Genomic DNA, 102,342 nt, shown 5'->3' on the forward strand with positions numbered 1-102,342 from the left:
ATGGGGGTTGGAGGCATGTTTATTTTTACATGATAAAGAAAAACTTTGATAAACAATGACCCCGCCATGTTGATCTGAGTCTTGCTGTTGGAAAACCACATTAGTGTCAGACCATTCGGCTGACACCAAATGCACCTCCCCCCGGCATTACTCCAATTTATTCTAATGTCGGTGCCTTCAGCCTTACCACTCAAACGAACACAATAGACAAAGTTGTGCCTGGGGTTCGTTCAGTTCGATTGAATGTCTGCTACGTTACGTCACGGTTTGTACTGAACGGCACGTTTCCTCAGAACGCCCTTCAACGTTCTTGAACAGACTTTGAGGTACGTTTGATGGGTATGGTTTTAAAGCAGGGAGTGACGTATTTAAAGTGCCGTTCCCCAACCCACCATCTCTCCGTTTTGAACTGGTCGTTAAGAACCGCACCTTGTCCCTTTAATTGAACGTTGCAGTACATTTTTCGGTACTGAACGCATCCCTGTTGTTCATGCGAATCTACCTTCTCATTGGCTAGAATGTCTGCCAAGGCGGAAGCCATTCGGGATGAGGCGTTGTTGTTAGAGCTTTCTCGAGTCAAACAGTCTCAGCATAGAATTGAACAATAATAAAACAAATCAGAAGTCTGATCCTTGAAGTTTACGAGTTTAATATGGATACGAAGGAAGAGCCTGTTGCACAACGGTAAGACATTTATAAATGAGTTATACATGTGCGTTTTTGGTTTCAATTAAACATCGTCGACATATTCCAAGTGGTCTCGTAGCCTATTGTCTGCCGACTCCAAAATAACTTGGACATTCGCACGAATGTACAGATACGAGATATCAAAAAGTAAAATCCATTTTTTTCAAGTCTTCTCCCAGGGGTGTCATGCACCCAAATCCGAGGGGGCACAAAGTATGTGCATTTTCAAACACCTGAAACTGTTTTTTTTTCTGCAATCTATGGCCCCAAATCTTGCTTGTCTTTCTGAAGTCTACCAACCTTGCCAGCAGGCATGTGTAGCACATGGGGATGTGTGAAATGTACTCGTCAGCCACTTCAGACTTTAGCTAGTTTTTAATGTGGAGCTGACTGATAAGATGTTTCAGGATGGCGGCCATGTGTGCTAGCAATGCAGAGGTCCAGAGTTCATGCCAGGTATGGTCCAAATCAGGAGGAAGTGGTACTGGCTAAGCAAGCAACATGACGTTGTTTATACATGCCAGCTAAGATATTTGGACACGTTAGCTACTCTAACTGGATTGATAGCCTGAAATGGCTTCTTGGTAGCAAGTTATGAGGTTGGGATATTGGAAACCTATCTGGGCTAGCTAAACCCAACTTGATCAAATTGTGGCTAGTAGTATTACAGAGAAATATATATATATATATATGCAGAGACACAGAGGCGTCATGCCCATATATATATATAGGAGAAATCAGAGGGGGCACTTACCCCTGTGCCCCCTATGGGCATGACGCCTCTGTGTCTCTGCATTTAGATCTTGGCAGTGGAAATTGTGCAATAACTATTAGACAACCTTATTTAAGTATATATTTTACTACATAGTTTTGGTTGAGAGATCCTTAATAGTTTAGGATAGGATTGAGCCTACTCAATTCACACATCTCAATATCATCAACTCATTTAGAGGCAGGATTAAATGAAGAGCCTAGTAAACCCTGTAAAGCGTGGAGTTGATGACGTCATTGACCTTATTCCAGGGGGGGGGGGGGGGGGGTAGAGAGGACAGGGTGGGTATCATTTGTAGAACGTTCCAACAGGAATATGTACCAAAAACGTTGTAATGTATAAGATTGCCAACAAGCAACGCATACAAAGTAGCATGGTCAATTCACCTAGCTAACTAGTTTCCGAATAGGCATCAACCCACCACGTAGCTTATTCTTCATGTTTGTCCATAGGCTCCAGAGTGAAGACAGACATTTTTCAGAATTAACGTGGCGAGTGAAAAACATAATGAAATAGCCCACTCCCTACCCGGTATCTCATTCTGCCGCTATACAACTTTGTATGCGTTGTTTGTTGGCAACCATGTTATTTACAACGTTTTTGGAACAGATTCCTGTTGGACCGTTCCACAAATTATACCCACCCGAGTGGACATATTCCATTGGTGTTCATTCATGTTTCCCAGGTCAAATTGACTCTGCCTACAGTCAGTATTGCTGTTATGACTCAAATTGCATTGCATTGGGTCATTTCACATAGGCTACCAATATGCCTGGCGGGTAAATGCTCTGACGCTGCCCAACTGCTCTATCTTAATATTGATACGCCTCGCTTTCGATCTACGGTTTTGGAACCTAAATTGTATATCGACGACAAACGATTTTCAAAAAACAACCGGTTAAAGAGAGGCCTAGTTCAGTCAATCTATATTTGGGTCGATTTACCTTAACCTTGAGATGTCTAAACTGAAGTGGTGACAATATATTTTTAGGAAATTTCAGCTTGCAGTGCAGCATTGCTGACATCGGTTTGGCTGTTTACATTCATGACATTTGACGATGCCGACTGTGGCAGAAGTAATAAATAGATTGTTGTGGATTCTGTCACCATGGACCTTGAGACACAACTCAAGTTCAGGGCAATTAGACCCAAATATAGATTTTGACTGAACTATGCCTGAACAACACATTTTATAGGGCTCTATCCTGTTCCTGTGGAGGGCTAAAACAGAGTCACACAGTTTTTTCCCACACAGTGTTGAAGTCGTCAGACAAGCTCGGTGGGTCAATATTTCATTTCAGTGATTCCCCAACATCTTGTCAACATGTGCACATAAAAATGTAACAGATATCTTATACCAATCTGTATGTGTACATGTTTATCCTTAACAAGGCTCAGGTGTCCTTGAGGTGTCAAAAATCTCGCAAATGTCAAATTGTGTAAAATATTCCCATTAATTTCTGTAATTTATGACAGTATTTGTATGGCCAAAATGGCATTCCTTGATATATACAATCATTTTTTCATGTTGTCTTGAGTGCTTGAGTTTAGGTCAATATTTGGTCAAAAACCTCTCCAAATTAGACATATTCACAAAAATATCTTGCACTCTCTTTTATAATTTCAAAAGCTAACAGTCTGGCTGAGAGGCTCCAGCTCACTCAAACACCCCTCCCCCACTCTAGGATACCAGCCACTGAGCTATGAAGATCCCAGGAGCAGAAAATGAGCTGACTCCAATAAACTGACCAATCAGCAGTCAGGGGGCTTGGCAGGCAGTGCACTCTATAACCCCTTAAACACAACAACTGTTACTTCAAAAGCAACTAGTGTATTATGGGACAGTATGGGTGAGCTGCAGTATTGCTGTGAGATAGGAATGTGACGTCATAGCCTATTTAATCTCAGAGCCTATACAAGACATGTGATAGAAACACAATCCTCTATTGACAAACAAAATATTATTTTGCATAGTGTGGGCTGTCGTATTTACTTTTAAATTGTTTGAATAATTGAATAACAATCAATCATGCAGAATGCGCGGCCAGTGTTGGAGAAATGCAGAAAACCGCTCATCTGTAGGCCAAACCGTTCAAAACTAAAGACCTGGGCTGCAAATCAAGCTGCTTCACATACACCTAAATTAACTTTGCGGGACTGGGGTTGGGTTCAGGAACAGTTCTTGCGGGAGCAGGTGGGAGTCGGACAAGAAGTCAGCGGGAGCGGGTAGAGGCAGTATGAAAAGCAGCCTGAGCCGGTTGAAGAAATCAGTCCCGTACTGTACTGTATTATCTACTGTGGTGTACCTTGATGTCCAAACTTGTGAAACGTAGACTTCTATGATTGGTTCAGATTTTGTCTGGACCAACCAAATTTGGTCTTGCTTGGTAACAGAGCTCATTAAAATAATAGCCAGTATGTAGAATAATACCCAAATATGCAAAGGAGGATATTGCATATTTCAACCGTTTTGTGTACCTATTTAGGATACACCATGAAGAGAATGACACTCATATCCATAATTATGCATTTCTGTGTTGTACAGATCAGGGACCCATGATGAAATGACATTAGCGTATTTCTGTTACCAGGTGTAAATCCACGTTACTTACTGTAGTTCTGCACACAACCTTTGAATCTATTTAAAAAATGTGGTCACATAAAAAAAATGGAGGGAGATTTTATCAAAATTCTGTTTCCAAACGTTGTATCTGCACAGTTGTTCCAGTAATGTTTTTTTGTTGTTGTAACATTTTCAATGTAAATTGTTAAAGGTAGTCCTTGTGCGTAGAGTTGTATCGGTTTGTTAAACTTTGAAGTCAATGGTTTTTTGGCATACATTTTAAGTGAAAAATCTAAATTCTGTTACCATGGAAGTGCCCTTATGTTGCCTGTTTCCCAGTCTTTGAGAACACATATCTGACCATATTAAAATCAAACCGAGCACGTTCTGTCACACCCTGACCAATGAGAAACTCATTACTCTCACGTCATATTACCACAGCTGGTAAGGATCAATTACAGTTATTAAATAATCAATGATATTTTCTTTGGATACACAGATTGTGAGATGCTACGGGACTGGGAGAACTCCCGAACTGCCTCACCCGGCCTGCAGTCATACATGGAGATACACCATTACTTCTGTTTAAACGTCCTGTGAAAAGCCAGGGGGATCGAAGTGAGGGCACAATCTCAGAAGCTCTCTGAGACTATAGAGGACAGAGGGACAATGGAGGACACGGGGGGGGGTCTGTTGATTTGGCGTCAGATGCCATAAACGGGTTAACAGAGCCTGCCTGTATCCCCGTGGTGCGAGGGAGGAAGCTAAGGGGAGGAGGTAAGGGGCGATTAAGGGCTGTGGTTCAGGGAGGATCGTTTCCCTGCCCCCTCACAGACAGTGTGAGACTCGGTGAACACTTCCACTACACAAAGAGAAAACTATTTAGGAAATACATTTTTTGTTCCATCTGTTTGTATGTGTGCGTTTGAATATTTAGCTGTTTGCTTGTTCGGTTATGGAGGTGGGATAGAGTAAAGAGAGGATCAGAGACGTTTGATGAACAAGAGTAATAAACAATGTTTGAATTTTGTTTGTCTGAAGAAGGAAGTGAATATTACACTGTGGATGTTAAATATCTGGTTTGACTTTGTGTACACAATGACTGACTTCACAGAAAAAGTTTAAATGTGTGTTGAAAGGGTTCAGGGCGTTTTGTGATTTTTACTAGAATTTCACACATCGGAAAATTGGATGACATTTGTAATCATTTGCAAGGAATGTAATCATTTGCAAGAAATCACAAAGGATTTATCTTCATGAACGAACACCTCCTCAGTATGCCTTGCTCCTACACCGCCTTGGTCTGTTCTACTTCTCTTCCTGCTTCATCACTTCCTCACCACTCTCTTTTTCTCTCTCCCTCTTCCCTCTGTCCAGGTCAGATCAGCGGAAGGTGCGTTCCCGGGATGCGGCACGCTGCCGGCGGAGCCAGGAGACGGAGCTGTTCTACGAGCTGGCCCACACCCTGCCCCTCCCCCGCAGAGTCTCCGCCGACCTGGACAAGGCCGCCATCATGAGGGTGACGCTCAGCTTCCTTCGCATGCACCACCTCCGCTCAGGTGGGCTCCCATTGGCCAGTCATGTCTGTGTCCTGTGACTGAATGGTTGAGAGCTTACTTTCTTTACTACTTTCCTAGTAATAACCAACTCCCAAGATGGTGGTAGTCTAGACCCTTGAGTCGAAAAGATGGTGACATGACGTAGGACGCGTGCGTTTTCTAATGACGTGGGTTTTAATGTCATAGCAGGGGACACGAGTGAGGAGCGCGTCACAGATGGGGACGAGGACACGATGGATGGGTTCTACCCCCGGGCGCTGGCAGGTTTCATCATGGTGATGACCGAGGAGGGGGATATGATTTACCTGGGTGACAGCGTCGACAAACACCTGGGCATCCAACAGGTACATACAGGTCTTGGTAACATCAGGGTCATGGGTTTGATCTCCACTGGGGCGATCCGTATGAAAATGTATGCACTCGCTGTTGTAAGTCTCTGTGGATAAAAAGCATCTGCTTAATGCCATATAGTAGTACGATTGTAATATACAGTTCCACTGCTGTTGTGTGATTTTGTTTACAGTCCGTCTGTATCCACAAAGCTCTAATTGAGTAATAGTCAAGTAGAATGAATCCGTTATAGACTTACTAGAATGTCGACTGCAGACTCGATACAAAAAGTGGATTCTCCCACTTAACGAATGGCAATGAGTAATGTTAATAATATTCCGTTGTTAGTGCATGTTTTACCACGTTTTTATTCATGGCCTTTGATGAACAGTTTGGTTGTCCAATTGGTTAGTTTTATGTTGCATAATTGATTTAACAGTTTGAAATCATGAGGCTTTTTGGATATTTCCGTGTCTGACATGTGAGTTAAACCACACGTGGTATGTGTTCTTTATACGTGCTTCCTTTTCTTCCTTCAAAATAGGCTGTGGTCTCTGAGAGCCCTCAAGTTCTACAGAAAAAAAAACTTTTTTTCACGAGAAGTCATCCCCCCCTTCTTAGCTTATCTTTCTTTTTATTAATTCACATGCAGGCTTGTAGTACAATCATAGCCAAAAGTTTATGGTTCCCTAGATTACCCTGCAGAACAAATTTAAGAGTCTGGTTGGTTGGATTACCAAGAAAATGCAGACATCATCATGTTTGTAGGAGTTAGCAAATAGATACAAGCTACGAAGCACCAGGTGTGATATTCTCGGCTTTGCAGTGCAGCTTTTCTTAATCTGCAGTTCATGGAAAAGGCGCCTGTGTGGCATTGTATTGACATGGTTGTATTATTGTTGTTGTCCAGCTGGAGCTGCTGGGCCAGAGTGTGTATGACTTTGTCCACCCATGTGACCAAGAGGAGCTACGGGATCTCCTGGCGCCTAGGCCAGGTGAGACAAACTACCCGTTGTGTGTGTGTGTGTGTTCATCATGCACGCTCACACAGAGCTATAGGCCTAAACCCTTCTCCCCATCCCAGGTGTATTCAAGAAGAAACCAGTGCAGCAACACACAGAGATGACCTTCTTTCTTAGGATGAAGAGCACTCTGACTGTTAGAGGGCGCACTGTCAACATAAAGTCTGCCACCTGGAAGGTACGCCCCCGCGCAGACACACACAGCTGAGCCCTAAATGAGCCACTAACACCCCAAGCCCTGTACACCTGCGTATTCCACACCTGCATAGGGCGATCTTTACACTTGAAATTCACACTTGAAATGCACAACTAATGCTTGCTAGCAAAATATCTTCTAACTATACATTTGACTATCTAAGATGTGCCATATCAATTCTCTTCAGTTCTGCATTTGGTTTGCTAACTTCCTCTCTAGCTAAGTTTCTAGCTTTCAAGATTTACAGCAGAGATGATCAACCCCCTCCTTGATCAAGATCCCCGTTGTCTAATATTTGTTTTGTGCGTGCAGAAAGAGAGTACCCTTTTGAGTATAACTTTATGAGCTGGGCTGTCTGTTCTTGCCATTCGTTTATGTCCGATTGCGCTTCTTAGCATTTAGCTAGTGTCCGCTATGGAGAGAAGAGTGCATACAAAGTGCTGCTATAACGGTAATACCATGTACCCCGCTATGGTACTGGATTGATATGAAGGGAAAGGGGGATACTTAGTCAGTTGTACAACTGAAATGCATCATCCGCATTTAACCCAACCCCTCTGAATCAGAAGGTCTGAACATCTGGATATTGGCCAACCCTATTCAGGCCGTCTTTCACCATTCAGTGAGATTCAAATGTTGCTGTTACCAGTGGCGTTGCTAAGACGTTAGAGAAACACCCGAGCTATAAACATGAGATGTGTTTTCGATTCAGAAGGACAGGACACTTAATCCAGCTGAAAGGTTAGGTAGGACAGTCTGGCTGGCCTAGATATCAGGGATTTGTCTCCATTCTAATGATGAGATGTGGGGATTAACCATATCTCTCTGGTTTATGAGTCTGGTTCTCTACTTAATCCAGCCTGCCTTACTTTCTTTCCTATTGGAGTGACTATGGCTTGCCTACATCATTGGTAGCATAGATGGTGTCCCCTCACCTTCATTTCTCTTGGCTAATTTCTGCTTGGCTCAGTGTCCAGCATCAGGAGGTTGATCCGGGGGATTACAGCTTTATTTTTGTGAAATGTCTGGACTTTTTTGGGGTGTAAAAATGTTTGACCTTTTAAAAATACTATTTTCCCTAACATTAACCCCTAAACCTAACCTTAACTTAAAACTCTAAAACCTAACCCTTAAATTTTAAATATAATTGTAACAAATTTTCCTACCTTGTCAGGACGATTGGGTGAATTGTTAGACCATTGGGGTCCTGATAAATTAGGGAAAACAAGTATACACACACACACACACACACACACACAAGGCATGGGTCCATCAGTGACCATGACTGTCAGAAAGCCTTGGCCCAGTTACGCTCTGGATTCCAGTAGAGGTGTGTGTGAACAGTGTTGACTCAGCATTTGTGTTGTTGGGGTGAGTCTGTGTTCTCACTCTTGGCCGTGTTACAAGGGTGTCACATCCCATTTTCATACTGCTGTTCCTCTCCATCTCTGGTTATTTGGTCTGCGCCAGAGCTCTGGTCTGAAGTAGTGCACTATATAGGGAATAGAGCTCTGGTCTGAAGTAGTGCACTATATAGGGAATAGAGCTCTGGTCTGAAGTAGTGCACTATATAGGGAATAGAGCTCTGGTCTGAAGTAGTGCACTATAGGGAATAGGCTGCCATTTGGGACAGAGCCTTCCTCTTGTATAGAAAAATCCTTACATTCCTTTATTTTCTTCTAACACGCCATGTCAAGTCCCACTGTGAATGTTGCTTAACATAGTTATGTCTGCCCTGAATTGTCTCTGCAACAGGAATGGGCAACTGGCAGGCAACCCGCGGCACAGCCCCCCTTTTTTAAAGGCCCCCGTATCAATTTCCACACAACTACAAAAAAAGCGAGCTACTGCGGCCCCTCATGATGAGTTGTGATTTTTTTTGTGCCCTTTTTGTGCCCTCATCAAATTTGCCCATCCCTGCTCTCCAACATTCACATTGGGACTAATATGGATAGTCATGGTTGTCAAACTAACCTTCCTGCACTCTGTGGCCCCTAGGTGCTGCACTGTACAGGCCACATGCGTGTGTGCTCCAGTGACGAGGACTCGTCGCCCCCTGCAGGCAGCTTCATGACGGTGCTGTGTGAGCCCATCCCCCACCCGTCTAGTGTGGAGTTCCCTCTGGACCGCAGTACCTTCCTCACTCGACACAGCATGGACCTGCGCTTCACACACTGCGAGGGCAGGTGAGGCTGAGCAGACACACACACACACACGTGGTGAATTCATTACGCCGATTCTGTTGCAAAGCGTTTAGTCTGTTGCAAAACCTTTTGTTGCAAAACCATTTAATCCAAACACTCTTCAACGTGACGTAAAAGCTGTTGCATTCTTAAATGGAAGGAGATCATTTAAATGTTCTGGTTTCCACACGTTGCCATTCCAATATGACAAGTCTGAAGTATCGGGCACAAGCTGCACATCTATAAATGATTAATTATTCCATGCTCTAAAGCAGGGTTTGCCTACCACCCTCCTGGGGGCACCTTTTGGTTTTTGCCCCAGCACTACACAGCTGATACAAATAACCAAGTCATCATCAAGCTTTGATGATTTGAATCAGCTGTGTAGTGTTAGGGGCCAAACACTAAAACGTGCCCCCAGGGGGGGCCCAGGACCGAGTTTGGGAAACCCTGGGGCTCCATCCAAATCTTTCCAGAAAGAGTCACAACTGAACAACAATTTTCATTTGAGAACAAAATGAAACTCAACAGCATTTGAAGTAAACAGTTTCAGTTGCAAAAAATTTGCAATAGAATTGGCCGTAGTGGATACAGCCATGATTAAACTAGACTGAACGCTAAACTCACTTTTAGGCTAATACACACATGCATAGCAACAGAAACATCACATACAAACACACACCCTCATACACACTCTGTAAAGGGGATTGTGAAATGAATAAAAGCAGGGGTTGGAACCGGTTCAGGGAAAAGAGTGAACTAATTAGAGGAAAGGAAACAGAACCGGAAACGAAAGTGATCTCTAGTGTTTCGAAAGAGAAAAGTTATTTTAAAATCATGAGAACCGGTTAATAATATGATTTATTTTTTAATATTTCGAAAATCAATTATATAATTCTGTTATTCAGTGATGTTCTGATGCTAGTAATAGCCTAAACACATTCCAAGTCATGCCATGATGTTCAGGACATCAAGCCACCTAAAGGTTCACCCCTCTGTCTCGATCTCTCCCTACCCGTTATATTTTGGTTCCAATCCCCTGAATAATTGAGAAGAGTAGTTGCGGTTATAGTCAATCATAAATCAATTCTGGTTCATTCAAGTTTCAACGGGAGACAACCTCCAGCATAGAAAAAGTCTGCCTGGCCTCCTCGGAGAAGGCCCTTATATCCACTATCAGCAGACAACTGTTCAGTCTTCATGGTCACTAAATCTTCTGACTCCCAACTAAGACAGTAGCCGTAGCCACTGTCGACACAGATTACCAGTAAGTATACCATCAGCACCTAAACAGGTCAAAGGTCTAAGAAGTAAAAGGATATCAGTAGTCAGTTACAACATAATTATAGACTAACAGAAGAGAACTACTTAACCAAAGATGGCGTTAACATGGGGGTACATGGCTAAATCCGGTTTCACCTCCCAGGGGAATGCCTCGGTCCACGTCTCTCCGCGTATACAATTATATTTAGAACATATCATTAACCAATCAAGTACAGAAAATCATGAATGAAATAATTTCCCACTACACACAAACAAACAGACTGCTGGAGATGGCCATCTCCATACCATGGGAAAGTTTATAACCATTGTTTGTTGCCCACTCTGAGTGGGGCTCATTACAATATCTCATAACTTAATCTGCTGGGGTAAATGAATTATTGTATACCAATCCCTCTTGCAAAACTACCATACTGCATCATCGATGGGTTGTTGACTACATGCTGACCTCTGACCCCCCTCCTTTATCCACTGTGTTGCCAGGGTGGCAGAGCTAGTGGGATACGAGCCAGAAGATCTGATTGGCAAATCTGCCTACGAATTCCATCATGCCCTGGACACGGATCATGTGACCAAGAGCCTGCACATCCGTGAGTCTCTGAGAGCAGGGTGTGTGTGGATTGTAGGTGGAAGGGGGCATGCTAAAACATTGGTTTCACCGAGCTAGTCTCCTTTGTAACATTATCATGTGACATATAACAGTTCCGTGAGAGTCAGTGTAACACTGTAAGGCGTTATGCCGGTGAGTGATACATAAGTAAAATGACACTGTGCGAGTACTGGGGACGACGTTTTGTTGTGACAGCTGTTGTCAGGCAGACTTGCTACTGCTCAGCCTTTCCTCCTGGGTATCTGGGAAGCAGACTGAACAGTGAGGACAGAGGATTGGACAAATACAACTACTGCTAGACTGCGTGAATACATGGGGTTTCTCAATTTGCGTACTACCGTGAGAAGCGCTTACACTCTCCCCTACTGTATTGCCTCACGCTGCACCTCGCATTCACTGAAACCTTCTTTCAGCCAGCAAAAATAGAGACGTGACCACACAGGTAAAAATGACCTAAAAGTAATGTTGTGCAAGTTAGATGGCAATTATTTGTGGGTAGCTAGCTAACAATTGTATTACTTCAACAGTATTTAACATGAGATCATCTCTAATCTTTACAGGAATGTGGTTCTGAATATAAACAGCAACACCTCCGCCATGGGCATTTCTATATTTTCTATAGATGTTATAACCTTGTATTGCTACCACTGTATCGTCAAAGGTATTATCTAAGTGAGTTTCAGAGATAGTCAAAATATGAATGTCATCTGTTACTAGCAAATTATTGATTTCATAAACCTTGATTCTTAAGCTACATATGTTAACGTGGGCAATTCTGAGCACTTTTCTTTTGGGACGCTTACTTGTTTTCATTGCTTTACAGGGAAGCTTAGCAGAAGTAGATATGCTCTGGTTATTTATGTCAGTGCAGGGTGAGCTGCACACAGTGGACTTCCTCCTAGGGCACACTGCCTCAGTGCTAACAGTATAAATTGGGTTCATAGGTACATGATTACTGCATACAATAGCTGTTGGATCAGCAGAGACATTTAGGGTAGTTAGAGGGACATAAATTAGGTTACTTACATTTTGTCTACCAACACCCCTGGTGTAATGTCCATTTGCTAAAGCATTATGACAACTCTGCGACACAATGGTAGGGATTAACTGAGCTGGACTTGGGTCATTGATAAGTCATTGTCTCAACGCAGCCTTATAATGCTATGAAAGGATCCAGGAATGTATTTCTAGGTGGTGCAAAGATCTTGTCATATTCAGTAAATGATTTGGATGGATCCCATCCTCCTTATAAAATGTGTTTGGTTTCTGAAAGGTATCGTAATTGTCAACAAAAGTTACACACATTGAGCTGCAATAATCACGTAGCCAGTTGTGAAGAGAGAGAATCCTGCTGAAGCGTTTCAGAGAGGCCACGGGGCCAGATGTGACGGGTCTTCTATTAGTGTCTAGCAGAGAGTCAGTCAGCTCTTTTAAAATCCAGTTTCAACTGTTCAGAGCTGCCCTTCATAATGTCATTAAAACCCACATGGACTCCTGACGTAGGACATTCGGGAGCAGTTTAGTAATGTCATTTACTCCACCTCCGGGAAAGGACATTGCTTTATGAGCCCTGAACAGCCTTTTAAGGGTGCTATGGTGAAGTGGTCAACTTGAAGTGTGCCTGTGGGTGTGTGCGCGTGTTTGTCTGTGTACATTGATATGTCCACTGTCCCCCCCCCCATCCCAGTTCTATCTAAAGGCCAGGTGTGCACCAGCCAATACCGTTTTCTGGCTAAGAGTGGGGGCTTCGTGTGGGCAGAGACCCAGGCTACAGTCATCTACAACAACAAGACCTCTCAACCAGAGGCTGTGGTCTGTCTTAACTTTATCCTCAGGTAATGTCCCACCACCTCTACTCTCATCTCCTTTTTCATGACACATACGTTCACCCCTTTCCATTCTCCATACCCTACATAATCTCTCTCTCTCTCTCTCACTCTCACACACACACACACACACACACACACACACACACACACACACAGTGTGGTGGAGCAGGCAGATGTGGTGTTCTCAGTAGAGCAGACTGGCTGTGGGCTGAAGAGTGATCCTGTCTCTGAGGCCTCAGAGGAGACTTTGTGTGACAGTGACAACAGCAGCAGTGGAGAGCTCTTCCAACAGCTGAAGGAGAACCCAGAGGACCTCCTCCAACTGGCCCCTGTCTCCGGAGACCCCATCGTACCCCTCACAGGTCATCCTCACACTTTAATTCACACCGTAGTACTGTACCATCTTGTGGTTAGTGTCTCCCCTGAGGTTGGGAGTTTGATCCCCGGGTCGAGTACCAAAAGATTCTAGTGTACTAGTAGATCAAGCAGCAGCCTCCTGCCCTATGTGCCATTCTGGCTGAGACAGGGCTGGCTTACTACATATTCATTCACTGTCATAAGTGCTCAAAAGACTGTTTATGTTTGCGGCTTGTGTTCCTGCAGACTTTGCGGAGCTGTCGTTCAGCCTTCCATCAAGCCCTGACTCCGCCCCAGTTTTCCCACAGGACCTGTGCACCCCCGAGCTGTGGACGCTCCTCTCACCCATATTCGACAAGCCCACCTCATCATCACCAACACCAGCACTGGTAAGAACTTTAGATGATTCTTAACTGTCAGTGAGGATACAGTATCTCCTTAGAGTCTATAACAGGCGAACCCGATGTGTTCTCACTGATGAGGAGTCCACTATACATCTGTCCTCGTCAGATCCCCATTGAGGAGCTGCCAATAGAGGATGAGGTGGAGAAGTTGTTTGCCGTCTGTTCAGAAGAGGTCGTGCAGAAGGAAGACCAGCCTGAGGTACATGCAGAACACAGCCGAACACTTAATGATGAGCATAGTTCTTTCCTGTTTCTGCAATAAGTCAAACTATTTTGAGAGAGGGAAATTAGGAAGAGGGAGCCTATACCTGTGATTGAGCAGTCTGTCTCCTGTGCTGGCAGGACGTGGAAGTGGTTGATCTGGACATGCTGGCACCGTATATCTCCATGGATGATGATTTCCTGCTCAGCGTCCAGCTCCCTGGGATCCCTGACAGCCCCTCCCCAGAGCCCCCCACTGCTACCAGGAAACGGTAAAAATCTATTCTACTGACCCACTGCTGTCTGGGTCACACCAGTGAGAGAGACGAGACGCCTGGTTGGATTGGGTGTTTGGGAGTGACAGACAGTGGTGTTGGGTGTTTGGGAGTGACAGACAGTAGTGTTGGGTGTTTGGGAGTGACAGACAGTGGTGTTGGGTGTTTTGGAGTGACAGACAGTAGTGTTGGGTGTTTGGGAGTGACAGACAGTGGTGTTGGGTGTTTTGGAGTGACAGACAGTGGTGTTTTGGAGTGACAGGCAGTGGTGTTGGGTGTTTTGGAGTGACAGACAGTGGTGTTGGGTGTTTGGGAGTGTTGGGTGTTTGGGAGTGACAGACAGTGGTGTTGGGTGTTTGGGAGTGACAGACAGTGGTGTTGGGTGTTTGGGAGTGACAGACAGTGGTGTTGGGTGTTTTGGAGTGACAGACAGTAGTGTTGGGTGTTTGGGAGTGACAGACAGTGGTGTTGGGTGTTTTGGAGTGACAGACAGTGGTGTTTTGGAGTGACAGACAGTGGTGTTTTGGAGTGACAGACAGTGGTGTTTTGGAGTGACAGGCAGTGGTGTTGGGTGTTTTGGAGTGACAGACAGTGGTGTTGGGTGTTTGGGAGTGACAGACAGTGGTGTTGGGTGTTTGGGAGTGACAGACAGTGGTGTTGGGTGTTTGGGAGTGACAGACAGTGGTGTTGGGTGTTTGGGAGTGACAGACAGTGGTGTTGGGTGTTTGGGAGTGAAAGTGTTGCTGAATGTTAATGTTCCTAACTGTAACTTCCACAGGAGCCATGAGCAGGATGAAGACATGCAATCTCAGCTGATGAGTCAGGACAAGAGACCGAGACACTCTGTGTCCCCCATCGAGCACGAACTGCTTCTCAGCTACACCCTACTGGTGAGGAGGGTGTTTCAGGTTGGGTGAGGAAAGGGGTTTAGGGTTGGGTGAGGAAGGGGGTTTAGGGTGGGGTGAGGAGGGGGTTTAGGGTGGGAGTTGGGGAGAGTGTATGAAATTACTTAATGAACAATGATGTGCTATTAAAGTTGAAACTGTGTGTGTGTTTCAGGACTGCCTGGAGGATACAGAGAGCCCAGAGTTGGAGCTGGGGCCACACCCCCACAGGCGGAGTCAACTGCTGACGGACAGAGACCCCATCCTCGGGGAAGCCCAGGGACGATGTGACACCGCAGGTACAAACACATGGACACACGTCATGGTACTACTGTATCTTAGGCAAATATTTAGGCTTCATGTGTGGCATTTGCATACCGTACCTACCAAATGCACTCTTGCTAATATCTACTGAAATAGGTGATGACCAATCCAACTCAGTTCTCTTCTTCCCCTTCTCTCTCATTTTCTCCCCCAGCCTTGATGAGGGACCTCTTCTTGTCCCGCCCACCTGACACCCTGACCTCCTCTCTGACTTGAGGAAGCAGCTGCCAATCATCCCCTGCCAGCTGCGAAGTTCTGAGATCACAGCGCCTCAACAGCATTCACACACTCCCCAACCAGACGCGCGCATTCTCTCTGCCAGCGCCTCCAACTCAGAGACTTCGTCACGCTGGCCAACTATGTCCACAACAACAGCCTGCTATGGTTTTCTGCGAGGTTGCCTGTAGCTTAAACCTTGTTCCTCTTCTTCTCTCCACTCTTGTATGTCTCATGTTCTAGGGGGTAGGTGGCAGTACTAGGTTTAGCCCCCCCCACCTCTCATTCAGGGTTGATAAAGGTGTTCTCCTCAGTTCTTGCGAACACTTGTAGACTTTAGTCTAAACACTACACTTGACCCAATGGTGCTTCCGAGGTCAGAACAGACTCAAACAACACACGCACAAATCAAGCCTAAGACACACACGTTCAGTAAATCTGAGAGTGGTGTTTTAGGACACAGCGACGACCCTTCAGTTGGTGTACTCTTCTTCAGTACGGTATGTGGACCTGGCAGTCTGTACGGGACCTTTGGGTTTATTATTATGATATTATTTTGTAACGGAAACGCACAACGGTTATAAGATATTCCAATATTACCTCAGAACGATCGTCTATGGGTCATTTTTTTATAAGGAAGGATCAAATGAATGACTAACATCCCAAGCCATTGCTATTGAGTAGTTGGGTGCAGTACTCAGGCAGTTGTTACCTCAACAGATCAGCTGTATGCAGTGTACTCGACTGCCATCTCTTTCCAACCAAACAGACTAATTATTTCAGTGGCATCTTTTTACTTGGTATTTTTTATATACTTTACATGCAAACTTTAGAAAAAAAACATGTATTAAATGAATGTTTTGTCTGCTCGCTTATGGACGACTATTGTATAAACAGCAATGGTTTTGTTGCTTTTATCATGTATTTTTAGGTGGTGCAAAGATCTTGTCATATTCAAGCAGAAATGATTTCTTTTCGGAATGTGGTTGCTGTTTTGTAAATTCAGTGGATAAAATATCTGATATCTGCCTTTTGCGCATTCATTTCACGTACTGTAGAAATGATTACTTAACATCTTATCAATTACTCCCACGTTGTCATTATTATGAATCTATCGTTTAAAGAATACGAAAGAGATAGAAAGATAACTGGTTTGAAGCACACATAGGATTTATTTTACCTGCATGAGTATTGCATTTGCAATAATGAAATGATATACCATGGAGGCATTAGGTTCATCTCTATAGATTCATCAGAATGTGTTAAGTATCGTTTGTCTACCCAGTACGATGAAAGAAGCAACGTATCCTTGTCACCTGTACGCTCTGTAGTGTAAACCTTGAACCTCCATATATCTGAGAGTATTACGTTTTTGCGGTGCCATTTGAGCTTCTTCTTTTATTTTTAAGAATTTACTTTTCTTTTCATTACAAAATAATCTTCAATAGCAGGGTGACATGGGGTTAAACCCCCTCCCCACCTCCAACCACTTTAAATGACTCCAATAAAATGATTGAAGTACATTGATTTAATATTTTGTAATAAACAGTGATGTAATCTAATGAAGTTAGATCTATACACTTTTAAAAATATATATATATTCTAATAGGGGAGCCAAAAGAGAATTTCTCTCTAATCAAGTGGATTATTTATCCGTTTTTAATCAAGTAGTACAATTTATAGTGAGTATGTTTGGCAAAAAATGGAATTATGCCCACCTATTTCCCTTCGAAATGTGTTAACCTGCGAATAGCACATAGTCTTACCCCAACCTAACCTATAATGATGTAGGTCTACCAACATTTGTAGTTATGTCATTTACATAACACAATACTTCTGTTTATAAATTTGGCTTTTATCATAACTTTCATTTTCAAAGACTAGTGTTTATCTGTACTGTTTTGCATTGTTTTATTCACTGAATAAACTGAAATGGATATAAATGTACTTTTTATTCCAGAGTATGTAATATAAAGAAATACTGCCATCTTCTGTTGTTTATGGTAGATTCATGTTTTCGTAGTGCAGGTTGCTGCCTGACTTCAGATTGCAGCTTGTTTCTTTACTTGATATTTAATAATATGCTCCTTTGTTTCCCCGAAAAAAACCCAAGCTAATCTCGGAAACCCAGAACTAAAAAATCTCAGTTATGTTACATACGTCTGTCAACGAGAGATTAGGTTACTTCTGACCTAGTTTTATTCAGTTAATGTAAAGTTTATGCAGGGGCGAGATTATGCAGTACCCCCAGACTAGTTCTAAATTGTGTAACGGTGTAGTCGACACATTAGTCGCTCTAAGCACAGCACACCATGTGTAAATGGCATCTCCTTTAAGTTTGTCGGTGCCAAATAAATTGAACATGTCATGAACATAACACCCATATGTATAATGGCCACAATATTTCACAATAGTTACAAATGAACTGGCACTTTAGAGTAGAGGTGTCAAACATACGGCCCGCGGGCCAGATCCGGCCCACGAGGGGTCCAATCCAGCCCGCAGTATGTCATTTTTTGGGGTTGGGGGAAGCAAACTCCATATACTTTAAAATTACTAAAACCAAATCTAAACTGTGTAAAATGATAATGGACCTACATTCATAGTTTCTTGACTGTGTCCAGTTCACTAATAATCACAGAAATGAAGCTAGACAGTCAGGGAGCATCGGAAGTTACAAATACGATCAATATAGGACAATATTTTTGCTAATTTTAACGTGGCGAGGAAATAGTAAAAATGTTCAGCACGACTTTCCGGACCGCGTTGAAGACCGAATGTGCCCCCCCCCAAAAAAAAACAACCTGTACATATCACTTCCTGCTTGAAACTGTTTGATGGGGAAACAACCATAATGCACCAACTCTGTTTTGTCAATGGGTCTCTCCATTCACTAACTACAACCTCAAATCAGGGCTGAACACACAGTAGTTTCTCAACTGATTTCAGTAAATAGGTCAGAATAGTAGTTCTGCATTCCTCATAAGCGGATGTTGTACTTCTCCATTTGGACACAGTTAGCAGTTAAAGTGAGTCTACTCCACTTCCCTCACAGTGCCTTTCCCTGGCCATCCTGTTTGTACAAAGTTCTGTGTAACATAACGGAAGAATGAGTTGGTCAGAATGTCAGATCCCATGTTACAACTTGGCTAAAACTATCCTTTTTATATCATGGATGGTCAGTCCTGCCTATGAATTTGAGAGTGGTTACATTTCTCATGCCCATCCTTCAGCTTTTTACTGAAACGGGTGACTTATTGTTTCAACTGCTGATTGCCGCTTTAAGCTGAAATTCTCACATAGAACTTAACTATTCAACATGAGCTGGTTATTACACTAGCTCTGTCTGTGCAGTGTTCCAAATAGTGCCCTATTCCCTACTTTCTAAAAATGTATTTTACCCCCTTTTTGTGGTATCCAGTTGGTAGTAGTTACTGTCTTGTCTCATCGCTGTGACTCCCGTACGGACTCGGGAGAGGCGAAGGTCGAGAACCACGCGTCCTCGGAAAGACAACCCAACCAAGCCGCACTGCTTCTTGACACAACGCACATCCAACCCGGAAGCCATCCGCACCATGGGTCGGAGGAAACACCGTACACCTAGCAAACTGGTCAGCCTGCACTGCGCCCGGCCCTCCACAGGAGTCGCTAGTGTGCGATGAGACAAGGATATCCCTACCGGCCAAACCCTCCCCTAACCCGGGCGATGCTAGGCCAATTGTGCACCGCGTCATGGGCCTATTGGGCTCTAGTCAAATGTAGGGCACTTTATAGGTAATCGAGTGCCATTTGAGTGCAGACTGTGTCTCAGATCAACCATGCAATCTACTTTCCTTTGACTAATTCTTCCCAGAGAGCACCATAACTGAGTAAGGCCAAGAGGTTTTACAATTAGAAACAATGTTGACGTTTAATCTTCTGTGCAATGCAATAATTGCAATATTATGTAAACGTTACATTACATACATCCATTACATTTTTTTCTATTGAAAAGAAAATGAGAAACAACTACATTCAATGTCAATAACAAATAAGTACATCCTGGGGGTTTCTACCCCAAACCCTCCCCAAATTCTGGTCAATAATTCAAAGCAGATAGGACAGAGGTGCAAGGCGGGAACAGGGTCGGTCTGCTGGTTTCTATATCGACGCTACAACTCTGTCATCATCGCAAAACCAACAAAAAGGACACGCAGGTCCCTGTGATGTAACAGTAATATCATTACCAAAGTCACCTCAACAAACGAGGCTCAGGTCCCATCACTGATGGGAAATAAACCATGTCTCCATGGCAGGATACGTCTCATAACATTACCAACAGCCAATCAGAACTGGTGTGCTATGTATAAGGTTGAAACCTGAAAAGAAAGTCGATCCATGCTGGTAGGCTTGAATCCATATACAGTGGGGCAAAAAAGTATTTAGTCAGCCACCAATTGTGCAAGTACTCCCACTTAAAAAGATGAGAGAGGCCTGTAATTTTCATCATAGGTACACTTCAACTATGACAGACAAAATTAGAAAAAAAATCCAGAAAATCACATTGTAGGATTTTTTATGAATTTATTTGCAATTTATGGTGGAAAATAAGTATTTGGTTACCTACAAACAAGCAAGATTTCTGATTCTCACAGACCTGTAACTTCTTCTTTAAGAGGGTTCTCTGTCCTCCACTCGTTACCTGTATTAATGACACCTGTTTGAACTTGTTATCAGTATAAAAGACACCTGTCCACAACCTCAAACAGTCACACTCCAAACTCCACTATGGCCAAGACCAAAGAGCTGTCAAAGGACACCAGAAACAAAATGGTAGACCCGCACCAGGCTGGGAAGACTGAATCTGCAATAGGTAAGCAGCTTGGTTTGAAGAAATCAACTGTGGGAGCAATTATTAGGAAATGGAAGACATACAAGACCACTGATAATCTCCCTCGATCTGGGGCTCCACACAAGATCTCACCCCGTGGGGTCAAAATGATCACAAGAACGGTGAGCAAAAATCCCAGAACCACACGGGAGGACCTAGTGAATGACCTGCAGAGAGCTGGGACCAAAGTAACAAAGCCTACCATCAGTAACACACTACGCTGCCAGGGACTCAAATCCTGCAGTGCCAGACGTGTCCCCCTGCTTAAGCCAGTACATGTCCAGACCCGTCTGAAGTTTGCTCGAGAGCATTTGGATGATCCAGAAGAAGATTGGGAGAATGTCATATGCTGAGTTGCATCCAAAGAACACCATACCTACTGTGAAGCATGGGGGTGGAAACATCATGCTTTGGGGCTGTTTTTCTGCAAAGGGACCAGGACGACTGATCCGTGTAAAGGAAAGAATGAATGGGGCCATGTATCGTGAGAATTTGAGTGAAAACCTCCTTCCATCAGCAAGGGCATTGAAGATGAAACGTGGCTGGGTCTTTCAGCATGACAATGATCCCAAACACACCGCCCGGGCAACGAAGGAGTGGCTTCGTGAGAAGCATTTCAAGGTCCTGGAGTGGCCTAGCCAGTCTCCAGATCTCAACCCCATAGAAAATCTTTGGAGGGAGTTGAAAGTCTGTGTTGCCCAGCAACAGCCCAAAAACATCACTGCTCTAGAGGAGATCTGCATGGAGGAATGGGCCAAAATACCAGAAACAGTGTGTGAAAACCTTGTGAAGACTTACAGAAAACATTTGACCTCTGTCAATGCCAACAAAGGGTATATAACAAAGTATTGAAATAAACTTTTGTTATTGACCAAATACTTATTTTCCACCATAATTTGCAAATAAATTCATTAAAAATCCTACAATGTGATTTTCTGGATTTTTTTCTCATTTTGTCTGTCAAAGTTGAAGTGTACCTATGATAAAAATTACAGGCCTCTCTCATCTTTTTAAGTGGGAGAACTTGCACAATTGGTGGCTGACTAAATACTTTTTTGCCCCACTGTAAGTGCCTGAGCACATGATTTTACAAGTCAGTACATCATTGGTGGGTAACACAAATACGCCAGTCACTCAAATGTCCTTGTCATCGGGAAGTGCAACTTGTATGGCCTGCACGTCCACCTCAGTCTGACTCTCTCTGGGGCGGGATTGGATCTCCTCGTAAGGGGGCGGAAGGATCTCGGGGCTTTGATTGGATTGAGGGATAAGGTGACTGGAATCTGATTGGTTGTGAGCTAATGATGGACCTGGAGCCTCCTGGGCCAATAGGAGCTGGGTGGGCCCTCTGCAGGGGGGCAGGTGTTGCCCCCAGCTCCCGTAGACAGCCTCCTCATAGGTGGGCAGAGACACAGGCAGGCCATCCACCATCAGATCCATCTGGTCAGAGGAGCGCCTGCTGAACAACAGTAGAGAGATGATCAAATCACTTCACAGACAGCACTCATACAGTGGGTGGATTTACCTGCAATCTAACTGACACTACAGCTATGAAACACCCAGCATCGATGATAAGATGACTATCAAACCACTGAATTTCCTTCTTCCTCCTCCTCCTCCTCCACAGTCTTTCAACTTTCACTCATCAGATTATAAAGATGCTTTCATTACAGGATGTGATGCATTTCCAAGCCTCTACTGTACAAAGCAACTACAGCACTGTAACCACCCTACAGAGCAACACACCTGATTCAACCAATCATCAAGACCTTGGTTAGCTGAATCAGGTGTGTTAGTCCTGGGCTGGAACAAAACCTACATACACTAATGCTCCAGGACCAGGGTTAGGAGTGACAACACCGCTATAGAGGATCCAGTCGTATGAATATAGCTGTGTGAGTGACAGGGATAAGAGCCAGTCATATGTGCTTACCTGTGTGAGTGACAGGGAAAAAGGCGGGACTTGATCACCAAGCAGGCCGTGGTGGTGAGAAGGAATATGGACACGCCCACCGCCGTCGTGGCAACGCTAGGGAGTGAGTGGGCCACCTGGTCCTCATAGTTAACATGTCTGTCTGAAAGAAAACACAACATAAACAATCAACACACACACCCATCAACTACCTACAACACACTAAGCTGTGGTCCAGGGCGTTAGTGTGTGCACTCACTAACCCCCCTGAACACACACCGTCGCCCTGGACCAGAGCTACAACACACTCAACAAATACATTCAGGAAGTACACACATCATTTAGGGGAAACACACTACTGATACACATATGGACAGCATAAAACAGGGTATCTCAAAGGGAGTCAGTCATGCATCTGCAGGTGTGGTTTCCTATATCCATGACGCATTACATTTCCGTGAGGTTTAATATGGCAGAGGAAAGAGACTGGTTAGTTTGGTGACTTTGCTCACTTCCCGTTTCTTGATGCTGGTTTCCTGCCTCGATGCAGCACAGGCCGAAAGAGGAAGCAAAAGGCTCTAAAGTAGCATGTTAAGAATCTGCTATGTCGGCTTTTGCATCTCACCAAGTAGGTCATTGACCTCTTGTGTGGAACTACGGGGTTGGTACCAGAAAGTTACGACAATCAAATCTTAGCACTTAACAGGCCACACACCATCCTGTTAACCAGCCTAACACACTGCTCAGCTCTAGTGACACTCAAAGCTCATGTAGGGCTATACTCAAGGCCATTGAAACTATAGCACAACAGTCATAGAGTGGTATAGAGTGTATGCTTCCACTTGCCTCTTCCACATCCAATAAGACATGACTGGAATTGCCCAGTCCTCGAGGGCCTGATTGGTGTCACAGTTTTGCCCCAGTCCCAGCTAACACGCCTGACTCCAACAATCTGCTAATCATGATCTTCAGTTTAGAATGCAATTTGATTAATCAATTGTGTTTGCTAGGGATGGAGAAAAAGTGTGACGCCAATCAGGCCCTCGAGAACTGGAGTTATCCATCCATAAATGCAGTAAGAGGACGAATGAAGGAGGGTGGTCATAGCATTGCTATTAATCAGCTTATGAGATGACTATGTGGAAGAAAGCCATGTAACATTTAAATCATCAACCCATAACCTCCATGCATGCATATAGCCAACCTGGAATCAGCCAAAGTAATTGTTAGGTGTCTGGGTTAATGCATTTACAAAGGCGGTGAGTGATTGAGTACAGAACCTACCTTATATCACACTGCAACCTTTGACCTGACTGTAGTTTACCTAACACTTATCTCATATCAGTCACTCATGGACATACTCCACACACATATGCGCGAGACCAGGGATGGGCAACTGGCGGCCTCCTTTTGTAGGCCCGCGGATCCATTTCCAAAAATAAATAAGCTGTGATTTCGAAATTTGGATGTGTGCATCAGCAGTTTTTTTCTCTTGTTATGTCAGTCACTGACAGTCACTCAATTAGCCCATTGAGTGACATTTTTTAGATTGGTAAATTAGTATGGCAGCCAGCTAGCTAAACGTATAGTAATCATGGTCTAATACTGACCAGGGGACCCCCATTGATTTTGTTCGCCACTCTCACTCAGATATCATATTAAAAACTGTTTCTCTCTCCGTCCCATGGCAAAAAATGTAGAATTGCAGCAAATTGTCTTTAAAACTGCAACATTTTATCTACGCCCCATGGCAAAATTGCAAGAGAGGAACAATAAAACATCAATGTTTTCTCTCTGCTGCCACTAAAATGTTTTGCTCGCAAAGTGGGGCTCTGACTGCATATGTGGGTATGGATGTGGGTACACAGACCCGCGAGCCACGGCAGTGCCTCATGATGAGCTCAGATTTATTGTTGCCCCCACCCCCATCAAAGTTGCCCATCCCTGCTCTAGTCCATTACACTAGGAGCAAAGGTTTACCCCTCCTCCCACACGGCCGTGGTGACTCACCTGCTGTGGACAGACAGGTGGGCACGCTGGGGATCCATTTGCCGTGGCGGCAGCGCGAGCTGTGCACCTCTTTTGGGATGGTGTAGCCGGGCTCACAGAAGTAGTAGATCAAGCTCTTCTGGGGGAAGCCTCGGCAGGGGGAGGGCTCGCAGCGGAAGCCTCCGTGTTCTGGCACCAGTGGATGGCTGCAGTTCCCTTGCCTGCCTGCGGATGAGGCATACTACAGTTTAGTTGTAATACCTTGTTGTTGAATCGAACCGGCACTTATTGTATCTCAAAGATCTGTGATTCAGGTTGAAGAGGAAAAAAGCTTTAGGTAGAGTGTTTTAATAGATACGGTCATATGAATGGGGTAAGACAGGTGGAGTCTGGGAGGAGGTCTTGCAGGTCTGGGGAGAGGGCTAAGTATCATTGCAGCATGATGCAGGTTGTACAGTGCCTTGCGAAAGTATTCGGCCCCCTTGAACTTTGCGACCTTTTTCCACATTTCAGGCTTCAAACATAAAGATATAAAACTGTATTTTTTTGTGAAGAATCAACAACAAGTGGGACACAATCATGAAGTGGAACGACATTTATTGGATATTTCAAACTTTTTTAACAAATCAAAAACTGGCGTGCAAAATTATTCAGCCCCTTTACTTTCAGTGAAGCAAACTCTCTCCAGAAGTTCAGTGAGGATCTCTGAATGATCCAATGTTGACCTAAATGACTAATGATGATAAATACAATCCACCTGTGTGTAATCAAGTCTCCGTATAAATGCACCTGCACTGTGATAGTCTCAGAGGTCCGTTAAAAGCGCAGAGAGCATCATGAAGAACAAGGAACACACCAGGCAGGTCCGAGATACTGTTGTGAAGAAGTTTAAAGCCGGTTTTGGATACAAAAAGATTTCCCAAGCTTTAAACATCCCAAGGAGCACTGTGCAAGCGATAATATTGAAATGAAAGGAGTATCAGACCACTGCAAATCTACCAAGACCTGGCCGTCCCTCTAAACTTTCAGCTCATACAAGGAGAAGACTGATCAGAGATGCAGCCAAGAGGCCCATGATCACTCTGGATGAACTGCAGATATCTAAAGCTGAGGTGGGAGACTCTTTCCATAGGACAACAATCAGTCGTGTATTGCACAAATCTGGCCTTTATGGAAGAGTGGCAAGAAGAAAGCAATTTCTTAAAGATATCCATAAAAAGTGTCGTTTAAAGTTTGCCACAAGCCAGCTGGGAGACACACCAAACATGTGGAAGAAGGTGCTCTGGTCAGATGAAACAAATTGAACTTTTTGGCAACAATGTAAAACGTTATGTTTGGCGTAAAAGCAACACAGCTCATCACCCTGAACACAACATCCCCACTGTCAAACATGGTGGTGGCAGCATCATGGTTTGGGCCTGCTTTTCTTCAGCAGGGACAGGGAAGATGGTTAAAATTGATGGGAAGATGGATGGAGCCAAATACAGGACCATTCTGGAAGAAAACCTGATGGAGTCTGCAAAAGACCTGAGACTGGGACGGAGATTTGTCTTCCAACAAGACAATGATCCAAAACATAAAGCAAAATCTACAATGGAATGGTTCAAAAATAAACATATCCAGGTGTTAGAATGGCAAAGTCAAAGTCCAGACCTGAATCCAATCGAGAATCTGTGGAAAGAACTGAAAACTGCTGTTCACAAATGCTCTCCATCCAACTTCACTGAGCTCGAACTGTTTTGCAAGGAGGAATGGAAAAAATTTCAGTCTCTCGATGTGTAAAACTGATAGAGACATACCCCAAACGACTTACAGCTGTAATCGCAGCAAAAGGTGGCACTACAAAGTATTAACTTAAGGGGGCTGAATAATTTTGCACGCCAAATTTTTCAGTTTTTGATTTGTTAAAAAAGTTTGAAATATCCAATAAATGTCGTTCCACTTCATGATTGTGTCCCACTTGTTGTTGATTCTTCACAAAAAAATACAGTTTTATATCTTTATGTTTGAAGCCTGATATGTGGCAAAAGGTCGCAAAGTTCAAAGGGGCCGAATACTTTCGCAAGGCACTGTATGTCCAGATAGCTATATAGTTAGCTCTTACAGATGGATTACAGCTTTTGGGTGCAGTGGTGACTGTTTCAACAAGTACATGGTGGTGCAACTTGGATGCCTAGCAGAGGTGATGACCTGGGTGGGCAGTTATGGGTGGTTAGGGTGGGTGGTTGAGGAGGGAGTACCTGTGGTGAGGTCTGGAAGGGCGACTAGGAGAAAGAGCCCGTAGCCCAGAGTGATGTGTCCACACAGCCATAGAGACTCCCGCTGCACAGACATCAAAACAGCCTTCCTGCAGGTGCAATAAACAGAGGACTCAGTGCCCTGCAGATAGTCACGCACATACATATGCACACAAACAAGCATACACGCATGTGCACACACACAGTTGCAAAATATCGACAAATATCTAATCATGCACTTGGAAAGCCTCCCCTTTTGCCCTAACAAAGGCAGGGGACAGTGGTTCACAGCTGCAGCTACCATAAACACCCACAGCCTGACCCTGAATGAGTGAATTACTCCCCAACCCTGTACCCTTTAATTTACAGAAACTGGAACGAAACTTGGGTTATTGTTCAACACCAGACATTTATCAACATTACTTATATGACTGGTAGTGTTTTTTTTCTTCACCTGGCCCATATTTCCTCTCTTAGCACTGAACTTGACACACAGGCATGGCACAAACACAAATCCCATGGCGGATTTCGGAGCGCTTTCATATCGGGGGTGCAAGTCAACTCTGGAACAGCAGGGGAGGTCCCTGCCAACACCATGTGTGCCGCTCTCACATAGCCTGCAGGTGTAGGATCTTAAATTGAGCCAGTTTGCTACAGCAGGAAAATAATCCTGCAGCAATGGGAAATGTGAATTATTATGTGGATTATAATTCATTTAAATTTTTGTAGGGGTTGATAAAATTTATATAAGGGAAAATCCAGTCTGAAATGTCTAAACGTTAATTACACATTTCCGAAGCTTTTTTAAACCTCAAACACACTACACATTTTAAATTTCCTGCATTGCTGGAAGGTTCTCCTGCAACAGAGTGATCACATTAATATCCTACACCTGTTTCTATCAGGCAGTGAGCTGTGACCACAATGTAGGTGGGTGGCATCTTACTCACCATCTTATTAAAACATGACTTCTGTTCATGAATAAGCTGTGAAGTATGCCATTATAAATTGCTCCAGTTCCATTATAAAGCATTACTTTAAAACGCAACACCTTAAAATGAAATGTAATAAACATCTACCAATACATTTACTAATGTAGAGACAATAAGTTGTCATCAACAAATCTAGTAAAAAATAAACATGTTTTTCTCCTCTGAATGGATTTGGTAACTGTTTGTCTTCTGTGTGCCTGTAATGATTCCCATGTTTGATAGGTTAGTTAGTTAAGCAACAAGGCCAGAGGGGTGTAGTATATGGCCAATAAACCACGGCTAAGGGCTGTTCTTAATAAGCACTACGCAAGGCAGAGTAAAAACAAATGTTTTGTCATACCCATGGTATACCGTCCGATATACCACGGCTTTCACCCAAACAGCATTCGGGGCTTGAACCACCCGGTTTATAATCAGTATTATAAACTGGATGGTTCGAGCCCTGAATGCTGATTAGCCGACAGCTGTGGTATATGAGACCACATACCACAGGTATGACAAAACATGTATTTTTACTGCTCTAATTACGTTGGTAACCAGTTTATAATAGCAATAAGGCACCTCGGAGGTTTGTGATATATGGCCAATATACTCCACGTTGCGTCGTGACTAGGAACGGCCCTTAGCCATGGTAAATTGGCCATATACCACACCCCCTTGTGCCTTATTGCTTAAATAACCCATGGGTTTAATGACTTCTGCTATGTGGTACTTCGTACTTTCTGCTCTGATTGTCAAACTACTCAGCTGCATCCCTGTTTCTATAAGTGTCATACATGGATGGCATTGACACACAGTAACACTTTTCATGCCATCCCACTTATCCAAGAGGAATAGGCAAGTGATCAATTACAATATGACTCACACTACCTGTCTTTGTGTTGTCATGGAAGTGAGGAAATAATATCAATATTCATTTTATGCGTCCTATCAAAACACATCCAGGCACAAATTATAAGGAAGGACCTTGTAGACTACGGCAGAATATGGTAAGCAAAGGCTATTGTGTTAATCATAGAAATAAGGCTCATAGAAATAAGGCTAGTGTTTGTGGTACGTTCATGACAAACCGAATAAATAGCCTACCAGCGCTCGCTGAACATAAACGCGCAGCGGAGCTGAATGGACAGGTGCATACCCAGAGATCACCAGACATCCCCAAATAAGTATAAATGCCAAAGCTGACGCATTTATATCATATCCAGAATGCTAATATATCAAGCCAGTCTAATTAAAAATCGCAATTTTCTTTAGCCGACTAAACTCAACTTCCACTAATTAAACAACATATTCCTACAGCCTACATTAACACTCTATCCTACAGGCTAGTCATATCCTACATATCACATGTTATATTATTGGGGTTACATTTATCTTTAGGCAAGTTCAACAAAATACTTGGCAAAAGACAACCTCTTACCAATAAGGCTACTCACCTGTAGAATCTAGATATAGGAATATTCCGTTCAAGGACTAGTCCAAGATGGTATAAATCAATACTTCCCCGTCTGTTTGATATACGATCCGCTCGAGATCAATATCTAATTAGTTTAATTCTCCTCCAGATTAATGGGGCATATAGCAACAACTGGATCTATTTCACAGCCGCTGACAACTGAGTCATCGCTCAGCTGTGTTTTTGACAGGAACAGAGACTTATCACAGGCTCCAGTCCCGACTACGCGCGCTGGTGACATTGATCGAGTTAGTTTTGCAGGGTGGGTGGAGTTGCCTCATTTTAGGCAATTCCATTGGTCCTTAAGCGAACTCTCCGCCCGGCCATTCAAAACGAACTCCACCACTGTATACAGTGCGTCTTCACACTAACCCCACCCTTAGCAGGCGTCCGCTGGACCTTGCGATATTCAGTAAATTCGAGCTAAATTTCGCAGAACTGTGGAAATTGAACATTCAGTTCACCGCAGTATAATGAACGGTCATTGTTTTTGGACCACGCTTTTCACAAATCCTCTGTTTACAAACACTGTCTCCACCGTGATCGTCTGCTAAAATGAGTGAAGTGAACAAAACAAGTCTACAGTGCAAGGCCAGATGATACTGAATCACATCTGACAGAAGGACCAGACGGAAGTGCTAAGAATATAGTGCGCCAATGCAACATAATTTAGTTCCTTCCAGAGATACATATTGTATTGTGTAATATTTTACCTTAAAATATTTCTCCAATGTATCAGGTTGATAAATATGAAAATAGACAAACGTCTGGCCGTACCTAAGACACTATAACTAACGAACTTATTAGCTGGGCTCCAGCCCATACCTTTAAATGTGTGACGATTTAAAACCATAAATTAAAGACAAATGATATCAATCATCAACACCATCATAATCATCCTCACATAACCACAAGCCAAGTCTTTTTAGTTAACCTTTATTTTACGAGGCAAGTCATTTAAGAACAAATTCTCATTTACAATGACGACCTACCACGGCCAAACCTGGACGACGCTGGGCCAATTGTGCGCCGCACTATGGGACTCCCAATAACAGCCGGATGTGATTCAGCCTGGACCTGAACCAGGGACTGTAGTGACGCCTCTTGCACCGAGATGCAGTGCCTGACCGCTGCACCATTGGGAGCCCAAGATGATGAGTACCATCTGAGACTAAGGCTATTGCTATAACACAACTTTTGAAATGGTTGACATCCTCAAATGGTCACACAATACACAAATGATAGGGCATGACAAAAAACCTTACATTTGAGAAAAACTGTATTTGCCAAAAATATTTACAATTAGTTGTTTTTACAATAACCAGCAAAAATTCAAAAATCCAGGGGTGGGTTGGGACTCAAGAAAAACTGTCAACCATCAAACTTTACAATACTGATGCCTAAATGATTTAGCATACAAGAAAGTGTGAAAAATGATCATACAAACAAGTTGGAGAAATTCACACAAATATATTAGAAGGCCAGTCAGTAGGTGTCACAGCTCCTAATTTGAATTTGAGAATCCTCTCAACAAACACAAACCAACGATAATGAGTTTACTCTGAGACACTACAGACTCCTGGAGATTTGTAAAATCATCATGTACATTTGCAATTAACAAAAATGACAAAGAAGGGAATCATATTGATCGTGTTACTTTTCTGAACGTTAAGGCATTAACACACAAAATAACCGTGAAAAAAAAAACAAGTTAAGCGGTTCTAACTTCGACAGGTATTAAATTAAGTAGAAGCTACAGGAATGTCAAATACCAACTGCGGAATGTACGCGATTGGTTTCATACCAGCCAGTGAAAACTGTAGTTGACGCGAGTGAAACCAATAGCGATTGAAATCATATCTTACACGTGGGGGTTAATGAGATGATTCAATTCTGTAGTTTGAGGAATGATATAAAACACAAAATACCAGTGTGCCATCAGTTCACGGTAATGATTAGTTAAGCGATTTAGAAATATACAGTATGCAAAGATGGATTTAATGAGTATCAAAACAGGATTTGTTTAGAAAATGTGTTTATCAAAATGCTGCACAATTAGTTACAAAACTTTGTAAGCAATGAAAAGTGATCAGTTCAGAATAGTTGAAAAAGCAGACAGTGAATTACTAACTTTGATTGTCATTCTTTCAGGCCATCTTTTCACTCAGTTTTGCAAAACTAAACTGGAAGAACATTTTATTTTTTACACATGGAACACAGACGGATCACATCTTACTCAGGCTTGCCAATCATCATGTCACTTTTAACAGACATCCACGTGTCTTTTGGAAATATGGAATATTGACAGAATGTTAAAACCGTACAGTAACCTCTGACGCATCTAATTAACAACAGTACTTCACAATGTAGTGTTAGTGTCTACTTATGGAGTCTGTTCCGATATCCTCACTGAAACTCAGAACAGACACATTGGCTACTCTTTGCTGTGCACTAAGGCCTCGTGGTCTTTGGATGCTCTCTATGGTGAATGTACATATGCCACTTCGTCTTACTACTCTAGAATTGGAGGGGAAAGCTCAGAGAAAAATAAGGACTAACGATGAATAGAGCCCTATAAAACCTGTTAGATTTTTTTGCCCAAGTTCTGTTTTTCCAGGTTTCCCTCCGTTTTTTCACGTGTTCAACAAAAATATCACACGTTTTAAATAGAAAAACAGCAGCATTTGATGTTCTAAGTCCACCACAATGCTTAAACCACATCAGGAGATCACTTTCGAGGTCTGTGAAAAATCAAAGACATGTATATTTTTGGCTGTAGTTTGCGCCAGCCAAGAGACTTGTTTGGTTATCTGTGTTTCTGTAACGTGTGATTGCAGTATGCTGAACAATTAAAACATTTTTTTTTTAGAAAGCCTTCCCATCTTTCAGAAGACGGCGATTATTAGCATCATTGCTAACGGCTACACGAAGTGGTAGACAAACGTGCACTCAGATAGGGCATTACCTTGCCTTTGCTTCTGAAAGTTGAAGGAAAATACAAATTCACGGATGCAATTTGTTTGTCTTGTGATAATCTTGGCGAAATAATACATTTTCAAATACATTTAGTTGATTTCCTACCAAAGTTCAATAAATGTTGAAATATTATTGAATTCCGTTTTAATGTCTGGATTCGTGATTCCACCCACACAGACTTTCGTAGGGCTCTGCATGAAGTGTGTGTGGGTGATTGTGGTGAGTGTTTACTATTTCAGTTTGCATATGTGGGTCTGTTTTCTGCCATACAGTTCCTGTCATTGCTACATTATGGACAAGAATTCAGTTCTAGCAGCTGGTGCACACTTCATTTAGCCAAGCACGAATTCTCACCTTGTGTGTCCGTTTCCTGTTCTAATAAGCCCTTAAAGCTGGGATCCTTATCCAAAATGGTGAAACAGTCACGTCCATTTGCGATATTAATCCCCCCCCCCCCCCCCCCCCCAAGCTGCGCAACGCCCCTCAGCTCGGCAAACAAAAAAATAACGGTGGTGGGGCAGCCGGAGTGACTGTTTCCCCCTACTGCAGATTCCATCTCTAAACACAGAGCCAGTTTGTGGCTCAGCACTACATTCACATAGTCCAGAACCATTGTCCAGACTGGCCAGGTTGGGCGTTTAAGAAATACATAATTAGAAAAAATGACCCCAAAAAAGTATTTTCTGTATATACAGGTGTGTATGTGTGTGTGTGGGGGGGCTTTCATAAGGGTGGTCCTTCCGTTGACCTAGTGGTTACTACTATAAACTAACAGCTGAAGTCTACAGCAGCAGATCAAGGGGTTACAGGGAGCACAAACCACATGGCTAAATTCCTAAAGTACAAATAAGCCTTTAGAAAGAAACAGCTGAAACTCTGCCTTGATGTTCACTTTATCATGATATTCTATTTAACACTGGTATATAAAAAAAAAAAAAACTAATTATCTTGTAATAAAAAAATAATTTAAAAAAACTATGATATATTGGAATCAACCAGGCGTGCAGCTTCTATCTCACTGTAACCCCCCCCCTCCCCCAAAAAATAATCACAAAATAGAGAAAACAAAGCAGATATATCTATGGTCATCATACTTACAAGAAAAATAAAGAAAATAATCTAAAACACAACTCCAGTGTCTACCTTTGCTTAGTGTTTGTAACAGGAACCGAGTGTTTACTTTCATTAAAAAAATACTTCAATGCATCATGTGGTAAGAGAAAAGCATAGTCCTCCTTCAGTAGTCTTTTCTGATGTCCTGTCTATTTGGAGTTGAGTCTGGGCCATGTCGTGAGGAAGGCCTGTAGTGTGGAAGCATGGTTCAGACCATTCAGCTAGGATGCTAACAGTGTTTTTTTGTGAGTCACCCCAGCAGGCAGCACTTTCCAAGCCTCATTCTGCACCAAACCGCTCAAGCTAGACATCCTTGTAGTGTCAAACCTCCTCGCTCCAGAATAGTGTGAGTCTGAGGTGTGAGCTTGGGGAGTTGAGGGTCCATGTGACACTACTCCTTAGTGGGGGAGAGGTCTCCGTTCGCTCTCATCTCATGCGGTTCTGCCTCATGAGAGGCACAATGCAGGAGGGCGGGCCAGCCTTGCTCAGGAAGGGGTGCTTGAGTAGCTCATTGGCTGAGGCCCTCTGGGTGGGGTCTCGCACCAACAATTTGTCCAGGAAGCCCTTGAGAAGAGGAGAAACCTGGGAAAAATAACAAAGGATAACTATCAATTTCAAGAATGTTGAATAACAGGGCCTTGTGTGAGAGAGCGGCTCTTTCTAGTGTGCCTAGTACCTTGTGTAAGTTCTTGAGTTTGGGTGGTAGGTTGTCACGGATCATCTTCATAGCTTTGAGGGGGGGCTCATTGAAATAGGGGGGCTCTCCGTCCACCATCTCGATCACCATCACCCCCAAGGACCAGATGTCCACCTACAGGGTAAAATATTGTATACACACAGTGATCAGCGATAGTTTTGAATTATAATGCATGCACACAGACACAACTGGACATTACCTCAGGCCCATAGGGCAGTCGTGAGATGAGCTCTGGGGCCATCCAGTAGGGTGTGCCCACCAGGGACTTGCGCCGCTGGACCTCTTTAGACACCTGGGCGCAGAAGCCAAAGTCTGACAGCTTCACCTGGGCGAGGGGGAATAGCGGAAAGGGTCAGAGTTTTTAATTCATTATTTACGGGGAAAAAAAAAAAACAGGCATTCTAAAAATACTGCCATCTTTACAAATGACTAAACGAAAGACTTTTCAGCTGACAGCTGAACTCTTAGCGTACCACAAACAATCCTCTATCTAGCAATGTGCTGCTTTACAGTATTACACATCACAGTAGAACACCTCCCACAGTTCTCTGAGAAAACCTTTGCAATGCCTGGGTGGATGAATATCCTGTCTGCCAACGGTGACCTCTGAAGAACAGGGCTCACTGACTAAAGCATGCTTTGAATTGGTAAGGGGAAATGTGAACACACACAAAAGCACGCATGCAAGCACACACACACACTCTTCTGCCGAGAATCAGCTGAGGGTAACTGACTACACTTCCCCTTAGGTCAACCACAATAAGAGCTAAGCACAGCCCTTAGCATGCCAACCATGACAGCTACAAGTGACTTCAGGTTGACACTTGGGCTCAATAAAAGAAACTGTTGTATCATCTACAAACTGTTGTCGGGTAAAGTAAGAACTAAATTAACAGCATGAGCTTCAAGCCCTCCATTACCTCTCACACTGTATATTACAATACTTTGGGAACAAACATGACTGCAACAAGTTCCTCTTTCCCATATCTTCATTTTCACAGCTGGTTTCATATCGTTCCGATATGTAAACGAGATAGCCTGTTATGACTGGGCAGTATGGGGAGGGTTGTCACGATACCAGTAATCCCAATACCGGAAGTGATATCATGGCAAAGAAACAAAACAGCAGACATTCTGTTGGACACGCAGAGCCTTCTTTTGTCACTCAGTCACATGAGTTATTTTCCAAAGCTAGGCCCCATATCACACAATACTTTATATCATACAGCAGCTTTTTCAAGGACCATAGAGGTCAGTCTATTTCACATTTTCTTTTTTGCTATGGGACAATTATAATATCATTGTATATGAAGCAGGGTTGGGGTGAGTGATGTGTACATACTCCAGTCTTATACTTGTCTATGAGAGAGGTGGTGATGTAGGGTTGGGGTCAAAAAGAAACAGCAAAACCATGACTGAAACATCAGATCTGGGGTCTGGGGCCAAGTTAACCTCCCTTTCATGTAAGAAGGTCATGACCATCATGTTTGACCAATTCAATTTTTATGTAGAAGGACAGAGAAGCTCAGTTATGGTGACTTTTTGAAAGGACATTCTACTCCAAAATTAATGAAAACATGATGCAGACACCAGCTGAAATATAATTTGTATCTCCATAAATGGGCCCAATAACATATTGGTAAGAATGTTAGTTATTTTAACATATTGGACCATGTCCATATAACCTATGCATGGTCTATATTATCAGATGTGCAATAAGCATTATCACCTGTAGCCCAACTGATGAAGCATAGTGGCTATAAAATGTACATAGAGGCTGAAGCATTGAGTTTGTCCTTCTGCATTCACCCTATTGGACACAACATCCTGATTGCTATTAATTATTATTGTAAATATATATAAATTAAAATTCACCATTACAGTGTCATGGCCCTTGTACGATGACTATGCCCATTTAAGTGGTCTGTTGCACAGCTGCCTAACTACGCCAGGCGCAGGTAGAGAAATAAAAGTGGGAGCAATGTAAAACCAGGATCCCACTCTTTCAAAAAATAAAAAGTCTAAAATAAAAAAAGGCCAGAACTGCTTTAAGAATACATTTGCCAAAACTGATTTCAAAAGTGTTTTCCGCAATTGCATTAAGAATTGCTGTGCATTGACTGCTTGTCAGAATACGTTTCCCTCCTACGGCTTTCGCAACTTGAATGTGCCTCGAGGGGAATATAGTATCTGGCATAGAACACGTAACATCAAGACGACTAGGTAACTACTCTACTATGGGGTTGTTGTATTTTGTTTCAATTACAACATTACATGGGAAAATAGTAGCAGTGAAAAGTTCCATCCGGAGTGATAAAGTAGAGGCTTTGAATGACTTTGCCAGCCGCTACAATAGGCTACACAGCGCCGTTGGAGTTGAGCGCTGCGCATTAAAGTCTATTAAAGAATGTCAGTTCAGTGCACACAGCTTAACAGAGAAAATTAAATATTTGAGAAGAAACTTATTTGGGAATATATTTAACAGAACAGACATGGCTCGGCCCAAACCCCATATATGAAGTAAATCCAATGCAGTCACAGAACTTTAACCCCTGAAGTCAGGTGTACGTACTCTGCCGTCGTGGGTGAGCAAGATGGAGTCACTCTTGATGTCCCTGTGGATGACGCCCTGGGTGTGCAGCACTGACAGAGCCTTCAGCACAGACAGGCACACTGTGGCTATCTGCTCCTCATTCATCCTGGACACACACAGGTCATTAGCACTCAGAGCTGACAGAGAAATAACATCTCACACCACAGGTTGCATTGCAGAAACATGAGAGTGTAGCCATGCGACACTACCACCTAGTGGTGAAACAAATAACTAAATAAAAAATATTTAGTGGTTATTTTTACTTAACTAGGCAAGCCAGTTAAGAACAATTCTTATTTACAATGACGGACGACGCTGGGCCAATTGTGCGCCGTCCTATGGGACTCCCAGTCACAGCAGTTGTGATATGGCCGGTTGTGATGCAGTGCCTTAGATCGCTGACCCACTCGGGAGCACTTACCATTGCCTGTACTGTAAAAACAGCTACGATATGAGCAGTTGAACACTATATGACTAGTATGAAACACAGCCGTCTTAATTCTAATCACCATAGCCCAGGGCTGCCCATGGCCCTTACTGGAGATCTACCATCCTGAAGGTTCAGTCCAAATCTATTTAACACACCTGATTCTGCTCACCAAGACCTTAACTAGCTGAGTCACGTATGTTAGGTTAGGGTTGGACTGAAAACCTACAGGACGGTATAGTTCCAGGAAAAGGGTGGGCAGCCCTACCTAGTCCTGCTGGTCAGTTGTCAGAGCAGCAGATCAACGGTCATTGTTATCCGGGATCCTTGGTACGTCCAACTCTGATATCACCTCATTGAAGTTCAAATTTAAAATAGTTAGGGTGTAGGCTATGGAAATCCCAAGGATGCCAGATAGCACTAAAACTCAGATCAACAGACACGCACCTGGTGTGTGTGACAATGTCAGTCAGAGCCCCTCCCTCCAGGAACTCCATGACAACCCAGAGTTCATCTCCCACCAGGTAGCTGTTGTACATCTCCACCACGTTGTCATGGTGATAGTCCCGCATGATCACCACCTGAAGAGCACAAGAACCAGCGTTACTAAGGAGACCGTGGGTGATTACATGGCATCACTCACTGCACTCACACCACTGCAAAGACATGCATGAACCGCACCCTCCATGCAGGACAAATCTTTCAAACATTAACAAAACTCTGTAATAGCCACTATAAAAGATTATGGATCACACAACTAATAGCTTACAAATCCATTATACTGTATTCCCTGAACATCAAATCCTGAAGACCTTCATCTCAATTGCATTCTGTTCAAGTCAATACAGGCCCTAAAACCCCACCTCATTGAATAGCAGCTCCCGGCGCTGCTGCTTGCGCAGGTCCATCTTCTTGACAGCCACCAATTTGCCGGTGCTCTTGATGGTGGCAATGCACACAATGCCGGTGGAGCCCTCTCCGATCTTGATGTAGTGGTCCAGGTAGGTGCGCGGGTCACCTGGGTCCACCACCATCTGCAGCGCGGCGCGGAACTGCTCATGGGACACCCGCTGGGGCTCCCTCTGGGGCGAGAGGGCCTGCTGTGGTGGTAGGGCAGGGGCCGGGGGGCGGGGAACGGGAGCCTTCTGCTGCTGGTGGCTGTGGGGGGGCTCAGGGCCCAGGACAGGGTGGGAGGAGTGGTGGGGGTCTCCTCGTAGCTGGCCCTTCTGCGGTGCTTTTCCCCCGTCTCGGCTGGAGGCACTAGAAGGACCGTTGTGTGGCGGTGCTTCGTGTGGTCTGGCTGGCTTCAGCTCCTAGAAGGGAGAGGAAATGACACTGTATGATCAACACTTATGTCAGAGGTCTGTTAAAGACATGCGATAGAACATTAGCGGCACTGGTTTCCATATCTCCCAATGTCTGGTGTCTGGTGTTCTCCTAGCAGCCTCTCAGTACCTGGCTGGTGGGGCTCCTTCCTCCTTCAACGTCAGCGCGGGGGTAGGTGTTGAACGGCCTGCTGGTCTGCTGTGCTGTCTTTATCACCCCCTCTGTGACAGGCAGGTTAGGCATACGGATGTTGGGCCCCGAGAGAGGCCTCTTATCCCGGGGCGACTGGGGGCTGCCGTCCCTGCCCGTGTAGCTGGACTTAGGCCTCTTGTCGCTGGGCCCGTCCCTGCGGACTACTTGGTCGTGGTGGTCCCGTGGGTCCGTGTCTCTGGGCTTTGGCGGGGGAGGGGGTGGGCCAGGACGCTCCCTCTCTCGGTGCCTGCTGCTTGGTTCCTGGCCCCGGGGCTGCTGCTGTGGCCTGCCGTCCTCTCGCTGAGAGCGGGGTACCCGCTGGGGCTGCCGGGAGTCTCCACCAGCTAACTGGTCCGGCCTGGGCTGCTCCCTAGTGCAACAGAGAAAAGGTAAACAGGTTGCATCTCTCTGGAGTGGTGGAAACATTTCTTCAGAGCCATTTTACAGCCGAGATCTGAATACCCCGTGGGCCCCTACTGACGACAGTGTACCTGTCTCTGATGTCTCCATAGTGATCTGGGTGGTGGTGTGGCCGGTGGGCCAGGTCCCCGTTCTCATGGCCTCCTCCCCCCGAAGATCCGGAGTCTCTGCGGGGCTGGATAGGGGGGCTGCCTCGCCTTAGGGAGTTGGAGCGGGTCACCGACATGGTGTCAAACTCATCCAGCAGCCATGTCAGCGAGCCGTCCACGGCGATCTTACTACCCCGCACTATGGTCTACAGGAGGGGGAGGCAGAGACACCAAGTAAGGATGAGTTGAGATAAGACCAGTCAGGACAAGAGAGACTTCCTGGACTGTCACAGGTTCATTCTAAAAACAGATATGATGACTGGCAGATTCTATTTTCAGTGATGTCTTTTGCCTTCGCTGCGTTTATTGTTCAGGAAAGAAGACAATCATGTTTACTGTTTAGGTTCTGTGGATTCAGACTGTGATCCAAATCTGACGTACAGTAAGCTGAGACCGCTACAGTTCTGTGCCCTTTCCCATGGCCTACATACACACTGAAGGCAACAAAGACGAAACGTCTGGGTACGCTATCCCTGATCAAATGAAAATAACTTTAAAAAACATTGAAAATGAAGTAAGAGTCATGTGACATCTTCGAGTGCATGGCCCATCACAGCTTTTTACCCTGGCATTCTCTTAAATTACAACTCAACAGAGAATGCAACAGTGAAAATATCACTTCCTTTTTGTGACACGCCACTTTCCTCCCATATCCCATTTTGATGACCCCTGACCTTGCGGGGCTCCACCGTGGTGATGACGGTGACGTCGATGAAGGGCTTGGGCCTCTTGGCCGTGTCCTCGATCAGAGACTGCCATTGCCGAGGCAGCCCCACAAACTTCTGTTCCTGCTCGTCAAAGTCTGTGTGCACGCGGTGCTCGAAGTTGGAGGGCGCCGAGATCTGGACGCGGGGCTTCTTCTTCTTAGTGAACATGGCGACAGCTGGGCATCAGACCTGGAACACAGAGAGGACAACAGGAGTGTATTCATTAGTGCACAGCGTGGAAAACTGTAACAAAACATTTTGCAAGGAAAAAAAAAAGTTTGCAACTAAAAATTCTTTGACAACTGCAGGTTGCTCCCTTCCCGCTACAGTCTGTTTGCTTCCGTTTGTTTCCAAAAGAATACACACCAGGAATGACTTTAGAACAGCGTTAAACACATCAGCAGTTCATGATGATAACAAATGATAATACCAAGGAAGTCGTGTTCCTTTTCAATAGAGCTGAGAGGCTAACGCATCAAAACATGATCTGTCATGTGGCCACATACACACTTCAGACTACAGAGCTGAAAACCTTTTCATGTAGACTGACAAAATCCCACAGTGAATATCCTTTGGCAAATGCACAGAGAGATAGAGAGTACACAAACGCGTATGTAACTTTGACAAGTTGACAGAAGTATAATTTGCAGGTGTATCTCCCATAAAGGCAAGTTCCTTATACAAGTAGCAGCCACTTTCTTCAGAGCCAAAACATTTATTAGTCAGGTAAGTATTACTCAGAGGTGAGCCAAGACCCCCAGAAAAATGACTTCCCCTTTCCTTCACAAGCACATTTTCCCTCTAGCTTATTTCTCTACGCTCAAACATTCTGGATTCCTTCTCTTGCTTTAGATAGAGAGGCAGCTCTCCCTGAATCCAAACACTGGGCTGCCTGCCTGCGATATGCTGCCCGTTCGTGCCCATGGTCCTAGACCCACCCAAGCTGCAGGGAAGGGGTGCTTGGTGAGGGGCTGAGGGATACCGCCTGACTGGCCCATAAAGCAGAACTCACTGTGAGTGTTTGAAGTGTAATGGGATCATCCACCCATCTGCACAAACCTGTACAAAGGGCCAGAGATGAGGTCAACATGGGCCTTCCATTAACTATTTAAAAGCCACCATTGATGGTCAGAGTTGAACGACCAAGTCAGCATGATGACTAAACCAAATGTAAGAAGTAAGGCAGCTGCTACTAAAGGAAGTTGGCTGCAAGATGATTTATTTGCTTCGAAAAACTGCTAGAGGGGCTGCTAGAGGCAGCTGCTTGATGATTTATTTGCTTTGAAAAACTGCTAGAGGGGCCTCCCGAGTGACGCAGCGATCTAAGGTACTGTATCGCAGATCCAGGTTCGATCCCAGGCTGTAGCACAACTGGCCGAGATCGGGGGTCCCATAGGGCGTCGCACAATTGGCCCGGCGTTGTCCGGGTTAGGGGAGGGTTTGGCCGGGGATGGGAAACATACTGAGCAGCAACCACAGAGCCCCACATAACTGAATCTTGCTGACAGACTTGTAAAGTGGTTTGCTGAAGCATTCGGTCGCTCATCTGAAACCCTGCCTTAGTGGAGCCAAGCAACGAAGGGAGAAATAGTTCAACACAGCCAAGGGAAAATGATTATTCAATGTCAGAAGTTGTTTGTTTTTTTGCCATCAGCAACTGCTGAGATGACAAAAACACATCCAAACTGATATTCAATAACTCGGGAGTCAGAGAGACTGACAGAATTGAGTTGCATTATGATTTGCTTGACAACTTGGGTGTCATGAAAACAGCATTAACATGGCATAGGCTTAGGATAAGTGACTGAATGAAAGCGGAAAGCACCACAAATCACATGGTGGATTTCAGGCTGCAGGCAGTGCACCGGTGAGACAGGTTTGAACAGGTGAGGCCCAGCTGAGAGTGACGCAGCAGCAGGTGAAGTAGCACCTCCCCCAGAACACAGACCTCTCTCTTCCGTGTTGTACACTTCCCCCTACGAAGCAGGTAGCAGGGGAAGAAAGAGACAAGTGTCCATGCACTCAAGACTAGACAGACGGTTTCAGTACAGAAAATAAGATGCCCCTGGGAGACCAACAGATGCACACATTTTCAACTATAACTGTGCCGATTTATCATCTCCATTTTCTTCTTCCTGTCTGTCAGTAAAGCGGTCATAAAGCCTAGCTTATATTACTACCATTCATTGATGCTTATATTACTACCATTCATTGATCATTTCCCTCTGTGTATGAAGAGAGTAGAGCTGCAACCACCCACGCAGTGAAGGGAAAAAAGTTGACGTTCACGACACATTATCCCGTTTATGGAGTCTCTCACATTAGCATACTATTACGCACCGGGGAGCAGTAAGAAAGGCACTTCAGGGGGAGCGTAGACCCAGATGGGTCATGGCCAAAGAGCTACTGTCTGTCCAAGCACAAGGGGTGGTCCACCAGACTCAGCCATGGGTGTCAACTCTGTGCTGTAGCAACGCAAAACACCTCATTTGAGCTCTGTGATGGGTTAATGTGGGGCTCTCAGTCAAAGTAGTTAACATCAAAACAATTGTGCTCAGGGCAGGCCCCCTCTGGAGGAGGATAAACCGTAAGGCATGACTGACGAGGCGGCCATTCAGAAGGTAAGCCCCTCATCATTCAGACTGCACGGTCACCACACAGATCCGGACAACGGCACGTCTAGTCGTCAATTGCCTTATTCTGCTAACTCAAATGGTTTTCCTCTGTCCCATTTAGGCATACCTCGCATACCATTTTACAAGGACTACACTCGAAGGTTAAAGGACATGTAAACATCTCAAAACCAAAAATAGATTTAGGTGATGACTTATTTCCAGGAAGGCTTTTTAAAGAGAAACTGTATGAGTCATTGCTAATCACTATTCCAAATGCACGCATGTCAAATATAGTAAGAGTACACACCTATATTGTATAGTACAACACATGCATGCCTTTGACATGAAACTGAATGTCAACTATATTCATTGCATGTCTATCTGCAATGTTCAGTGTTCCCTTCTGAATGCAAATGCAGTAGGTTGTGTCATCGCGGACACTATGCCGGGTTCAGAGGTGACACAAAATTAGGTCACATCTTCAGGGATTTGTCTCGCCTTGTCCTGCATCCCTCTGCCTGTAGCAATCATCATTGTCAACTTATCATGATGTAGCTTAGCCTAGACGTTTGTGGCCATGCTCCACTGTCGCACCCTTTCATTTGAAGTTAAGCCTACTGCCCAGTGAGGAGTCAGATATGCTAACTAACAGAATTCTACCCTCTAACTGAGATTCCCTGATTTAGGAAGTGCAGTGCAAACAGTGTGACCTTGGGAGCCAACCCCCGATTCCAGAGTGCTTCTTATCAGGTCTTGCCTATCTGTTGTTTACCAAGCCTGGTGTTGGGGTGCAATTTGCAGCAAAACAAAACGAGGATAGGTCTGTGAGCAATTACAGTAAATGTAGGAATTAAGATAGAGAGTCCCATCCACAAGCACGTGGGCTACAAGCAGTGACTATACTGACAGTGTCAGATCCAACTAAATAACTACTACACCATTGGTTTCATTACCTTGTTATGCTTTCTTTAGTGTCAAACATGTACTTAGGCTATAGCTTGTAAAAACACTACCAAAAGAGAAAACGTGTCGTTACTCTGAAAAGTATCGTTACTTCAGGGTGTAGCCTACCTCCCTCAATTTCATGAGTGTAATCCCGTTGTTTATCACTTTGACAGTTGTTTACATGTGAAACAGCACTAGGGAAGTAGTCTCCAATGGTCGTATAGCAAAATAAAACTAAAACAGATATGAGCAGGTTTAAGAACCAATCGTCCGATGGGAGAAAATAAGTACCAGAATTCCACATGCTGGTGGTAAAGATTACGTGTAGATGAATGTGTAGTGAGAACTGCGTTTATTACTCATGTGATGGCTGTACATATAGCATTTGTTGGATTTGACCGCAATAATAACGTGTTTCAAATAGATTTGAGGCTAATCTCAAGAGTGAGTTTTGACCTCAGAAATACAAATATACATTTTGCAGTGCAGATATGCTTGTCGACCGTGAGAAGTTTATTAGGTTAAATTATATTCGATATTTTTGACGTAAGAATGACTATGAAAACAATGATTAACGACAGTAAACCTGCCTTTGATTTACTCACCAGAATGTCTATCCAACGCGATTACAATCCACCTGATACCATTTCACGGTCACGCATGAGAACAAACAAGGAAAAAAATAACCCAGGCAGTCTCGCTGTGAGAAGACTGTCCAAAGTGAGATCAAGAAGTTATTTCCGCAGCGTTTCAAATAGGTAAAGAGCTGCTTTTAGTGCACACGTCGTATTTACCCAAAATGTACGTTTATGATAAAACGACTTATGAATAACTTCTCAAGTAGAACTGTAAACCTCTACAATCAATGTTGTCGCATTCCGATGGTTTCACTAACGCGGGCCAGTATCGTGACATCACCGGGAAACAGAGGTAAAATGAGAGTCACGTCTGACTCATTCAAATCCCGGAACGCCCACTGCCTGCGGTGTCTGTTCAATGATCACTCTTCTTACTAGTCATTATGATTGTTATGTAATCTATTATATGACACGATCAAGCTGAAAGCTTGACCTAGGCACAGAGGGAAACAGTAATGTTAAACTACTGGTAAATACTAATGTACTCGCATATTTATTATAGCACTGTCTTGTCAATACATCAACAGCATCTTGTGAAATACCCTGAGTGACTGCTAATTTGAACAGGATTGTCAGCGGATGAACACAAGAAACCAGAGAAGAGAAAGGCCTCGGAACAAAAACATGCACTGTAGCTTCCTCCATCAAAACTGTTCATAGTGTAAGCAAATGTTGTCAAATAATTATGATGAAGCAAATGTCAAAAAGATTTGTGAAGATCCCATGACTGCCATCATAATGAGTTGCTGCTAATGTGCTGGGGAACACTTGAACGAACACACACACACACACACACACACACACATACATACATACTTGGTCACATACACAACAGTATGTGGACACCCCTTCAAATGAGTGGATTTGGCTATTTCAGCCACACCCATTGCTGACAGGTGTATAAAAATCGAGCACACAGCCATGCAATCTCCATAGACAAACATTGACAGGAGAATGTCCTTTCTTAAGAGCTTAATGACTTTCAACTTGAAACAGTCATAGGATGCCACCTTTCCAACAAGTCAGTTAATCAAATTTCTGCCCCGCTATAGGTGCCCCAATCAACTATGTGCTGTTATTGTGAATGGAAACATCTAGGAGCAACAACGGCTACACTGCGAAGTGTTAGGCCACAAGCTCTGAATGGGACTGCCGAGTGCTGAAGAGGCGTAAAAATCGTCTGTCCTCAGTTGCAACTCTCACTACCAAGTTCCCAACTGCCTCTGGACACAATGTGAGCACAATAACTGTTAGTCTGGAGCTTCATGAAATATACAAGCCTAAGATCACCATGCGCAACGCCAAGCGTCGGCTGGAGTGATGTAAAGCTCGCCACAATTGGACTCTGGAGCAGTGTAAACGCATTCTCTGGCGTGATGAATCACGCTTCACCATCTGGCAGATGGATGCCAGGAGAACGCTGCCTGCCCGAGTGCATAGTGCCAACTGTAAAGTTTGGCGGAGGAGGAATAATGTTCTGGTGCCGTTTTTCATGATTCGGGCTAGTTCCATTAGTTCCAGTGAAGGGAAATCATAACGCAGTTTAGAACTCTGTAGTGAAGCCACTCATTTGAACGGGTGTCTACATACTTTTGTATATAGAGTGCATTCAGAAAGTATTCAGACCCCTTGACTTTTGACATTTTGTTACATTACAGACTTATGCTAAAAATGTATTTAGGTTTTTACACAATACCCCATAATGACAAAGCAAAAACACATTGAGATTTTGGCAAATTTTAAAATAGAATAACAGAAATACCTTACTTAAATAAGTATTCAGACCCTTCGCTATGAGACTCGAAATTGAGCTCAGGTGCATCTTGTTTCCATTGATCATCCTTGAAGTGTTTCTACAGCTTGATTGGAGTCCACCTGTGGTAAATTCAATTGAGTGGACATGATTTGGAAAGGCACACCTGCCTATATAAAAAGATCCCACAGTTGACAGTGCATGTCAGAGCAAAAAGCATGCCATTGAGGGAATTGTCCGTAGAGCTCCAAGACACAGATCTGGGGAAGGGTACAAAAAAAATGTCTACAGCATTGATGGTCCCCAAGAACAGTGGCCTCCACCAAGATTGAACTCTTTGGCCTGAATGTCAAGCGTCACATCTGGAGGAAACCTGGCACTATCCCTACGGTGAAGCATGGTGGCAGCGTCATGCTGTGGGGATATTTTTCAGCGGCAGGGACCGGGAGACTAGTCAGGATCGAGGGAAAGATGAACATAGCAAAGTACAGAGAAATCCTTGATGAAAACCTGCTCCAGGACCTTGGGCTGGGGCGAAGGTTCACCTTCCAACAGAAGAATGACCATACGCACATAGCCAAGACAATGCAGGAGTGGCTTCGGGACAAGTCTCAATGTCCATGAGTGGCCCAGCCAGAGCCCGGACTTGAACCTGATCGAACATCTCTGGAGAGTCCTGAAAATACCTGTGCAGCAACGCTACCCACCTAACCCGACAGAGCTTGAGAGGATCTGCAGAGAAAAATGGGAAACTCCCCAAATACAGATGTGCCATACTTGTAGCGTCATACCCAAGAAGACTGGAGGCTGTACTAGCTGCCAAAGGTGCTTCAACAAAGTACTGTGTAAAAGGTCTGAATGCTTACGTAAAATGTGATCAGTTATTTATTTTTACTAAATTTGCAAAAAATTCTAAACCTGGATTTGCTTGGTCATTGTGGGCTATTGTGTGATTCAATATGATAAAACAACTTATTAGATTGATTCAATTGTTTTCTTCATCAATTTTTGAATAAGGCTGTAACATAAATTGTGGAAAAAGTCAAGGGGTCTGAATATATTAGGGGTCTGAATATATTATCTAATTTGCATAAAGTAACATTTTCTAATTTCATAAACTCTTCAGTTTTGCGTAAAGCATGAAGATCTGTTAATAATATGACCACCCTACCTTAAATTGGGTTAAATTACTGTAATTATGTATTCCATACTGCCTCGTTTGCAAATTACGTTCCTAATTTGTATAATTCCACTCTGGGTGAATGGTTTCCTGTTTGCTATTCATTGACTACAGCTCAGCGTTCAACACCATAGTACCCTCAAAACTCATCACTAAGCTAAGAATCCTGGGACTAAACACCTCCCTCTGCAACTGGATCCTGGACCTCCTGACAGGCCGCCCCCAGGTGGTGAGGGTAGGTAGCAACACATCTGCCACGCTGATCCTCAACACTGGAGCTCCCCAGGGGTGCGTGCTCAGTCCACACCCTTTTCACCCACGACTGCATGGCCAGGCACGACTCCAACACCATCATTAGGTTTGCTGACAACACAACAGTGGTAGGCCTGATCACAGACAACGACGAGACAGCCTATAGGGGAGATGGTCAGAGACCTGGCCAGGTGGTGCCAGAATAACAACCTATCCCTCAACGTAACCAAGACTAAGGAGATGATTATGGACTACAGGAAAAGGAGGACCGAGCACACCCCCATTCTCATCGATGGGGCTGTAATGGAACAGGTTGAGAGCTTCAAATTCCTTGGTGTCCACAACAACAAACTAGAATGGTCCAAACACACCAAGACAGTCATGAAGAGGGCACAGCAAAGCCTATTCCCCCTCAGGAAACTAAAAATATTTGGCATGGGTCCTGATATCCTCAAAGGTTCTACAGCTGCAACATCAAGAGCATCCTGACTGGTTGCATCACTGCCTGGTACGGCAATTGCTCGGCCTCTGACCGCAAGGCACTACAGAGGGTAGTACGTACAGCCCAGTACATCACTGGGGCTAAGCTGCCTGACCCCCCAGGACCTCTACACCAGGGGGTGTCAGAGGAAGGCCCTAAAAAATGTCAAAGACCCCAGCCATAGACTGCTCTCTCTACTACTGCATGGCAAGCGGTACCTGAGTGCCAAGTCTAGGACAAAAAGGCTTCTCAACAGTTTTTACCCCCAAGCCATAAGACTCCTGAAAAGGTAATCAAATGGCTACCCATACTATTTGCACTGTGTGCCCCCCCCCCACCCTCTCTGTTTATCATGTATGCCTTGTCACTTTAACTATATATTCATGTACATACTACCTCAATTGGGCTGACCAATCAGTGCTCCCGCACATTGGCTAATCAGGCTATCTGCATTGTGTCCCGCAACCCACCAACCCCTCTTTTACGCTACTGCTACTCTCTGTTCATCATATATGCAGTCACTTTAACCATATCTACATGTACATACTACCTCAACAACCGGTGTCTGTGTGTAGCCTCGCTACTGTATATAGCCTGTCTTTTTTACTGTTGTTTTATTTCTTTACTTACCTATTGTTCACCTAATACCTTTTTTGCACTATTGGTTAGAGCCTGTAAGTAAGCATTTCTGTTGTATTCGGGCGCATGTGACAAATGAACTTCAATTTGATTTGAATATTTAACTTGTGTTCTACAGCAACCCTTAAAATGTCATAACAATATGACCACCATCTTAAGATATGGGACTAAATGTGTTGAAATTAAGAATTCAGACAGGTGATTTGTTGCCATTTTGACAAGGGATTACCATTTACCTGTCTGTGACCCTTTTGACCTTTTTCTGATCATGTGAAAATAAGATCTCAGCAATGGTAAATCCTAACCTCAAACTAAAGTGTTCTGTGTTCCTGATAAGCTGCTCTATAACATGGAATACAAAGTTTAACACCAGAAACATTATCATTTTGAAGGGGCAGTTGTCTACATTGGATGTACAATTTAATTATTTTATCTGCAGTTTTTCTTTTTATTCTGTTTCCAATAACATTTACATGTTAAAAGTATCTTCTGATTACAATTATGTCTCCTCTTAACTAAATGCAATCTATTAGATTCCAAAATGTATGTAGGTATATCTAGCTGTCCGATAACACATTCTGCACTTTGTCTGAATGTTGAAAATAGATCTGGGTTTCTTTCTAAACCTAGCAATGTGCATGCGGAGGACGAAGCCCCAAAAAATATGTGAAGTGAACTGAGAAAAAAAAGAGTTGAGTCCGCATTTCACACTGCCCTAACCCATCTGGACTAGAGGAATACCAATGTAAGAATGCTGTTCACTGACTTCAGCTCAGCATTAAACACCATAGTACCCTCCAAACTCGTCATTAAGCTCAAGACCCTGGGTCTTGACCTCGCCCTGTGCAACTTGGTCCTGGACTTCCTGACGGGCCGCCCCCAGGTGGTGAGGGTAGGTAACATCTCCAACCTGCTGATCCTCAACACTGGGGCCCCGCAAGGGTGCGTTCTCAGCCCTCTCCTGTACACCCATGACTGCGTGGCCATGCACGCCTCGAACTCAATCATCAAGTTTGTAGACAACACTTCAGGGGTCGGCTTGATTACCAACAACGACGAGACGGCCTATAGGGAGGTGGTGAGGGCCCTCAAAGTGTTGTGTCAGGAAAATAACCTCACACTCAATGTCAACAAAACTAAGGAGATGATCGTGGACTTCATGAAACAGCAGAGGGAGCAGCCCCCTATCCACATCGACGGGACAGTAATGGAGAAGGTGGACATTTTTAAGTTCCTAGTCGTACACATCATGGACAAACTGAAATGGTCCACCCACACAGATAGCGTGATGAAGGCGCAGCAGCGCCTCCTCAACCTCAGGAGGCTGAAGAAATTCAGCTTGTCACCAAAAACAATCAAACTTTTACAGGTGCACAATCGAGAGCATCCTGTCAGGCTGTATCATTGCCTGGTACGGCAACTGCTCCGCCCACAACCGTAAGGCTCTCCAGAGGGTAGTAAGTAGAGGTCGACTGATTAATTGGAATGGCCGATTAAGTTTTCATAATCGGTAAATCTTTTTTTTACACCTTTATTTAACTAGGCAAGTCAGTTAAGAACACATTCTTATTTTCAATGACGGCCTAGGAACGGTGGGTTAACGGACTTGTTCATATCTTTACCTTGTCAGCTCGGGGGTTGGACTTGCAACCTTCCGGTAACTAGTCCAACGCTCTAACCACCTGCCTTATATTGCACTCCACGAGGAGCCTGTGTGGCAGGCTGACTACCTGTTACGTGAGGGCAGCAAGAAGCCAAGGTAAGTTACTAGCTAGCATTAAACTTAAGTTATAAAAAACAATCAATCAATCATAATCACTAGTTAAACTAGTAATATCATCAACCATGTGTAGTTAACTAGTGTGTCCTGCGTTGCATATAATCGATGCGGTGCCTGTTAATTTCTCATTGAATCACAGCCTACTTCGACAAACAGGATGATTTAAGAAGCGCATTTGCGAAAAAAAGCACTGTTGTTGCACCAATGTACCTAACCATAAACATCAATGCCTTTCTTTAAAATCAAGACACAAGTATATATTTCTAAACCTGCATATTTAGTTAATATTGCCTGCTAACATGAATTTCTTATAACTAGGGAAATTGTGTCACTTCTCTTGCGTTCCGTGCAAACAGTCAGGGTAGATGCAGCAGTTTGGGCCGCCTGGTTCATTGCGAACTGTGTGAAATCCATTTTTTCCTAACAAAGGCCATAATTAATTTGCCAGAATTGTACATAATTATGACATAACATTGAAGGTTGTGCAATGGAACAGCAATATTTAGACTTATGGATGCCATCTGTTAGAAAAAAATACAGAATGGTAAATGTATCACTAACCACTTTAAACAATGCCACTTCATATAATGTTTACATACACTACATCACTCATCTCAAATGTATATACTGTACTCTGCACCATCTACTGCATCTTGCCTATGCCGTTCGGCCATCGCGCATTCATATATTTTTTATGTACATATTCTTATTCATTCCTTTACACTTGTGTGTATAAGGTAGTTGTTGTGAAATTGTTAGGTTAGATTACTTGTTAGATTTTACTGCATGGTCGGAACTAGAAGCACAAGCATTTCGCTACACTCACATTAACATCTGCTAACCATCTGTATGTGACAAAATTTGATTGGATTTAATATATTGTTGTCTCTACCATCTTGCCCTTTGTGCTGTTGTCTGTGCCCAATAATGTTTTACCATGTTTTGTTGCTACCATGCTGTGTTGTCATGTGTGGCTGCCTTGCTATGTTGTCTTAGGTCTCTTTATGCTGTTGTTGTTGTGATGCGTTTTGTCCTATATTTTATTTTTAATCCCCGCAGGAGGCCATTTGGTAGACTGTCATTGTAAATAAGAATTTGTTCTTAACCGACTTGCCTAGTTAAATAAACAAATGGCAAGGGGTAGTGTGGATATAAAGAGAACAGTTCTCTATATGGGAAAAACAACAACAATGCAATGTGAATGGGGCTTGACATGTCCGATACTAACCAATCCAGAAGCTGGGTTCAAACAAAGCCCTTGCTGCCTTAGCCAATCCATGCAGACTTCCAGGTCTGGCTGAGGAATGTGCAAAGGTCAATGATAAAGGAGGGAATGTGAGCTTCCACTGGGATACGGGTCAGTCGGTTCAAAGTGCTTTGATAGCCAACACTACATCTGAAATAATCTGTCCGCCTGGACTTTGACAGTCAGAGAGAAGGGCCTCCCTAAAATTCTCAAATACAAGCCGTCACATATGTCAAGAAAAAGAGAGAACTATGAGATTCATTTCCTAAGCTTCCAGCTTGCAACTCAATAGTCGTAATAAATTGTTCTCTTTAGTTGAGCCTAAAGCACACTGCAGAGGTTGACAAGCCAGGCTTTCATTGCACAACGACTCGGGTGCTATTCAAACATCTTGTCAAACTACGCTAACAAGCATGTTTGACATATCAAGCTTATCTAATTCAGTTGAGAAACAAAACAATGACATTTCAAATGAGGAGATTTCGTGTTAACGGAATCGGTCAATCAAGTTAAAGGTAGAGTCAGCGATTCATGAACTAAACAACAGTATCGGGCTGACCTCCATAACAACTAAAAGCAACAAGAGTGAGGCTAAACTCCTCTGCTGTTTTTGTCCAGCTGCGGTCACGTTGTAGCTTAGTGAAGCAGACCCATGCACATGCTCAGCTACTCTGCATAATCTCACTTTGCATTCATTTACAGTATCTGCAATTCATCTTGCAGCTTGTGGTCACGTCACACCGCTGATCGCCACATGTGATCGTAACAAAACTGCCCCTTCCACCCAGTCTGTCTGCAGTTGATGCCGAGCCAACCTTAAAACAAACCCAAAAAGTTGACTCATACAATGTGATGACAAACTTGCCAGGTGACAAGGAAGAGGAAGTAATGAATTATGCAACTGCTATGAGAGTTGTGTTGCGAGAGATATGTCACAGTAGGTAATTGTGCTGCTGGGCCCAGGAACTAGTTGGCTTGACTAGAGCAGGGGTGGGGAAACTCCAGTCCTCAGAGTCCTGATTTGTGTCACTTTTGTCCCAGCTAACACACCTAATAATAATCATGACCTTCAGTTTAGAATGCAATTAGTTTAAATCAACCGTGTTTGCTACAGATGGGAAAAAAGTGTGACACCACTCCTGCCCCTCGAGGACAGGAGATATCCATCCCTCCATCTCTTCAGTGCAAACAGCAAACCACACAAAGCCCAGCAGCACATGGAGGGCTGCACCTCAACGTATTAGGTCCACATCAAAAAGGACCTGGGAGAAATCACAGCAAACAGTAGAGATGAAAAAATAAACCAAACTCTTCAACCAACAGCCTCCAATTTCAAAGAAGCTCCATTTGTGGGGGTGAACATAGATGTATGAATCTTACACACTGTAATTGGCAAAGTAATGTTGCCGTGCTTAGCCCTGTAATTAGCCTATGTTATGTTACCATCATCAAAACAATTATGAAGTCATACTGTCAAGCACTTGTATGATCACATGTAAATAGAGGTAAAATTGGGTCCCCTAGGCTAATATCTAGCTTGTGCAGAGCAGCATGGAAAGTTTGGTGTGAAATAGAAAAATAAATGGATGACATTAGTATCAAAATGGCAGTCAACGCTGTCTTTGCTCAGTCTGCACAATCAGTGTAGTTTTTTTCATGCCTACAGCGACAGGGCCTATTCACCGGCAGGAACAAAAACACTGCCTCATTCACTTAGAATATTCCAGGTTTATGCGACAGGTAGCCTAGTGGTTTGAGAGTTGGGCCAGTAACCCGAAAAGTTGCTGGATCAAATCCCGAGCTGACAAGGTAAAAATCTGTAATTCTGCCCCTGAACATGGCAGTTAACCCACTGTTCCCCGGTAGGCCGTCATTGTAAATAAGAATTTGTTCTGACTTGCCTAGTTAAATAAAAGGTTAAATCAAATAAATATGCCTGCATAATGCAACAGCACCTTTTTTCTTGTTTTGCAACCACAATTCATTATTATATTCTCTCATTGTGCAACAGTTAAAGCAGAGGGGAAATGTGGCCAGGCCATTACCCACAATCCCCAGCCAAGCTGTGTACACAAGAACTTTCTATTACCAAGCAAGCAGGTCCTAGCTTGATTGTGGACCTCTCTGATTGAAACGATTACACATTGCAAACATGGAAAACAATTCACTGTACTGTGTGTAGCCTACAGTCTACTACACTGAGCCTATATTACAGTCAGCATGACCTACACAGACAGGGCTTTGTTTAAGAGACATAGATGACAAGAGATTCCCGATTCCATCACTCTTACCAACACAGTGACATATCAGCCTTATCTGAAAACAATGCCAGCCAGCTACAATCGCTGCTTAAAGGAAATATGAAACTGAAATGCAGAGTATGATAATGTGAAGCCAGGGCTGAAGAGATGACCAGTCCACACATTCAGGACTACAGCACAATAACCTCTGATCACTCTCCCCCTCAGTGAGACTGAGTTGCTCAGAAGAGAGTGAGGTAGGACTCAGAAAGCGAGACAGGAATGTGCGAGCAAGAGAAGCGCAACTGATGAGAAAGTGAGTCCATTAGATTCTGTGCCTTATAAAATTATAATCAGAGAGAGAAAGTGAGTTAAAGACTCAACGAGGGATTGACTCGGTCTAGTAGAAAGTTGGAGTGAGGCACCTCCCTGGGTCAGATGAAAACATTTTAATAGCCAAATAGTGAGGCATGGTGTGAAAATACAGTAGTAGCTGTGCTAAAGCCCTTCAAATGAAAAGTTGACTCCACTTTTCGCCTGGGGCGGAGGGGAGAGAGAGGGCTCCTAAAAAAATATAGAACATGTAGGCCTACAGGGTGTGGAATAGTAGTGGGAGGAAAAAAAGCAAAGCACATCATTAGAGGCTAGCCTACATTACTTTGGGAGCTGAAATTAGAAGATTTCACACGTAATGGCCCTGAACATCTGTACATGTTTAGATGCACTATTGTAAAGTGGCTGTTCCACTGGATGGCAGAAGGTGAATTCACCAATTTGTAAGTCGCTCTGGATAAGAGCGTCTGCTAAATGACTTAAATGTAAATGTAAATGTACATACGCTGGAAGTCTGGTTTTAGGACTAGTCTAGGTACTACATGTTGTGTGGATGAGTTAAACCTGAACATGTTCATAAGTGGTCTACGAACATGACCAATGAATGCACGTAGACCATCCTCTATAAAATCAGCACTAGAGACTACTTGATGCCTTCCATTTCTCTTTCCGAATCCTCTACTGGAAACGAGTTATACAGCTGTGTTTTTCTCCCCTATGGAGGCAACCTTCGGGCTCCGATCAAAAGAACGACAACATGCCGTCCGTGATCATGTGAACCCAGTGTGGCCTCTGATCTAGGGTCTCTCAACTACAACGTCACACTACCGCCCCACTCCACTCTCTGTTCTCTACTAATAAGGGGATTTATGCAGGCAGGAAAAAAAGGAAAATGAGAGATGGAGTTAATTGAAGCCTCTTGTTAGAAAGAGTTACAATTGTAAGCCTAACTAGCGGTGAACTGAATGGTCTATACATAACCACCCCCAAAAAATAAATCTGAGAACACAGAGAAGTAATAAAATGTATTTTCTACTAACTACCAGCGAAAGCATAGGCCAGGTGTCCTTTGGTCTCAATTAGAGGTTGACCGATTAATCTGCATGGCCGATTTCAAGTTCACAACAATCGGTAATCTGCATTTTTGGATGCCAATTATAGACAATTACGGTCGATTCCATTGCATTCCACGAGGAAACTGCGTGGCAGGCTGACCACCTTGTTACGTGAGTGTAGCAAGGAGCCAAGGTAAGTTGCTAGCTAGCATTAAAAACTTATCTTATAAAAAACAATCAATCTTCACATAATCACTAGTTAACTACACATGGTTGATGATATTACTAGTTTAAATAGCTTGTCCTGCATTGCATATAATCAATACGGTGCCTGTTAATTTATCATCGAATCCCAACCTACTTCGGAAAACAGGTGACGATTTAACAAAACCACAATCGTTGCACGAATGTACCTAACCATAAACATCAATGCCTTTCTTAAAATCAATACACAGAAGTATATTTTTTTTAAACCTGCATATTTAGTTAAAAGAAATTCATGTTAGCTGGCAATATTAACTAGGGAAATTGTGCCACTGCTCTTGCGTTCATTGCATGCAGAGTCAGGGTATATGCAACAGGTTAGGCCGCCTGGCTTGTTGCGAACTAATTTGCCAGAATTGTACATAATATTGAAGGTTGTGCAATGTAACAGCAATATTTAGACTTAGGGTTGCCACCCATTCAATAAAAAAAAACAGAACAGTTCCGTATTTCACTGAAAAAAATTAACATTTTCAAAATGATAGTTTCCAGATTTGACCATATTAATGACCAAAGGCTAATATTTCTGTGTTCATTATATTATAATTAAGTCTATGATTTGATAGAGCAGTCTGACTGAGCTGTGGTAGGCAGCAGCAGGCTCGTAGGCAATCATTCAAACTTTACTGCGTTTGCCAGCAGCTCTTAGCAATGCTTGAAGCACAGCACTGTTTATGACTTCAAGCCTATCAACTCCCGAGATTAGGCTGGCAATACTATAGTGCCTATAAGAACATCCAATAGTCAAGGTATATGAAATACATATGGTATAGAGAAATAGTCGATGCGTCATAATTCCTATATTAACTACAACCTAAAACTTAACTGGGAATATTGAACCACCAGCTTTCATATGTTCTGAGCAAGGAACTTCAACGTTAGCTTTTTACATGGCTCATATTGCACTTTTACATTCTTCTCCAACACTGTGTGTTTGCATTACTTAAACAAAAGTGAGCATGTTTCATTATTTATTTGAGACTAAATAGATGTTATGTATTATATTAAGTTAAAATAAGTATTCATTCAGTATTGTTGTAATTGTTATTACACACACATATAAAAATTAAATAATCGATTAATTAGCATTGGCTTTTTTTGATCCTCCAAGAATCGGTATCGGTGTAGAAAAATCATAATCGGTCAGACAACTCTCGTCTCAATGTGATTTAAAGAATTAGTTTCTTATTTTATTTGCTTCCATTCCAAAACTCTCAGAATTCATGGGGAACAATTTGCCTATGCCACACAAAAATGCTTATCAGAAATGTGTTGGTTCTGATAAATAGCCACATATCACAGTGGTTTTTGGGTAAACAAACTAAAAACACTGTTTCTGGGCAGCGTGTAGATACCCTGTCAATCTCCTAACACAAAACTGGGACGAGCTTAATAACTTGACACAGACTAGGTGGGGGAACACACTAGTCATGACTATTCCAAAACTCCTTACAGCTTATCACTGCGTCTGTTGATCTCTAACTCCATCCCTAACAAACAGATTGTGTGGTGGTACAGAGCTGTTGGGGTGACTGGGTGTAGCGTAGGGCTTTGTTTGGGTAGAGTGCAGGGGTTCCGTCTGTGTGACCCTCAGCAGTACTCAGACATGCCAGGAATGTGTGGAGTGCCCGGCACTGATCACACAACCCTGCTTACTTGCACCCTATCACACCAGCACTAAACATTTATCAGCTGCCAAGTCTCCAAAAGTAAGGATGGAAAGAGAGAGAGGTTGTCTACACTTGACACTTACATGTAACTTCTGCTATCAGAATATGAAGATCACATTGAAATGTCGCTTTGGGGTGTGATGGGTGTTCAGATCCGGCTGACCATCTCAGGTGGTCAGGGATGCATTGTGTGCGGATTTCTCCTCAGTCTAGACGCAATCCGGCTACCGAAAGTGCATACAGTGGGCGGAATCATCAGCATTCTTCCCACAAGTATAAAAAAAAAAACTAATGTTTTGGGACCAAGAGACACCTTCTCACTATAACGTTGGAGGAAATACGTTCCTAGCGTGTGAGGAACATGTTTGCTGGCCTCAAAAGCTAGCCAGCTCGCTAATACTTCGAATACTGGATAAGAGCGTCTGCTAAATGACTTAAATGTAAATGTAAATACTTTTTGTTTGGCTACAGTTACACTAACCAGTTTGCAATCCCTTTAGTGTTATTTGCTAGTTTGCTACATAGATTATCTGGCTAGTTAGCTAGAGTAGTTAGCTAATGCCATCAGCTGTTGTGTTATCATATGTTGCCTATTCCACCATTTGTGGAATGCATACTGACATCTGTATATAGCACAGGAAAAGGGAATAAGGACACTGTGGACACGGTAGACATAGTTAAATGTAGCAGCATGACACATTCAGAATTCCATGATCAGAATACAAAAGCTTCATGAACTGTCGAGAGGGAGAGTTCAGGATTAGAGTTGTACAGTGCTAGAGTTCAGGATTTCATAGATTAGATAAATAATAATAATTTGGCGGGTGCTTACATTTGTACTATTTTACACAAGTACAAATGTGTATTGTATGAGAATTGGACATTTGTTTTTGCATATCCCACTGAGACACGGTTGGAGAGTGGGGTCACGGCCAGGGATCAGTCATTATTGATAGCCACCCCGGAGCAATTAGGCTTAAGTACCTCACTCAAAAGGCACAGAGATTTTTCACCTAGTCGGCTCGGGGATTCAGTAGAGTAGATAGCTAGATTAGACTGCAGCTAACATCAAAGGTCTCTGGATAGAACCTCAATCTTGACTTTACAAACAAAGTAATTGCTGCTCCTAGTCCAACTTTGTGTTATTGACTGTACTTTTTTTTTTTTTTGTCGTACTGCTTTGCTTTATCTTGGCCAGGTCGCAGTTGTAAATTAAAACTTGTTCTCAACTGGCCTACCTGGTTAAAAAAAGGTGAAATAAATAAACTACACTACAGCACAGCAGACGACACATCACTTAGCTCCCCTAGGGCGTTTGAATAGAAGGAGCAAGCTAGCAAAATCATTGTTTCCCCCACAACAGCTACTTTAAGGTACACGGTTTCTACCTATAGCAGTGGATTACTAGCATACCTTAACCAATGTAATGTTTGTTAGTTTACCAGTTGGATTGGTCAACTCAATAACTAAACTAGCTTAGAGGTTCTTATTGGCCGATAACGTTAGCTAGCTGCTATATTTTTACAATGAAAGAGTAGACTAACGTTAGCTCGTGACTCATTTCACTGAGTTTCAAGACCCATTATGAATGATTTTATATTGCATAAAGTTACTCTTATTCTAGAAAAGTTCGTTTTTGGTTCACTAGCCAAACAAACTAGCAGCTAGCTAGTATTAATGATAGCAAGTTGCTAACGTAGCTAGCTAAACTTAGTTTAGATAACAAACGTCAAGTCAGTAGGCATAGCTGAATGAATGAAAGACAAATGATCCGTGTCATAATTACCTTAAATGTCCTTCGTGCACCGCTAAAATGGATAACGTGAATAAATAATTTATTGATTCGCTTAATAAAAGAAGCTGCCCAAAACTCTGTAATATTAGCCGAAGTCTCACTTTCCCGTCGTCATACTGAGGCTGCTGGTGGTAACACGACATCCGGGGAGCTGCTCCGTAGCAACCAATACTATCACGCTTGATTGATTCACTGAATGATTGTATTGTTTCATTGATATGACATCAGGAACTATTAACCTTGCCAAAATCACAGTTAGTTTAACACCGAAATTAGGGTAATAACTAGGGAGTTCGGCATGGTTGCCCCAAAGCCATACATTTATACAGTGCCAGTCAAAAGTTTGGACACACCTACTCATTCAAGGGGTTTTCTTTATTTTACTATTTTCTACATTGTAGAATAATAGTGAAGACGTCAAAACTATAAAATAACACCTATGCAATTATGTAGTAACCAAAAAAAGGTTAAACAAAATATTTTATATTTGAGATTCTTCAAAGTGGCCACCCTTTGCCTTGATGACTCTTGGCATTCTCTCAACCAGCTTCACCTGGAATGCTTTTCCAACTGTCTTGAAGGCGTTCCCACATATGCTGAGCACTTGTTGGCTGCTTTTCCTTCACTCTGTGGTCTAACTCATCCCAAATCATCTCAATTGGTTTGATGTCGGGTGATTGTGGAGGCCAGGTTATCTGATGCAGCACTCCATCACTTTCCTTCCTTGTCAAACAGCCCTTTCACAGCCTGGAGGTGTTGGGTCATTGTGCTGTTGAATAACAAATGATAGTCCCACTAAGCCCAAACCAGATGGGATGGCGTATCGCTGCAGAATTCTGTGGTAGCCATGTTGGTTAAGTGTGCCTTGAATTCAAAATAAATCACAGACAGTGTCACCAGCAAAGCACTCCCACACCATCACACTTCCTCCTCCGTGCTTCACGGTGGGAACCACACATGTGGAGATCATCCATTCACCTACTCTGCATTTCACAAAGACACAGCGGCTGGATCCAAAAATGTCAAATTTAAACTTATCAGACCAAAGGACAGATTTCCCCCTGTCTAATGTCCATTGCTCGTGTTTCTTGGCCCAAGCAAATCTCTTCTTCTTGTTGGTTTCCTTTAGTAGTGGTTTCTTTGCAGCAATTCGACCATGAAGGTCTGGTTCACGCAGTATCCTCTGAACAGTTGATGTTGAGCTGTGTCTTTTACTTGAACTCCGTGAAGAATTTATTTGGGCTGCAATTTCTGATTGGTAACTCTAATGAACTTATCCTCTGCAGCAGAGGCAACTCTGTGTTTTCCTTTCCTGTGGTAGTCCTCATGAGAGCCAGTTTCAGAATAGCTCGATGATTTTTGCGACTGCACTTTAGGAAACTTTTAAGTTCTTGAAATTTTCCAAATGGACTGACCTTCATGTCTTATAGTAATGATGGACTGTCATTTCTCTTTGCTTATTTGAGCTGTTCTTGCCATAATATGGACTTGGTCTTTTACCAAATACGGCTATCTTCTGTATACCGCCCCTACCTTGTCACAACACAACTGATTGGCACAAATGCATTAAGAAGGAAAAAATTCCACAAATTAACTTTTAACTAGGCACACCTGTATTCCAGGTGACTACCTCATAAAGCTGGTTGAGAGAAAGCCAAGAATGTGCAAAGCTGTCATCAAGGCAAAGGGTGATCGCTTTGAAGAATCTCAAATATAAAATATATTGTGATTTGTTTAACACTTTTTTGGTTACTACATGATTCCATATGTGTTATTTCATAGTTTTGATGTCTTCACTATTATTCTACAATGAAGAAAATAGTAAAATAAAGAAAACCCCTTGAATAAGTAGGTGTGTCCAAACTTTTGACTGGTACTGTTTAACTAAATATACAGCTCTGGGTAACCCCATAAATGTAACTTTATGGGCAAACCATGTTCAATCGAGAATTACCACTGAACATGCTTTTAAGTTCAGGGTATGCTACGCACCTCAACATAATGCCCTGGGTATGCTACACCTCAATATAATGGAATGTGAGCCCTGTAACTCCCCCTCATGGTCCCCTTACAAAGAGCCTACCTGTCATGTGCTTTTAGTGTCACCATAGCAACATATCTCCTCCAATAATCTGAAAGAGCATGATGATGGTAGAATATATCTATGTTAAAAATAAAAAAATAAAGGTTAAAGGGTCATTGGCTCATCAGATATGTGAGAGAACAAAGGAAGGGGGAGGGACAGTAATGGAGAGTGCTGACAGCCTGGGGGGCCTTTCCATCTAATCAATATGTTATTGGGCACATTGCAATACAGACTGACCCTGCACACTCAATCCACATTCTGGGATGTTATAGTGAGTGTTGATGATAGAGAGCGAATGTGTCGAGCTCTTCTTCACACCGTGGCACACCTGCTGACATGATGGATGAACCAGGTGGTTTGATCAAGCGGTCTGGTGTGGGAATCTTCCTCCAGGCCATGGAGGAAGGGAAAGTCCAGCTAGCCCACTTCATCCTAGCTGCACTGGGTGAGGCTGCGGTAAATGCCACCATAGAGGAGCAGCAGGGGCTGGCGACAGGCCGCACCCCACTGATGTGTGCCGCAAAACTCCCACGGACCGCAGATCGCACCCATTTCCTGAGGCTACTCCTGGCTAGGGGGGCGGAGGTGGACCGTAGAGACAGCGAAGGTCGCACCGCCCTCAGCCTGGCAAGCGAATGTGGCTATTTGGATGCCGTCCGCCTCCTAGTCCAGAACGGTGCACACCCAGGCAGCTCAGACAGCCAGGGGAGGACGCCTCTCGCTTATGCCGCCCGCTGTCGCCACAGTGCTGTGGTCAAGTTCCTAGTGAAGGATCTGAAGAGCAGGGGGGAGGAGGGGATGGGGGAGGAGGCTGTGGGGGAAGAGACATGGCTTCTGGGAGAGGAAGAGGAACATGATGGTCACTCACTGGAGGATCTCCATGGAGGGGTAGAGGGGGTCAAGAAGAGCCAAGAGAACCCCTCAGAGGATGGACCCTCAGCAGTTGAAGCACAGGCTGGGCAGAGAAAGTCTTTGGAGACTGCAGATGTTGAAGGGTCAGGTAGTGGCTATTTCTATCTCAGACTGAGTGGTCCCCCAAAAGACATGGGCTACTTTCTCTGTGAGAACACCGTGGGTGACCTGCTCCTGGTTGACCATGTGATTTGCAACCCTTATGCCCTGGACGAGGAGCCTGGGGACAGGTGTGTTAGTGGAATGAGCCGTGGCCACTGCTCCACTTGTTCAGCAATGTCCCCACTCCTCCTCCAGTCACTGACTGACCAGGTCATCCAGAACCCTCTGCTCTGCCAGTCAGGAACCAGAGAGGAGCATGTCTGCCACTCCCAACCCTACCAATCACCACAGGGCTCAGGGGAAACGCCCAGGAGTAGGTTGATCTCTAGCTGGCTGAAAAGAGGACACTCCTATAGTATTGACCAGTCTACCACAGAGGTCAACTCCACCAAACCCTCTAGTAGCTTCTGGAAATGGATGACACCCAGACGAGTGCTGCTCAGCACTGCTGGGCCTGGACCTCACATCCCTCTGACTGACACCTCTCCAGAGTCACACTCAGAAATCAACAATCCCCTACAAGATTAGTCTTCCTCCACCACCTCAGCATTGGAGTCCCACTATACATCTTAAGTCACCATGCTTTAAAAACCGATGCTTTCTGGAGGAAGGATATGTTGGGAGTAGGATGATAGATGGTTCTCTACAAACAGGGTATTGTAGATGTCACAGGGTCAAACGATGCAGCATGCATAATGAGATGTGTGGCATGAGCAGAGATAGAGATAGCAGACCCCCTCAGCAGGCCAAGCTTTGTCCCTACTGTCACTGAGGATCTAGGTCTGGGTCTGGGTGTAACGTTTTCCAAGCACTCTGTGGCCACACATCCCTGGAGTTGAACTTCTTAAGGGAAGTTTGTGACACTGATCTGGAGGAACTAGTTCCTGAGGACCACACTGAGTACGAGTCTCAGGCTGATGACTGGTTGACAACAATTCAATTGAAGAGATTTTGGAATGCCAACATGATAATGTGAGTTGTCCACGTGAATTGTTGAGTTGTTTTACTATAATATCTAGTTTTGTACTTAACGGAATGTTAGAGCGGCAGCTTTTAATTATGAAAACTCAAGCAAATATTGATTGCTGAGTATCAGCAAATACAACACTGTGTGCTTCCGTTAAATTGCAAATACTGATATTGTATTCAACATATTATGTCGTCAAAATACAATATTAATGTCCAATTGCAACTGGGTGTGCCAGTTTATAATTATTTTTGGAAAGTCACCAAGGACAGCGGATATGGCTGTTACAGATTGGAATAGAAGACTGGCATGATGTAATCGTCCACATACTCATAATGTATATAACAATGACCCCTAGTGGCGAAACAGATATCTTCTCCCTTATTAGTATTGTGTTGAAGTGGAAATGTTCGATAATGACCACATACTACACATTTTCTAAACTGTAATGAAATATTCGTATTATTACCTATATATTAATAATTGTTAGTGTTCTCTTAGAGCACAACAATTGCAATTCTGTGTATTGCTATTTGTATGCTATTCTTTTAATAATTGACAATAATAATAGGTAATAAAGACAATTCTACCTTTCTAATGACTTGAACTTATTGAATTTCCATTGGTCCAATGGTCTTGAACCCGGAGTGGATATTGTTATCAAGAGAATTCCACACAACCAAACTAAGAACATTGAGGAAATTACACGATTTCTTGTGGAAATTAAACTACAGCAGTTAGGATATTTTCCCTAAGGATATTTTCCCTAACCGTATCACTATCTTGTTTCTAGTGAATGTAATGAGAGAACATTAGGGCACCGTGCTCCCATTGCAGGATCCCAGGGTATCGTAGAGCACCAGTGTCATTTTCTAATCAATGTTGTTCAGTGTACTGTTTAAAATCAAGTACAGCAGTGTAGGTAATACTTCTTTGCCTACACAGAAGGCAGAACTCCAATAGAGCTGATCCTGACAGCAGGAACATGAGGGGAATGTCTGGTGGCAGATTTGTAGGGATCAGATCCAGCTCAGACAGGTCCCTCAGTTCCCTTCTTAACCACACTTACAACTTCTGTCAGGAGTGTCCACCCAATCCACCTTCCCAGTTCACACCTTGGTTAATCAAAAGTTGGGTTTTTTAAGTGTCAACTGACAGGCTTCTTCAGGAGCCATCACATCACAGCTGTTGAAAAAAATGTGACCTTCTTGGAGCCTTTGTTCTGTCATGCTGAGTCATACATGGGTGTCGCCTCGGAGATGGAGGCAAAGGCAGCCAGAGAGAAGGAATGGGTCCTGACAACTTTCAGTGCAATTTAATTATTGATCGAAGGAAGTGTTGCAACTCTCTCCTGCTTTCCCCATATGCCTTTGAGACATAGGGAGGGAGGAGTGGGGTACACCAACTGACTGTTCAGTGGTAACAATAATTGTCAATCATAGCTACTGTCAAGATGTTTGAAAGCAGTGGGCTAATGGTAGGCTGTGTTTACTTCTCTTAGCAATAGACCAACTGAAGTTTGATAAAACAAAGATAGACAGGTAATGACGAAAATTGACAAAAAAAGAAGTGCCCATCAACAGGAGTTAACATAAACACCTGGGGGTCAGAGGACAAACTGCACTCTTTCATCACTATTGTGAACCATGAAGCATGTAGGATCATAGGAGACGCTTGACTCATTAAATGACAAAAGGCAGATGTAGTGTGCCCAATTCCTGTGCCTGTTCTCCATGGAAAAGGAACAAAAGGAACTTCTGCTTGATTCTGATTGATTGCCTTTTGAGAATATCATATTACACACAGATAATAATGAAATCCAAAGCATACATTGTGAATGTTTATGTACTTAGAAACTAAATGCTGTCTACAATGAAAAAGTAAAAACAACTGTCACATTTTTGTTACACCTATTTAAATTGTACAGGGGGGGGGGTACAGTGCAACACAATAGATAACAGATAGTCCATAGGGGTGTGTCACAGGCTACAACAATTCCACTGAAGGTGAATTATTTGTCTATGCTCTGGAGTTACGTACTAAACTGTCTCTACATTTCTATTGTAACAGAGATAATCTGAGTGGATGGGTTAATTGAATAAAATGTCCCTCCCTCTGCATCCGAAAAGCTACAGGCAATCACACGTCTTTAGGCTGTCAACCTCAAATTTGATTCCTCGGTAGGCTAACCTGTATAGTTCAGCAGACTGCTGCAAAAATCCCAATATCCTTCTTCAAATAACGTCTTGCTGTCCCCTCTGTCGCGGTACATCATTACTGCGTGTGCCTAGGTTGTCTCCAGGTGTCCTAAAGCGCATCTAAAAAGTGTCAAGCTATGCGCGGGATATCACCGCCGAGGATAGTCTACGGACCTAACGCAGTCATAACCTTGGCTGGCACATTGTGTTATTGGTTACTGCCGGGATGGTGACATTGTCCGATGCCGGGGCATTGACAGGATCCGGACTCCAAAAGAAAACATAGTAGATTGCCAGAATAAAGGCAGATATTGACACGCATATGAAATAAGCAATCGCCATCGCCACTTTCACCCAAATCTTTGTGGTTATGTTGGCATGTTTCACCCGCTGGTCGCCGGTATAGCTCGGCCTCCTGTTCATATCCCCGTTCTGCTTCACCGTGGTAACTTGTGTGTTGGCTTTCATCTTGCAATTGTTATACCCTTGTTCTGGCAATGAATGTAGTCTGTTCATGTGGTAGTGTCCAAATCCTCAAAATGATCTCTTCCCCCTTCAAGTCAGGTGGGCATTGTGGAAACCGCTGTCACTGCTCCCGGTGGGATGATGCTTTAATTAACCCTCTCTATGAACTGGACAGGGCGACTGGAGCGCACCAGAAAAGCTCACAATTTAAAAGGATCAAATGGGGCGGGTCAAAAACTATAAAAGCACATTGATTGGATTATAGTTTCACAGTAACCAGTTAACCTACGTCCCAGAAATATGATAGGCAACTGCACCTATGTTTCTCGCACAGACCCCCATCAAAATGTTGAAAATCAAGTTAGATTTATTTACCAAAGGATGAACATAAAAATATGCAAGGTATTCATTTATTTTATTTTCATACTTCTGGTCTCGTGGATGGTGAATAGATTTAAAAGCATCAAACAATATTCTCCCTGGAGTGTTCACATTATAATCCCTACACTCACAAGAGGCGCAAAATAGGTCAGGCAGCCGTTTGAGGTTGCACTTATTTAACCTTTATTTACTTCACTCGGCAAGTCAGTTAAGAATACATTCTTATTTACAATGACAGCCTACCAAGAATACATTCTTATTTACAATGACAGCCTACCAAGAATACATTCTTACTTACAATGACAGCCTACCAAGAATACATTCTTACTTACAATGACAGCCTACCAAAATGCCTCCTGAGGGGAGGGGGGCTGGGATTAAATCTTTATTTTTAAATTGGATAAAACACATCACGACAAGAGAGACACCACACCATTACATAAAGAGAGACTTAAGAAACAACATAGCAAGGCAGCAACACACCATGGTAGCATCACAATATGGTACAAACAACAGCAAAGGGCAAGGTAGAGACAATACATTATGCAAAGCAGCCACAACTGTCAGTAAAAGTGTCCATGATTGAGTCTTTGAATGAAGAAATTGAGATAAAACTGTCCAGTTTGAGTGTTTGTCGCAGTTCGTTCCAGTCACTAGCAGCAGCGAACTGAAAAGACGAGAGCAACCCTGGAGTGTGTGCTTTGGGGACCTTTAACAGAATGTGACTGGCAGAACGGGTGTTGTATGTTGAGGATGAGGGCTGCAGTAGGTATCTCATATGGGGGAGTGAGGCCTATCAGGGTTTTATAAATAAACATCAACCAGTTGGTCTTGTGACAGGTATACACAGAAGCATAGAGTGCAGTTATGTGTCCTATAAGGAGCACTTGTGGCAAATCTGATGGCCGAATGGTAAAGAACATCTAGCTGCTTGAGAGCACCCTTACCTGCCGATCTATAAATTATGTCTCCATAATATAGCATGGTCATCCATCTGAATCAGGGTTAGTTTGGCAGCTGGGGTGAAACAGGAGCGATTACGATGGTTTCCACTAAGTCTAGATTTAACTTTAGCCTGCAGGTTTGATATGTGCTGAGAGAAGGACAGTGTACCATCTAGCCATACTCCCAAGTACGTGCATGAGGTGACTACCTCTAAACCCTCAGAGGTAGTAATCACACCTGTGAGGAGAGGGGCATTCTTCTTACCAAACCACATTAACCTTGTTCTGAACACCTCCAAAACAAAGGTAAGGGTAGAGAACGCTTGTTGGACACTAAGAAAGCTTTGTTGTAGAGCATTTAACACAACATCTGGAGAGAGGCCAGCTGAGTATAAGACTATCATTTGCATATAAATGGATGAGAGCGATTCCTACATCCTGAGCTATGTTGTTGATGTAAATTGAGAAGAGCGTGGGGCCTAGGATTGAGCCTTGGTGTATTCCCTTGGTGACAGGCAGTGGGTGAGACAGCAGATTTTCAGACTTTCTACACTGCACTCTGAGGTAGTTAGTAAACCAGGCCAAAGACCCCTCAGACACCAATACTCTTTAGCTGGCCCACAAGAATGGAATGGTCTACCGTATTAAAAGCTTTGGCAAAGTCAATAAAAATTGCAGCACAACATTGCTTAGAATCAAGGGCAATGGTGACATCATTGGTGACATTAAAGGTTGCAGTGACACATCCATAACCTGAGCGGAAACCAGATTGCATACCAGAGAGAATACTACAGACATCTGGAAAGCAAGTCAGCTGATTATTGACAAGTTCTTCTGACACTTTTGATAAACAGGGCAAAATAGAAATAGGCCTATAACAGCTAGGATCAGCTTGATCTCACCTTTAAATAAAGGATGAACCGTGGCTGCCTTCCAAGCAATGGGAACCTCCAACAGAAAGGAGAGACAGGTTAAAAAAGGTCAGAGATAGGCTTGGAGATGATATGGGCAGCAAACTTAAAGAAGAAATGGTCTAAACCATCTGACCCAGATGTTTTTTGGGGGTCAAGTTTCAGGAGCTCCTTTAGCACCTCAGACTCCGTTTCTCCTTGCAGGCAGTCACTATGTGGCAGGGCAGGGGGAAAAGAGGAGCATCAGGGATAGTCGCATTAGAAGGGGTGGGAGATGAGGAAATGTTGGACGGGCAAGGAGGCATGGCTGAGTCAAATAGGAATCCTGACTTAATTAAGTGGTGATTAAAGAGCTCAGCCATCCTGTCAGTAACAACCACATCATCAACATTAAGGGACATGGGCAGCTGTGAGGAGGAGGGTTTACTTTCCAGGTCTTTAACAGTTTTTCCAGAACTTCTTGGGGTTAGACCCACAGAGAGAGAACTGCTCCTTAAAGTAACTAACGTTGGCCTTCCGGACGAGAACCAGTCAGCCTGAGTATGCGTGTGCCGATCCTTCAGCCAAATGCAATTCCTGAGGTGGAGTAACTCCACAAGACCACTGTAGAACCAGGAGCTGAACCTGTTTTTAAATTCTCATTTTCTTTATGGGGACGTGTCTGTTAACGATACCACTGAAAGTATGAAAACAAATATGAAAAAAAGAAGGTCCAAGCGTCTTGGACAGAGGGGGTCAAGCTGATTCTATACCATTTTACAGAGGCCAGTTCATGAAAGAAGGCTTGCTAATTAAAGTTTTCTAGCAAGCGTCTATGACTAATCAGGACAGGTCGTTTCACTGAGCAGCCATTACGAACACAGGCTGCAAAACAGTGATCACTAAGGTCATTACAGAAAACACCAGATTGGTAGCTATCAGGATTATTTGTGAGGGTGACATCGAGGAGAGTAGCCTTTTCTGGGTGTTTGGAGTCATGCCTTGTGGGATTGGTAATAATCTGAGAAAGATTTAGGGAGTCCCATTGTTTTAGAACTTGGTCAAGTGGTTTAATAAGCATGTCCCTGTTTAGGTCAACGAGCAGGACGAATTCAGGGCAGATAGGGTACAGGCCGGTGCTGGAGAACAATAGCACCCAGCAACAGGCAACCTAGTACTATTTGAAAGTTTAATGCTTAAAACCAGCAAATCAAATTGTTTGGGGACAGACTTGGTGGAGACAACCGAGCACTGAAGGTAATCCTTGTTAAATACCGCCACTCCCCCACCTTTTGAAGATCTGTCTAGCCAAAAAAAGGTTATAACCAGAAAGGTTTACATCAGTATTCAAAACACTCTTCCTTAACCCCGTCTCAGTAATGACCAACATCTGGATTGGAGCTGTGAACCCACACTTTCAATTGATCCATTTTAGGTAATAAGCTTCTAGTGTTAACGTGCAGAAAACCCAGGCTTTCACGAGAGCAGAAATCAGTTACGCAGATATCGGAGCACAAGTCAGAATTGGGGCCTGAAACAGTAGATGGGCCAGGGTGTACATGCACATTTCCAGATATCATCAATAGTTATACAATCAAGGCACGGCATAGGACAGGGAGAGCTCTGCGTATCCAATAGAGTCAGAGTCCCGAGTGTGGGAACAAACAAACAGTCTGTCCCACGGTTGGGTAAAGAAAGTTCGTAGTCATCAAAGCATGCAGGAGTCATGAGGCAAACAGCAAAATGCACAAGAAAATAAATAAATAAATAACGACTTGGGGCTAGCCATCAAGTTCAGAGTCACTCGCCCCAACAACGTGTGTGATGGAGGCGAGCAAAAGCTCGGGAGGGAGGGGGGTACCTGTAACAGACAGAGGGAGTTAGGTCAGGGCAGACGGTGAACAGATCGCCAGGTGGAATCCAAGCAGCAGTGCAGCAGGAAACAGGAACAGGTGTCACACCCACTTGGGAGAAACTTTTATTTCTGGAGGCAGATTTCTTGTAGAAAACGCAAGTGGATGGTCTTTGAACAGCAGGAGGTGTCTTCAAATACTCCTTCCACTCGTTGGGCCCAAGGCTTCAACACCTTTCACTTCACACCTCAGTGCTAATTGAAGTTATATCTGGTCTGTCTAGCAAGCCTGGCAGCCTTAACTCAGCATTCAGTCTCCATAAATTAAAATATATCATTGTAATGTACTTTATTTTTTCTTCTTGGCTTTCAAAATAGCATCAGACCAAACAATACTCACTCAGTTCCAGGTTGGAGGGTGTCCTCAGGTCTCTGCTGTTTGTTTGCTAGAGCACACTCCGTATAGCTTGGAAACAGGAAACCTTGGTAGCAGTAATCTATATCATTTTGGCCAAAATTAGGTTGTATGTTTGGAGTTTTGATCTGGAGCGAAGGTCATGCTGTGGAGGGTAGCATACTGCATATGTCCCTGATGAAAATCTCATTACTCCAAATCTATCTGTTTGAAAAAAAAAACATGTTGAAAAATGTGAGAGCTCACATGCAGCTGTGTCTCGCTCTCTGCCTCCTCAAGACTATTGTGAATCACAAGAAACAGAGACCTGACCACCATACATTTATTTGATATGAAAACTAAGAAGCAAAATAAACAGAACACATTTTATCTTGTACATTTGACAGTTGCGTATGAACCAATGAATTTCCTGCCAAATCACAATTTAATACTTAAAGAAAAAGCTATCAAATGTAATCTTCTGCTTGATTGATTAAAGTGTCAATATCTTGGGATAAAAACTAATTCATGGTAATCAACAGATAAAAAAAGTCTTGAATTTCAGATCATGCTAGTTTAGACAGGCCAGTTACACTCCACTCCAAAAACATACCCAAATAACATAGTTTTATATTCAAACGCAGATATTTTAGAAGTGCAGGAAACTGTGATGCTTGTAATACAATCACTAAGTCATCAGAAACGGAAAATAATGAGGATATCCAAATGCAAATCACAAAGAACAAAAATAGATGCCTTTTTTCCCACACAAAACATTGGAATGTTTAGCTGGAATTCAAAATACTAAACTACATATTGCATTTCCTTGAGTTCTTGATCCATTCAATTCATTTAAACTCTTAATTCCTTTTCAAGAAATAACATTAAAGCATAGTCTTGGGAATCTTTAAAGTAAGGGCTATTAAAACAAGTGTGGATAAACTGTAGTCAATAAGCTGTCTATATTGAGGGAGGAGAATGCTCTTTCAACTGTTAGCATTCCAAATATGTCTTTTTTTTGCCATGTTGAAGAGGCATAACAGTTTCTTTGACCTTTCAAAAGAGGTGGAGTTTAAAAAACAAAAATGCTACGGTTGAACAATTGAGGTGAGAATTTCATATTTGTGAGTCTTCGCTAAATGTAATAATTTGATTTGTTAAATCATACACATATATCAAAAGGTAAAAACAAGTTGGGGCTTTGTTGACTTGACATCACAGTAACATCCTAATTGGCTGCTATAAAACCTAAGCCATTTACCATAGTGGCTCAGATGAATGGCAGTATCACTATTCTATGCAACTTGCAGCTCAGAGTCAAACAGTACAGAACATATGTGGTCTGATTATTGAGGAGAGGGAGATGTTTGGAGGCCAGGTGCCTGGCCACGTCCCTCCAGGAAGTCTGTGATGGCTGCTCCAGTCATGGTGTGCGAGGCCCGGTTTCCTTTCTTCTTGTCATTATTTTCTCCCCTCCTCTCTCCTCATCCTACCATCATCTGTGAACCACTAGCACTGAAAAGTCAGTTTCCCAGAGCAGCTCTCAGCCTGTCGATAGAGAACAGAGGGAGTGTGGGGGTCACTGGCTGCAAGCTGGCTTAAACTGCTGTCTGGCTGTCTGCAACACTGCTAATGCAGCACAACATGCATGGGACGGCATGGTATGGCAGGGCATGGTCCTGGTCTGGTCTGGTCTGAGCTCTCAGCAGACAAATAAGAACCAATAATTGTCCAAAAATGTTTGCAAAACTCATTCATGATATTATAGTACTACGATATATTTAATATGCATAGATTAACGTAACCCAAGCTACTCACCATTGATAATATGTGTCCAACAACCAAACAGGCCTTTTCTGCAATGCTCATTTGATCGGGTAACAGTCCCTCTCATGGACCAATATTAGTCTCCCTCAAAAACATCAAAAGAACTCGAAGAGAGGCGGTTTTGATCAATCAGGCTCAGAGTTCAAAAGGGTCTCCATTACATCCATACCATCATGTCGGTCAGACTGCGGCTAATCTCCTCATAAAAGCCTTTCAATGCTAATTGTGCCTCTTCTTCCTGTACTTCACCGATCTCCACCCTCATTAGACTAATCGGATTTGGCGCAGTGAGCGTCTTCATTCAGCCAAAGCATAGACACCCAGGTTTAGTCCAAAATGGCACCCTATTCCCTTTGACCAGAGCCCTATAAAAGTAGTGCACTATCAATGGAATGGGGTGCTGTTTGGGATGCATGCCCAGCCATTAGCTGTGGTGATTACCACCAGAGAAACACTTAAAAGGCTGTAAGGAGAAACCTAACAATGATGACAAGGACCAGACAACAAGGAATAATTTATCTACTCAGAAGAGCCTTTTACAGACTATGGGAGTTTTCACTACATTAGCTTCAATAAGAAAAACAGTCATAATGGTATCATGTTGTGATACAGAAGTACTGCTGTCAATCATCTCATATGTGAAGTCATGGTGTCAGATTGGTTCAATAACCTACAAAAACCAAAATGATGGAAAACAATCCATGTTGAAGCTATCGGTCTACAACAGAACACCCATAAGGGTTGAGGGACGGATTCTACATTCTAGTACTCACGACTAAACATCTACAAAAATCTATTCATAGAATCCCACCTTCAAAATGGCAATTCTTTTGGGGGGCATTTAAGCTGCGTTGTCAAAGTGTAGTGCATTGTAGCTCCACAGAGAAATGCTACATTTATTTGTTCTGTGTATCACTAAATATACAATCTGGGCTGTTACAGATAAACTCTACTGATGTATTAAAGAGCATAAAAACTTGAGTTATTAATAATAAATGATGCACTTCTAAAAAGGCATGTCAGTGCTAATTCTTAGCACTCTGCCCTCAGAGACAAAGGGAGCACAAAAAAGAAGAAGAAATGAACGCACATTATCCTACACATCGTTAAAAAATGATTTATAGAGTGCATTTTATACTGTGCTAATGGGCCACTTTTTATAATGTAACTATTAACATTATTATTATTTTTTTAACTAAGCTTATGAGAAAGCAATAAATGGTTTCTGAAAATATTAAAGCCAGAATCCTTAATTGAAACAATAACAAAGTGGTCACACCGCTTCTGTTTAGGTATCACGCTAAGGGATGGGGCCTGGAGAAATGTAACCGCTCTCAAATTCATAGACAGAGCTATGGATGCAGACACTGACCATCCATGATATCGAGATGATCGTTTTAACCATCTTTTGAGGCTATAGTGTTTGTTTACAAACTGGAGTAAAACAAGCTTATATATATTTTTTTTGTGTGTGTACTTTTTACACAATTTGTCTCCCCAATTTCGTGATATCCAAATTGGTAGTTACAGCCTTGTCCCATCGCTGCTCCCGTACAGACTCGGGAGAGGTGAAGGTCGAGAACGTGTGCCTAATGAGGCATCTCTAAGTTACACTCTTCAAGAATCCAATGGGTATACGTCATTAACTTATACGTCCAACACTGGATGTGGCAACTAAGTATTCTAGCTTTAAGTGAGAAACACAGGAATCGTTGTGTTTGTCATTGAAGAGCTTTAAAGAGACGCGGTATTCAACCTTCCTAGGGATGTTGTGGAGACTCTGGGAAAGGCTAAGTTATGCATTTTGATGACAGACAAAATACATAACAGGGCAAAAAAACAAACATTTTTCAAACACACATATGATTGGTGGTTTCAATTGAGTAATTTATTTGACCTTTATTTAACTAGGCAAGTCAGTTAAGAACAAATTCTTATTTTCAATGACAGCCTAGGAACAGTGGGTTAACTGCCTGTTCAGGGCCAGAATGACAGATTTGTACCTTGTCAGCTCAGGGGTTGGACTTGCAACCTTCCGGTTACTAGTCCAACGCTCTAACCACTAGGCTACCCTGCACTATTTAAACATGTTCTGTTACCATCCAATGAGTGTCTAGTTCTGGTTAGCATCATTTGCATCATTCCATTTCAGGCGTAGTGAAGTCTTAGCCAAACAGATGTCAATTTAAGAAGCAGACATGACAAGGAAAAATTAAAGGAAGAGCAAATTTGATTTCTCATCCTTCTTAAGCCACTCTTCATCCATATGACAGTCATGCGATTAACAAACCCATGAAAAACAGAAAATATATATGATTCTGCTCATTCGAGGTTGGGGACAGGGTGGGCAGCATGCGTAGTAAATGTATTAACCCACAAAACAAGGAAATGAGAAGGAGAACCAAAAGGAAAAGTGTTCAAGGGGTAAAACGACAGGGGTTCACACAGTGAGGTGTGGTAGCCATAGTGAAGGCGACGGAGGTTAGTACATTCATTTCCCCAGGAGGAAACAGCAAGTCGGAGGAGTTTCACAGAGGATTTGGAGAAAAGAGAGGGCTTCAATTGGCCAAAGAATGCCAAGTGATGCAGTGAGAGTGACAGTAGACGTCGGTTGTGGGGTCATGCCAGTCAGCCAACTTCCGACAGACAGATGGAGAGGACAGAGAGAGGTGAGTGGCGAACAAAGAAAAATAAATAAGAGGGAAAGATAGAGGGAAAGAGGGAGGTACGTTGGTTTGTGTTTTGTGGTTAGTGCTCGGCGGGAGTCAGAGACTTCTTACAGAAAGCCACCGTCTCGAAGTCAGTGATATGAACCGCACCTGAAGATGACTGTTCCGAGGTGTCTGGGGCCATCTCTGGGGCAGTGGCCAGCTCAGACAGGCTCTGGTCAATCACCAGGACAGGGACAAGAGTGGCGGCAGGGGTCTCCTCCTCATCTGGTTCAGATGTTACAGGGAATGAAGAATGAGTCAAGACACATCATCTGATTTTTACCACAGCCGTCAAGTTGTCATAAATATAAAACATCAGGTCACAATGCTGCTTTGCCTGCATTTATATTCTGTGTGTAATTCAGCCCTATGGGATCTTTTAGTCACCATATTAACAATAAAGGCAGAGTGCAGTCGAAAACATGATATTCATGTGTTTTATATACATTTCTGGAGGCTGGAATAACACTGTGAAATAGTGAAAATTATGATAATGCCCTTTTAGTGTAAGAGCTGTTTGAAAAGGCCGCCTGAAATTTCTGCCGGTTTAGGTGGGATGGAATTCTGGCCTGCCTGGTGACATCAAGCCAATTAGTTAATAGACCAATAAGAAAGAAAGTTCTAAACCTTTCTACGAATAACAGCGAGTTTTCAGTTTTCCCCTCCCCACTCAGACCACTCACAGACTGTCCTAGCAAAATTCTTGCTTGAGAAATTCTTCTTTGCTAAGAAGCTATTTTTGTTTATTTTTTACCATTTGAATTGAAAACAATTGGTAAGGTACTTCATTGTTACCCAGAAATGATTTGATATTGAGATAAAAACAGCTGCTTTGCAGAGTGATAATTACCCTTTGTGGGGGTAGCAGGTGTCTCCTGGGCTGGTGGAGTGGTGGTGGTCTCCTCTTTCTCTGGGAGGTCAGTGGGGGTAGAGACAAGTTCTAATGATGATGATGATGATGATACAGGAGTTATTTCCTGGATCAGAGTCTCCTCCGGTGGAGCAGCAGTGAACACAACTGTGAGTTATAGAGAACGATAGGGGGAGGGTATGAGTGTGGATGAAAAAAACCCCAGAACAGACAACTGATAGAATGCTGAGCATCAAAACACACATATTCTTCTGATCAACTTTGCAGGTTTATCCTGAATTAAAAGGGTAGCACATTCAACAGCATGCCAAATGTATGTTATGCTCTTGCAATATAATACAACCGTCAAACCAGTATATAAATATCTGTACCTGTCCGTGTGTCCCTCTCCTTCTCTGGCTCTGCTGGCTTGCTGGGACTGGGGGTTGGGCTGGGGCTGGAGTTGCGGTTGTCTTCTTGGACCTTAACCTGGGCAGGGCTTCCCTCAGTGCTAGGCGGTTTCAGGTGGTTCTCCCCCATACTGCTCCGGGGGGACTGCATCTCCATCTCCTCCCCCCAGTCTGTGACCGGCTGGTGGCCGTCCAGGGGAGAGAAGGGGCTGAGGGGCTTGGGGCCAGCGGGGGAGTCCTGAGCCTCCTGTTGGGAGGGGATGTAGACCTTGGGCCTCGGGGTGCGCTGCTCTTTCGGACTTGCTGCGGAGGGGGGAGTGGAGGGAGGAGGTGAGGTGTCGGCGGGCTTCCCTGCTGTGGTTTCTGAGCGAGGTGCCTTCGTCGGGGACTGTCCGTCTTTCCCTTCCTCATCCCCCTCATCATCTCCCTCCGAGTCATCAACCCCGTCCATATCATCGTCCTCTTCGTCGCTGGCATCCTCCCACTCATCCTCATCCTCCTCTGCGTCACCACTCTTCTCCTCCATCTAAGAGGGAAAGTAACAGACAAGTCACCTGTTAATGTAGATCATGGAAAGAGATCATGTTCAAAAACAACACAGGCATAGTGCTAAAACACAGACCCCAGTGTAGGGTGGTGGGAGACGACATACCTTTTGTGATGAGGGAGCTTTGGGCTTCGCTTCCTCCTTCCGAGTCTTCTCCTCCTTCTTGGGTTTGTCTTCCTTCTCTTTTTCCTCATCCTCCTCCTTCTCCCCGTCCTCCTCCTTCTCCGCCTCCCAGCGGTTATCGTGCATGCTGTCAAAGAGATCCAGTCAGTGGAATGGAGAGGAACCAAAACAACAGATGCAGTCAGAGCCTTAGAAGAGAAGCTATACCTGTAGCTCTGTCTCTGTCCTCGTCCCCTCCCCCGCTCTCCACGGCCCCCCTCCCTGGGTCCTCTACCCTGCCCCAGGAAGTCTCCGAACGTTGGCACCTTGGGAGGCGCCTTCACCTCGTCTGCGGGAAGTAAAGGATGAGGGAGGAAGAGAGTTCAGTTTAGAGGGTTTGGGTGGAAGACTAGGTTTCAAGACCTTGAAAACAAATGAATGGCAGCCCCAGTACTGACACAGCAGCGCTGCTCTGAAATGGCACCCTATTCCCTTTATAGTGAACTACTTTTGACCAGGACCCTAGTTAAAAGTAGTGCACTAATAAGGGAATAGGGTGCCATTTGGGGGACACACATTTGCTGTTGGGTTTCGAGGAAGGGATGGAGAAATACTGCAACACATAGCAGCTCAGAGACGCCACAGAGCGACAACTGTGAGACAAACACACACGGACACACAGCCAAAGCAAGTGCATTCAATGAGGGAGGCTAGTTCCATCCTCGGGAGAGCATCTGAGGGGCAATGCATATATTCAGACTACAGACACACTAGTATTCCAGGCTAGGTTGTGCTTGATCAACCCGTGGCAGCATTCCATGGTTGTCTAGAAGTCAGACGTAATGTCTAGAATAGGGCTCAGTCCCAAATAGCACCTCTATTAACTATTTAGTTCACGACTTGGGAATCGGATGCCGTTCGGGACACAACCTAACACACACGCGGGGGGGGGGGACACGGAACACACACCAACTCAGTCCCATGCCATTGGCTAACCTGAGGCCCAGCCGTGAGGCTGCGTGCGGGAGCCACGCCCCCTGGCTGTGGGGAGGACACACAGAGTGACACCACTCACATCACTACACACAGGGCCACCACAACAACACTATCTACCATATACACAGATAATACACTATGTTAACGGGGCCTGGATAAAAGTGTTCTTCAAATGAAAGTGTTGCTCCGACAAAGCAGTGTTGATTGTGTGCGTGCACTTATCCATGAATGGGTGAACGTGTTTGTTTGGGATAGAGAGGGAGAAAGGGTTGAGTAAAGTCCACCATCCTTGTTCGTCATCGATTGTGGAACAGTGGGAACTAACAACGCCTTGTCATCTGAGCCTGGGGGGGGGGGGGGTGACTTGCCTCTCCTTCTGCCTCCCTGGTCTGGCAGCATGGCCTCTGCAGCCACAGCTGGGTCCTCCTTAAACCTGTGAAAGCGCCGCAGGGTCAGACCTTCTCACCCTGTCACACTGCATCACCACTGGCCCTGTCAATCCCTACCTGCCACCACCCCCACACCTATCGCACCTTCACAAGAAACAGAGACCTGCCTAAAGGACAATCAGACTTGTGAACATATTCCCTCGCTGGGTATTGACGCTTTTCATGTTATCTGTCTATAGCTTGTGAGGCGTGGAAACACTGTTTCCGTTATGCATTTTGTTTTCTTGCTTTTTGTGCGGTCTGTCTGATACGTGTCGTTCGTCCTATGCTGCTCTGCATGTGCTCGCTGTTAATCGTTTATCTGTATTCTTAATAAACTTCCCAGGGACTTGCGGTTGAAAATTAGCCGGCTGGCTAAAACTAGCACTTTTACTGAAACGTTGATGAATGTGTACTGTCCCTGTAAAAAAAAAAAAACTAAAACGCAACCCCTTCTCACGGCCAAGCCCCTGTCCAGCCTCCCTTTCTCACATGGCCTCATGCCTAAAGAAAGACCTAAAGAGAGGATGTATTGAATGTGAGATGTTTACCCACTATTATTTAGATATGTCCTATTCCAGTCATCTTGCTCCTGTGGTTCTCCCTTTCTGGGCTGCATCTCAGGATGTACAGTAAATTGAACACAACATCTAAAACATCAAGTGTGGCATCCGGTAATAATGAGATATTTAGGAGCGGTGTTGTCATTCCTGGGCTTCAGTAGGCACGGTCTGGTTTGGTTCACTGAATGCCTGCTGTTGTGGTGTTTTTGTGTATAAAGCCCTGGCTGTCTCTGTGATCAGAGCGTGTCAGTGGTGTTCGCGGTTCTCCTCCAGTCAGTCACTCACAAGCCGTCAGTCTTCTGGGCATCCCATTCCCGTCTCCACTGGCCCGTGGCGTTCCTGTGCCTGGCCAGACGCTCCTCGTCAATCTCCTCACGCTCCTTCTTCCAGCGGAGGTACTCGGCACGCTCCCGGCCCGTCATAGACATGGTCATATCCATGGAGCCCTTAGGGGCTCCTGGTCTCCGACTCTGTTAGTTAGTTAGTGAGCGAGAGCGAGAGAGAAAGTGTAAAGTAGCAGGATGTAAGAGAGAAGGGAACAGATAAATCAAACTTGGTTCTACTTTTGAATAAAGGAATCGTTTCAACAAAATGAAGAAGACAAACCACACAGAACATTTGACCGATCATGTCTTCTACAAAACAGAACACTCACTGTCCATTCCTTCTCCAGCTCAGATCCCGTCTTCACATTGTCAAAATCTACTCCACCCCAGTTTCGGACATGTCGGCGGCTGCCCTCCTTGCGGTCCATGTCCGGGACTGGGCCGGAGCGCCGCGGGTCATCCAAGAAGTTACGGATGGGCTTGTCTCCCTCAGCAGGCTGCAGAAGGATTCCAAAGACAGCACCCTTACCCTATCTATTTCAGGTCTTCAACGCTAAACTGTCATCAAATAATCTGATAGTAATCCAATTTTTACAAAATGGCTTCCGGTACAAACCCTTTGTCCTCTTTCATACTCTGCAATCTTCTCCATCTCCTCGTTCATCTTCTCAATGTTCTGCCTCCTTTTCTCCTCCCACTCCTACAGAGAGGCACAATATTTTAGAAAGAATAAAGAGAATAGAGGAGTATGCCATCCCAATTCGCTAAATTTCACACCCATATATTCTAAATCTTGTTCAGTCTTTTTCTTCAATTACTATAGTATGTACTCATCTTCCCATTACTCATGTCATTGCAAAGTAACCAACATCATCGTCACCAAGATACACAGTCCAACCATCATTATGGAGACTATACCCATGGTAAACCTCAACCTGGCACATCTATAGCAATATTGCCTCGCTAGTTATTAGCTGATATGATTTTGCTCACAGACCTTAGACTTCCTGTCACCACCCTGTGGTCCTCCTCCTTCTTCTCTTTCTCGTCCTCCTCGGCCTCCTCTTCCTCTCCGTCCTCCGCGTGGAGCACGTTCACTGCGGCCGGGCCCCTCTCCTGGCCCCTCCATGACTGGACCCCTGTCCTCTCGTGGAGGACCCCTGTCCTCTCGTGGAGGACCCCTGTCCTCTCGGGGTGGTCTGTCATGGGCCTGGCGTGGGTCTGCTAGGGGTCTGTCAGGGCGTTGCTCTCTCCTCTCCTGCCGTGGTCCTCCCCCTCTCTGTCCACCCCTGCTGAGCCGCCCGGACCCGGCCCTCAGCAGAGGGCTTTCACCTTGGGCTCTGGGGCCTTCTCCTTCTTCAGAGTTCCGCCTGCCTCGAGGTGGCCCTTGTTTCCAGTCATTGATCACCCGTTTCTCCTGCAGGGAGAACACATGTTTTGATTAGACCCGCTTGACCCACTAAAAGACCGGAATAACCCTTGCATACATACAGTGTTATATTGTCACTCCAAATTCCCAGACACACAACAGATGTCTCTGAAAACAAAGGTCAACGATATAATATGAGGTGAAGGAAGACTTAGGTGTCCGAACTTTTAACTCTAAAACCTTTCCATATCATAACCCATTTATGTCAATACTACAGCACCCTCAACAAGTCCCTTCTTGTCTGAATGAGTGACCTTTAGTGTGAAGAGTGGGGTGGATCACAGCTGATTAAAATGCACTCCAGCCTGTCTCTCCAGTCCACAGGAGGCTGATTAAAAAACATACTGTCTGACAGGAGGTAGTATGTACTAGAATTACATTCAAGAGCAGCAATGGCTTGAGAGCATCCCCTTCGGGTAGAAATACAGGGTGCTACCCAAATGGCACCCTATTCCCCCATAGGCTCCAGTCAAAAGTAGTGCATTATGTAGAAAATAGGCTGCCATTTGGGACAACCATAGCAAGGAATTTGCATTCACCTCTACCTATGTAGAACAGAATTATATAACTTACCCATCTGAATATATAGTAGATGTATAATCATCAAGCTGAAACAGGGGTATAAAGTTGGAACCAGACACAATTTCCATGAGTGGTTTCAAAACATCTCTCTGTTCATGGTGTACGTCATCACTTTCCTGTCTGTGTCAGGTGTACCACTCAGCTAGCATCATTTCACCCAGCTGCTGTAAGATATATGTCCCCCTCAAGTCCACCTCATTTCAACATCCTCCATTAGGTATCACTAATCTCATCCAGCTGCCACAGCAGGGGATTATGAATAGTTTGACTGACAGGAAATTGGATGTGAGCGGGCAAATAGATGGGCACCTGTTAAAGTCTATGAGACTTGTTCTGGTAGAGGCCATCTTTCAGAGCTCAGGGGGTTCTCTCCAAGCCAAGTGTTTGAGAGTGCACATTTTTGGTCTTCTTAAATCATGTTTATTCAGTTGGCACAAACTGAATAAATAGTTTTCAAATGGAAAATGTGTGTTCTTATTGGACAGGTTCAGGTAGTAACTAGTCCATATCTCATTATTGTGCCTAATGAACATGATTTATTTGGGCATTTGTTAGCTTGGTCTGATATAGCCTGGTACTACAGTATCTGCTGAGACAGAGCCCTAATTCTGATCTCACCCCTGCAGGTTTGGAGAGGTCTACGGTGACAGTGAAGTTCTCTTTCTCTGTCCTCCATCGGTCTCCCTCTGGCGGGCCATCGTGAGGGCGGCTCTTCCTGGGTGGGTGCGTCTTCACGGCAATACCCTCTTGCTCCGCCTTCTTTTTGTCCTCTTCTATTTCCTGCAGAAAGATAACAAAACAAAGGTTGGCTGATGATAGACTCACAAAGGCGCATCAGTGTCTCTCCCTAACCTGATAAATCATGCATGAATACAGGGAGATTCAACAGAAAAGTATAATAACCATAATATGAATATCCTGACAGTCAGAAAGCTATTTTGCGATGTGGCCGTGCAATTTACAGTACTAGTCAAAAGTTTGGACACAGCTACTCATTCAAGGGTTTCTCTTTATTTGGACTATTTTCTACATTGCAGAATAATAGTGAATGTCAAAGCTATGAAATAACACATATGGAATCATAAAGTAACCAAAAAAACTAGAGTCAAAATATATTTTATATTATTCAAAGTCGCCACCCTTTGCCAGTGGTGGATAAAAGTACACAATGTCATACTTGAGCAAAGGCATAGATACTTAAATAGAAAGTACAAGTGAAAGTCAGCCAGTAAAATACTACTTGAGTAAAAGTCTAAAAGCATTTGGTTTTAAATATACTTAAGTATCAAAAGTAAGTCATTTAAAATTCCTTATATTAACCAAAGCAGACAGCACCATTTTCTTGTTTTTAAAATGTACAGACTGCCAGACTCCAACACTGAGACAATATTTACAAAAGATGCATTTATGTTTAGTGTGTCGCCAGGCCAGAGGCACGAGGGAATGACCACATTATCTCTTGATAAGTGCGTCAATTTAATTATTTTCCTGTCCTGCTAAGCATTCAAAATATAATGAGTACTTTGGTTGTCAGGGGAAATGTATAGAGTAAAAGTATAATATTGTCTTTAGGAATGTAGTAAAAGTTGTCAAAAATATAAATAGTAAAGTAAAGTACGGATACCCCAAAAAACTACTTAAGTAGTACTTTAAAGTATTTTTACACCACTGCCCTTTGCCTTGATGACAGCTTTGCTCACTCTTGGCATTCTCTCAGTTTCACCTGGAATGCTATTCCAACTGTCTTGAAGGAGTTCCCACATATGCTGAGCACTTGTTGGTTGCTTTTCCTTCACTCCGTGGTCCAACTCATTCTAAACCATCTCATTTGGGTTGAGGTCAGGTGATTGTGGAGGCCAGGTCTTCTGATGCAGCAGTCCATCACCTTCCTACTTGGTCAAATAGCCCTTACACAGCCTGGAGGTGTGTTGGATCATTGTCCTGTTGAAAAACAAATGATACTCCCACTAAGCTCAAACCAGATGGGATGGCGTATCACTGCAGAATGCTGTGGTAGCCATGGTGATTAAGTGTTCCTTGAATTCTGAATAAATCACAGTGTCACCAGCAAAGCACCCCTACACCATCACACATCCTCCTCCATGTTTCATGGTGGGAACCACACATGAGGAGATCAAGCGTTCACCTACTCTGCGTCTCACAAAGACACAGCGTTTGGAACCAAAAATCTCAAATTAGGACTCATCAGAACAAAGGACAGATTTCCACCTATCTAATGTCCATTGCTCGTGTTTCTTGGCCAGAGGCATATCTCTTCATATTATTGCTGTCCTTTAGTAGTGGTTTCTTTGCAACAATTCTATCTCGGAGGCCTGATTCACAGTCTCCTGAACAGTTGATGTTGAGATGTGTCTTACTTGAACTCAGTGAAGCATTTATTTGGGCTGCAATTTCTGAGGCTGGTAACTCTAATGAACGTATCCTCTACAGCAGAGGGAACTCTGGGTCTTTCTTTCCTGTGCCGGTCCTCATGAGAGCCAGTTTCATCATAGCGCTTGATGGTTTTTGCGACTGCACTTGAAGAAACTTTCAAAGTTCTTGAAATTTTCCAGATTGACTGACCTTTATGTCTTAAAGTAATGATGGACTGTCATTTCTCTTTGCTTATTTGAGCTGTTCTTGTCAAAATATGGACTTGTTCTTTTACCAAACAGGTCTATCTTCTGTATACCATTCCTACTATGTCACAACACAACTGATTGGCTCAAACGCATTAAGGAAAGAAATTCCACAAATAAACTTTTAACAAGGCACAACTGTTAATTGAATTACATTCCAGGTGACTATCTCATGAAGCTGGTTGAGAGAATGCCAAGAGTGTGCAAAACTGTCATCAAGGCAAAGTGTGGCTACTTTGAAGAATTGTTTATGTTTAACACTTTTTTGGTTACTACATGATTCCATATGTGTTGCTTCATAGTTTTAATGACTTCACTATTATTCTACAATGTAGAAAATAGTAAAAAATTAAAATAAAATAAAAACCTTGAATGAGTAGGTGTCCAAACTTTTGGCTGGTACTGTAGCTGTTTGATATAAGCTAATAATATAATACAATAGGGTATATTATTTAGCAGACACTAATCTGAAGCAAGTTATAGTGTGTACATACATTTTCGAATGGGTGGCCACAATGGGAATCGTACCCACAATCCTGACATTGCAAGTGCCATGTTCTACCAACTGTACCGCACAGATAATACTGCTGCAACAACAGGGCTATATCTCTGATCACGTGGGAGCTCACCTGGTACCTCCGGACCAGAGCTTCATTCTTCTTGCGCAGAGCCTCGATCCGTCTGTCAAGCTCTGCATCCTTCTCCTCCTTTGTCTTGAGATCCACCACTGTAGACTGAGAAATTGAAGGTGTGTATATATATTTAGAATAAGATTCTACAAAGATTCTACAATGTGTTGGTCAAAACAAGCACTGTGATTGGTGCTGATCTACGGCACTCGGCCACAGCCGTGCTAAAACAGTTGTTTCCCACTGTACAATTACTTTAGTATTGCATGTCATAGTTAACCAACTGACACTAGTATCAGCACATATGATTCCCATTATGGTTTGCATTATCACATATTCTCAGAGAAGCTATTATGTATGATTATGCAATGTTTGAATTAAGACTAAAATAATATAATCAGCCTAAACTAGTCAATCTGCAAAATTACAACACGTAATATATCATTGCATTTCAGAAGCTCACCATGGCCTCTAGCCTGTCCTGATGCGCAGGTGGTGGGCTGAAATCCTGCCTCTTCCAGCTGATGTGGGTTTAAAAAAGGTCTGTGAGAAATGCAGCCTGGAGGGTTGTTGACACAATAACCACTGCGGTGCATGGAAGGGGGGTGCAAATGTGAAACAACCGTGTGTACAGCATGAACGGAGTACCAGAATGGAATTGGCCACTTAAAGACTATTGGTAGCCAATAATTACATAAAGCGAAGGTGTTGTAGCCTACGTGAATCCATAAATCCTTCATGAGTCCAAGCTGCGTTCTGTGAGAAAGCCTTCTTAAGCGTATTAGTGAGTGCACATAACCTAGAAAGGAGCTTAAAATGATACGCAAACCACATGTTATAGCAAATACCTTACACATTAGCCTCTCTTTAAAAATTAAACAAGTAAGTAACCTTGGTTTTAATAGTTTTATTTAGACACATGTGAGGTATGCACACCACACCGGGCCATGTCTACGCTATCAATATGGAGTTGAAGCCCCCTGTTGGAAGTAACTGCATTAAAAATATGCAACATTGTTTATGAGGTTGGCGTAAAGATACAAAGTATCACAATACAGTCGAACTAGATTACCTTTATCAAAGCGAGTTGTGTTTACCGACAGTGTGATCAATACAATGTATCAGATCCAGCTCCACGACAATGTAGCCCCATACTAATTTCCTGTAATGTCAATTCAACTTCCTGCCAAATTTGGAACCTTCACAGTTTTTAAAGAGACAGTAAGCATAGCGTGCTATTTCAAACCTGCCTCCACAATGTGGGCTATGTTAACAGATAAATAGCCTATATATCTAGGAAATAAATGAACGGATAGCAGTTTATGTATGGTAATGATTCACATGAGTGAAAATGCATATAATTTGCCTACATCTGCCAAATCCACAAGGGGGCGACAATGTCTACCAAAAAAACATACATCAATAATCCTGCGTTGTCTAGTCTGGTAGTCAACATCTATCAGTTATTGTGGTTATTATAAGGGTTCGGTTATTAGAGTCTGTGGCTTTATAATTAAGATACTTAACTGGATCAGGGATAGGGCAATATAACACCCCCTTCACATTTCAATGCATTCAAATAGATCCTATGAACATATGAGATCTTCTGGTCACATGTTGCCAAATATTAATTATGGAAACAAAATGTGTAATTGTGGTGAAATGGGAATATAACATTTTAAAATAACAATAATGTGTAGGTCTATAACAACTGAAACAATTTGGACAATTAAAACAATTGGTCCTTCCTTATACAGTTTAAAAATAGGTGAGTGTCTCACTATCTCCTGAATAGGCAGGCAGACAAATGGAAAACGGATGATGTTAAAACTGAGTGACACAAGCACTTCATTGAGTTACTGACATCCTCTCAACGGCTTCCATGCCACGCACAGTTCCAACCAATCGCTCATTCCCCGCCACTGCTGCCCCTACGCTGTTTCCGGGCAGAAGAGATTTATCAAAGGAAAACAATCCATGACAGATATGGTATCGCTCTCTCACACGCACTCTCTGTTGTAGGGACGCATAATTCTAGATTACCAATCATCACATGGTGCATTCATCAGATTCTTTATGAAGTCTTTTCCAGGGGTGTCATGCACCCCTTAAATCTGAGTGGACACAAAGTATGTGAGGATGCCTGGAGGCTGGTCTGGAAAGGTGCTATGCCCATAAATTGGAGACTGTTGTATTTTTCAAACACCTGAAACAAAATCTCACAAAGTACAGGAAGATGGCTGGTGGCTGGTCGGGAGGGGTGCTATGCCCAGTCCATAAATTGGAGACTTTCAAACACACGAAACAGCTTTCTCCTGCAAATAAAAAAGGGTTCCAAAAGGGTTATTCGGCTGTCCCCATAGGAGAACACTTTTTGGTCCGGCTTCAGCTAGAACCCTTTTTGGTCCGGCTCCAGTGAAAACCCTTTTTGGTTCGGTTCCAGGTAGAACCGTTTTGAGCTCCACATAGAACCCTCTGTAGAAAGGGTTCTTCAAAGGGTTATTTTTGTAAAGAAACTACATATGCTTCTCTGCAATTCTGCTAAAATCTGTGTAAAAGACTGAAAGGAATGTGAGTCTTATTCTGTACATTTAGTTATTGCTTGCTTTTCTAAAATCTATCAACCTTGTCAGCAGGCATGCCAACTAAGATAGACAAACTATCTACTCTAACTTGATTGATAGCCTGAAATGCCTTCTTGGTAGCTAGTTATGAAGGTTGTGACATTGGGAACATATCCGGGCTAGCTAAAGCCAACTTCATAAAATTGCTACGTGGCTAGTAGTATTACAGGACAAATATGTTTGGGCACGTACCCCTGTGCCCCCATGGGAATGACGCCTCTGGTATTTTCTATGGCAGAAATGATGATAAAGGTGCAACAGGTTAGTTAGAGAGTTGTGTCAAGAAAGTGTAGCCTACAAGAAATTGTCAAGAAAGTGTAGCCTACAAAGAAACCGATGAGGTAAAACCCTAAATAATAATAAATCCACCATCTTACTCACCATGGCTCATGAACACCAGGATGTAGGCCTATATTGCGTTTACATTTTAGTAATTTAGCAGATGCTCTTATCCAGAGCAATTTACAGTAAGTGCATTCATCTTAAAACAGCTAGATGGGACAACCACATATATCAGTCATAGTAAGTACATTTTTCCTCAATAAAGTAGCTATCAGCAAAGTCAGTGCAAAACAAAAGTGAGTTCATCATTTAATCCACTATGAATTTGAGTTTTGTGAGCCCTGCATGGCACATACACAAAATCCCATTGTTAAGCAAAACAAACAATGCATGCAAGATTTGTGTATCAATCATTTCATAAGGCCACCATGCAACTTGATCCTGGTATCACTGCATCAACACTTCAAGAGATTGAAGAGGAGAGGAATCAGTTACCGGTTTGTATTGACTGATCTGTTGACACAGACAATGACGTGTGGTCGAATTCTGTTACAGACCTTACTATTGTTTGTCCACCCATAGTCCAAGATCCTGGACCTGTCACTGAGCGAAAAGGTGTCCTATTACTGCTGTGCAATGGCTACCACCTCTCTGAGATCTGTAAACAGAGCAACCCAACAGAGACCTGGTGATGACCTAATTGTTTTGACAGGCAAACAACAGACCCCTGAGAGCCCATATGGGAACCCATGAGTCTACAGAGGGAGGAAAAAGTGCACTGGTTTGCATTGCTGGGCTGCTGATGAGGAGTATCCAAGATGCCATTTTAATTTAGTTTATATTGCTAATCCTGGGTTTCAGCCTTGCTAGCGCATGGGAAAGCAGTGTGTGGATCTCATGTGGATTGCTGAAAATGCACATTCCTTCACATTGTGTTCCACAGCCTTATGATAACAAGGCATTGTAGGACTAAAAGGAGTCAGATGAGGGTACGATGGCAACAGCTGACACCCCTCAGCCACGAGCCATTTGTCCAGCCAGCCCTGGGTGATGATGATGAGGTAATGGTTGTTCCTGAAGCATCACACCTCTTTATCACTAAAGCCCTGTTCAAACAGGAGCATCTCTTCACATATTTCATGAATTATCCTACAATGCAACAGGCCCTGTGACCTCAACGTGAAGTCATGTCTGGGTTAGCCTTCGCGAACAGTCAGAAAAAAGTCACAGTCAATGCTTTTTGTGACATGCATGAGATGGATTCAGAGATACAGTATAGAGGAGGGGTGCAACAGTAGAAGTGGACCTGTTAATTTTGCCACGGTATATCACATTTTAAAGAGAGAAAATATGTATATCTATATATGAATATATACATATATTTGGATATTTGATAATCATTAGCTATACTGAATTCACAGAATTTCAGAATCCATTTAACTGTTTTGTTTCTGATAGGGCCTAACTGAATTTGATGTTTGCTGTCAAGGGGGCCAAGGTTTCTTCAACCTTATCCAATATGATAAGAATTTGCTGAATTTACTGCAGAGACTGACATATGCACCATTAATTTGAGATGAGAGAGAACGTCATTGGTCCTGTCGATCTTTCTGTTAGCCTACATGTTTGTCACGACTTCTACCGAAGTCGATGCCTCCTTGTTCGGGCATCGGAGGTGGATGTCACCGTCTTCTAGCCATCATTGATCCATTTTTTTTCTCTCCATTGGTTTTGTCTTGTCTTGTCTTCCTACACACCTGGTTTCAATCCCATTCATTACCTGTTATGTATTTAACCCTCTGTTCTCCCCCATGTCTTTGTCAGAGATTGTTTGTTGTTCAGATTTCGTGTTGTTTGTATTGGTGCGCGACGGGTCCTCCTACCCACTTTGTTTTATATTATTCATAGTTATGTTTTGTTTAAAGTTACTAAACAACTCCATTCCACTAAGTTTGATTCTCCTGCGCCTGACTTCCCTGCCACCTATACACACACGACTCTGGCAATGTTTAATTTGTTAAGGTGTTTTATGCATCTGTAAAACCAAACATAGGCTATACATTTGGTACACACAACATGTAAGGGATAATCAACGAGGGTCTATGAGTTCTATGGAAAATAATGAAAGGCATGGAAGGTGTGTTCCAGAGTGGAACAAACCCTCCATGGAGTTACCTCTCTCTCTCTCTCTCTCTCTCTCTCTCTATATATATATATATATATAAATTATCAAAAATGATCAATGGAAATCAAATGTATCAACCCATGGAGGTCTGGATTTGGAGTCACACTCAAAAGTAAAGTGGAAAACCACACTACAGGCTGATCCAACTTTGATGTAATGTCCTTAAAACAAGTCAAAATGAGGGTGTGTGTGGCCTCCACGTGCCTGTATGACCTCCCTACAACGCCTGGGCATGCTCCTGATGAGGTGGCGGATGGTCTCCTGAGGGATCTCCTCCCCGCCAACTCCTGGACAGTCTGTGGTGCAACGTGGTGTTGGTGGATGGAGCGAGACATGATGTCCCAGATGTGCTCAATTGGATTCAGGTCTGGGGAACGGGCGGACCAGTCCATAGCATCAATGCCTTCCTCTTGCAGGACCTGCTGACACACTCCAGCCACATGAGGTCGAGCATTGTCTTGCATTAGGAGGAATCCAGGGCCAACCGCATCAGCATATGGTCTCACAAGGGGTCTGAGGATCTCATCTCGGTACCTAATGGCAGTCAGGCTACCTCTGGCGAGCACATGGAGGGCTGTGCGGCCCCCCAAAGAAATGCCACCCCACACCATGACTGACCCACCGCCAAACCGGTCATGCTGGAGGATGTTGCAGGCAGCAGAACGTTCTCCACGGCGTCTCCAGACTCTGTCACGTCTGTCACGTGTTCAGTGTGAACCTGCTTTCATCTGTGAAGAGCACAGGGCACCAGTGGCGAATTTGCCAATCTTGATGTTCTCTGGCAAATTCCAAACATCCTGCACGGTGTTGGGCTGTAAGCACAACCCCCACCTGTGGACGTCGGGCCCTCATACTATCCTCATGGAGTCTGTTTCTGACCATTTGAGCAGACACATGCACATTTGTGGCCTGCTGGAGGTCATTTTGCAGGGCTCTGGTAGTGCTCCTCCTTGCACAAAGGCGGAGGTAGCGGTCCTGCTGCTGGGTTGTTGCCCTCCTACGGCCTCCTCCGCGTCTCATGATGTACTGGCCTGTCTCCTGGTAGCGCCTCCATGCTCTGGACACTACGCTGACAGACACAGCAAACCTTCTTGCCACAGCTCGCATTGATGTGCCATCCTGGATGAGCTGCACTACCTGAGCCACTTGTGTGGGTTGTAGACTCAGTCTCATGCTACCACTAGAGAGAAAGCACCGTCAGCATTCAAACGTGACCAAAACATCAGCCAGGAAGCGTAGGAACTGAGAAGTGGTCTGTGGTCCCCACCTGCAGAACCACTCCTTTATTGGGGGTGTCTTGCTCATTGCCTATAATTTCCACCTGTTGTCTATTCCATGTGCACAACAGCATGTGAAATTTATTGTCAATCAGTGTTGCTTCCTAAGTGGACAGTTTGATTTCACAGAAATGTGATTGACTTGGAGTTGCATTGTGTTGTTTAAGTGTTCCCTTCATTTTTTTGAGCAGTGTATATACTACCATTCAAAAGTTTGGGGTCACTTAAAAATGTCCTTGTTTTTGAAAGAAAAGCAAATTTTTGTCCATTAAAATAACATTGAAATACAATCAGAAATACAGTGTAGACATTAATGTTGTAAATGACTATTGTAGCTGGAAACGGCAGATTTTTTATAGAATATCTACATAGGCGTACAGAGGCCCATTGTCAGCAACCATGTGTTCCAATGGCACGTTGTGTTAGCTAATCCAAGTTTATAATTTTAAAAGGCTAATTGATCATTAGAAAGCCCCTTTGCAATTATGTTAGCACAGTTAAACTGTTGTGCTGATTAGACTAGTTGAGTATCTGGAGCATCAGCATTTGTGGATTCGGTTACAGGCTCAAAATGTCCAGAAACAAACATTTCTTCTGAAACTCGTCAGTCTTTTCTTGTTCTGAGAAATGAAGGCAATTCCATCTAAGAAACTGAAGATCTGAAGATCGTACAATGCTGTATACTACTCTATTCACAGAACAGCGCAAGCTGGCTCTAACCAGAATAGAAAGAGTGGGAGGCCCCGGTGCACAACTGAGCAAGAGGACAAGTACATTAGTGTCTAGTTTGAGAAACAGACGCCTCACAAGTCCTCAACTGGCAGCTTCATTAAATAGTACCCGCAAAACACCAGTCTCAACATCAACAGTGAAGAGGCGACTCCGGGATGCTGGCCTTCTAGGCAGAGTTGCAAAGAAAAAGCCATATCTCAGACTGGCCAATAAAAAGAAAAGATTAAGATGGGCAAAAGAACACAGACACTGGACAGAGGAACTCTGCCTAGAAGGCCAGCATCCCGGAGTTGCCACGTCACTGTTGACTTTGAGACTGGTGTTTTGCACGTTGTTTGATTTATGGAACACTAAGATAAATAGTTATCTGTGTCGTATACAGTAATAACTACAGCCAGACTCTGCTATAGATATAGATAAAGATATAGATATACAGTGCTATAGATATACAGTAGTCTTAGTCTCCACTCTATGGAGACCAATGACTGTAGACAGAATTCTCGGGAAAGCCTGTTTATCACGCGCTGTCTCTTACACAGTAGTGTAGACCCCGGTTGCTACAGTACTCCATGGTAGGGGTGCTACCTGGTGATGGTTTGCTCAGGTCTCAGGTCTGTCTCTCAGCACCCTGCCATTACCTTGTTTGTGGAGGCAGGTGTTTGCCCAGTGCCACCTCAGCTGGCCCAACTACGCCTGTTTGGCAGCTAATTAAAGCACGCAACAATGAAAAGTAATTTGTGAAATTGAGGTGGGGGGAGGAGGGGGGGGGGGTTCTGCAGTCTCCCATCTGAGTTGAAAAAAATAGGAGAGGGTGTGTGTGTGTGTGTGTGGGGGGGGATAATGGATGATGTCATTGTGGTAACCCAAACATTGGCTCATCCTGCAATGTGTTAGGAGACTGTGCTGTGGCCTTCTGTTTTGGTTACTACTATCAGACTGATACAAATACACACACACGCACACACACACACACACACACACACACACACACACACACACACACACACACACACACACACACACACACACACACACACACACACACACACACACACACACACACACACACACACACACACACACTCCTCGAAAGGCTGGCAGACTTGATCAGGTTGTGGCATTCAAGTAGGCTGCCCCCCAACACCCTCCTACCCACCGGAGAAAGGGTCCTCTTCTCAGCACCTGTAACACCTACAATACTAATATTACACTGGATTTAAATAGCACTTTTTAGAGACCCAAAGACGCATAAAGACACCTTTTAGCTCTGGCCCTCCTACAGAGTTTTGACTAGATGGTATACAGTTTATGTCAGAATTTACATTTGGTGCAGAATTTGTGCAGCAGGTTAGGATGATTAAAGTTGCATTTTAGGATACTTTGTTTTAAGGTTAGGAAAAGGGTTAGGATTAGGGTTAACTCAAGTGCAAAAAATGACAACTTTTGAAGTAAATTTGACATAAACTGTATCTTGTCGAAACATGACCATCCTACAGGGGGGACCTGATGATGATGCACAGAACAGAGGGCATGGGGAAAACAACAGGGAGATAACTCAGTACAAAGCAAATGATCTCATTTGCATGCTTGTCACTATCACAGAGGTGAAAATTGCCTATTAGGGAGTGTGTATGTGCAGGTAAACAGACAGGGCAGATAAATTAGTGCATGTGATCGTGGCGCTATCATGCCCTCATTTGAGTTGCATGACCTCACTCAAATTATGTGCCCTCGTTTAACGCATGATGCAGCCAAGAATAGAACACCAATCACATGACCAAGGGCGTAACTTCATCATCCACCATTAACAGCATCATCAGTGTGGCACCACACAGCGTACAGCAGCAGCATTATATATTCCAACAATGAAATTGTTGACAGCTTGTTGTCACATTTGATTATGAGGGCTCAGTTCCCGAAAAGCATTCGCTGTGCATCACAATCAAAATGTTCACTTTGTGTTCTGTATCAGAGCAATAGATCCCTCGAGCAGGATTCACTGACGTGTGAATACATTAATGATTATGACTGTCCAAGTGAGACGCAAAATTAATAAATCATTCACCATGAAATGAAAATACAAGGCCATTTGGCTGTTTCTTATCTAAATAGCACACCAAATACGTTTAATTACTAGAGATGAACTAAAATATGTCTATATTTCATTCCTAGATATGCATACAGATAATGTCTCAATTAATTTAACTAGCTGTATGGCAAGGTGGGGAGAGTTGGTCGAGATTCATGTATATTGTATTGCCTTCTGTTCTGGTCTCTCGTGAGTCGTGCAAGATGCCAAGCAAATTTGCCCATGATGGGATGTTCGCCCGGACATGTACCTGCGAGGGATTCCCCTTTTTTAGCGAGGACAATCTGTCATTTCCAGCCGATTAGGCACCGCAACAAAAGCCGCACCGCGAGCACTCCGCAGCTGAATGGTTGGGGTCAATGGTCGCACAGTCACGTTTCACATCTGAGGTTAAAGGACAAAACAAGGGGATTTCCAATGCGCAGTTTGTGGTTATTTTGACAGCGTGTATAGGCTACATTATCATTATTAAACGTGTTAAATGAATGCATATATAGGCTATAGAGACATAGGCTATGAAATTGAGCCTGCGATGTAACTAGTCAACAAGCCCCTAGATCCTAAATCTGCAAAATGTTTGCAAACAACCACACACAAAAAAGCAAAGGCTTTGTCATTTGAAAAGCACATGAAGACTACAATTTAATATATCTAATCCAATATCAGCAAGCAGGTTGAATATCCACAGATTAGGCGATTTGTCATAACTGGATTTCAGTGTTTGACAAAACATGTCCTAATCCCATATTATAATTTGGGCATATTTTCGTTTATGTGGGAGGTAATTTAAGGATTTGATTTAAAACATCAAAGCATTAGCTGCATAGGCCTAGTCATCATTTTGCATTTGGTGTCTTTAATGTAAGGGATTACAAATACCATTTTCAATTGCATCATTGCAATTATCCAAATGAGAAATTGAAAAATATACATTTTAGAGATACATCTTACCCTAAAATGTTGTTTTTTCCCCACACAAAAGGGCAACACGTTTAAATTATTTTTTTTCAAGTATATTTTTCCCCTATGTGTGATCATAAAAATATCTGATAACAAGCATGTAATTGATAAAGAAAATGAGGCAATAAATCAATGGGTGACCACCCCTAACAATGTGACAGGTTATGAGTGTCATTCAAGCAATGTGCAACAGGCCTACTCTACAATTGTTCATGTATGTGTCTCTGTTATTGTATCCTACAGCCCATGGTTATAACGAGGTTATAACCAATGACGTCATATATTACGTGTTATAATATGCAATGCAGATGCACTTTGAACCCTTGTCATAGGCAGTCAATTTCCTCATACCAAAAGATACCAACATGATTTTTATGGTCTGACAAATGCATGCATTGATAATGACGCTGCTGCTGTTGATTTACTATGCTGTTTACCATTCAATCTATACATAGGACAGGTTTAAAAATATTACAGATTTTTGCACCCATAGGCTCGAGGCACCAGCTACTATCCAACCAGGCTTTTTTGACCGTTAACATAAAAGGTGCAACAGACGTGGTAAACACACAGGAAAGCAACATGGGAGGGAATGGGGCAGGGTTGGGCAAAAAGGTGTTTTGTTTCTTCCTTGAAAGTCTTGTCCGGGATATTTAAACTGAGTAGCAGCATGTATCTTGTCGATGTGCATGTCAGGACTTGTTGTAATGCATCGAGGAGAGGGCGTGGCGAAACAGCCAACCGCGGGAGTGAAAGCAGAGTAATACCACTATGAAACAGTCTCCCCTGTTATCAACATTTGGACCATAGCTCGGTGATAACGTGTTGGATAAGCATCGTTTTCCACGGAATAAAATAAGACTATACGGTTTGAATGGGCTGACTGTTTTGAGAATCGCAGCGGGAAACGTGGAATGTCACAAACTGCAAGTGGACTTTCTTCCACATCCAACGCAAGGACAAGCCGCTTGTTGGACACGTTCTGATGTCAACAAGCCATCGACAGTGCCTCAACTACAGACAGATTTACAGTAATCGCGAATCATCAGATACATCAAGTAAGTCTTAAAAGTTAGCAAATATCTTGATGATGCTGCTAGACTTGGCTACAGCTGTACTGTACAGCTGAGTTTTGACAGGCTGCTAACGTTAGCTTTCAAGGTCGAGTTGTTAGATATAGCTAGCTACACAAAATGTGCTATTTAAATCCTTAGAGGGTTTTTCGGCTGTGGATTTAGCTAGCAGTCAAAATAACGTGACACGTCAAATTAGGCTATTATAGCTAACATGCTACATTGTAATCGTATTGTAGTAGTTTCAGAAGATAGTTTTCGAGGCAATCAATGATGTAAGTTAGCTATTTAGAAATATGAAAATAAAGGATTCACGTGGTAGGAGTCAGCGGCATGAATGGGTTTTCCTGTAATGCAGAAAGTGTGTTTGTGTGAAATTCAAGTGGCATCATCTTGTTGGTTGCTGCTTTCGAAAGTGTTTGTTGTCTCTGGTTTTACACACTTGGCTGTCATGAGTTTGATGTGGGGACTTTTATGGTTGTGTGGAGAGGAACAGATAAGATAACATATGACAGCAGCCCAGTGATGCATTTCCACGTTCAACTTCGAGATATGGAATTCACGTTTTTTATACCATGTTGAGCATTTTTCCCCCATCTTCAATTACATGACTGTCGCAGGCAGTATTTCAACAAGTTGGGACCGAGGCAGACCCCTATCGCGTGGAACGGTTTATCCTGCGCAATCACAATCCACCTTCAATGTTTATTTTCCATACTTCATCATTTCCGTGTGAAACGTTTTATGTATTTTGAGTCGGATAGGAATGATACGACCTGTGTGTTACAACGTAAATACATGTTTTGCTCAAAATAATATCAAGCTTTGCAACAGTTAATGGGATGACAGGCGTTTGACAAAAAAATACAATTTTACTGCCGACAGAGTTTGGCGCGCTCAGTGATGTGAATGAGCGCGTGTCGACCCGCTGCTGGCTTGGCTGTGGATTTGTTTATAAATAAGGATCGCACACACGAGGGCGTAGTGGCTGCCATCTAGCGGCCACATAACATATGGGTTGGTAGGTCTGTCGAAAAGTCACTGTTTGAAAACATACATATGCTAAGACAATCTGTATTTCCAGTGGAACAAGGTATTTTAAGCTTATTATTATTATTTTAAACCAAATTTAATGTACAATTTTGCTTGATATTTGGTTTTGAGGAATTTCTAACTGCATTATGAACGACCACAGCACTGAGACCCCTAGGACATAGTTCTTCCTGACATGGTGTATTACCCAATGATGTATATAAACCCTGGATTTCTGATGCTTTGTATTGGCCATTGAGAGGCTTTGAAGCCACCTGTCGGCCATATTGGCTCTCCCAGTAGGAGCAGTCCTCCATCAGTAGCGGTGCATGGGTAAAATCAGTGGTGAAGCCAGAAAAAAAACCATCATTTATTACAACATATGTGTTGTGATAATTGTGCTGTTTGCTCTATAACTGGTTAGTTCATATGCCTTAACACCGTGATATATAGGTCTAAGGCCGAGACAATAAGAAGACACAGTGGCAGAATAATTTCAACTGCACCTTTGTTTAATCATAAAACCGGAGAGCAACCTCTGTCCGCTGAAGTCCACAAACCATTATTCATGTAACAAACAGTTACATGACCTGCAGCAGGGTCAAGCAAGTTAATGTTTCCTACATTTTCAGACTATTGATTTAGAACCAGAGAGAGTTACCTCAAGTCAGAGAGATGGCTTATCTTATATGGCTTAATTGTTTGCATACCTTTACACACAAACACACTGCTCATAGTAAAAAGTTCCCCAATATCCACCAGGTGACAACCGTTTGTAAAAGGAGCGATCAGTCATGGTCTATTACAATTTTGTTATGCATTTGTAAACATCAACAGACTGCACCTGGTATGGCCCGTCCCCAGATGGAGAGTAGAGTGGACCACCATGGTCAGGGCAGACAACACACCTGCAGCATGCAAGTCCAGCGGCCAGACACCTGGCCTGGTGGCAGCAACAACCCTCTCCAGGCTGCATACCACCAGTCCTGCCAACTGCCCTCCAACATGGACACCCAGCCCAGCCAGGGCTCTCCACCACCCCAGCCCCGGAGAGAAGCCTCCCCACCCCCCAGTGCCCATCCACTGGACACTCTCAGAAGAGCAAGCACAGGTAGGTTATTACTACTAGTTGCTGGATACTGTGATGTTTCATATAGTCTTATGTTGCTGCTAATACAGAGTTCTTAGGCATAGGCCTAAATGGTAAGCCACTGAGGCAGAAACCATGGTCATGTTAGAGTATGATTACAAGTGGTAGCTGTGAATAGCTTACTGCTATGAGGAAATACTAGCATCAAAGGACACCATGCTCACATGCTAGTGCAGTGGCATTGGATGGGAAAGTTCCCCTCAACTGTGTGATGGAATGTGTGAGTCGATCGAAAAGGAAAGTTGATGAAATAGAGATGCATTGACTATGGAGCAATATAATTCATTGTGATTGTTATTATACTTGTAAGACTCGTTGATGTTTGTACATCTAAGTGAAGTTCCTCATCTGCTAATTTTCCACCAAGTAGAAATGGGTTGGCTAGTAGTCATAAAACCGTTGTCATCACGTGTAGGATGTAAATACAAGCAGTGCAGAAAATGTGCCCTTTAAGCATCCTCCCTTATATGGCCTAAACTTGATGACGCTTTACCTAGATTGCCTTTAGTATGAACTTGCTAACTAAGAAGTCTGCCCCTGGCAATGACATGGACTCCAGATAGAAAGCTTCCAACCGAATGTTACACATTTGCTACTGTTTTATTCACTCAGTTTGATCTGGTGTGTCCATGCTTGTGGAAAGAGTAAACAAACCGCTAAACAATTGAGATGGGAACCAATGAGGGGAGGGGCCAGGAGGAAGGCAGTCAGAGTATTGCATCTCGAATAGGAGCTTCACAGTCATTGAGAGGTGTGAAAAGTTAAGCCTATGTTTTGAAGGACACAAGCTACAGCATGTGGGTAATTGTCACTGTCATTTACTACAATGGTAAGTGTGGATCAGGCTATTTCTCTGAATCTTGTCAGAGAAGAGCTCAGGGTTGTACTGATGTGGTGTGGTATTGGTGTGTATGTGAGGATTTTAGCGCTGCCGGCTTTGGTCTTGGGGCTATGGAGTTACTTAGGAGGTGAGGGAAGCATTTTGAGCATGTGGCTATGTAACTGAAAGGAATAGTTTGGAATAGTATCTCTCTCTGGCGCTCTCTCTCTTTCTGGCTGTAAGTCAAACACTGTGGTTGGGGCATGTCGAGACTTGTCTCCTGCTCATGGCTTCCCATAGAGAGAAGTCTGCTCGACTTCCTTCAGCGGGATGTCAGCTCAACAAGCCAGTCAACCATCTATCCTGTCAATGCCCTCCCTGGTTAGAGGCATAGCCCTCTCTCTCCCCCTGTTACCTTCCGCGGGGACCGCCGCTTGTACTACTTGACCATTTCTGTTTCTAATCCCTCTTTTAACCCCTCCCCTCCCTTGTGTTTCCTACTTTTGCGCTCTCTGGCTCTCACTGCCTCTTCCTCAGTCCCCGGGCAGACTGGTCCTTCCCCGCCCCTCAGCCTGTCCACCCTATCCCAGCCTAGCCCCTGAATCCGTCCGCCAATGGCTTGATTCCAGTTTATAGTTACCCTGGCAACAAGCCAGAGTTCCTCTCCTCTTCTCTCTCTCTCTCTCTCTCTCTCTCTTTCTCTCTCCTCTCGCTGTCTAGTCACCTGCATCTTAAGGATCAGAAAATACTCAGGACAGTGACACAAATCCCGCGGTTGCCAGGAGCCTTGCTTCCTGTGGAGCGTTCTGTCAGGGTTGTGAACAAACACAGTGGGGTTCAGGAGGAGATTTGGACGGAAACCATCCATAGAATGCACAGAGCTTTTTCTTCCACTTAATTTGAAGTGTCTACGAATCTTGACACAGCGCAGCAGTTTATAAACGGTCACTAAAGCATTTCATTGTACTGCGCACACCCCGTGTAGCCTGTGCATATGACCAATAAAGTTGACGTGATTTGATTTAAAACGTTTTTTTCTCGACCCCTGTCGGCAGTGGCAGTGATGCCACCTGAAGCTGTACAGAGTAGACAGGAGTTCCTCCTTTCAACAAACACTGTAATACACAAACACACGTATTCTAGATTTATGAAGCAGATTAAGAGATTACATTCTAACTTTGAAGGGGAAAATACGGGGTTGATGGCGGCAAGCCCCAAGATTTCAAAAAGTCTTCGAGACTAGCCTGAACAGTCTGACGGGGGTGGTGGAGGGAGGTGGGGGGTGCATTGTGAGGGTTGACTTTCAAAAGAGGGTTGCTGTGTGGGGAAGGGAGGGGGCACATGTTTACCCAGTAAACAATGGGTCTGTGTTGTTAAGCAGCCTAGCCATCATTAAGACTGTAGCCTATATGGTTTAGACCAGACAACATGCTTGTTTCTAGACACCTAAGACTCTTATGGAGCCAGAGAAGTGATGGGGGGGGGGGGTTTTAGACCATATTTTTGTTGCTATACGTGACAACAATATACATGGGCAGCAGGTAGCCTAGTGGTTAGAGCGTTGGGCCAGTAACCGAAAGGTTGCTAGATCGAATCCCTTAACTGAAGAGGTAAACGTCTGTTGTTCTGCTCCTGAGCAAGGTAGTTAACCCACTGTTCCTAGGCTGTCATTGTAAATAAGAATTTGTTCTTAACTGACTTGCCTGGTTAAGTAAAGGTTAAATAATAAAATACAGGAGACATGTTTTATGTGCCAGCGTGCTATCCACAATCTGCCTCCTACCGAAACTTGACCTGATTCAGCCTGGTCTGTGCTGCCGTTGATATAGGCTAGTTGATGTTGTGTTTCAGAGATGGTCGTGGTGGGCTATGGAGGTCCAGCTGTCTGCCCGAGGCAGTAATGGCACGTGTTGTTTTTTCTCCCCAGACCCAGACGGAGAGCTCCAGGACACGACAGCCAGGGATCCCCTCCCTGACCTGCTGCCCCAGAGAGAGCGCTCTCCCCAGGCTTCTCCCCAGCACAGAGCCCCTGGAGTAGCAGACCTGGGGTTGGACGACGAGGTGGTGGAGTTAGTGGCCAACCAGCTCAAGAGAATCGGCGACGATTTGAATGCTACGATCCTCCAGAGAATGGTAAGGTCGAATGATCCCTTTATGAGATGGTGTATTGTTTGGTCTGTTCTGATAAATGTGTAGAGGTGTTATCAATTTAAATGTGCATGTGTAAGTGTGCATGTGTGTATATGTGAGTGTGTGTGTATGTGTGTGTATATGTGAGTGTGTGCGCATGATTGAGCATGTGTGCCTGTGCCAGTGGTATGAATGGATCAATCTGATATCCATGAGCTGGGAGTGTTGTGACTTTAGTTGAGTTTCCAGTTGTTGGAACTTGATGCCCTTCCCCCTCCCTTCGTTGTCTCTTTACCTCCCTCCGTTGTCTCTTTACCTCCCTCCCTCCCTCCGTTGTCTCTTCACCTCCCTCCCTCCGTTGTCTCTTCACCTCCCTCCCTCCGTTGTCTTTTTACCTCCCTCCCTCCGTTGTCTCTTTACCTCCCTCCCTCCGTTGTCTCTATTTTACCTCCCTCCCTACCTCCATTGTCTCTTTACCTCCCTCCGTTGTTCTTTACCTCCCTCCCCCGTTATCTCTTTACCAACCTCCCTCCGTTGTCTCTTTACCAACCTCCCTCCGTTGTCTCTTTACCTCTCTCCCTCCCGCCGTTGTTTCTTTTACCTCCCTCCCTCCCTCCGTTCCCTCCGTTGTCTTTACCTCCCTCCATTGTCTCTTTACCTCCCTCCCCTCCGTTGTCTCTTTACCTCCCCCCGTTGTCTCTTTACCAACCTCCCTCCGTTGTCTCTTTACCTCCCTCCCTCCCTCCATTGTCTCTTTACCTCCCCCGTTGTCTCTTTACCTTCCTCCGTTGTCTCTTTACCTCCCTCCCTCCCTCCGTTGTCTCTTCACCTCCCTCCTCCCTCCGTTGTCTTTTTACCTCCCTCCCTCCGTTGTCTCTTTACCAACCTCCCTCGGTTGTCTCTTTACCTCCCTCCCTCCCTCCGTTGTCTCTTTTACCTCCCTCCCTACCTCCATTGTCTCTTTACCTCCCTCCGTTGTCTCTTTACCTCCCTCCCCTCCGTTGTCTCTTTACCTCCCCCCGTTGTCTCTTTACCAACCTCCCTCCGTTGTCTCTTTACCTCCCTCCCTCCGTTGTCTCTTTACCTCCCCCGTTGTCTCTTTACTTCCCCCCGTTGTCTCTTTACCAACCTCCCTCCGTTGTCTCTTTACCTCCCCCCGTTGTCTCTTTACCTCCCTCCCCTCCGTTGTCTCTTTACCTCCCTCCGTTGTCTCTTTACCTCCCTCACCCCCGTTGTCTCTTTACCTCCCTCCCTCCATTGTCTTTTTACCTCCCTCCCTCCATTGTATCTTTACCTCCCTCCCTCCGTTGTCTCTTTACCTACCCCTCTCCATTTCTCTTTACCAACCTCCCTCCATTGTCTCTTTACCTCCCTCCCTCCGTTGTCTCTTTACCTCCCTCTGTCTCTTTACCTCCCTCCCTCCGTTGTCTCTTTACCTCCCTCCCTCCGTTGTCTCTTTACCTACCTCCCTCCCCCATTGTTTCTTTACCTCCCTCCCTCCCTCCATTGTCTCTTTACCTCCCTCCGTTGTCTCTTTACCTCCCTCCCCTCCGTTGTCTCTTTACCTCCCCCCGTTGTCTCTTTACCAACCTCCCTCCGTTGTCTCTTTACCAACCTCCCTCCGTTGTCTCTTTACCTCCCTCCCTCCGTTGTCTCTTTACCTCCCCCCGTTGTCTCTTTACCTCCCTCCGTTGTATCTTTACCTCCCTCCCTCCGTTGTCTCTTCACCTCCCTCCCTCCCTCCCTCCGTTGTCTTTTACCTCCCTCCCTCCGTTGTCTCTTTACCAACCTCCCTCGGTTGTCTCTTTACCTCCCTCCCTCCCTCACTCCGTTGTCTCTTTACCTTCCCCCGTTGTCTCTTTACCAACCTCCCTCCATTGTCTCTTTACCTCCCTCCCTCCGTTGTCTTTTTACCTCCCTCCCTCCGTTGTCTCTTTACCAACCTCCCTCCGTTGTCTCTTTACCTCCCTCCCTCCGTTGTCTCTTTACCTCCCCCCGTTGTCTCTTTACCTCCCTCCGTTGTATCTTTACCTCCCTCCCTCCGTTGTCTCTTCACCTCCCTCCCTCCCTCCGTTGTCTTTTTACCTCCCTCCCTCCGTTGTCTCTTTACCAACCTCCCTCGG

At 43.7% G+C, this 102,342-nt stretch overlaps 4 protein-coding genes across 11 annotated transcripts; 1 reads left to right on the forward strand and 3 right to left on the reverse strand.

The window, feature by feature from the left end:
• The first annotated feature begins 536 nt into the window (after nucleotides 1-536).
• On the forward strand, nucleotides 537-17,685 carry LOC135546253 (hypoxia-inducible factor 1-alpha-like). 2 transcript variants are annotated; one of them, XM_064974524.1, is made up of 15 exons: nucleotides 537-684; nucleotides 5,400-5,581; nucleotides 5,768-5,925; nucleotides 6,822-6,906; nucleotides 6,996-7,111; nucleotides 9,128-9,315; nucleotides 11,077-11,183; nucleotides 12,891-13,038; nucleotides 13,189-13,394; nucleotides 13,636-13,778; nucleotides 13,900-13,992; nucleotides 14,136-14,266; nucleotides 15,048-15,159; nucleotides 15,329-15,452; nucleotides 15,632-17,685. In XM_064974524.1, the coding sequence occupies exons 1-15, from the start codon at nucleotides 653-655 to the stop codon at nucleotides 15,691-15,693; spliced, it is 1,887 nt and encodes a 628-aa protein (XP_064830596.1). In that variant the 5' UTR covers nucleotides 537-652; the 3' UTR covers nucleotides 15,694-17,685. The 2 variants fall into 2 exon arrangements, with proteins under 2 accessions (XP_064830596.1, XP_064830597.1); XM_064974525.1 differs by having other exon boundaries at nucleotides 5,771-5,925.
• A 1,899-nt stretch (nucleotides 17,686-19,584) lies between these two features.
• LOC135546254 (sushi domain-containing protein 6-like) lies at nucleotides 19,585-29,362 on the reverse strand. 4 transcript variants are annotated; one of them, XM_064974528.1, is made up of 6 exons: nucleotides 29,130-29,362; nucleotides 27,156-27,318; nucleotides 26,705-26,811; nucleotides 24,486-24,689; nucleotides 22,497-22,638; nucleotides 19,585-22,022 (listed from the first exon to the last, which is right to left on the reverse strand). In XM_064974528.1, the coding sequence occupies exons 2-6, from the start codon at nucleotides 27,296-27,298 to the stop codon at nucleotides 21,698-21,700; spliced, it is 921 nt and encodes a 306-aa protein (XP_064830600.1). In that variant the 5' UTR covers nucleotides 27,299-27,318; nucleotides 29,130-29,362; the 3' UTR covers nucleotides 19,585-21,697. The 4 variants fall into 4 exon arrangements, with proteins under 4 accessions (XP_064830600.1, XP_064830601.1, XP_064830599.1 ...); XM_064974529.1 differs by having other exon boundaries at nucleotides 19,585-22,019; nucleotides 27,156-27,371; XM_064974527.1 differs by having other exon boundaries at nucleotides 27,156-27,371.
• A 1,764-nt stretch (nucleotides 29,363-31,126) lies between these two features.
• On the reverse strand, nucleotides 31,127-58,775 carry LOC135546255 (serine/threonine-protein kinase PAK 4-like). 2 transcript variants are annotated; one of them, XM_064974532.1, is made up of 10 exons: nucleotides 58,627-58,775; nucleotides 39,717-39,938; nucleotides 38,965-39,188; nucleotides 38,411-38,843; nucleotides 37,819-38,268; nucleotides 37,403-37,536; nucleotides 36,508-36,634; nucleotides 34,135-34,260; nucleotides 33,915-34,049; nucleotides 31,127-33,820 (listed from the first exon to the last, which is right to left on the reverse strand). In XM_064974532.1, exons 2-10 carry the CDS (start codon nucleotides 39,915-39,917, stop codon nucleotides 33,665-33,667), a joined length of 1,986 nt encoding a protein of 661 aa, XP_064830604.1. In that variant the 5' UTR covers nucleotides 39,918-39,938; nucleotides 58,627-58,775; the 3' UTR covers nucleotides 31,127-33,664. The 2 variants fall into 2 exon arrangements, with proteins under 2 accessions (XP_064830604.1, XP_064830603.1); XM_064974531.1 differs by lacking the exon at nucleotides 58,627-58,775 and adding an exon at nucleotides 43,915-44,240.
• An 11,377-nt stretch (nucleotides 58,776-70,152) lies between these two features.
• LOC135546256 (coiled-coil domain-containing protein 9-like) lies at nucleotides 70,153-85,066 on the reverse strand. Of its 3 annotated transcripts, none has more exons than XM_064974533.1 (16): nucleotides 84,938-85,066; nucleotides 84,329-84,386; nucleotides 83,866-83,970; nucleotides 81,216-81,377; nucleotides 79,584-80,003; nucleotides 79,203-79,286; nucleotides 78,916-79,083; nucleotides 78,546-78,730; nucleotides 77,638-77,702; nucleotides 77,270-77,314; nucleotides 76,502-76,622; nucleotides 76,277-76,421; nucleotides 75,607-76,150; nucleotides 75,215-75,382; nucleotides 74,473-74,589; nucleotides 70,153-71,374 (listed from the first exon to the last, which is right to left on the reverse strand). In XM_064974533.1, exons 2-16 carry the CDS (start codon nucleotides 84,329-84,331, stop codon nucleotides 71,370-71,372), a joined length of 2,337 nt encoding a protein of 778 aa, XP_064830605.1. In that variant the 5' UTR covers nucleotides 84,332-84,386; nucleotides 84,938-85,066; the 3' UTR covers nucleotides 70,153-71,369. The 3 variants fall into 3 exon arrangements, with proteins under 3 accessions (XP_064830605.1, XP_064830606.1, XP_064830607.1); XM_064974534.1 differs by having other exon boundaries at nucleotides 84,329-84,450; XM_064974535.1 differs by lacking the exon at nucleotides 77,270-77,314 and having other exon boundaries at nucleotides 84,938-85,064.
• Nucleotides 85,067-102,342: the final 17,276 nt, after the last annotated feature.

The sequence above is a fragment of the Oncorhynchus masou genome, chromosome 9, assembly GCF_036934945.1.
Source record: "Oncorhynchus masou masou isolate Uvic2021 chromosome 9, UVic_Omas_1.1, whole genome shotgun sequence".
Taxonomy (NCBI): Eukaryota; Metazoa; Chordata; class Actinopteri; order Salmoniformes; family Salmonidae; genus Oncorhynchus; species Oncorhynchus masou.

Excerpts from the sequence above, each read along its gene's own strand:
- LOC135546253 (XM_064974524.1), top strand. The coding sequence starts at position 653 with ATGGATACGAAGGAAGAGCCTGTTGCACAACG. Across the intron at positions 5,582-5,767 it reads CATGCACCACCTCCGCTCAG|CAGGGGACACGAGTGAGGAG; the intron begins GTGGGCTCCCAT and ends TTAATGTCATAG. Across the intron at positions 14,267-15,047 it reads CCCACTGCTACCAGGAAACG|GAGCCATGAGCAGGATGAAG; the intron begins GTAAAAATCTAT and ends TAACTTCCACAG.
- LOC135546254 (XM_064974528.1), bottom strand. The coding sequence starts at position 27,298 with ATGGTGTTGGCAGGGACCTCCCCTGCTGTTCCAGAGTTGACTTGCACC. Across the intron at positions 24,690-26,704 it reads CCTTCCAGACCTCACCACAG|GCAGGCAAGGGAACTGCAGC; the intron begins GTACTCCCTCCT and ends CCTCATCCGCAG. Across the intron at positions 22,023-22,496 it reads TTTCCCTGTCACTCACACAG|CAGGCGCTCCTCTGACCAGA; the intron begins GTAAGCACATAT and ends ACTGTTGTTCAG.
- LOC135546255 (XM_064974532.1), bottom strand. The coding sequence starts at position 39,917 with ATGTTCACTAAGAAGAAGAAGCCCCGCGTCCAGATCTCGGCGCCCTCC. Across the intron at positions 39,189-39,716 it reads CCACGGTGGAGCCCCGCAAG|ACCATAGTGCGGGGTAGTAA; the intron begins GTCAGGGGTCAT and ends CCCCTCCTGTAG. Across the intron at positions 37,537-37,818 it reads GGGAGCTGCTATTCAATGAG|GTGGTGATCATGCGGGACTA; the intron begins GTGGGGTTTTAG and ends TGTGCTCTTCAG.
- LOC135546256 (XM_064974533.1), bottom strand. Across the intron at positions 77,703-78,545 it reads GCCCAGAAGACTGACGGCTT|GTTTAAGGAGGACCCAGCTG; the intron begins GTGAGTGACTGA and ends GCGCTTTCACAG. Across the intron at positions 74,590-75,214 it reads ACCTGCTACCCCCACAAAGG|ATGAGGAGGAGACCCCTGCC; the intron begins GTAATTATCACT and ends CATCTGAACCAG.